The following is a 108,240-nucleotide window of genomic DNA, read 5'->3' as shown; positions in this document are numbered from 1 at the left end:
TGGTTTTAGCAGCTCCTGCTCACCAATTAGCATCAATTTCTTCTACACAGCAGAAAATTTTAATTTTTTTTTAAATCAACAAAATGGGAGTTTTAAATTTTTTAAACACAAATGTCTTCCTTTGGGGTTGTGAAATGTCTTTTTATTTTTCACTCTACCTCTACCATGACAACAGAGCAACCAAACCCATCCCTGTAAAACAAAGGTGTCACCTCCTGCTTGACCTGAACTGGAATTTGCCTTTAGGCCAGCGAGCTGAAAACCTCTCACTGCACTTCCTACCTCTGGGCTTCCCAAAAAAAAAACAACTGCTGCAGCCTGGAGTCCCTGGAAAAATATGGAATATTTCCTGGGATCTCAGCCTGTTCCAGAGGGAGCTCTCTGCCTGTGCCAGCTCCAGGGGCTCTGCTCCCTTTGCAATCCCAGTGTCACAATTCCCTGCCCCGGGCACGGAACGGGCTGAGAGTGGCTCTCAGGCACCCCGGGCTTGGGGACAGAGCTGCCACAGCCCCGAGCTCTGCAGGGCTGGCACCAAATCCCTGCACCAAATCCCTGCACCAAATCCCTGCACCAAATCCCCTCTGCCAACCCCAGCTGCGATCCCAAAGGACTCAAACCCAACCTGTCCCCCCCCGCCCTGCTCATCCCTGTCACAGCCGAGCCTCCAAAACCAAATTCCAGCTCAGGCTGGAATTCCAGAGGCTGTGGGTGGCTCCAGCCAGCAGCAGTGTTTGCTCAGCCGGGACAAAGGGCACAGGAGGGGACACACTGACCTGCTCCAGCTCCGCTTCCCTCCCGGACACCTCCCGGGTGAGATTCCAGCCCCTCCAAGCCCCGAGGGAGCCGGGATGGAGCTGCCAGGGCTGCGGACGTGTTCGCCAGCGTGCCCAGCGCTGCCGCTCCCTCACACCAGGGAAGGAATTCCTTCCAAGAGCTCCTTATCATCCTGGGAACCTCCTCTTCCCAGCAGAGGTCAAGGAGTCACCCAGGGCTGCGCTATAAACAGGAATTCCCAGGCGCCCTCCTTCGCCTGGAAACCATTCCAGGGAGGTTTTTCCGTGGGCACGATGTGCCCGTGCCAGCCCCAAACTCTCCCATTCCAGCCTCACCTGTGTCCTGCTCGCAGCTCCGGCGCTCCTTGGAGCTGGGGACCTTCAGTCCGCCAGCGAAATCCCGGGAGAGGCATTCCCTGCGGGAATTCCAGCTCCGAGCCGCCCTCCTTCCCTGCCAAAACGCGAATACAGGCGCGCACAACAAGAGATCTGTGGACCCAGCAGTATTTGTGCATCCCGGCTAAAGTCCGCGGCGCGGGGAATCACAGGGAGGTTTTTCCTCTGGGAAACAATGGAGCTGTTAACATCGAGCTTTCCCCGAGTTTCTGTTTCTTTCCGAGCTCGCCCATTCCTTGGCAGGTTCAGAAACGAAGCGTCGTGGCTTTTCAGCTTGTTATTTCCAAGCGAACCTGAAAGCAAAGGAAGTCAGCCCAGACCCGGCTTCGCTGGAGGAAAACGCAAACAAAAACAGATGAAAGGTTTCGTTTGAGGCCAGAGAAACTCTCGGTTCGTGGTTTGATCCTCTGGCATGGGTGAGGGCACGCACTTTGGTGAGAGATGGAGCAGAGCTTTCCTTCCCTCCCTCTGAAATCCCAGAGGGGGAGGGCTGGGACACCGGCACAGGGGACATTTCCTCGGGGACATTTCCTCATTCCAGCGCTCTGCCTTGGCTCTCACCCCGTGCAAACGGGCACAGAGCAGCGATAAGCACCTGCCCCCTCCAGCCCTGCAGGACCCCTGGAGAACCTGCCTCCTGTACCTCCATCCCAGCTGGGACAGCGTTTCCCAGGTTTTTTGGCAGCTGGGGAAGGGGGGTTCATGCATGGCTGAGGACACAGGGAAATTCAAGGTTTTCACAGCCAAACTGGCGTGGCCAGTCCCTGAGTGCAGCCAGCCTGGCCTGGCTTTGAGATCTTTTTTCTCATTGATTGCTTTTCTCATTGATTGCCCTCACTCGGGAATTTTCTTCCACCTCCAAGCCCTTTCTGACTTTTCTCAACACCAGGCAATGCAAAGCTGCTGCTGCTGCCCTGGGAATTCTGCTCCACCCCACAGCTAAAGGGTTAAGAGGGCTCCGGGGCTGAACCGAGCTGAACTCAGCGCTTCGTGTTCAGAAACGCTGAGTCCTGCTCCTCTTGCATTGTTGTCAGCCAGAGGAGGAAATGGTCCCTCTTGGAAAACTGGAAAACTGGAAAAGTGAGAAACTGGGAAACTGGAAGAGTGAGAAACTGGAAAATTGGGAAACTGTAAAACTGGAAAATTGGAAAAGTGAAAACCTGGAAAATTGGAAAATTGGAAAAGTGAAAACCTGGAAAAGTGGGAAACTGGGAAATTGGGAAACTGGGAAACTGGGAAATTGGAAAACTGTCTGTGTGTGTTGGATGGATCTGTGTGGGTGTGGAGGCTGGGAGCAGCCTTGGCCACAACACGAGCTGTGGTTTGAGGTCCTCCCTGGCACTGGGGTGTGAATCCCACTGCCCAGGCTCCCCAGGAATGGGCACAGCCCGAGGCTGCCAGAGCTGCAGGAGGGTTGGGATGGATGCAGCACACCCAGGGATGCACAGCTGGGATTTTGGGGCTGCGCAGGGTGAGGAGTTGCACTGATGATCCTATGGATCCTTCCAGCTCAGGATATTATCAGGATATTCCCTTCTGCATTTCAGAGTGTGAGGTGTGTTCACCCAGCCCCAGGAAGGGCAGCGCTGCTGGCACCACAGCAGCATCCCTAAGGAGCTTGTCCTAATCCTTGCACCGGGAATCTGTCCCTGTCCTTCCCCTGTGCCCAGTGCCACCTCAGGGACATCGAGCTGTGTTTTGGGCTCGGTGTGTCCTCCTGCTGCCGAGCCTTCCCTGCTGGATATTAACTGTCCGAGCCATTAGATGGCAGCAGGAACCGCTCCACAGCATCGGGAAAACATTGGGAAAGCGGGATTGCAGCTCCACAGCATCGGGGAAACATTGGGTAAAACGGGATTGCAGCTCCCACAGCATCGGGAAAATGGGATTGCAGCTCCCACAGCATCGGGAAAACACTGGGAAAACGGGATTGCAGCTCCACAGCATCGGGAAAACATTGGGAAAATGGGATTGCAGCTCCACAGCATCGGGAAAATATTGGGAAAACGGGATTGCAGCTCCACAGCATCGGGAAAACATTGGGAAAACGGGATTGCAGCTCCACAGCATCGGGAAAACACAGGGAAAACGGGATTGCAGCTCCACAGCATCGGGAAAACATTGGGAAAACGGGATTGCAGCTCCACAGCATCGGGAAAATATTGGGAAAACGGGATTGCAGCCCTGCTGTCCACAGCTCCAATAAAACCCCCAAGCCCTGTGGGGCTGCAGAATTGGGATCACCAGGAAAAATGAGGCAAAGCTCCAAAATAGGGGAGCAGCATCCTGAGCAGCAGCAGGGACACAAGAGCTGGGTCTGGAGGATATCTCCAGTGAAAATAACCCTCTGGAGCTCTTCTCCAAGGGATTTGGGGAGCTCACAGCTGGGCAGGACTCAGGAGTGAGTGGTCACACAATTCCAGCAGGGATTTTCTCATCCCTGAGTTTAAGACACCCCAGGTCAGGTAATGCTCTGGCACATCCTGATGGGAATGTCCAGCTGAGGTTCATCCAGGTGCTGCTGGGGATGGAGCTGGCTGAAAAATCAGGAGGAAAAACTGCTCCAAACATCAGAGTTGTTCTCCTCTGAGAGGTTTCCAAAGGAAATGTGTTTCACCTCTGGAAAATGAGACTTTCACAATATTTCATGTCCATGTTCAATTTCCCTTCCAGTCTCTGACTTTCTGTATTATTTTCTGTCTTATCCTCTGCTTTTACCCTGGTCCTATTTTGCCACTGGAACAGAAATAAACAGGACAAAGAGAAGGAAAGATGACAAAGTGAATTTGTATGAACCACCTCATATAATTCCCACAGCTCAAGCTCCAGCTTAACCATCCAGTGAGGGGGGAATCATATTTAAAAAAATCTTTGGATAAAACACAGAAAATCAATATTTTTAGACTTCCCTCTGGAAGAAAAAGAGAAAATCTAATTAAGAAATTAATTGCTTATGCTGAACTAGGTTTTTTGGTTTTTTTTGAAGTGCTTAATGATCCAAGCTTCTTGTAAAGGTGTTGGTCTCGATGCCATTTCCTTTTAGAAAGCAACAAAGCAGCTCAGCAAGGCTCAGCATCTTGTTTTGATATATCCAGGGTGGAACATTTTGATTTTTCAACTTCCAAAGCTTTGCTGCTTTAATTTTTTGTCCATAAAGCCGAGGCTGAAATCAGAATGAAAGCTTTCAGTTTAAGCTAATTAATCCAAACACTTTGAATCAAAGCCTGGGATGTTTGCACAGTGGTGTTCTCTGGGAATTTATTTTCAGGGTCTGCATTCCATTTTTAGACTGAGGAACAAAAAAAAAAAAAAAAAAAAAAAAAAGAGAAAAAGAGTGAGATTTCCTAGAAAAGAGATAACCTGCTGCTTACCTGGGGCGAGCCATTCTGCAGCTTAGAAGTGGAAAAAGAAATTAGCTCTGCTTAATTACAGCATTTGGCCTCCTCCCGAGGATCTGGAGACCTGGCCTGAGCTCCCTGGAGCTGCCCTAAATTCCCCCAGAATCACCCTGATTCCCAGTTTTCCCATGGAATAATTTGAGGAAGACGAGGAAAATGGAATTATTGTGGTAATAGCACTGCAGCAATAAGAAAGCAGCAGCATTCCCCAGGGTGAATCTTTCCTTCTGAGCAGGAGCTCTGGGATCAGGAGGAATTCCAGGCAAATTCCAGGAGTGCAGAGATCCCAGAGCTGGGCTTCCCACAGGGGGTTCATGCTGGGCAGGACTGTCCATGGATATCTCATATTCCTAATTCAAGGGGAGGAATTCCTTCTTCCAGCAGCCCTCGATGCTCCAGGGCAGCCACAAAGAGAAAACCAAAATGAGCCCTGACTTCCCCTGCCCTTCAGTGGGGTGAAACCAGTGGGGAAGCAGGGCAGGAATCAGCTGGAACTGAGCTCCCTGTGCCAGGCAGGAGCTGCCAGCTCAGCAGGGTGGCTGTCCCCAAAAAGGGTCCCTCTGTGTCACCTGCAGGGTGTGACACAGAAATGAGGCAGCCCTGACAGAGCCTGGGAGCCCCAGCCCTGTTGTGTGACACAGCAACTGCTCCAGAGGGCTCCAGGGTGAAAATTTGCAGGTTTTAGGAAAAAAAACCACTGACTTTTAATGCCCTTAAACTTTTGCCATCACTCCTCCATCAGTGCAGGCCATGCAGCTCCTCTCCTCTCCTCTCCTCTCCTCTCCTCTCCTCTCCTCTCCTCTCCTCTCCTCTCCTCTCCTCTCCTCTCCTCTCCTCTCCTCTCCTCTCCTCTCCTCTCCTCTCCTCTCCTCTCCTCTCCTCTCCTCTCCTCTCCTCTCCTCTCCTCTCCTCTCCTCGTCTTTCAGGAGGGAATGGGAACATCCCTGATGTGCAGAGCTTCTGTAGGACTTGTTCTGACCCATCTGCTGCTGGTTTGGGAATATTTGACCCAGAGACAGCCCTGGTGAGGATAAGAAGGAAGGAGGATGGAGCCAGAGGATGGAGCCATCCCGTGGTGGCTTTGCAGGATGGCTACAGGTACAGATGGGCTGTGGTGCATCAGCTTTCCCTGGAGCACATCCAGATCCCACCCATCCTCCACTGCCTGGGTGCTCTTTTCATTGCCTCTCTTTGCACAGCACTAAAATTAATGCCTGAAAACGAGAGTTTGCTTGAAAATAATCTATCATTTGATTATCACTTTAATGCAGGCAGCCCGGGGAACATCTGCCTCTGCCAGGCTGTGTCTCCTCCTGCTGATGTGGGGAAATGCTGGGAAGGGCTGCTGGGGGAACTGGAAGAAAGCCAAACCACTGGTAAATGGTGGCTGGGAGGAGGAGGAGGAGGAGGATGAGAGGGGGATGAGGCTCCAGGGCCCCACTGCCCAGCTCACTGCCTCTGGTCCCATTGCTCTGTGGGTACAACTTAAAATGTTCATCTCCATCACATGGAGAAGAATTCTGTGCTCACTGGGAGTCCTGACTGAGCACTCCTGCCCTCACCCTGCCTTATCCCACCTCCAGGGGAACCAGGGACAAGAGAAATAGGGATGGGAACCGCCCAGCGAGGCAGAATTTCCTCCATCCCGTGACACAGCCCGTGTGCCGTGGTTGAATGGGATCTCCAGCCCCCCTTAGGCTCTTCTGCTGCCTTTTGGGAACATCACAGCCCCGGACTTCGAGGCTTTTTTTGGAAAATGTCACCAGCTAGCGATGAGTCAGCCGTGCCTCTGTGCAGCCTGCCCAGCGCGGGGCTGTGCCCAGGGCATCTCCTGCTGCTCTTTGCACTCCCGTGTCCCTGCTGAGACAGGAGAGGCTTCGCTGGCAGCACAGGGCAGGAGCTGAGCCGGGGGCTGGGGCTGCCGGGGCCGTGTTTGGCCCGCTGAGCCCCGGGGACAGACGGACAGACGGACAGCCGCGGGCAGGGGATGCTGCTGCCATCCCGGGAGAGGCATTTCCAGCCCGCCGGGGATTGTCAGAGCCCGGCAGCCAAGGCTGAACCCGAATGACTCCAGAGGGAGCGGAGGGGGTGGAAAAGCGCAGGGAAGCTGGTCCTGCGAGCACGGATGCGTGTGCGGTGTCCGGGTGTGCTGGGACGGATCTCCTGCTCCCAAAAACCCAGAAATGCCAGAGCTGAGGCTGCTCATGGATCCACCCCCCGTGCCTCGAGGATAAGGGTGTTTATGGGATTTTTTACCTCTCCTGTCACACCCAGCTCTGGGACCTGCTGTCTGATATTCCCTCGCAGCCTCACCATTCCTCATCTCTCCCCAGTTCCCACAGGGGTGAGGAGGGATACCCAAAATCCCTTCCCAGGAAAGGACCAAAATCCCTTCCCAGGGGCAGCAGCTGAGCACAGCCTCACATGGAAACACACGGCAGAGACACACGGACAGGCACTGAGCCTGATCTCTCTGAATTCCTGCTGCAGGAGGGCACACGATGTGTTTGAGCCCAGCTCCTGGTTGATTCCAGCTCTCACCAGGCATCAGGGAAAGAAGGAAGAGTGACTGAGCAGGTGGGGTGAGTTTAGGTGATGCTCAGCATTTTACAAAGGCATGGAGGAGGGATAAAAATCCCAGCGTCCAGGAAATTAAAAATTAAATGAAATTAGCACCTTTTTGTCCTCTGTCCTCTCACCTCCACCACTCCCGTGTCCCTTCCCACTGAAGGATGCAGGGCTCCCCTTGCTCTGCACAGCCTGAGCTCCGTGGGACCTGCAGGAGCCTTGTGGGAAAAACACATCCAATAATTGCTGTGAAAATTCATGTTGCAGTGCACAGACACAAAGGGATGAAAGGAGGCTGCCTTCACATCCTGACATTTCCTCCTTTCTGGCTCCTTGTCTCAGGCATCCCCAACATCCTTTCACGGCAGCTTTCGCAGGCAGCTCCCTCAGACAAAGGAAAGGAAATGGGGTTCCCAAACCACGCTGATGGTGAGGGGCTCTGGATCAGCTGGGGAGGGTCAGAGCTCCTCGCTGTCACCTCCCCAGCCCCAAAACTCACAGATCCCAGTGCAGGGAGCAGCTGGCACCCTGCCCACCTGGCAGTGCCCACAGAGCACCCAGCTGGGGAGGGGCTGGCAGGACAGAGGTTCTGCACTGGTGCTCCACCAGAGCACCCCATCCTCCTGTGCAGCCCTCTGCAACCCCAGCCTGGCTGTGCTGGAAATTTCAAGTTGTTCTAAAGGCAGCAAGTTAACAAGATTTGGAAACCAGGTCAGTGGAAGAAGCTCAATTAGCTGCTGAACCGTGGGGACCAGCTCACGTCGTGGCTGCTTTGTTGACTCCTCAGATGGGTGTCATTGACACCACCCACGTCAGTCTGGCTGGGATGGGGACCTTCCCTGAGGAGGGGACACCTGGACACTCATCAGGCACAGGAAACTTTACAAAAAGCCAAACTCAGCACAGCCTGAGCCACCCCACCGTGCTGTGTCATAGAATCATCACAGAGTTATAGAATGGCCTGGGTTGGAAAGGATCTTAAAGACCATCCATGGCAGGGATACCTTTCATTATTAGCCCAGAGCTAATTGCTGAGAGCTCCATCCAGCCTTGGACATTTCCAGGGATGGGGCAGCCACAGCTGCTCTGGGCACCCTGTGCCAGGGCCTCCCCACCCTCCCAGGGAGGAATTTCTTCCCAATATCAAATCTAAACCTCCTCTAAAGCCACTCCCTCTCGTCCTGTCACTACACGCTCTTGTAAACAGCGTCTCTCAATCTTCCTTGTATCAGCAGCTCCATCCCCCCAGCCCTGCAGGAACCTCCAGGCTCCCACTCCCACTGCTCATCCTCAGGGGAGGGGACAGCCAGAGGGGACAGGCAGCAGGGCTGGCAGAGGGCTGGCAGCACCAGCAGGGCTCACACGACCTGCTACCTGTCTTGTCACGTCACCACCAACATCTGCTGCAAATAAAGCAGCGAGAGGAGGGCGCAGCCAAAGGGCCTCTCTGAGCAGCTCTCCAGCCCAGCCTGTCACGCTGCGTGAAAAACCTCCTTCATTAGCAGCAGGGCTGGAGCTCAGATCCTGGAGTCACTGCAAGAATCACAGCTTGGAACCCCAGCACAGCTCCCCGGGGGCTCTGCAGGCGGGTGGGCACAGCCCCGGTGCTGTGGGCACCTGGGGAGCAGCCTGGGCAGGGCTTTTATCTGATACTGAGGGTTTCACCCACAAAACGAGGAGCTCAGGGCTTTGGGCAGGGATGCTGAGGGGCTGGCACCAGGGAGGGCTCTGATCCCTCTCCATCCTGCAGCCGTGCCCCATCCTGGTGGCACAGACACCCAGGCTCCCAGGAGAGCTGGGGTGCCAGCCTGGGCAGCTGCAGGAGGGAACCCTGGCACTGCAGGAAATCCAGTTTACTGCATGAACGGCATCCCTGTGTCCTGGGACAGCATTTCTGGGATGCTGGAGAGTGAGCAGGGCAGGACAGGGGGGTGAAAATGGGAAGGGAAGGGAAGGGAAGGGAAGGGAAGGGAAGGGAAGGGAAGGGAAGGGAAGGGAAGGGAAGGGAAGGGAAGGGAAGGGAAGGGAAGGGAAGGGAAGGGAAGGGAAGGGAAGGGAAGGGAAGGGAAGGGAAGGGAAGGGAAGGGAAGGGAAGGGAAGGGGGCAGGACTGGACTGTGGGCAGGACTGAGGGCAGGGCTGGGCAGGACTGAAGGCAGGACAGAACAGGGCAGGGCAGAGCAGAACAGGGCAGGGCAGTGGGCAGGACTGCAGCGGTGGGGAAAAGCAGGGCTGGGCAGGGCAGGGCAGGGCAGTGCCAAGGCTGAGCATCCCTCAGCCGCCTCCGTGTCCGTGCGGCCGCCGCCCTGCCCGTCGCTGCCCATCCCCGGGCCGGTGGCGGTGCCGGGGCGGTGCCGGGGCGGTGCCGGTGCCGGGGCGGTCCCGGTTCTGCACGGCCCCGCCGCTATAAGCGGGCGGCTGCGGCCGCGCTCCGCAGTGCATGGCCGAGCCCGGCCGGTCCCTCCGCCCCTCCGGGACCCTCCCCCGGGCCGGTCCCGGCCACCCCCCGTGTCCCCTCCCCGCCGGCCGTGACCTTGGCATCCGCCGGCCCCGCGGCCAGCAGCGCTGGGATGCGCTAGGCGGCGGATCGCAGCGGGAATATTCCTCCTGGGAGGAGGAGAGCGGCAGCCTCCTCCCGCGGCAGGAAAAGCGGATTTAAGGAGCATCTTTGGCCCTTTGTTGGATAGAAGGACGGGGAAGGAGCGGCAGGATGAGCACTAGCAGTGAGTACGGCGTCCTCTCGTCTCGGCTGTGGGAATGGGGCTGATACCGCACCGAGCTGGCTGGGAGGAACTGGAAAGAAAATGTCATAGCAGCGCTGACAAGCCTGGTGGGATGGAATTTTGGGTTGTTTTCCTGCCTGCCTTTTGCTCGCCTGCTTTCCGAAGGGCTCTGGCTCGGCTGTGTCTGATGTGGGCTGAGCCGTGGGGCTTATCTCCGCCGAGTACTTTTCTTGGCTTGGATTTCTGGGGTTTTGGAGGGCAGAGCATCGACTGAAATGTCGATACGCAACATGGTGAGAGGCAGCCAGGAGCGCTCTGACAGGCACAGCCTCACTTGCTGCTGCCTCTGCCTGGGGAGAAATGGATGTGAGGGGAGGAGGAGAAGGGTGAGGAGAGACCCAGAAACCTGAGCAAAGCACAGGTGCAATCCTGGGGGAAAAAAAAAAACCACCAAAAACCAAACCTTCTGCAGCTGGGGGTGTGGGTGTTCCTATTGTGCGTGTGAGACAGGGACAGAGGCACTCATGCGCTGTGGATGAATTTCTAAAGAAGCAGAGCTCGGAAATGTGCTGCATAAGATGAGAACTGGCACCAGGCTGCTCACTTTGGATTCCGTGCCCTTGTTGGAAAGTCTGGGAGCATTGATCGGGGTTGAGCAAGTCGCAATCAATTTCTTTTCCTTGCCCGGCGTGCTGTGTGACTGTCGTGCCCACCTTGATCCCTTCCCTGGTGGAGGAGCTGATGCTGATGCCCACCTGAGGGGCTTCCTCCTGGGATAACCCCTCCAGAAAAGCCCCCCCTGCCCCTCCCGTGGCTGCTGGAGCCGTGTGACAGCAGAGCAGCAACTTCTCCATTGCCTTGGCGTGCTGAGGTTTCTCAATCCCAGGGCTTGGGGTGGTTCCCGAGCAAAACACCGTGAAAAATGCCTTGGCACGCTGCGAGCCAACAGAACAGGTGATTCCAGCTCTGTGGGGCTGTGTCAGAGGCGAGGAAACTTTGCAGGTGCCCTGTGCCCGAGCCACACCTGGGACAGGAGCAGTGTCCCCTCCCGGGGGCGCGGGGCTGGCGCTGCCTAGGTGGGAAACAATAGGGGCTGATTCTTTCCGAGCCTGCAGGATGCCTGATAACAAAGGGTCCTCCCTCCGCTGCTCCGGGCCAGCAGCTCGGCCCCATGCCGAGGGCTGGTGGGCTCAGTGGCCACCGTGGCCAGGTGGGACTGCTGAGCTTCCTCTAAGCCAATTTTGACCAATGCCTGTTGGCTCCTTGTGGGATTCTTTCCCGGCTCTTAATAGCTGGCTTGGCTGCTGCAGGAGATAAGGGCTGTTTATGGCACTGGGGTGTTCCAGCTATCTGATGGGGCTGCAGAAACTCCTTCAGCTGCAGCCTCCCACATGCAGAGAGGTGCCAGGGAGCCAAACTGAGGTGCCAGGGAGCCAAACTGTGCTGCCTGCCCCATGGGAGCTGCTCCTCCTCCTGTGGCCCTGGGCACATCACTCAGCAGTGCCAGGGCTCTTGCCAAGCCCTTTTTGGGGTGGCTTTGCAGCCTTTGCCTAAATTGCCATTACCCCGTTTTAAGTAGCCACGTGTGTGAGTCAAGGCTTGGCAACTCTGTGACGCCTCCTGGTCACTCACAGTGCTGGGGGTTGGTGATTTCTGGGTCACTCCAGGTCCCAGGGGTGTGCAAACCCTGCTGGCTCTGCCCTGTTGGGCTCCCAGATGTTTTCCCAACAGCTGGAGTGTGCAATTTGGGTGCCCCAGTGCTGTTCCCAGCAGTGGCTGTGTGAGCCAGGCTGGGGTCTGGGGCCATCTCTGCAGTTCTGGGGCTGCTGTGAGCACTGCCCAGCTCTGGCCATCCCTCCCAGCCTGTAAACCTCAAATCCCACTGCCCACAAGCCACAAAAAACCAAATCCTGGGAGCCTTGTGTCTCCTGTGACCTACCATGGCTTTTTTACCCCTCTGCTGGTGGCCAGTGGCTCAGTGGAGCTTGGTGCCACTTGCCAGAGGCTTCCCAACCCTCCCAGCATGGGCAGGTCTGCTGCTTTGATCTTTTTTTTTTAATTTTTTGGCTGTTTTTCCCCCCAGGCCAAGGGCTGTGCACAAGTTTATGGTGCCCAGCTGTGCCTGCAGGGCTAAAATTTTGGGGCTGGCAAACAGAGGAGATGCACAGCTGAGGATAAAATGGCACCATCTGATCTGTGAATTCCCACCGCTGCTTCCCATCTCACTGGGTGCATTTTGTCAAAGCTTCTCTCCTGCCTGGAGCTGATGTGAGGCAGGAAACCTGTGGCTGTGGGCCACAGCTGGCCCCAAGCCATGGTGAGCAAATCTGTGAGGCCTCCAGGAGCTCTGGGCAGGGTTTATCTCTGGAGATGCTCCATGCACAGCACACAGGAGCCTCCCCAGCCCTTGCTGAGGGGACAGGGGGTTGCTTTTCACCCTGGATTTTTTGAAGAGCCCACATCATCATCATCACCAAGGCAAAGCCAGATGAAAATTTTGTGTTTGAGGTGAAGAGGTAAAACCTCTTGATGTCAGGCATGAAGTGCTATCCTGAGGGTGGGAAGGTGGCTCCTGGGATTCCAGCTGTGCACTGAGGGTTTGGAGGGCACAGTGTTGGTGTTTACATTTGTTAGGCTATCACTGCCTCTCACTAATTGGTTACAAATGGATCCTTAGCAAGCAGGTCTGTGGTGCTGTTGGCAGCTGGAGCTTGTAGGACAAACCCTTGGCCAAGAGAACATCCCTCCAAATCAGCCCCTGGAATCTCCTCTGCCTGCAGCCAGCATCCCCCTCGGAATCTGGGCAGTGAGCAGCGCTGTGTTTGTGCTGAAGGGGTTAAAGCTGTCACTGCCCCGAGGATTTCAGCCTGAAATGAGTGGGAAGGATCCCTCCTGCTGCTCTGGAGGGAGCCAGCAGCTCTGGGTGCTGCAGGTCCGTGGAGTGCTGTCTGAGTCAGCCCGTGGGATTGGCACATCTCATCCCTTCTGGCCCAGCTCCTCTGGGGTGGGAGAGGGGCTGCTGGGTTTTTGTGAGACCCAGAACAACCAGGGGCACTGCTTTTGTCAGGAGCAAGGTGCCCCTGCCTGTTCTGGGTCTCACAGGGACATCCCAGCTCGTGGGGAGGTGAAACCCCTGGGTCTGGCAGGGTCAGTGTGGCACTGGCTGGTTGGGGCTGGTTCACAAACCTGGCACCTTCCACATTCCCTCCTGTCTCCAACCTGCACCAGGGTGGGCTGAGCATTCATCCCCACGCTGGGAGCAGCTGGGGGCCTGTGGAGCACGGAGAGCTCCCAAAGGAGGTTTGGAATGCCAAGGGGAAAATCTCATCCCTATCCCTGCCACCTCTCCAATTCCTGCCCAGAGGAATTTCCTACTCTGAGAGGAGCTGTGAGCAAAGGCTGGACAGCACTTGGGAAGGGAAGGCTTCCTGACACATCCTGATGAGTGCAGCATGTTTGCCTGGTTATTTTTGTCTTCCCTAAATCGTGCTTGCTCTGAGATCGTGATCCTCTAAGCGTAATTACCCCGTAATCTCCAGGCACATGTGGTACAAGGTGTTTACCAGCAAACCCCATTAAGGCCCTCTGTGTAATGAAAGAGGAATCCTGTGGTGCTGCACATCCCTGGGAGCTCCAGCTCTGCTCCTCAGGCAGGTGATTCAGCAGGTGTCCCCACCCTGTGGGCCAGCAGCTGGGAGGGTCCTGCAGGGAGTTTGGGTTTTTTTTCCTGTGCTCAGAAATGCAGGGAGCCCAGAGGGTTTGATGTCACGAGCAGGGTGTTTTCTAGAATTTGGAGCTCCCAGACTCCCTGCCCACATTTTAGTCCTCTCAATACCCTGGCTGTGACAAACAGCCAGATACAAATCATTGCCTGTTTTCCTGGCCAGCCTAGCAGAGGCACAATCACCCATTGCATTTGCTTTGCTGCCAGAGAATTCCAGTCCCAGGCAGCAGCTCTGTCCCTGGGCTGGTGGATGGGCTCTGTCCTCTCCCCAGCCTTCATCCAGGCTCTTTCAAACCCTCTCTGCTGGCAGCTGGCCCTTGGAAGAGCAGGAGCCACAGAAAGTGGCCCTGCAGGCCAGTGCAGTGCGTGCTGTAAGGTCAGTTGAAGAGATTGAATTCTTCTAATTGCTCTCAAATAAAGAGCACATTTTCCAATCACCCAGTGCTGATTGGTTCAGCAGGATAACAGCATTTGGGATGCCAGCAGGCTGGGCTGGTGACAGGAGTCCATGTGCTGCTGCCTCTGCTGGGAAGGAGGGAAGAAAATCCCACCCAGACCCCGCAGCCCTGTCGTGATGGGGTGGTTGGAACACATCATTTGGTATTTTTAGTTGTTAAATACATCAGTGCACGAGCTGTGGGAGCTGCAGCACCTCCAGAAAGCATCTGGGGGTGGAGTGGTCATGGCAAGAGCTGGGGTGAGCAATGATGGAGAGTTCTGCAGGATGAAAGGGAATGGGGAATGCCTCAGGCTCAGGGATTTGGGCTGTGGGCAGGGCTGGCAGGGGCACTGGGAGCCTGAGCAGGGAAATTGGGTGTGCCAAGCCCTCCTGTGCCCAGCACCTCTGGAGTCAGGGCTGTAGAACAGCTCTTCCCACAGTGCTGGGTGCTCTCCTGGCTTTCAGGGAGGGGCTGATAGAGGTTTAGAGGGCCCCAAGTGATCTCTCCCAGGAGCCAGCTCAGCTGCACAGTCTCATTTATTTGCTGGTGGCTCAGGTATTTGATAGGCCCCAGCTCCTCAGTGCATTTTTCAGCTCAGGTGGAGTTTTCTGAATGCTTTATCAGTATCAGCCATAAGCCCTGGCCTGGGAATTGATGAGCTTTCTCCACTGCCTGGGGCGGGGAGCAGAAAGAAAAAGGAGCTGCTGCTGTGGTTTCCTCAGCCAGCCTGTCTGACCTTCCTTTCTTCTTACCCTTGCTGGCCTGGCAAGGTCTGCAGAGCCCTGAGGATCATTTGTTTTTCTGCACATGGGCATTTTATTCCACTTCCATTTTGAATCAGCTTCTTTCTGACTCTTGGAAAAGGTTCAGAACTGGGGAAGGCTTGTCTGAGGAGCAGAGCAGTGGGAGAAGGGAGCAGGTGCTTGAGGTTTGAAGCATCCCCTTGGCTGCTGGTTTTTCCTGGCAACAAGTGGCACATTTGGAGAGCTGAGGGGGAGGAAAAGCTTTGCCAGCCTCAAAAAACCTTCCCCAAGCCAGCCTGAGTCTGAGTTGCAGGGTTTGACCTGTCCTCAGAGCAGGGAGAGCTGTGACATTCCCAGGATCAGACAAGGCAGGTGTGGAGCTGGGAGTGAGCTCCCAAATCCACAGCCCTGCCTGTCCTTCCCAACATCCCAACTGTGCTCCCAGCCCTGGCCACCGTGGAATTTTCGTGGAATTTTCGTGGAATTTTCGTGGAATTTTCGTGGAATTTTCGTGGAATTTTCGTGGAATTTTCGTGGAATTTTCGTGGAATTTCAGGATGGCCAGGGCTGGAAGGGACCTTGAAGTTCTTGTAGCACCCCTGCCATGGGCAGGGACACCTTCCCCAGACCAGGCTGCTCCAAGCCCAGCCCTGCCCAGCCTTGGACACTTCCAGGGATTGCTCTGGCTGGAGAATGGGAACTATTTTTAAATCCTCCTGGGGACTGGGTGGGTCTTTGCCTGGCTCAGAGGCACTGGCTGGGACATGTGGAGGGATCTCCCAGTCCCAGCTGCTCCCAGCCTGGGTTCCCAGGGCAGGCACAGAGAATCACCAAGGCATGATGAACACCTTGCTCCCATCTGTGTCTGTCTGTCTGTCCAGGCAGTTTTGCTGGGATTCCCCCACGAAGCAGAGCAGCTTCCAGGTGTGTGGGCACACAGGGGGAACCTCTCAGGCCACCCTTCCATGAAGGTGGATGATCCCAGCTTGGAGCCTTTGATCAGGGAGCAAAACCATCCCTTCACCCAGCCCCAGATGTGACTTGCACTGGTGTCCCACCACATCTGGCCCTGCTGGGACAGGAGTGGGCTGGATCTGAGCCTTCCCCTCTGGAAAAGGAGGTGCCTGGATGAGCTGGCTGAGTGTGGATGTTCTCCCCTCAAAAAAAAAAAAAAAAAAAAAAGGAAAGTCACTGCCTGTGTGGTGAGTTATGTGGTGATGACTCCTCCTGATGGGCTGCATATAAAATCCCTTTCCTCCCTGAGGATGCTCCCGTTGAAAGCTTTTATGGCATCTTAAAAATAGCCACGGAGGGGGAGAGAATGAGAAGATGGATAGGTAGGTGGATCCCTAATAAGGAGAGGAGAGGAAACAGCTCGAGGGGGAATGGAAAGACTTTGGTGAGCGGCATGTGAGTGGCTGTGGCCAGCCCAGGGGGAGCAGGAAACCCCATAAAAAGCTTTCCTGGGGGATCTGTGCCTTGCACGTGCTGGGGGGAGCAGAGCATTGCACTCGCTGCATTCTACAAGTAGCTGTTAAAAATAATCCTGCCTGGGCCAGCTGCAGCTGCTGCCTGATCCCCTCAGCCCTGCCCTGCCTCAGGGATGAGCTCATCCTGCTGGCCTCTCCCACCTGCAGGGAAGGTGCTGTCCCTGGCAGTTTGGGATGCCCAGGGTGGGATCTGGGGCTCAGGGGGGTCCTGGCAGGATCCTGCTCTGCCATGGGGCACTGCCAGCACAGCAGCTCCCAGAGCTGGGAGGTGGCTCCAGGCCCTCTGCTGTGCTCTCCCCATCACTCAGGGGAGATTTTCCAGTGTCTCCAAAAAATGCTGATTGCTTTGGCTTCTCTTGGTGCAGCACAGCCGCTGGGCACAAAGGGCTCTCAGTCAGTGAGAGATCTGCCAGATCCTTCCTCTGGATCCCTGGAGAGCTGCTGGGGTCTGCTGTGGTCACATCCCCAGGCTGGCCTGGACCTGTGGTCCCAATATCCAGTGGCACAAGCACTGTGACCTCTCTTTGGGGTGTGAAACCCCCCAGGCTCAGCCCCTGGCAGGCACAGCCTGGGGTCAGATGCTGCCCTTGTGCTGCAGGAAGGGTGGCTGGAGGGATGACAAGAGTTTCCCATCAGCACTGCCCCCTGAGGTGCTGCTGCCCTGCCCAGCTCTGCCCTGGCAGGAAAAGCCCCTTTAGGTGCCTTTGTTTGCTGCAGGCAGCTGGGGAACCCTCCCTGGCTTTGCCCCTGCTCCAGCTGCAGGCACAAAACGCTGCTGGCAAGGCTCCTGTGTCACACCCCCAGCTGTCACATCCAGCCCATCTCCCTCCTGCTTTCTTGTCTTTTTTATCTTTTTTTTTTCCTTCTCTCAGCTAGACAGGAAGCCAGCAAGCAGAGGCTGTGGAGGGTTGGCAGTGCCCAGCTCCAGGGAATGGTGAGGATGGAGGGATCCTGCCTGCTCCTTGTGGGTGGTTCTGGGCCAGCAGAACCATCCTGGCCTGGAGAGTGTCCATCCCATCCTGGCCTGGAGAGTGTCCATCCCATCCTGGCTGGAGAGTGTCCATCCCATCCCATCCCATCCCCTCCCATCCCATCCCATCCCATCCCAGAGGGCTGCACCCTGCTCTGGGCTCCCAGCACAGGAAGGGCTGGCAGCCTTGGGATTGTCCAGCCTGGAGAGGAGAAGCTTTGGGATCACCCAGTTGTGGCTTTCCAGTGCCTGAAGGGAACCTGCAAGAAATGTGGAGAAAATTTCCAGGGGATGGAGTGGCAGGATGCAGGGCATGGCTTCACACTGACAGAGGGTGAGGTTAGATGGGATATTAGGATGAAATTCCTGCCCTGTGAGGATGGCAGGGCTGGCACAGGTGCCCAGAGCAGCTGTGGCTGCCCCTGGCTGTGCTCAAGGCCAGGCTGGACAGGGCTGGGAGCACCTGGGACAGTGAAAGGTGTCCCTGCCATGGCTGGGGTGGGATGAGATGAACTTCAGTGTCCCATCTAACCCAAACCAGTCCATGATTCTACCTCTGGTCCCTGCTCCCACCTTGCCTGCCCTTGGCTGGGAGCATCCTGTGGGTCTCCAGAGGGAGGGATGACCAGGAGGGGACACTGCAGTGACCAGAGGGGACACCTGTACCTGGCCAGGAGGGGACACCTGTACCTGGCCAGGAGGGGACACTGCAGTGACCAGGAGGGGACACCTGTACCTGGCCAGGAGGGGACACTGCAGTGACCAGGAGGGACACCTGCAGCAGCCCCAGCCCTCTCTCCTGCTTGGCTGGCCCGGTGGCACCAAGGGTCCAGTTTGGGACACAATTCTGTTCCCTGGCAGGTTTTTGGCTCATTTAACCAAGAGCACAACAAAGGCCACGCTCATTTTCCCCCCGCTGAAAGGGGACTTGTTCCCTGGGAAGTGCCAGCTCTGCCGGGCCCATTGATCGCCTGTTAATTGTCGCTAATGAGGAGCTGGGCGAAGTGGCATCCAGAGGCTCCTGGGGACAGACTGTCGCATCGGCTGGGGGGGACATCGCAGCGGGGAAGGCAGCCGTGCCCTCGGCTGGGCGAGCCGAGCCGCATGAGTGGCTCTGCTAACGAGGGATGCTCCGATTGCCGTGCCCGCAGCGCCGGGGCAGCCCCTGCCCTCACTCGGGGTTAGAAGGGTCCCTGGCGCTTTCCTGGCTTTATTTACACATGGAGAGGTGGGATGGAGAGGGTTAAATGCACCCTGCCCAGGAGGGAGTGATGCCTGAAGTTTTAGTTTTTGTATTTCTCACATTCTGCACTGCGTTAGGATAAACTCTGAACTCTATATAAAGTGTCACAAGTTCTCCTCCCAGCTCAGTCACACACAACAATCCTTTCCCAGCCCCAAAAAGTGCAAAGAGAGAGAATTGAGGAGAGAATCTGGGAGGGTGGGACTGCAGAACCTGGAGCTGGGATTGGACAATGAACCCAATGTGGGAATGGACCAAAGCTGATAAAAGTGTGAAACTCCTGCCTTGGGTCCATCCTGGGTGTAACCTCAGCCAGGCTCTTGCACTGCCCAAGGTGAATCCTTTGAAGGGTTTTTAATCGATCTCTGCTTTATTCCTTTATCCAGTCTCTGTCCCAGAGCCTCTCTGGCCATCAGCAGGGCTCAGTCTCGTGGCCCATGAGCAGCAGGACCCGCTGCCAGGGCCTGGCCCCTCTCCTCCATCCTGCCAGCCCAAGGCTGTTTCCCCCAGCCCTGGTGAAAGGCACCAAGGGCTTTCAGCAGGATCCAGCCCTGTCTGCCTGCCCAGGGCTCCCCCTGCTCTGGAAGTCGGGATTCAGAAGGCAGAGCCAAGGAGAGCACGAGTGTGGGCAGGAGGGGAGGGCACCCCATCTGTGCCAGCCCAGGGCTGGGCATTGTCCCTGCTGTCCCCAGCCAGGTGTGGCCCTGCCCTGCCTGGCACCCCCACGTGCCCAGCTGGGATGCTCAGGATGTTCCTGGGGGTGTGGAGCCCCCTTGGTTGTGGTTTGTTTTTGGAGGCTCCTGTCCCACTGCAGCAGCTCCTTGGCACCTGAGCCCCTCACCTCAGTGGTTCCTTCCATGTACTCTTTGCTAAAATGGCTGAGCTGCTTCCCCAGCCCTTTTCCTGGGTGTTTTCTCAGTTTTTCTCCCATTCCTGCCAGGATTCCACGCAGCTGTGACCTCCTCCTGCCCCTCAGTGCCATTCTTGTGCTCCCAGCTGGGTGAGGCACAGCACAGGCTGTGTCTGTGTTTCCTGCTCTGCACAGGGGGATCTCCCCTCTGGGATTTGTTATTTCATTAGGATAAACAGCCAAGTGGGATTGGGATGGTTTTTCCACTCGTGCTGAGGGACAGTTGGAGTTGCAGCTTTCTGACCCAAGCCCTGGTGTCTGGTTTTCCTCTGGTTCCAGGCTCCTTTCACAGCCACTGCTGTGGGTTTGGGGCTGGTTATTGTTGTGTTCTGGTCCCTAAAACACCTTTTAGGGGGCTCAGGCAGTGCTGCTCCACTTGGGAAGGAGCAGGACAAAGAGCTGGCACAGCTGGGCTGGGAAATGTGCCTGGAGCCCAAAAGTGGCTGAGTGGGAGAGCCCTGAGCTGGTGTGATGTGGGTGACCCAAAATCAGAGCCAACCCTTCTGTGCTGGGAAAGGGGAAGGTGCTGAATAACCCATCCATCCATCCATCCATCCATCCATCATCCATCCTCTCTCCATCCTTTCTCCATCTCTCCATCCCTCCCTCCATCCTCTGAGGGTCTCTCAGGTCTGACCCTGCCCCAGGGCTCCTCTGGAGATGTCACCTCCTGCCCCACAGTGGGACACTGACCCTGGCAGGGGGACAGGCCATGTCCTGGAGGGATGCTGTGCTGGGATAGTGGAAGGAGGCAGGAAATGTCCCAGTGGGGCTCTCAGAGGGTGGCTGTGCTGCAGCTCATCCCCAGGACAGCAGCCTGGGGCAGGAAATGTCCCAGTGGGGCTCTCAGAGGGTGGCTGTGCTGCAGCTCATCCCCAGGGCAGCAGCCTGGGGCAGCTCCATCTTCCAGCACAGCTCTTTTCCCTCCCCATGGCTCCCTCCTGCCCCAGCCTTTGCTCCATGACTCTGCCTTTCCTGCTTTATTTTTTTTTTTTTCCATTCCTTCCTTTTCCCTTCTCCTGTTTCTCTCCTGGCAGCTTTGTTCTCCTGGCTGTGTACTGGGGTTGCCATGGTGACTGCCAGAGCATCTCTGCATCCCACAGCAGTGGTCCTGTGCCTGCCCTGGCCGTGCTGAGAGCAGGGCACCCTCCTGCCCCTCCCAGGGGGCATCTGCACCTCCTCCCAGGGCTGGGATCCCTGGGGACATCCCTGTGCCACACCTGGGGACAGGAGGGGACAGCGTGGGGTGGCCCTCAGCTCAGGATAGGAATGGCTGCATGGCCCAGCCTTACTGCTGCCAGAATCATGCCAATAAAACCTTCAATAAACATTTTTTTAATGAGCAAACACCAGCTGAGGAAAGCAGAGGAGCTGCTGCAGCACAGGGAGTCCCTGTGGGTGTGGAGGCAGAGCTGCTCGTGGCCTGGTGGTGATTTGCAGGTGACAAAATCTCCACAACATCTCCTTGCAGTGTGTGTCAGAATTGCTGGGCCCCTTTCAGGAGATAATTAGGTTGACATGTTATTAGCTGATTACTGGGGAAACATACATTTACTGGGGATTTATTCTGCAACCAGCATTAATCTCCTGTATAGCTGCTAAACCTCCATAAATAATCTGATTTTGATAATCAATTGCCATTGCAAGTTCCCCCTATAAATCTCAATTAAATGCACATTTAACTCGCCTCGAGTTGCCAAATTTGCTGGTGCATGTGTGTGCTGCTGCTTGCCTGGGGCAGATGTCTGGGGATGTGCAAGCTCCAGTCTGGTTTTTGGGGGTTTGTGGGGTTTGAGCAGCCCCAGGGACAGCCCAGCTCCCACCTGGAGAATCCAGCACACCCCAGCTCCCCTGCCCAGCCCTGTCCTGCAGTGAGGGCAGCAGGAGGTGCCCAAAATCCACCTGGGGGATTTCAGCAGCACTTGCCTGGGGTGGAAACTGAGATTGGCTTGGGCTTGGTGGAGTCCTTGGGCCACTGCAGTGACCTGTGCAGCCTCAGTGCAGGTGGGGACAGCCTGGAGGAGGAGGTGACCAGCAGGACAGGGTGTGACAGCAGGACAGGGTGTGACAGCAGGACAAGGTGCCACCAGCTTTCCTTGGAGCTGGAAGGAGGTTCCAGCCATTACCTGGGTTGCTGCTGGGGCCACCCTGATTTATTTTCTCTTTGCTTTTGCCCCCAGTGCCCCTCAGGAGGGGCAGAGAGAGCTGGGTGGCCGTGGCAGAGCTCTGGTGACCTGGTCCATGCTGGGGCACAGCAAACCTGCTGCTGCCTTTCAGGGTGTGGCTTTGACCCCAGCTGGGCTGCTGGACCCCGCAGCTGAGGCAGGTTTGGGGATTTTTGGGGTCTTGCCCCCATCCCTGCTGTCAGGAGTGTCACTTTGTGGTGGTCCCAGTGACGAGTCTGCACTGGGGCAGCCATACAGGACATGATGGGGCTGCTCAGATTTCTGGGAGGATTCTGAGCTCCTTCTGGGGCTGGCTGGAGCCCAGGCTGCTGGCTGTGTGCTGTGGGAAGCACACAGACACACAGAAGGCAGGGAGAGCAAAACCTGCTGCCTGTGCACAGCACAGCAGCTGGACACTGGTGGCTTTGGGGGGCACCAGGAGCTCTCAGAGGGGATTTCTGCTCTGTGCCATGGGGTTTTACCCCGTTGGGGATGGAGCCAGGCAGGGATGGGGTGGGAATGGGGGTTTTCCAGCGTTCCCCAAGGATGCTGTGGGTCAGAGAGCCTCAGGGCCTTGTGCTGTGAAACACCCCAGCAGGAGGAGTCCCCCGTCCCTGGAGGTGGCATCCAGTGCTGGGGACAAGGTGGGCATCAGGCACAGCTTGGGGATCTTGGAAAGGATTCTGGGTGCCCATGGGGCTGTCCCTGGGGTGTCCCTGTCCCCCCCCCCCACCTCTGCCACCCATATGCAAGGCCAGGTGTCCCAAATGAGCTCCCTGGGGGTGGGGACATTCTTTCCAGGGCTCCATTTGCTGCCTTGAAGAGAATTAAGAGGGGATCACAGCAGATTAAGAAGCAGTAAACACCCTGGGTGCAGGGCCCTGGAGGCTCAGCTCAGCTCCCCTCTGAGGCTTTGCTCTGGTTTTTGGGGGATTCTCTGTGTGTTAGGGGGCTGCAGGGGTGGATTTCATCTCTTCCAACCCCATAATTTGGTTCAGGAGGGCTCCAAGGGGATGTGGCAGTGCCCTCCCAGCTCCAGCTCTAAAAGAGCTCCCAGTTGTTTCAGAAACACCTTCCCAGGCCACGAGAGCACTTGCAGGAATGTGGAGCCAGCCAGGGAAGCTCCTGCTGGAGTTTTGCCCCCAGCCCTGAGCTGTAATTCATCCCTGGAATGGGGCTGGCTGGGGGCTGCTGCTCTGGTGCTGGTGGCACTGAGAGGGCTCTGTAACAAGAACCCCTGCCCTGCAGCCTATTTCTGGGGACATTGTCCCCTCAGTGACGCCAGGGATTGCTTTGCCAGCTGTCACCCCCAGCCCAAATTCCCATAATATCCATACAGTGCCTCTGCATGGGGATTTGATTTCAGCTGGCTCCCCGGAGCTGAAAGAGTTAAAAATAGCAGCTCCAACACCCCTCATTCCCTGGCTATGATGAAATCTCCCAGGTTGGAGTTACAATGCAGACAGGAATAGGTTTAAAATAAAAGCAGGGAGTGCTCTGCACTCTGCAGAGTGGGAGAAGGCAGAAGATGTGGAGGAGCCTCTGGTTTTATAAATCAGGCAAGAGTTTGTCTCCCTTGTTGGGAGATCAGTGATGCAGCACACACAAAGTGATTTGGGGGGATTCAGGAGGTTCTCAGCACCCCCCCCAAAAAAAAATCCACAGGGATTTTTGTGGAAAATCCAGGGAGGGATGAGCTGGGTGCACACGTGCAGAGCACCTCACCAAGGCTCAGCTGGGCAGGGATGTGCTGGATCCAGGCTCCTTGGAAGCTGCAGGCAGGGGCAGAGCAGGCAGATCCTCTCCCAAAAAGTGCTCCCAGACTCTGGAAGCAACAGTCTGCTGCGAGGTGGAGAGGTGCCAGCCTGGCTCTGCCTCATCCCACGGGGCTGGCACAGAAAATCCTAAATCCCCACATTTCTCCCTCTCAGACGCTGCCCTAGTTTAAAAAAAAAAAATATATAAAAATCAGCTCCTGGCTTTTCTTTTGTAATATTTTAAATATAGCAGCCTCTGTGTCCCTGATGGATGTGCCATATGTTGGGGAAGCAGCACCGAAATCCACCGGGCTGGTGGGTGGAGGTTAAAGGGAAAAAAAGCATTTCCACACGGGAAGCTGCACACACAAACCCCAGCAAACAGCAAATCCCTCCTGCAGCAATAAGCTCCTTTCTGTCCTGTCTCATGTGAGCAGGCAGCCTGAATGTTTCCATTGTGCCACCTCCTGTCCTGGCCACCCTGGCACTGGCTCCACAGTGCCCAGCAGGAGATGCCACTGCCTGACAGCTCCTTTGCCTTTTCCCTTCCTCAGAAAGCCCCTGTGCTGCTTTCTCTTGGGGGTTTTTTTAGAGGTTTTTTGGGGTTCTTAGAGTTTTTTTCAGCTGGGATGGGTCCCTTGTGCTCCAGACTGCTGCAGCCCTGTTTGGGTGGGCTTTGGGTGGGTTTTGGGTGGGCTTTGGCAGCCAGGGGACAATCCCCCTGGCTCCCTGCACTCCCACACAGCCAGGACTGTGTCCCAGCACTAAACACAGCCTCTGTTCAGCAGGAAATCTGGCTCAGCAGAATGATGAGCTCAGGCTTTCCAGCCCTTGGCCAGGACCTCAAGTTTAGATTCCTCTACTCTGCACATCCCTCAACGTCAGGACCCAAGTGCAGCCCCTTGCATGGACCCCCCAAAACCTGTCCAGCTCAGCTGGAGCTGAAAACAGAATCCTGTGAGTGGGGCTGGGTCCAAGCTCAGTCAAGGCCACCCCTCCTGCTCTGGCTGGGGCTCCCCCACTTGTCACAGCTCAGGGATCAAACCCAGGGCAGGAGATGGACCCTGGCCAGTGCCTGGCTGCCAGGGGGCTGTGAGACCACCCTGCCAGGCAGCAGGATGGAGCCTGGGGTGGCCCAGAGCTCCTGCAGGCAGTGACAGCTCAGGTTTGGCCCCACACTTGCTGGGGGGTGTCACAGAATCCCTGAATTTGGGGTTGGGTTGGAAGGGACATTAAAAATCAGCCAGTCCCACCCCCTGTGCACCCACAGCAGCTCAGGCCAGAGTTTTTAAGCTGCAGCAGATGTGAGGAGGAAATCCCATCTTCAGCCTCTCTGCAGGGCTCCATCCTCAGCTGCCTGCAGTGAACCTTCCTGCAGTGGGGTCCAGGGGAACTGCTGGGGTTCAGTGGGACTGCTGGGGTGCAGTGGAATTTCCTGGATCCATTGGAGTTTCTGGGATGCAGTGGAACTCTTGGGATGCAGTGGAACTCCTGGGATCCAGTGGAACCCTTGGGATCTAGTGGAATTCCTGGGATCCAGTGGGACTCCTGGGATGCAGTGGAACCCTTGGGATCCAGTGGAACCCTTGGGATGCAGTGGAATTCCTGGGATTCAGTGGAACCCTTGGGATCCAGTGGAACCCTTGGGATGCAGGCTGCTCCTGGCTCTGCCAGGCTGGGGAAGCCCAGGATCACTGCTGTGCCTCTGTGTTGTCTGCACTCAGGTCATCAAATCTCCCCTCAGCTCCGAGAACTGGAAAAGCAACTTTTTCCCCTTTGCCTTGGGGATCTGGGAAATCCCAGCAGCAGTCAGTGCTGATCCCAGATCCCTCATTCAGGACAGCCAAGGTGCTGCTGGAACGGGGCTGGGGGCTCTGCAGGGCAGGAGCTGAAAGCTGCTGAGCCCCAGTGGGGTTTTTTTGGGGTTTCCCTGGCACATTGCAGCCCTGCCTGTGTGGGAAGCAAACATCCTGCAGGCAGGCACGGGCAGCTGCCTGCAGCCAGGTCAGCATGGGAAGGCAATCACAGCTTCCTCCACTTCCAGCTGGAGAATTATTTCCACAAACACAGCCAGAAGCAAATTCTGCTGTGCAGGCAGGGCCATGGATTTTGTTTTTTGTTTTGTTTTCCTTCTCTCCTCTTGATTTTTCTCCTTGTCTCCTTCCCTCCTTTGTCTCCTCTGGGTGTTTTTGGCCTCCCTCCTCTCTGTTTCTGCAGCGTGTCCCCGTGTGACCCAGCTGCCACCCTGGCACAGTGTCCTCTGTGCCCTCAGGATGCTCTGGCACCTCTCTGGGCACCTGTGACATCCAGCCAGGCTCCCTGTGCTAAAGGGTGTTCCCTCCCTGGCCCAGCTCCCCAGCCCTGTGCCCTCTGCCATGGTGGCATGTGCCATCCTGTCCTGGTTTGGGGGACAGGTGTCTGCCCATAAAGGCAGGAGCTTCTCTTTGGAATGGAGAATGGAAACCCCCTCCCTACAAATTATTATCATTTTGAAATTAAGGGGCTCTCAGGTGAAGATATGGGAATTAGGAATAACAGTTCTCTAGGAAAATTAAAATAGCAATGCAGTATTACAGAGAACAATCCCAACCCTGCCAGAGTCAGAATCCAAGCTGACACCCGTCAGTCAGTCAGGGTGTTGGCACAGTCCCATTCAATGGTGGCTGCATCCTCCTGCAGGGGCAGATGTGGTTCAGCTGGAGCAGTGCTCCTGGAGAAGGTGCAGTTTCCTCTGAAGCTCCAGGGATGATGTGCAAAGGTCTGGTTTTCCTCTGGAATCCAGTGGAAAGAAGGTTCCTTGGTGTCCCAAATCTCAGTTTTTATCTGGGTAGGAAATGTTTGGCTCCTCCCCTGGCTGGAGCATCTCCCATGGGATGATGGAATTTTATCAGTCATGCCCTGGGACTCACTGGCCATGAACAGGAGATATCTCCTGGAGGGAGGATGGGCTGTGGGAAGATAAAGATGATTGCCCAGCTGGTTTAAAGATGGCCCATGAGCAGATAATGTGTGCCAGGAGATCAGGGGCACTGCCCCACCCAGATGGGACAGAATTCACATTTCTGTCACATCCTGTACTGCAGCCCAAGGCAGACACATCCTCAGGGCACCCAGGGCTTGTTGGTGTCCCGTGTCCCACTCAGGGAGTGGCAGCAGTGAGGGGCCAGTGTGAGCCAGGTGGGGGCAATAATTCTCCTGACCTAATTAGGGAAGCCTAGGGCTGGATTAGGAGCTGTGACAGGGGAGGGTTTTTAGCTGTAAGCCACAGATGGCTTTTCCTGGGAGCCAGGGGAGGCTGGCATGGACTGGGGGGGTTCATCTTCCCACCCTGAGCTGCCTGGCAGGTCTGGGAACAGCCCAGTGAGCTGGGTGGTCCCACTGCCCCCAGCCCTCTGTCCCACCCTGCCAGTGCCTGTCCCTGCCCTGTCCCCATGGATTCTGTGGGAGAAGCAGCTGGAGCTGCTGCAGGCTCAGAAATCCCACAGCACATCCCTGGAGCCTGTCCTCAGCCCATCAGGAGTGCTCAGCCCACCCCTGCTTAAAAATGTAAATATTAAACAAGGAACCACGTGGTGCTTCTGGATTTTACCGAGGGGAAGGATCAGGAGAGAAAATCTTTTGTCCAAAGGTAAATCTGGCATCTTGTCCTTGATGGAAATGGATTTTATCTGTGGGAGGTCCATGGCTGAGCACTGGGATGGCCGTGCAGGGCTCAGGTTCACCACAGAGCTGAGCATCCCAGTGTGGGTCCCTGCCTTATCTCAGGGCTGGTTTGGCTGATCTTCACCCGGGTCCCCCTGTGCTGCTGGCACCCCCAGTGTCACCTCCTCAGCAGGGACCTGGGGTGGCCTCACTGCTCTCAAAGGTCTCTTCTGACCTCATTAATTCTGTGTCTGGAGCAGTTCCCCCGTGCCAGGGCCAAGGCAGCCCCACAGGACACAGGCTGAGGCTCTCCCATGGAGCACCAGCATCATCTGGCTGCCAGCCCATCCTCCCCTTCCTGCCCAAGGTTTTTGTGGCTGCAGCCAGGACAGCAGCAAGGAGCCTTTGGCCCTGCTGCTGATGAGAAACCCATATCCCGTGGCCCTGCAGTTCCCACCCTTCCTCCCTGGCCACCCCTGGGACCCAGCACAGCTCCTGCCCGGGGGGGAAATCCTCCCAATCCCCCTGGAGCCAGCCTGGATGCCGGCAGGGTTTGGGGTGCAGGCTGCAGGAGGGCCCCCTCCTTGTGCCCATCTCCCAGCAGAGGTTTTTTATTCCCTCTGTGAGCCCCCAGCCCTGCTGGCAGTGTCCCATCCCCTGCTTCACCCCTCAGCCTCCAGTGCTTCCAGCAGAATTCCTTCCTGCCCAGTCACTGCCTCCCCTCGGCCTTGGCTCCTCCAGAGCTGCTGTGCTGGCCAGGGCTGGGCTTCCTCTTCCTGAGCCTCTCCTGAGCCGTGGGATTGACCCTTCCTGGGGTCTGCCAGCCCTGCCCACCGGGGGTGCCCACTGGGAATGCCCAGCTTTCCTCTCTCCCTGCTGGGGCTGCATCCCACCACCCACAGGGGGTTTGAGGAGAGGATTTCCAGCCCCAGGGGCCCTGCAGGGGATGGGGTGGGAGCTGCTCGATGCCAGGCAGCAGTGGGAAGCTGCTGGAAGGGAATTCAGCCCCACAGAGGTGTGAAGATTCCTGCCAGCACCATCTGTGCTGCTCCCCCAGCATCCAACATCCAGCATTCCTGGGGCTGGATCCATCCCAGTGACACCCACACCCCATGGGATCCATCCCAGTGACACCCACATCCCATGGGATCCATCCCAGTGACACCCACACCCCATGGGATCCATCCCAGTGACACCCACATCCCTAAACACCCCATGGGATCCATCCCAGTGACACCCACATCCCATGGGATCCATCCCAGTGACACCCACACCCATGGGATCCATCCCAGTGACACCCACATCTCCCTGCATCACCCCTGGCACCCACCAAACTCATTTTCCCATAATGGCACTGCCTCTCCTTATTAATCTTGGTGTGAATTCTTTGTTTTTGCACAGTCTCCTTCACCTGTGGCTCTCTCAGCATTGTGTAAATATTAATTACTGGCAGTTAATTAAGCCAGGCATGCCCATCTTCCTGTGGAGATGCTGTGTCACAAACATGCTGGCAGCTGGGCTGGGTGGGAATTCCCAGTTCCCTGTGGGTGATGATTCAAACCCCACCTGGAGCAGCTTCTCCCTGACAGACCTTCCTGGAGGGGGAAATGGATGGGGAAAGGGGAAATAGGTGGGGAAAGAGGAAATGGATGGGAAAAGGGAAATGGATGGGGAAAGGGGAAATAGGTGGGGAAAGGGGAAATGGATGGGAAAAGGGGAAATGGATGGGGAAAGGGGAAATGGATGGGGAAAAAGGAAATAGGTGGGAAAAGAGCATCACCTGCTCTGCTCCCAGGAGAGAAGGATGGATTGATCTTTAAAAATGCCTCTGGAAAGCTGCTCCTGGTTTGCTGTTGCTTGGGTATGTGGGGCTGTGGGGTATGGAGCTGCCTGGGGGGAACTCAAATGGGATTATTTGTGTTGGTGGTGAGCAGCAAACCCTCCAGGGTAGATGGGAATTATCCCCTGATATCCTTCCACTCCTGAAGTGCTCAAAGTGTTCCAGAGGTTCAGCATTTCCCCATCCTGCTGCTGCCTGTGCAGGAAGAGCACAGGAAAACAAACAAGGTCCTTGACCTCCCCAAACGAAGGAGGGGAATTGCCCAGGGATGCACGGGGGGAATTACAGATTGTGAGCCTGGAGCAGCCCTTGGGCAGGGTCCCTGTGCCCTCCTGGGGGACAGAGCTGCTGTGCACAGCCCTGGGGGTTTTGGGGTGCACAGCCCTGGGGGTTTTGGGGTGCGCAGCCCTGGGGGTTCTATGGGGTGCACAGCCCTGGGGGTTTTGGGGTGCTGTCCCTGGGGGATTTTTGGGGGCTATCCCTGAGGGGTTTTTGGGGGCTGTCCCTGGGGGTTTTGGGGTGCACAGCCCTGGGGGGTTTGGGGTGCACAGCCCTGGGGGTTTTGGGGTGCTGTCCCTGGGGGGTTTTTGGGGGCTGTCCCTGGGGGATTTTTGGGGGCTGTCCCTGGGGGTTTTGGGGTGCTGTCCCTGGGGGTTTTTGGGGGCTGTCCCTGGGGGGTTTTTGGGGGCTGTCCCCTCCCAGGTCACACCCTGGCTGTGCACAGCCACCGCTGCCTGACCCCGGGGCTGCAATCCCTGGCCGGAGGCGCCACTTTAATCCGGCTCAGAGGGGGATCTGCAGGGTGCCCACGCAGCCCCGGGGCAGTTCCTGCCTGGCTGTACCCACAGCCCACGGAGAACCAGCACAGCCCCACGGCAGCCTGGCCCTGGGTGCATTCTGAACGAACACTCCATGAACCGCTGGCCCAAAGCAGCTCTGAGCAAAGTGGGGTCAGATTATGGCATTCCTTGGGCAGCCCCCACCCCCTGCCCAGCCTGCTGCATCCCAGCCTGCCAGGCCACTAATGCTACTTACATTATTAGGGGATTATTGGGTGTAATGAGCTTGGCCCCGCTCAGCTGGCCCTGTGCTGGGGCTGTGGGATGTGTAATACTTCCTGCACGGGGCCACCAGGCGGGCAGCTGCTGAGTGCAGCCAGGCACACAATGCAGCAATGTTCCCGGACAGAATTCCAGAATTAAGCACTAATCGGGGAGCTGAGCAGAGTGGGAGGGTGGTGGTGCCCTGAGCTGGGTCCTGACCCATCCCCAGGGGCACAGCCAGCTCTGCTAAAAGCATCTCTGCCATCCTCAGCTCCTTTTCCTCAGACCAAGCCAGGGCTTGGTGATGTGTTGCTATGGACACCAGGAAGTTTTCCCTGGAGACCAGAAGCCCAGCACTAAGTGATGCCTGCATTCTGACACAGATTATTATTTTTGTCTTCCCCCTTTCTTTACTGGAGGATGAATTCCTGGCTTTCCCCCCTGCTCTGTCCTGCTGTGTGGGTTTCCAGGGCTGTGTCCCAGGGCTTGGCTTCCTTCTGGGCCAGGGTGTGAGCAGTGGGTGCGTGGGAGGAAGTTTCAGCTCTGTAACTCTTGCTCTGCTGGACACCCCTGCAGAGAAAATCCCTGATTCATTCCAGCTTTGTGAAATTCTGTTGGTCCCCTCAGGCAGCTGCAGAGCTCCTGGGCACCCATTTCCACCAGGAACCACCACAGGAGGTGCTGGATTCCTGTTCCCAGGGCTGGTGTCTCTTGGGTGGGGGCTCCCTGCTCCCTTTGTGGTTTTTTTGGGACCTCAGAGTGATTTAGGTCTGGATTAATTAGTCTCTGCTGGGCTGGCTCTGGGCCTGACTCCCATTTTGTCACTCTGCTGGCACTTGGTGTCCTTTAGTGCCTCAGGTACCTCTTGGCTTGCAGGGAAGGGAAGTCCCAGAAGTTTTTGGAAGTTGTTGGGATCCAAGGCTGGAGTCTGAGCCTTGGGCACTCAGAGCTTCCCTGGAGCCCATTCCCAGCAGCTCCAGGAGGTTCAGCCCCTGTGTCACTTGGCACAGGGAAGGGGATTTGGCTGTGACACAGTCTCAATGTCATTTTGACTTCTCTTGTTTGGCTTTTGAAGCTGATAATGGGCTGTTTCTGTTCCCTGACACTTGATCTGCCCCTCGGTGAGGCAGGAGCCTCTGATGAGTGATCTCCTCTGTCCTGTGCCCCTTCTTCCCTGCTCTGGAGGCACTTCACAGGCTGGCTTTCAATCAGCTGCTTCTCCTCTTCCTGGGAATGCAGTTCAGCACTGGGTCAGAAAAGCTCTGGCCCATTGAAATCCTCCTTTTTGCTGCCTGAGTTGCCCAGAGCATGACTCCCTCTCGGAAATCTTACAGCAAATAAATCCTGCAGTGCTTGGCGTGGTGTCAGCCTGGCTGAGCTCCTGCCCAGCCCAGGCACTCCCAGCTGGGGCAGGGAAGGCAGGAGCTGCTCAGTTTTCTCCGTGTGTTTGGGAATTGAGACAGCAGCAGGGTCTGGAAGGAGCAGGAGGGTTTCACCCTGGATCGTGGGGTGAGGCTGCTGGGCATCACCTGGGCGCTGTTCCCAGGCTGGGCAGGAGGGGAGGGGAGTCCCAGCGCTGTGTGCAGCAGCAGAAATTCAGCTCTTGGGCTGCCCTGCCCTCCCAGCTCCTTCCAGAACCCCCCTACCCCTCCAGACAGAGCACTGGGACTGAGCTGCTGCTGCTTGCTGGGGAGGTGACAGTGCCACCAGGGCCAACACTCCGCTGCTGTGATGTTTGGAAGCTCCTTGACAAACCACTTCTTCCTCCAGCTCCTAAGCAAAGTGGAAGCTCCAGAAAGGCAGCGGTTCCTTCCCGTGCTGCTGCCAGCCCAGGGCTCGCTGGGCTGTCCCAGAGAGGCTCAGCAGCCAGGGCTGGTCCTTGCAGGGTCCCCCTGCAGCTGCCCTGGGCACAGGAGAGCATTGGGGAGCTCTGGGGTGCTGCTGTCACCTGGCTGTCCATGCAGGGACAGGGTGCCCTGCACAGAGTTTAGGGCTGCAGACCTGTGACCTCTTTTGTGGGGCAGGGAAATCCCAAATCCAGAGAGGGCTGGGCTCCCATCTCAGAGTCACTGGGTGCTGTCCCTGCCCTTAGTGCCTGTCACCTGCCCTGATGCCACCAGACCGAGCTCAGTGACACCCAGCCACGTCCCAAATCCTAACAGAGCCTTTCCCCCTCTCCTTTTGCTGTCCCCCCTCTCTGCCAGCAGTTCCCTACCAGCAGAGCCCCTACAGCCCCGGGAGCAGCTCCTCTGCCATCCAGTGCTACCGCTGCGGGGACACCTGCAAGGGCGAGGTCGTGCGTGTGCAGAGCAACCACTTCCACATCCGCTGCTTCACCTGCCAAGGTAGGGGGGGATCCCCCAAGGCTGGGGGCCAGCTGGTCAGCAGAGGCTGGGGACAGACCCTCTGAGGTGTGGTGACACGCCTGGGGTGGCACAGGGCAGGCAGAGCCCCTGAGCCATGCCAGAGCCAGGGAAGGGGTGACCAATGTCCCCACCCTGGAGCAGCCTGCAGGTCCCAAAGGTGCCCAAATGTGTCTGAGGGGTCACTGTGTCCTTCAGCTGCTCCCAAAGCAGGAGGAGGAGAAGGGGAAGGAGGCAGTGCCAGCCTGGCTGGGAGGCAGAGAGGGGGAGATGCCCAGAGCAGCTCCTGGCACATCCCTGCCACCCGCCCATGGGATGCAGCTGGGACTTGGTGGCCCCAGGGCTGGCAGGAGTGGGGCAGAGAGGTTGTTTGGATCCTCCTGGAGCACCAAGGAGAGCTGTAAAGCTCATGGTGCAGAGCTGCTGCTGCTGCAAGGCTGCTCAGCTCCTTTATTGGAGCAGCTGCTCTCACCCAGCTTCTGCAGGCTGTAAAATTCCCCATCCCATAAAATTCCCCATTCCAGGGCTTTTTAAAGCTCTCTGGTCTTCCAAGCTCCCTGTGCTAAGCTAAACCCTCATTCCCCTGGGCAGACTTTGCTCCTGGGCAGGGAACAGGGTGAGGCTGGAGGTGACACTTCCCACCCTGCTGCAGCCCCCTGGGACAGGCAGCCCCGGATTTTTGGGAAGGGGGATCTGTCCCGGGATGCCCTCAGGGCTGACTTCAGCTGCAGGGCCCCGTGCTCAGCATGCTGCCCTTGCTCAGGGATCAGCAGGAGCTGAGCATCCAGACAGAGCTCAGACAGTTCAAGGGGCCCGGGAGGCAGCAGGGAGAGCCTGGCAGTGCTCACTGCCCCCTTTCCAAGTGAAAGGGAATAAATAATGAGAGGAAATCCTCCTGTCTCACCTTCCCTGGCAGCTCTCACCTCCTGCCACCTCTGGCTGGCTCCAGCCCCGCTGCCTGTCCCCAGTGTGTCCCCAGGCTGGCACAGGGCTGCAGCCACGGATGGGCTGTCCCCACAGCAAACTGGGCACAGAGCAGCCTCGTTTGCTCCTGCATTCGCTCCCTGATGCTGTCCCCGAGCTGCTGGGCTGTCCCTCAGGGTGTTTGGGAGAGCCAGAGTCCCCCTGCTGGGTACAGGACACGCAGGCAGGAGCTGCATCTCTGCCCCCTGGCCCTGCAGCAGCGGGTCCAGCTGTCCCTGTCCCCCAGGGCTGCCCCACAGGGGCAGGGACAGGTCAGAGGGGGCTGAAGGACAAAGCAGAGACCGAGCTGGGCTGTGCCAGCAGCTCAGTCACTCTGCTGTCCCCTGTCCACCCCTGCAGGACAGGGGATGGCATCGTGCCCAGGGGCACCCTGAGCCCCTCCCTGCCAGCTCTGCTGCTCTCCAGGTGCCTCTGGCTGCAGAGGCCGTAGCAGGAGATGATGCTGAGGCCAGGGCTGGCCACAAACAACCTTCTTGGATTGCAGAGATGTGCCCGGGGCAGGGAGGGAAGCGAGGCAGGGCTGCACACCCGTGGAAGAACAGGGAGAGCTCCGAGCCCGTGTCCCCGTCAGGGCACAGGGAGCGGGGCTGGCTCGTGACAGAGGTGACAAGGACACGACCTCGCTGTCCCCAGGGCACTCCCAGCTCTTGCCAGCCCTGTCCTCATCCTCCTGGCAGCACAGAGGGAGGGCTGAGCCGCAGGTGGGTGCAGCAGCCCCGCAGGGGATGCCCAGCACCGTGCATGGCGCAGCGCTGCAGATCCGGCAGTGGGATCCCCGTGGAAATCCCGTCCCACAGCCCGACACTGACATCTTGTGGTGCCGGGGAGACCCCAGAGCTCGGCCGGGAGGGGAAGCCCTGGGGAAGCTGCAGAGGGGGCTCGGGATGAGCCGCGTGTCCTCTCCCCGCAGTGTGCGGCTGCGACCTGGCCCAGTCGGGTTTTTTCTTCAAGAACCAGGAGTACATCTGCACCCACGACTACCAGCAGCTCTACGGGACCCGCTGTGACAGCTGCGGGGACTTCATCACCGGCGAGGTCATCTCTGCCCTGGGCAGGACCTACCACCCCAAGTGCTTCGTCTGCAGCACCTGCAGGTCAGTGCGGGTTGTGGAGGCTTGGTGAGTTCCCGGGGAAGCCCTGCTGGCCCTGGGCAGCCCTGCTGCAGGGGGATGAGGGGCTGAGCCCTCCCCGCCTGTCCCTGGCCGCAGGAAGCCGTTCCCCATCGGAGACAAGGTGACGTTCAGCGGGAAGGACTGTGTCTGCCAGAACTGCTCCCAGTCCCTGCTCAGCACCAAGCCCATCAAGATCCACGGGCCCAGCCGTAAGTTCAGTGCTGGATGCAAACAGAGGGACCCTGTGCCCCTGGGGAGGGTGGCAGGATGGGTTTTGTGCAGCCCTGTGGGTGTCACAGAGGTTTGGGATGGGGCAGTCCTGAGGGTGCAGCCAGGATTGGAGCTCAGAGCTGGTTTGGGAAGCTCCCCTGGGCTGTTTGTGGCCTGGCAGGAGCTGTCTGAGCTCCTGGGGAGGTTCTGGAGCTGGCTTTGCTCCCAGTCACTTGCCCTGTGTGCAAGTGGCTGCCCTGGGAATCCTCCTGAGATTGCACAGCACTGGTGTTCTGGCTCTGCCAGCACTGAAAGGTTTATTCTGCTCATCCCCTTGCCCTGGTGAACCCCTAAAACTCAGCTGGAGTGATGGACAAGCTCTTTGGGTGGGTTTGACCTTGCTTTTGACCCAGGTTGGGAGGACCTTCCCTTCCTGCTGATGCCTGATGCAGATTCCTGCAGAGGGCCAGAGCCAGGACTGGGTGTCACCCACGGTCCTTGTCACCCTGTCACCGTGGTGGCACTGCTAGTGACAGGATTGGTGCTCCTGGACCCCCTGTGAGCCCCCCAAGCTGCCTCCCTCCCCCTGGCCCTTCATGTGGCAGGGTTGGACTGAGCCAAGGACAGGAATTCCCATCTCCCTGCAAGGAGCTGCCCAGAGCCAGGCTCTGCCTCCCTCCCTCCTTCCTCTCCCTCCCCATCCCCTTCCCAGCGCTCCTCCAGCCCTGCAGAGGGGTCACCTGAGGACACCACGCCTCATTCAGGGCAGCTGCAGGCACCAGAGCCTGTCCCTCGCCACGCTGGAGCCCTGGCAGTGCCACCAGCAGGGTGCCAGGGGAGCTGTGCCGGCTGCTGGCACATTCCATAGGGAAGGCATCCCTCAAGGGAGGATGCCCAGCCTCTCCTGCAGCCCTCAATGAGGGAACAGATCCTGCTTTGTTTTTTTTGTTGTTTTTTTTTTCCCCCAGGGCTCAGAAATCTCCTCCCCCTTTGGTGGAGCAGGCAGGGGTTTGGCTCGGAGCAGCCTGGGATGCTCCTGCTTCCCCTATGGCAGGGAGGGGGTTAAAAAAGCCCCTCTCCAGGCAGCCCTGCTGGGCAGGGACAGGCAGGAGCCAAGGTCAGGGGTCTGAGGCCCATGTGCTTCCTGCTGCAGCCTGGCTGGAGCCAGGGGAAGCAGGGGAGGAAGGGAGGACAGGGAACGGCGAGCGCGGCCGGACGCGGCTGCCGGACAGCACAGCCCTTCCTCTGCCGGACACTTCCACCCTTGGGCACCTGCCAGGCCCTCCCACAGCCATCACAGCCTGAGCCAGGCTGGGAAAGACCCTTGAGATCATCAGCCTGTGACCTAACAGCTCCTCATCACCCAAACCTGGGTGCCACATCCAGGCTTTTTAAACACGTCCAGGGTGGTGGCTCCAGCTCCTCTCTGGGCAGATGATTCCAGTGCCCAAACACTCTTTCAGATAATGAGTTTTTTCCTCATGTCAACTGGCCTGGATCAGATGATTCCAGTGCCCAAACACTCTTTCAGATAAGAATTTTTTCCCTCATATCAACTGGCCTGGATCACATTTGTCACCCCGTGCTGTGGCTTGGTGCCAGCCGTGTCTCAGAGTTTCCCAGCTTTTCCTCCTGGTTGCTGTGCTGGGGACAAGCAGAGGTGACAGATTTCTGTAATGAAATGATGCCCATGAGGAGCAGGGTGTTTGTAGCAGCATCATCCCTGGAAAAGTGCTCCGGGGCAGGGCTTTGCTCAGGGTGTGGGAGGAGTGACACAGCCGGGGTGTCCCTGCAGCTGGGGGTGTCCCTGCTGTGTCCCCCATCCCCTCCTATCCCTGCTGTGTCCCCTCCTGTCCCTCCTGTGTCCCCTATCCCCTTCTGTCCCTGCCATGTCCCTGCCGTGTCCCCATCCCCTCCTGTCTCTGTCCTGTCCCCTCCTGTCCCTGCTGTGTCCCCTCCTGTCCCTCCTGTGTCCCCCATCCCCTTCTGTCCCTGCCATGTCCCTGCCGTGTCCCCATTCCCTCCTGTCCCTGCTGTGTCCCCTCCTGTCCCTCCTGTGTCCCATTCCCTCCTGTCCCTGCTGTGTCCCCTCCTGTCCCTCCTGTGTCCCCCATCCCCTCCTGTCCCTCCTGTGTCCCATCCCCTCCTGTCCCTGCCGTGTCCCCTCCTGTCCCTGCCGTGTCCCACGTCCCCTCCTGTCCCCCCAGACTGTGCTGGCTGCAAGGAGGAGATCAAGCAGGGCCAGTCCCTGCTGGCCCTGGAGAAGCAGTGGCACGTCAGCTGCTTCAAGTGCCAAACGTGCGGGATCATCCTGACCGGCGAGTACATCAGCAAGTGAGTGCCAGCGTGCTGCGACACCCCCGGGCTGCCCCGGGGCTGCGGCTGTGCCGAGGGGCTGGCCTGACGCTCGTCCCTTCTGTCCCCCTCCCCAGGGATGGCATCCCCTACTGTGAGTCCGACTACCACGCCCAGTTCGGCATCAAGTGCGAGACCTGTGACCGCTACATCAGCGGCCGTGTCCTGGAGGTGAGCCCGGCTGTCCCCGGGCTGGGGACAGGGACGTGGTCTGGGGAGTGTGGGAGGTGCCACCCTCCGTCTCTGGGGGTCACGGCTCCTGCAGCAGCTCTGTCACAGCCTGACCACCTTCTCCGGAGGGTGGGAGAGGGGGAAACAACAGCTTGGGTACTGGAGCTTGGGGAAACAACAGCTTGGGTGCTGGAGCTTGGGGAAACAACAGCTTGGGTGCTGGAGCTCAGGGAAACAACACCTTGGGTGCTGGAGCTCAGGGAAACAACACCTTGGGTATTGGAGTTCAGGGAAACAACAGCTTAGGGAAACAACACCTTGGGTATTGGAGTTCAGGGAAACAACAGCTTGGGTGCTGGAGCTCAGGGAAACAACACCTTGGGTATTGGAGCTCAGGGAAACAACACCTTGGGTATTGGAGCTCAGGGAAACAACACCTTGGGTATTGGAGCTCAGGGAAACAACACCTTGGGTGCTGGCTGTGCTCACCCTGCAGGCAGGAGGGAAGCACTACCACCCCACCTGTGCCAGATGTGTGCGCTGCCACCAGATGTTCACAGAGGGAGAGGAGATGTACCTGACAGGTAGGGCAGCCTGGCTGGGGGGTTTGGGGTTTGGGTCCTTGTGGCATTGGGTCTCTTTGTGCAGCAGTGCCAGAGATCCCCTCTCCACTGCTCTGCAGCTCCTGTGTGCAAAAAGCACTGCTGTCCATGAAACCTTCCCTGCACTGGGCTGGGAACTTGGTGTGTCCCTGCACACCTGGCACAGCCCAAGCTCTGCTCACTGCAGCCCAAAGGATGGAGGTGTTGTGACACCCCAAGCTCAGTGTCACCCCAGTTTAACCAGCAGGAACAGCTTGGGCCACCCCAAATCCACCTGAGTTTGCTGAGGTTTGGCCCCTGCCCTCAGTGCTCTGAGCTGTTCCATTGCTTATCACAGACACACAATCTCCACTGCCCTGCACATTGCCATGGCACTGCTGGAGGTGACAGGGGACCTGGGGGTGACCCTGTGTGGGGCTGACACTGTCCCTCTGCTGCCCTGCAGGCTCTGAAGTGTGGCACCCCATCTGCAAGCAGGCAGCCAGAGCAGAGAAGAAGCTGAAGGTAGGCAACAGGGTGGGGGGACATCTCCAGGGGTGCCACCTCCCAGGTGCCACTGTCCTCCAGTCCCTGCTGGAACGGAGCTGTTCTGGCACTGCCCAAACCTGCAGTGCCTTCTGAGGCTGCCCAGAGGATGGAGGGTGGCCGTGGGAGTGAAATTCAGCCTGCTCAGGGCTCCCTCCTTGCTGTGCTCTCACCTGCCCTCCCCCTTTGTGCCTCCACAGCACAGGAGGACGTCAGAAACCTCCATCTCCCCCCCTGGCTCCAGCATCGGCTCCCCAAACCGTGTCATCTGCGTAAGTGCAGCCCTGCCCCTTGCCCAGGGCCCCAGGGGTGGCAACAGCAGCTCCCAGTGCTGCTCTTCAGCAGGACAAGCCCAGAATTTGGGGACAGCACGGGCAAGTCCCCTTGTCCCCGTGCCACCAGTGCCAGGGCACAGCTCAGGAGCGCTCAGAGGGGCACAGTGCTGCCTTCCCAGCTCCTCTGCCCTCCCTCTGCTGCCCCTCACTCTGCTCTCACCTGTCCCTGCTGCTGGGGTGGCTGGGCTCTGTCTGCCCTGTGCTGTTCTCTCCAGCCTCCCTTCCCTTCTCTCCTCCTCCTCCTTTCTGTCTGTCTCTGTCTCTCCCTCTCCCTAGGCTAAAGTGGATAATGAGATCCTTAATTACAAAGACCTGGCAGCTCTTCCCAAGATTAAAGCCATCTATGAAGTGCAGCGTCCTGACCTCATTTCCTACGAGCCCTATCACAGATACATGTCGGATGAGACGCTGGAGAGATATAGCTATGGGGAGGTACTGAGACTCCAGAACCCTGCTGGGAGCAGCAGGGGCCCCAGGCTGGGGGAGAACCGTGGGGGGGTTGGCTCATGCCAGTGGGAACAGTGCAGGGAGGCAGGAGTGGGGCAGGAGCTCTCCCAGAGGTCTGGGGAGAGTTTGTGATGGAGGTAAAGTGATGCTGCTGCAGTCAGAAAGATACCAGTGACCTTAGGGACAGACAGTGCTGTGTGAGAGGAGTGATGGGCAGAGAATTCACCCCCCACAGCCCTGAGCATGGTCCCTGGCAGATAATCCTGCAGCCCAGCCAGCATAGAACCTCTGGAGCAGGGCTGGAGCAGGGCTGGAGCAGGGCTGGAGCAGGGCTGCCCTGCTGGCTGCAGCCAGGGAAGGGGCTGGGCAGAGCTGAGGGGATGCTCGGGCACAGGACTGTCCTGCCTGCCCAGCTGGAGCTGCTGGGTGAGTTCAGGGAGCCTGTGGGAGAAGAGGGTCTGAGCAGCTCACACAGGTGGGGCTCCTGAAGCGCTGCTGGAAGAGGATTTGGCAGCAGCATCCCTCACATCCCCAGGGTTTTGTCACAAGCCTGGTGTCCTGCAGCCCACCCAGGACGGTCATGGCCCTCTGTGCCTCCCCCTGTCCACAGAGGCCTCTGAGAGGTGACAGCTGCTGATTCTCCTGCCAGTTCCTCTCCTGCCCAGAGTGCTGCCCCAGTCCAGCTCTGGCTGCACACCAGTGCCCCTCACTGCCCAGTAACTGGGGGAAAATGAGCTGCTGTGGGACCCCAGTCTGTCACTGCTCCTCTTAACCATGTGCTGTCTCTCTCTCTCTTTGTCTCTTTTTTCCTCCTCACTTTTCCTCCTGCTGCCTTGCAGTCCCTGGGGACCCTCTCCCCATACTCACAGGTAATGCCCCTGTGGGCACTGGGGCTCTGTCACCTGCTGCTGCCACGGGATGTCCCAGAGGCTCTGCAGATTGTCCCTCTGGGTTGTTGGCTGCCCCAGGGTGTGGGGAGATGAGGGGAACAGGACTGTCCTGTCCTTCAGGCTCCAAAGAGAGCAGAATTGCCCCAGGGTGCAGCTTCTGCCCCGTGCAGGGAGACACCAATAACTGGGATAACAAGTTCAAGGGAAGGGGACAATATCCAGGCACAAAACCTGTGGCTGGACACTGTCACCTGGTCCCCAAGCCTGGGCTGTGCTGCTGTGCCTTGGCAGGGCAGGCTGGGGACACCTCCAGCCCCAGGGGACACTGCCCAGTGTCAGCCCCACCCGCGGGACACCTCCTGCAGCCCTAACCCGCTCTCTGCACACCTTTGCTGCCCCCAGGACATCTATGAGAGCTTTGACACGCGGCAGAGACGAGCCTCCAGCCCTGGCTACATCGACTCCCCCACCTACAGCCGCCAGGGCATGTCCCCCACCATCCCCAGGTCCCCCCACCACTTCTACCGCTCAGGTGAGGATTTCAGCCACACCCCCGGGCTGAGCTGAGCTCGCAGCCCCGAGCAGAGAGAGCATCACAAAAATACCTCTGGCATTTCTGTGGTTTCTGTGCCCATGGAGGGGGCAGTGCCCAGCCCTGCACATCCTCTGCTTCTCCAAACTCCTGCAGCAGCAGGGAGAGGCCAAGGGGAATGTGGGGCTTGTGGAGGATGGGGTGGTGACCTCCAGCTCTGGTGAAAAGCCCTCAGCTGCGTTGGTGGCTCTGGGAGGGCTGTGCTGAGCTCCTTGCACACGCACCACCCCTGGAGCATGGCAGGGGAGCAGAGCGAGCCTGGGCCGTGTCTCCTGTCCCGTGGAGCTGTGGAGGAAGGACTGGAGCACTCCGGGCTCGCTGAGAGCCTCGCTGCAGCACCCAGGGCTCACCTGCAGCACGCTGGGCACGCACCGGGTGTCCTCCTGCATCCCATCCTCTCGGGAGATGCAGGAAATCTCACATCTGCCCCCTCTCCCTGCCTGCCCCAGGCTCACAGCTGCTGTTCTAACACCGCTGCATTTAACACCCATTCTCTTGTGCCTCTTGTTCTCTCTCACGGGTCGCTCACGGCTGCTTCTGCTGGGCGCGCAGGCACCGAGAGCGGGCGCAGCTCGCCCTACTATAGCCAGTTAGATGTGAGGTCCTCCACTCCAACCTCTTACCAGGCTCCCAAGCATTTCCACATCCCAGGTAGGCTCCGAGCGCCCGCTGCCCCGGGGGCGCCGTGCCCGTGGCATGCTGCATGTGCCGTCCCTGCTGTGCTGCATGCCCAGCTCCACCGCCTGCCCAGAGCCAGCTGGCAGCAGGGTCACCCCGCCAGAGGCCATCCATAAACAGGACCTGCAGCTTGAACCTTCCTCTTTATCCCATCACCACCCCGAGGTCCCAGAGTCTGCTTGATTCTTGTAACATCCCTGTCCTTCCTCCTCCCTGCACTCCCCACACCAAGATGAGTGTCCTGTCCCCCTTCCCTGCCTTCCCCCATTGTCACCAAGTGAAGATGAGTGTCCTGTCCCCCTTCCCTTCCTTCCCCCAGGGTCACCAAGTGAAGATGAGTGTCCTGTCCCCCTTTCCCCAGAGTCACCAAGTGAAGATGAGTGTCCTGTCCCCCTTCCCCCAGTGTCACCAAGTGAAGATGAGTGTCCTGTCCCCTTCCCCTGCCTTCCTTCAGTGTCACCAAGTGAAGATGAGTGTCCTGTCCCATCTCCTGCCTTCCCCCAGAGTCACCAAGTGAAGATGAGTGTCCTGTCCCCTCCCCTGCCTTCCTTCAGTGTCACCAAGTGAAGATGAGTGTCCTGTCCCATCCCCTGCCTTCCTTCAGTGTCACCAAGTGAAGATGAGTGTCCTGTCCCATCCCCTGCCTTCATTCAGGGTCACCAAGTGAAGATGAGTGTCCTGTCCCCCTTCCTTCAGTGTCACCAAGTGAAGATGAGTGTCCTGTCCCCTCCCCTGCCTTCCCCCAGGGTCACCAAGTGAAGATGAGTGTCCTGTCCCCCTTCCCCCAGAGTCACCAAGTGAAGATGAGTGTCCTGTCCCATCCCCTGCCTTCCCCCAGAGTCACCAAGTGAAGATAAGTGTCCTGTCCCATCCCCTGCCTTCCTTCAGGGTCACCAAGTGAAGATGAGTGTCCTGTCCCCTCCCCTGCCTTCCCCCAGTGTCACCAAGTGAAGATGAGTGTCCTGTCCCCCTTCCTTCAGGGTCACCAAGTGAAGATGAGTGTCCTGTCCCCTCCCCTGCCTTCCCCCAGGGTCACCCAGCCACAGCGTGTCTGCCAGAGGCGTTTCCACAGCCACCCTACCGATGACTATTTTATACTCCCCCTAGGGCCCGCTGCTCCCTCCCCCCCGTGTCTCCTGGGCTTGCCAGATGCCTGCTCCCCTTCTGCAGGGATTGCAGGGGGCCACCAGGTAAGGGCCACGCAGAGCCCACGGGGCCGGGCACAGAGGGGTTGGGAAGCAGGCAGAGCTGCCCTCAGCGGGGTCAGAGCCCCCAAACCCCGCACCACCCACCCAGCTGCCCAAAGCGTGGACCCTGAGGACACCCAGAGCTGCCCCATCCCGCTGCCACCCCTGCCCTGTCGCTGGTTTATGGATGGCCCCTTCCCTGCTCCAGCTCCAGGCTCCACCCAGCTCGCTTTCCCTCCCGGTTTGCTCTTTTCTCTCTCTCTGTGCTGCGGAAAGAGGCTTTGGCTGGTGCTGGCTGGCCCCAGGTAGCCCTGGCTGGCGGGCTGTGCCCTGCTGTGCCCTGGTGCATGCTGTGGCTGGGTGCTCACTGCATGTCCTGGCACCCTCCAGAGCCCCCCGGGGGTCTGTGCGTGATGGAATCGTGTCCTGTGCGCTCTCAGCACACCCACACTCATCTCCTTTCCCCCTTCTCTCTTCCCTTTCTCTCTCAGCTGCTGGTGAGAGTAACATCTACAGGAAGCCCCCGATCTACAAGCGCCACGGTAAGGTCTGGCTCTGTGTCCCTGTCCCCGTGTCACCCCCGGGGAGGGCACTGCAGTGTCCAGGGGCTGGGTGGGAGATGGGAAGGGCATCGAGGTTTGGGTGCTGGGCAGCAGGGTGGGCTCAGTGGGGGACAGGTGAGACTTTGGGCACGTCCCTGTGGTGAGGGATGGAGCCAAGGCTGGCAGTGACACCAGGGATAGCTGTGGGAGGGACAGCAGGGCCGTGCTGGGGTGGCAGAGGGGATAAGGGAGTCAGAGCAGCCTCAGAGCAGGGATGAAAAAAGCAATTTGCAGTTTCACATGCAGCCCTGGGGAGAAATCACAGCCCATCCTGGGTGGCTGTTCCAGCATGGAGCAGACCTGGAGGTGTTGCAGGCTGAGGAGGTGTTTGGTGACCTCAGTGTTTTTGGTGGTCCCTGGGTGTTTGGTATCCCTGGTGTTTGGTGGTCCCTGGTGTTTGGTGTCCCTGATGTTTGGTGGCTCTCAGTGGGGCTGGCTTGCCCTGTCCAGCAGCTCCCCCTGAGCAGTGACTGTGTCTCCTCTCTCTCCCGGGCTCTCCCCTCCCTCCTGCCCCATCCCTGCTGGCTGCTCCTGCTGCTGTAAGTACCTGCTGGGTCCCTGTGCTGCTGGGATGGCTCTGCCACCTCCTGCCCCTGCTGCTCCTTGCCCTGTGACTCTCCTGGCCCCTGGGCTCCCCCGGGTGCTGCTGAGGCTCTGTCCCCACCCTGAGCACCCTGTGTGTCCCTGCCACGAGGTCCCAGCCCTGCCAGAGCCCCTCTGCTGCCACCTTTCCCTGGCAGAGCCCCCAGAGCCCCGTCCCTGCTGGGTCTGAGCCTTCCTCCACCCTCCCTCACCTCCTGGGACAGGACAGCACAGGGTAGCACTGGTGGCACTGGGATGGGCACTTGTGGGCTCCCAGCCACTCAGGTCCCTTCCCAGACACATCAGTGACATCCCCTGCTTGTCACTGTCACTGTCCCCACCTCAGCCTCAGCAGCTGGAAAACTGATTATTCCCAGCTCTGCTCCCTGCTGTCCCATACACAAATCCCTGGCAGTCACTGGGGAGGGAAGAGGATTTGCCCTCATTTGGGGTGGATCTCTGCAGATCCTCACCTTGGCTCTGCCCTCTCCTTTCGCAGACAACCCCTCTGCAGCCACCAAAAGCAAAACCAGCGAGGACATCGCTCAGTCATCCAAGTACAGCCCTGCCTACTCCCCAGACCCCTACTACCACTCTGAGTCCGAGTACTGGTCCTTCCAAGGCTCCCCCAAAGGTAACAAATTCCCCTTGGGCTGGGAGAAGGGGAAACTCATCCTGCTCCGCATTTTCTGGGAGGAAAAAACCGCATTTTGAGCTGGGTCTGGACACAAAAGGGGGGTTGGGCTGAGACACCTGCCAGGGTGATGCCAAAACCCAAGGAGTCTCTGGGAGCCCATGCAGTGGGGACTGTCCCCTCCCTGCCTGTCCCATCTGACCCCTCAGTGTCTCCTTGCAGCTCCCCGGGCCCGCAGGTTCTCGTCGGGGGGCGAGGAGGATGGCTACGACCGGGGCATGCACAAGGTGAGTGCCAGCACCAGGCTGGCCCCAGCTGGTCTGGGGAGAAGCTCAGCCCACTCTGCCACCCAAGAGGTGCCACCACCCTCCCTGCTGCCATCTGTCCCCTCCTGGCCACCCCCAGCGTGGGCGCTGGAGGAGGGGGAGAGCATTCCATCCTCAGGAGATGCCAAGCCCAAACCAGGTGTCCTGGTTTTAAGGACAGGTGTCTGCCAATAAAGGCAGGAGCTCCTCTTTGGAATGGAGAATGGAAACCCCCTCCCTCCTAATTATTATTATAATTTTGAAATTAAGGGGCTCTCAGGTAAAGATATGGGAATTAGGAATAACAATTCTTCACTAGGAAAATGAAAATAGAAATGCAGTATTACACAGAACAATCCCAACCCTGCCAGAGTCAGAATCCAAGCTGACACCCGTCAGTCAGTCAGGGTGTTGGCACAGTCCCATTCAATGGTGGCTGCATCCTCCTGCAGGGGCAGATGTGGTTCAGCTGGAGCAGTGCTCCTGGAGAAGGTGCAGTTTCCTCTGAAGCTCCAGGGATGATGTGCAAAGGTCTGGCTTTCCTCTGGAATCCAGTGGGAAGAAGGTTCCTTGGTGTCCCAAATCTCAGTTTTTATGTGGGTAGGAAAGGCTTGGCTGCTCCCCTGGCTGGAGCATCTCCCATGGGATGATGGAATTTTATCAGTCATGCCCTGGGATTCACTGGCCATTAACAGGAGATATCTCCTGGAGGGAGGATGGGCTGTGGGAAGATAAAGATGATTGCCCAGCTGGTTTAAAGATGGCCCATGAGCAGATAATGTGTGCCAGGAGATCAGGGGCACTGCCCCAGCTGGGTTAACAGATGGGGACAGAATTCACATTTCTGGCCACATCCACCAACACACCAGGGGATGCCAGGGTGGGCAGGGACAGGAAGAGTTGCAAGGTGGCTTTTCCCTGCTGGCAGATCCAGAGTGGCATCGGGAGGCTGATCCTGAGGGAGGAGATGAAGGCTCGCTCCAACTCCTACGCAGACCCCTGGACTCCCCCCCGCAGCTCGGCCAGCAGCAGAGAGGCCCTGCACACCCTGGGCTACGAGGGCTCCCTCAATGGCTGTAAGGCTGTCCCTGTCCCTCTGTCCCACCCAGCACAGCCCCAGCCCCTCGGGGGGTCTGCGGGGCAGAGAGGGAAGAATGGGTTGAGGAAACTCTCTTGGGAGGGTTTTTTCCTTTCTGGAGGACTCCATCCACTCCCTGTGCCCCAGCTGGGATTGGGGCATTGCCTGGAAGTGCCTCATGGAATGGCTGAAGGAATTCTGGCAGCACAGCCACGCCAGGGGTGCTGTGACCTGTTTTGGGCTGGCACCTCAGGCACCCCAGGGCTGCTCACAGAGCCCCCGGGGCACCCAGCCCTGCCCTGGGGCCACTGGCAGCACAGCCAGCCCTGACCATTCCATGCTCTCCTTCCCCATGGCACATCCACCCTCACAGAGCTGTTTGGGGGTGCTCAGGGAGCCCCAGGGAGGATCTGTGGGGCTGGGAAAGGGCAGTCCTGCATGGCACGGGGTGCTTGGCCCTCCCTGACAGCAGCTCTGCTCTCCTTGCAGCTCCCCGAACCCACTACCTGGCTGACAGCGGTGAGTCCTGACCTGAGCCCTCCCTGCTGCTCCAGGGCACAGAGCCCGAGCTGGAGCAGGTGCTGGGACCAGAAAAGGGAGGAGGGAACAAAGAAGGAGCCCTTGAAAGCCTGGGATGGGGTAGAGCTGAAGCAGGGCAGAGAGGATGAGTTGGGGAAACTGAGAATGTGCTGCTCTGAAGGGTGAGGTGGGAGAGCTGCCCCAGGAAAGGGATTTTGGGGAGAGGAAGATCAGCACGAGAGGGAGCCAGGCTGGAAATGAGCTGGAGCTGGAAGGAGACAGAGCTGGGAGCACAGAGCAGAGGGTCTGTCCTGGGGTGTGAGGCTCATTCCTGCTTTTTCCCTGACGCCCCTTGGTGCCTTCCTTGCAGATCCCCTCATTTCCAAGTCAGCCTCCCTTCCTGCCTACAGGAGGAACGGGCTGCACAGGGTAAGTGCATTCCCCATCCTCCCAGGCTCCTCCAAGCCCCCAGTGCTGCTTCCCATGACTGGGATGTCCTGTTCCCCCTTCTCTGCATCCCTGCTGTCACTGCTGCCCTGTGCCAATCCAAAATGACCCTTATTGGGATCCTGTCCAGGCAGTCTGCCCTGAAACTCCCACAGGGCAATTCCCACAGGGATGCTGGTGCTGCTCTCCAGCAGAAGAGCTTTGCTGTATATCCTGGGATCAGGGGTTGTGCTCCTGGCTCTGTGTGACCTGTCTGTCCCTCTGTCCCACCTGCACAGCCCCAGCCCCTCGGGAGGGGTGGAGAATGAGGGAAGGGCTGATGAGGGGTGCTGGGCATGGAGAGGACACAGTCTCAAGCTGGGTCAAAGGAAAATTAGGTTGGATATTAGGAAAAAGCTTTTCACAGAGTGATCAAGCACTGGAATAGTCTGTCCAGGGAGGTGTGGAGTCACCATCCCTGGGTGTGTTTAAAAAAGCCTGGATGTGGCACTGGGTGCCATGGGATGGGTGAGGTGTTAGGAATGGGGAATGGGAATGGGTTCAACTCAGACTTGAAGGTTGCTTCCAACCGAGTCATTCTGTGGGTTCTGTGGATTCTGTGGGTTCTGTGAATTTGTGAATTCTGTGGGTTCTGTGAATTCTGAGGGTTCTATGGACTCTGTGGGTTCTGTGAATTCTGTGGGTTCTGTGAATTCTGTGAATTTGTGAATTCTGTGACCTGGGCTTGTCACTTCACCTCCCATGCCTCAGTTTCCCTGCTGGTGGGTGGGGACCTTGCTGTAAGGCCCTGGTGAGGTGGGGGATGTCACTCTGGGTGTCTGGAGGAGCCCCCCTCTCACCCCCTCTCTCTGCCCACCCTCTGCAGCCTCCCAGCGCCGAGCTCTTCCACTACGACAGCACCAACGCCGTCAACTGGGGGATGCGAGGTACGGGGGGCACGGGGCTGGGGACACCTGGGGACGTGCTGGGGGGCTGCAGGGACAGTGGGGCTGTGCCTCCAGGGCAGGGTGGTGGCAGCAGAGGGGTCCCTGTGGCTCACATCTCCCTTTTTTGTCTCCCACAGAGTACAAGGTAAGACCCTTCTGCTGCGAGGAGCGTTCACCAGACAGAGGTGGGGGTCCCAGGGATGTGTCCGTGTGGCCCCAGGCTCTTCAGAGGGAAGTTTTGCCCTCTTTGTTCTCCTCCATCCTCCATCTGACTGAGCCCAGGATTGGGGGGCTCAGAGTCCCTCCCCTCCTGGCAGGTCCCAGGTGCTTGGCTGGGCAGGATTGTCCCCTGGGTGAGGAACAGAGCAGGGGGTTGTGCTGGTGCTTGGTGGGATGCTCTGGGCAGCAGGGTGGGCTCAGTGGGGGACAGGTGAGACTTTGGGCACGTCCCTGTGGTGAGGGATGGAGCCAAGGCTGGCAGTGACACCAGGGATAGCTGTGGGAGGGACAGCAGGGCCGTGCTGGGGTGGCAGAGGGGATAAGGGAGTCAGAGCAGCCTCAGAGCAGGGATGAAAAAAGCAATTTGCAGTTTCACATGCAGCTCTGGAGAAGAATCGTGCTCACTCTCGTGCCTGGCTCGTTCCTGGTTTTGCAGAGTGAGCAGGTTATTGCAGAGCCAGCACAGATCCAGGGTGGGTCAGAGTCAACCTGAGAGCAACTCCTTGTCCCACCCCAGCCCTGCAGGCAGCTGTGCCATCCAAACCCTGTTAAATCCTCACCCCCAAGTGTGCCCCCGGTGTCTCTGGCTGCCCCCCAGTGTCCCTGTCCCTGTCCCTGTGCAGATTTACCCCTACGAGCTGCTCCTGGTGAAGACGAGGGGGAGGAACCAGCTGCCCAAAGATGTGGACAGGACTCGGTTAGAGGTGAGAGGAGCCTTTGTCACTGGGGACAGCCAGGGCACAGAGCCCAGGGGTGGCCCTGGCACGCAGAGGGTGTGGCTGGTGGCCATGTGGGGGTTTCAGGGCACACTGAGGGGTGTCAGAGCACAGTGAGGGTGTCAGGGCACACTGAGGGGTGTCAGGGGCACACTGAGGGTGTTATGGCACACTGAGGGTGTCAGGCACACTGAGGGTGTCAGAGCACAGTGAGGGTGTCAGGGCACAGTGAGGGTGTCAGGCACACTGAGGGGTGTCAGGGGCACACTGAGGGGTGTCAGAGCACACTGAGGGGTGTCAGGCACACTGAGGGTGTCAGGGCACAGTGAGGGGTGTCAGGCACAGTGAGGGTGTCAGGGCACAGTGAGGGTGTCAGGGCACAGTGAGGGTGTTATGGCACACTAAGGGGTGTCAGGGCACAGTGAGGGGTGTTAGTGCACACTGAGGGTGTCAGGGGCACACTGAGGGTGTCAGGGCACACTGAGGGTGTCAGAGCACACTGAGGGGTGTCAGGGGCACACTGAGGGTGTCAGGGCACACTGAGGGGTGTCAGGGCACAGTGAGGGTGTCAGAGCACAGTGAGGGTGTCAGAGCACACTGAGGGGTGTTATGGCACAGTGAGGGGTGTCAGGGGCACACTGAGGGGTGTCAGACACACTGAGGGTGTCAGGGCACAGTGAGGGGTGTCAGGGCACACTGAGGGGTGTTATGGCACACTGAGGGTGTCAGGGCACACTGAGGGTGTCAGGCACACTGAGGGTGTCAGGGCACACTGAGGGTGTTATGGCACACTGAGGGGTGTTATGGCACACTGAGGGGTGTCAGAGCACACTGAGGGTGTCAGGGCACAGTGAGGGGTGTCAGGGCACACTGAGGGGTGTTATGGCACAGTGAGGGGTGTCAGGGGCACACTGAGGGTGTCAGGCACAGTGAGGGGTGTTATGGCACAGTGAGGGGTGTCAGGGCACAGTGAGGGTGTCAGGGCACAGTGAGGGGTGTTATGGCACAGTGAGGGGTGTTAGTGCACACTGAGGGGTGTCAGGGCACACTGAGGGGTGTTATGGCACACTGAAGGGGTGTCAGGGCTCTGCCCAGGGCTCCTGCTGCTCCCCTGTGCCCGGGGCAGGGGCAGCAGGGCAGCAGCTCCCTGCAGGTGCTGGGCTGTGTCACCCCAATGTCCCAGCGGGCAGGGGGTGCCCTCAGGACACCCTGGAAGGTGCCCAGCCTCCCATTTGTCCCCAGAGACACCTGTCCCAGGAGGAATTCTACCAGATCTTCGGGATGACCATGGCCGAGTTCGACCGCCTGGCGCTGTGGAAGAGGAACGAGCTGAAGAAGCAGGCCCGGCTCTTCTAAATGCAGTGCACTATAAATATATACATACCTATAAATATATACATAGAGAGATCTCTATATGGCAGCTCTGTATGATTCTCGGGGCTGTGTGGGGCACAGGGGCCCTCTCTGCCCCCCTGAGAGTGAATTGGAGTCTTGCAGATCGTTTGGTGCTCTGTGTTTGCTTCCCTTGGCCAGCCTGGTTCCTGTGCCCATGCCTGGCTTCTCCCCACGCTTGGTGTCTGTCACTGCTGCCCACAGGGACACGAGGGAGGGGAGGATTTTCCTGGCAGAGTTTGGGATAAGGGTTTGGGGTGTCCCATCCCCTTCTGCTCAGCTAGGATGGAGTAGAGGTGGAAAAAGCCCTGGGCACAATGGCACAAAGTGGGATCTCACTCCAGGCTCCTTAAATCCATCCCTGCCTTTACAGTGCCAGGATTGAGGGAAGTTCAGGATCTGAAATGCACAGTTTGGGGCAGAGGATAGAAGTGGTGGGACCCCACAGGGCCAAGGTGTGACCCTGAGTCCCAATCCCCCCTGGGCTGGTGGCTTTCCCTGCAGAGCCTGGGCTGCTCCAGGTCCAGTTCATCCTCCCAAGGTGCCAGAACAGCCACTTTCCATCCCCAAACCCTTCCTAAGTGGAACAGCCAAAGCCACCTCCTGCCTTGTGCAGCTTCTTGCTGCTCTTCAGGTTTGTCCAGGGCTGAATATTCCAGGATGTTCCAGCTGGGAGCTGGGCCAGAGGAGAGGAGTGGGAAATGCAGGTCCCACTGCCTGCTGCACCTCTCCTGGGCTGTCCTGAATTCCCCATCAGCTGCCTGAGTCCCTGATGAATCCCTCTGGGAATGAAGGCAATTCCCTCCATGCAAACTCCATGTGTTTGTATCCCAAACTCTACGGGATAACTTTTTTTTTTTTTTGCTTATTTTTTTCATAAAACAAATAAGGTTGTTTCCATACAAACCTCTTCCCTGGTGTCTGTGGTGCTCTGCTTTCCTGTTTGCTCATCCTGCAGGATTTTCAGGCTTACAGCAGGATTGAAATCCAAAAACAGGTCAGGGAACTTCGGGGTATCAACAGGAGCTGAAGGGACAGCACAGGTTTCACCTTCACTGTGCCATGGCCACATTCTGGTCCCCTCTGACCCCTCCTGTCCTGGTGGCCCCACTGAGTGGATTCCTTGCCCTCCCTGCCCAGTTTGTTGCCCAAAAATCCACCAGCAGGTTCCCCTTGCAGGGGTTTGTCAGGGCTCAAGGGGCTCAGGGCAGGAGTTTTCCCATCAGCAGCAGCTCCAGCTCTGGAGCTCTATGCCAAGGAAAGGGCTGGGATTGAGGAGAAGGTGGCAACGTTGCACTGGGAATTGATTGCTCATCTGCTTTAGTGCAGCAGTAAATGAGCCGAGTTTATTTATAATTATTTCACTCATATAAAATAGGGCTCTCTAAATCAAACTCAACTGTTTGTGGCTGGAGGAATCCTCCCTCTCCAGCAGCAGCTCCAGTGAGAAAGCCTGGGGGATGTTATTAATAACAGTAATAACACAGTAACAGCAGGATCTTTTCAGTTCCAAACATTTTATGCACGGTAACTCTCCTCCACAAGGCAAAGGTGAGGAACCTGAGGCAGGGCTGGGTTGGTTTTTTTTTTTCTCTCAGAGCCAGGGCAGCCTCTCCAGCTCCATTCTGGGGCAGCAGACACTCCAAGGGTCCCTGCTGCTGTCCCACTGCCCTGGGGACAGCAGGGACACCCCAGGTGTCACCACCTGCCCTGGAAGCTGCAATTCCCAAAGCAGCCTGGCAGCGTTGGCAGCCCCAGCCACAGCCCCAAAGGGGATCCCAGATTGTGGAAGGAAACTGGGGCTCAATCCAGGACAGAGAGACCATCAAACACCATCCGTGCAGCTGAGCATGGGGGGTGAGAGGGGCCGAGTCATCCTGGGCTGAAATTGCCCCAAAAGGGAAAATCTCCAGGTGTGAATTGGGCCAGTTGCTAATTCGCATCTGGTATTTCAATTCTTGCTTTCCCAAGTGATAATAATTGGGTACCTGTGAGACCCCATCACGTTTCTGTCCCAGCCTGCTGTCCCCACAGGGCTCAGCTGTCTGGATTGTCCCGGCAGTGCCAGGAGCTTCTGTCCTTGCTGCCACGCCTGGGACACGGCCACACGTGTGTCACAAGTGTGTCACACGTCCCACAAGCCTCCCAAGCCCAGGTCACCCTTGGGGTCTGTGCTGGGGAGGGACAATGACAGCGGCACGGCCACAGCAGGGACACCAGGAGGGAGCAGATACGGAGGGGATTTTGGGGAGGGGAAACAAGGAGGCAGAGCTCAGGGGGAGCTGTCAGGGGGATTTTTTCCCTTAAACCGAATTTGCCCAAGCCGGGCAGGTGAAGGTGGCGCACTCAAGACCCCCCACCCTTCCCGGGGGGTCTCTGTGTGCCGATGGAGGGTCACAGGGTGGCAAGGTGCCGGGTGACAGGGCAGCCCCGGGCTGTCCCCCGTGCCGTGCCGGGCCGGGCCGGTGCTCGGCGCTGCCGAGCGAGGCAGGGAGGGAGGCAGGGAGGGGCGGATGAAGGGATTGGCCACCCCGAGCGAGAGCCGGCCCCGCCGGGCGGCCGCTGCACGGGACATTCGCCCGCCCGCAGCTCCCGGGGCGGCCGCGGCTCCGGACCATGGACCGGCTGAGCGGTGAGACACGGGACGGGACGGGACGGGACGGGACGGGACGGGACGGGACGGGACGGGACAGAATAGAATGGGATGGGATGGATGGGACAGGATAGAACGCGATGGGATGGCACAGAAGGGGACGCGCATCCCTCCCCGAGCGCGCAGGGGATGCCCGTGCCAGGCACAGGAATCGCGGGTCGCGCACCCCATCCCATCCCATCCCATCCCAATCCCATCCCATCCCGATCCCATCCCGATCCCGATCCCGATCCCGATCCCAGCGTGTCTTTGCTCCCCACCAGTCTCCTCCAGGCTGGGGCAAGAACTGGAACCAGTTTTTCTTTGCTGGCGGGATGGGTAAAACACCAGGAGCCTGCAAGGGAGGCTGTGGGGTGTAAGCGCTTGTTAGGGGAAATTGTGGTGGTGGAAAGGGAGGTGACGTTCCGCGGTGGAGCTGATGGGGTTCAGAGGGTTTCCCTGCCTGGGGTGGACGCCGGGAGTCTGGTGAAGCCACGGAGGGGCAGATCCGGCCCTGCCGGGGAGCAGCTGCCTTCCCACACGTGTGCGATTCCCGGAGCTCCTGGGCTTTGATCTGGGATCTGTAGAAACCTGCCAGGGCTTTGGGCCAGCTCTGCTGGGGCTGCCAGGTCCCCGCAGGGAGCAGAGGGAGGTTTGCAGGGGGTTTGCTCCAGCAGGAGCAGGTGGTGACATGATGGAGCACGGGGGTCCTGGCCCTTGACCTGGCCTTGGAGGTGCTACAGAAACACGGGCCAGAAACGATCAGAGAGCGGCCAGGGGCCTCTCTGGCTGCACAGCGCCAGGGCGGCTCAGGAGTGCTGTGTCTGCAGCCCTGGGTCAGCACCACAGACACCCGGGGGTCAAGAGTTCCCCTTGCCGATGTAAAAGGATGGGGTGGCGTTTCCGCAGTGGAAACAGCTCTGAGGAGCTCGGGAGTGCTGGGAACACAGGCACGGTGTCAGGGCTTGGGGAGCAGTGCCAGTGCCTGCAGCCCGGGAGGGGACAGGGACGGGAACAGGGACAGGGACAGGGACAGCCAGCCCTGTGCTGTGCCCAGCCAGGGTGGCTTTGCCAGCTCGGAAGGAGGGAGCTGTGGCAGGAGGGGGAATGTTGTCAAGTGACACTTGGTGCCGTCCTTGAGGACATCACTGCTGGGGGACAGGGGGGAGCAGAGCATCCCCATTCTCCTGCTGTGTGAGCTGGTGGGAAATGCCCTGTTTGCACCTCAGCCCACCCCAAAAATCAAACCTAGGGCAGGGAAGGAGGGGATGCCCAGCTGAGGGGGCCGTGCTGGGCATGGTTTGGCCTCGGCACAGGTTGACCCTGCCAGGGCAGAGCTGTTCTGTCCCCTCGCTGGTGCCTGCCAGGCAGCGCCTGCCTGCTTTGTTTGAGTGCTTGTGATGAATCGCTGCTGGCACCTGGATGGCTCCTTGCTAATGTAAACCTCCCCCAGCCCCTCCTGCTCATCAGCTGGATCCCTCTGGGGGCTGGAGGGAAGGTTCCCATCCCCAGTGAAAGGGTGACTCTGGTGCTAGGCAGGAGCTCCGTGCCCATTCCCAGTCTCTGCTCTCTGGCAGTCCTTTCTTCACCTGGAGCTCTGCTGTATCCTGATTTTATCCTCTGCCAGATTTTTCTTATGGCCCAGCTCCACACCAGTGGCTAACTGGGGGAATGGTGCTCTAGGCTGTTGGCAGAGTTCTTTCAGGTTGTGCTGATGGAGAGCTCAGCTCCCAGTGTGTGATTTGGGAGGCAATCCTTTGCTCAAACACGCCTGTGCTCACACGTGGCTTCTCCTCCCTCATTAGTATCTCTTCCCTGACCTTTAGAGCCACCAGAATTTAACTCCTGCCCCAAACTTATCTGGGCTCTAAATCCAGCAGAGCCGGCGGAGATGTGTCGGGGATAAACTTGGCTCCAGCTCGCCCGCAGGAATGGGGAGGCTGCAGGACGGGTGGGAGGGAGCCGGGCTCATTCCTGCCCTGCCTCCTGCGAGCTGGCAGCAGGAATCCTGCCGGTGCAGGGAGGCTCGGGCCGCTGAGAGCACCCCCGGGCCAGCTGTTAGCACCGCATTGCGGCCATTCCTTCCGCTGGAAGCTCAGCCGCCGCCTGTTCCCAGCCCGGGGGTGCTGGGGAAGGGGCTGAGCGCCCCTGGGTGGGTGAGACAGGGTGGGAGGGCAGCCCTGGGGATGCTGGTGCTGATGCAGCGCTGGAGTTGTTTGCCCCTCTGGATTTTTGCTATATCTTGCTGCGTGCAGCGCTTAGCAGGGGGACCCTGGATCTGTGTGAAGCCTCCTGGCTGCTCTGGGGGGGCTGCTGGAGAGGGGGAGGACACTGTGGGATGGTGTCCCCCAGCCAGGAGCCCTGGGGACTGTCCTATCTGCCTGGAAAACCTGCCTCTTTCCCCCTCCTGACCTGGAAATGCTCTTTTCCTGTGCAAACGTGCTGAGCTGCGAGGCTGCCGTGCCCTTTGCTGTGGAGCAGCGCCTGAGCTCCCAGGGGCCTGCAGGAGGTTCCTATCCCTGCCCAGGAAAGCTTTGTTTAAGGTTTTGAAGACGTTGTCTCATCCCAAGCAGTGGGAAGCCTTTTCAGAGGGGCTCGACCCGAGCTCTGCCTGTTATTCAGTAGCCAAATCACTTGCTGGGGACAGGAGATAACAGTGGAGCAGAGTGGAGGCTTGAAGTGGTTTCTGGCGTCCCAGACTTGTGTCCTAACCCCTTAACCCTTCCCTATTATATATCTGGCACAGCTCAAACTCCCTCCTGAGGAGCACATCTCCTCCTGCATATAAGGAACCTTAAAAATTAATGACACCACACTCTGTCCTGTACAATATATATTGAAATGTCACTGTCCCAGGCCAGACAGTGGGGCTGGAAACCTTCCACTGCCAGACAAGGGGCTGGCACCCAGGAGGTGACAGAGCAGGGAGGGCACCCTGGCAGGCAGCAGCCTCCTGTCATCACCCCGAGGAGCTGCAAGCAGCGGCATTTGAGGAGCTCGGGTCCCTCCGTGGATTCTGGCTGACAATCTGCAGTGGGGAAGGAGAAAATAAAAGGATAAAATAACCTCTCTGAGGTTTTGCACGGCTGCTGCAGCCCCTTCTTTTCCTGCTCCTGATAAAGCCTCCCGTGGCATCAAAGCCGGCGCTTTGGCAGGCGAGGGAAAACACTGACATTTCGTAACAGTTTGGAACAAAAACAGCTTTGCTGCAAGGGGTTTCCATGCTCAAAATAATTTTTTTTTTTTTTTTTTTTTTTTTTTTTTGAAGTGGTTTTCATGTGCATTTGATCCTGGAAGTGATAAGGGGGAGCTCGGGGAGACGCTGGTATGCTCTGATTGCCGGCAATTAGCAGGAGATGTGTAAGGAGCGCTTTGAAGAATGGCTTTGGCTTTCTCTGGGGGTTTTTTTGAGCATTAAACCCACCCAAGTTTGTGATGGAGGAACAGACTCTCATTTTATGTGGTCCAAAATTTTGGGAAAACCGTAGTTGTGAAGGACAGAACAAGGAATAGAACTTAAGTAGCAACAGGTTTGGGAGCTGGTTTTGGTGACCCGGAGTTAAAAGCAGAACCAGTCCCAGAACTGGGAGTGACCAGAGCAGCCGGTCACACCTTGTCACCTTTCCCGCGGGGATTTCCCGGTTTTCCTGCCCCTCCAGCCCTGCCCTGCAGGGGTTAAACGGGTCGGAAATGCTGTCGGATGGTGGCCTTGCCGCTGCACCTGATGCTCCCGGCCGAGCCTGGCAAGGGAAGGAAAGGGAAGGGCTGAGAAAATAACTCTTATCCTGCTCTGTGCCGAGTGTCCTCCGGGGCAGCACGGCCCCAGCCCCCACACAGAGAGACCTTGGGGACATGGGGACAGCGCTGAGGTGGCCATTGAGACCCTGGGGACACTGCTGAGGTGGCCAGTGAGACCTTGGGGACATGGGGACAGTGCTGAGGTGGCCACTGAGAAGGTCTTGACCCCTCCACTGGGCAGGGGGACTTGTGTCCAGCACAGCTCTGGACTCTTGTTTGGGGTCAGGGCAGGGATGCCAAGGTTGGGGATGTGGGCACGTCTCCCTGCCCAGCTCCACAGGGATATCTCCCCCCTGGGATCTGTGATTTCCCCTCCCACCAGCTCTGTAAAGGATCCTGCTGCTGAAGGGAATGTGCAGTGGGATTTGGGAAAGCTGATCCAGCAGCTCCTTCCTGCCCATGCCCTGCTGGGTGAGGGTTTGGATGCTCCTCTCCTTCTCAGGACCCTGTCACAACCTCCCCGTGTGACTTTTCCTGCCCAGCTCTGGTGGCCACCCCCTGCCTCGCTCCTGCAGGCTGGGAATTGCATCCAAGGCATTTTGGAACGTGGCTCTGGGGACTGGGGGTGTACAGGACGTGGAGAAGTGTCTCTTGGGGTGCAGAGGAGATTTTGGGGACGTGGGGCTGGATCCAGCCCTCAGTGGTGCTGTGGACTGGTGGGAATTGGGGTTTCCCATTAGAATGGCTGCAGTGAGCTGGAATCCCTGCAGTGAGCTGGAATCCCTGCAGTGAGCTGGATCCCTGCAATGAGCTGGAATCCCTGCAGTGAGCTGGATCCCTGCAGTGAGCTGGATCCCTGCAGTGAGCTGGATCCCTGCAATGAGCTGGAATCCCTGCAGTGAGCTGGAATCGCTGCAGTGAGCTGGAATCCCTGCAGTGAGCTGGAATCCCTGCAATGAGCTGGAATCCCTGCAGTGAGCTGGAATCCCTGCAGTGAGCTGGAATCCCTGCAGTGAGCTGGAATCCCTGCAGTGAGCTGGAATCCCTGCAGTGAGCTGGAATCGCTGCAGTGAGCTGGAATCGCTGCAGTGAGCTGGAATCCCTGCAATGAGCTGGAATCCCTGCAATGAGCTGGATCCCTGCAGTGAGCTGGATCCCTGCAATGAGCTGGAATCCCTGCAGTGAGCTGGAATCCCTGCAGTGAGCTGGAATCCCTGCAATGAGCTGGAATCCCTGCAGTGAGCTGGAATCCCTGCAGTGAGCTGGAATCCCTGCAGTGAGCTGGAATCCCTGCAATGAGCTGGAATCCCTGCAGTGAGCTGGAATCCCTGCAGTGAGCTGGAATCCCTGCAGTGAGCTGGAATCCCTGCAGTGAGCTGGATCCCTGCAGTGAGCTGGAATCCCTGCAGTGAGCTGGAATCCCTGCAATGAGCTGGAATCGCTGCAGTGAGCTGGAATCGCTGCAGTGAGCTGGAATCCCTGCAATGAGCTGGAATCCCTGCAGTGAGCTGGATCCCTGCAGTGAGCTGGAATCCCTGCCGTGAGCTGGATCCCTGCAGTGAGCTGGAATCCCAACTCTGCTGGAGGCTGAGGCTTGGAGGTGGCAGCTCCAGGTCCCCACAGGCAGGAAGGCGTGACCCAGGGAGGTTTCCCACTGCTCTGCCCACCACAGAGGGTGGGCACAGGGCTTGGACACCATCCCAGGGCTGGAGAGGAGCCCAGGCCAACCTGTTGCTGGAGTTTGTTTGGAAAAGGCCGACACCAAAAATTTTGGTTGGAGGAAACACAGTTTATTCTGGGTTCTGAGTAATCCTAACATCTCTCCTCTGCTTGAAGCTTGTTTTTTATACATTACTCAACAGGTCTTGCCCCTGCCTGACTATTCCTTTAAAGGGCATCTCAAACCTTTCCTTTTCATTCATTATTTAAATGTATTTTCCAGCCAGCAGTGTCTGAGCCCTGCTCCCAGGCTGGAGCATCCTGCCATGAGCCTGGCACCGAGTCCTGAAATGTAGTCTGAGCCTGGCACCGAGTTCTAAAATGTGGTCTGGGAGTGCTAAACCTGCTTCATGTGATTTTTCCAGAGCTGACTGTGTTGAGCTGGGGCTGGAAACCCCTCCTAGCTGGGGTTAGGAGCAGAGTTTGGAGGCTCTGGGGACTCTGCAGGGTCACTCACAGATCTCTCACCTGGGTGATTTTATTTGCTCAACATCTCTCTGTGCTCAGTTGTGAGAGGGACAAGCCAGCAACCACCCCCTGCTCCTTTGGGTGGGGGTAGCTGCAGCCTCAGGTCAGGGGGATAAAGTTTGCTTTGGGTGAGCTAAAGCAAACAGCCACAAACTTCTGCAGGAGGCAGAGAAAGGGGGAGCAGCCCCTGGGGAAGGGATCCAGCCACAGCACAGGGCAGTGAGGGGCTGGTGGCTGTTGGGTCACACAGAGGTGCTTGGTGGTGATTTAATCAGCCTGTTAATTATTACCTGCAGCACTGTGAGGCAGCAGGGGCTGTCCCAGCAGCAGTGTCACTTCACCTCTGTCCCTCTGGTGCCCCATGGCTGTGCTGGGGAGGCACTGCCCAAAGATTGGGGTGCCCAGGGGAGTGTGTGGGGTGAGGAGTGGGACTGAGGGGGAGATTTCCCACCCACAGCTCTGCTCTGAGTGTGGCACCACCAGGAGGGTCCCTCTGGGCTGGGTGGGATCCCCTTGTTCCCATTCAGTCTAATTGCCCAGGGCAGAGGCTCCTCTGGCCCCGGAGTGAGTGATGGTTCCTGCAGCGTGTGAGCTGCCAGGGACACCCCTGCAGGTGATAATCTTTGCCCTCTGCACGCTCTATCGGGCTGTAATTACACTTCCCTCTATTCAGGACTCCTGTTTCCTCGTTTGAGGCAGGGAGGAGGGTGTGAGGAATTGTCTCCTCCAGGAAGGAGAGTGCTCACAGGGGGATGTTTGGAGTCCTGCTGGTGTCCAGTTCCCTTGTGCAGGGCAGAGCTGGGCTCCAGGTGTGTCCCACAGCTCCCTGGGTTCTTCCCCCGTTTTTGGGAGGTGGTGAGGACTCAGAATTGCAGGGGGCAGGGAAGGGGGAGCAGCTCTGGGCTGGGCTTGACTGGTGTGTGCTGGGGTGGGTGAGTGGCTGGAGCAAGGCCAGAGATAAGGCTTTGTGCAGGGCTGTTGGTCCTGGGAGAGGAGCCTCTGCTGGCAAAGGCACTGGGACAGGCCATGAGCTGGAATGGCTGAGCTGGTGCTGCTGGAGCTGTGCTGGGAAAGGGGTTCTGCAATCTAAAACTTGATTTTTAGAATATATTCTAAAATACTATACTATATTACTATATTCTGAAACTTTCAAATTTAAAACTCTTCACATTTCTGTGATTTTGACTTCATCACTCAAATTTGGAAGCTTCTCCAAGGCCTCAAGTCCAAAGCAGTGTTCTCCTGGGGGTCAGTGTCAGAAAGCACAGAAAGCTCCAAACTCTCAGGGTTCCAGCATCCAGAGCTGCTGGGGTGTCTGGAGCAGCTGGAGGAGGCTCAGCAGGCACAGGCAGGGCACTCTTTGTGCTTTTTAACCTTTCTGCTGCCTCTCCTGGGGTGGAGGAGCCCTCCAAGCCCTGCAGGCTCCTTGTGTAAGGGGAGAAGCTGCTGCTGCTCTGGGAGGCAGAACCAGGGGGCTTTGTGCCCCCTCAGGCAATCAGATTTCATGTTCATCTCCCAAAATTGATTTTCCAAGGCTATCAGCTAAGGATATTAATTACTGCAAGTCCATGATGATGAGAGCCCCAGGAGCTGTGCAAGGCTGCTCTGCTCCTGCTTGGTGGGGATGTGCCGAGACCTGAGGTTTGTGCTCCTCAACCCCAGGGATGCTGCAGCACCCAAGCTGGGAGGGGGATCACTGAGTTTTCCCAGTGAGGGGCAGCTGGGAGGGTGGCAGGGTCCCAGCAGGCAGGAGCCAGCCCCAGTGCTCAGCTCCTGCTGGAATTGTTGGATGCAGAGTCAGATCTGCCCCATCAAGGGGCCCTTGTTTGCAGGGAGGAGATGATTCATGTGCACCCAGCGGCCCCTCAGCAAATCTTCCACTCCTAGGGGATGCTGCCAGGGCTCAAGTGTGATCATTAATGGCTGGCTTTTCCCTCAAACCCCTCCGGCCTGGAGCAGCACAGACTGGCAGGAGGAGGGGATGCTTTCCAGGCTGCTGTTCCTGGCCCATCCCAGTTTGCCCCACAGCAGCAGGTGCTGGGTGATGGGAGCAGAGCCTGGCTGGCTCCTGCCATCTCCAGTGCTGCCCCTCTCCTGCCCACTTGGCAGGGTGCAGGCAGCTCTGTCCTGTCCCCTGCACAAAGGAACAATTCTGGGAGCGCCAAGCCGCCCCCACCAAGGCGCTTCCTCCTGCCCAGCACCTCCTTGGGAATGGGGGTGGGAACAGGAACTGCCCTGGGGGCTCAGCAAAGTGCCCAGGAGGCCTCAAAGAGCAGCAGTGTCGGGGCTGGAGTTGGTGCCAGCATCCCACCCCTCTGGTGATGCCCCAGCGAGGCAGGGGACGTGTCCCAGCACTGTGGGCTCTGGCAGGTGGCCTGTGGGCAGGTTTGTGTGCTGCAGAGAGCTCCTCTGGGTCTGTCTGTCCAGTTTGACCTTCCCTGCAGGGCTCCCCAGGGGCTGGGGTGTCACTGGGTGCTGTCCCCACCTATTTAGGGCATCCCAGGAGCTCCCAAGGTTTGTTTGCTGCTGGTGGCAGCTGGAGGAGCCCTGTGCTGGCAGGCAGAGCAGCCCTGCCCGTGCCAGCAGGAAGGATTTATTTGTGCCTGGGTTTTATTTTAGCTCCAAACAATGGCTGTTACTCCCAGCATCCGATTTCCCCCGGCCCCCCTCGGCCCCTCCATCACCTGGTGCTGGAGGAAGCGTGGCCGGAGGCAGGAGAGCTGTGGCCACAGGATGGGGGTCCCTGGCACCTCCCCCTGCATTTCAGAGCTGTGATTCAGCATCTCCCCCTCCCCAGGGCTCTCTCAGGCTACAGACTGGGCTTTTCTCAGAGTGAGAACTCCATGGGGCTGTCTTATCTCTCCCCTTGCAAAGCTACGTCTCTACACCAGGAAACTCCTGCTTTGGCTTGGCCAGAGACTCTTCCTCCTCTTCCTCCTCTTCCTCCTCTTCCTCCTCTTCCTCCTCTTCCTCCTCTTCCTCCTCCTCCTCCTCTCTGCAGGTTACTGGAGCAGGACCTGGTTTTGCTGCTGTGCTGGAGCAGAGCTGGGGAGGGGCAGGGAGGCTCTGCAGCTGCAGGCTGTGTCCAGACCTTATCTCTGTGCTGGGAAAAGGGTCCCTGAGGAGGGGAGCACTTGTGGGGTCTAAAAATAGAGCTGGGCTGCTGCAGGGTGGGGAGGGGGGCTGGAGGAGATGCAGCTCCTTTGCAGCTCTGTGCTTGCTGCTGCTGCCAGGGCAGGGTTTGGCAGCAGGGGAAGCACAGTCCTGGTGTCCTGCATGGCAGCAGTGTCCTGTGCTGTCCCCTGGGTCACCCCATCCCCAGCAGGGCTGCCCTGGCTCCCCCAGCCCATCCAGGCCTGTTAGTTAATGCTGAAGCCATCTGCTGCCACAGGTCCTGGCCTTCCCAGGCTCATGGACATCTCCCATCCTGCCTCAGACAGGCTGAGACGTGGAGGGGAGGGAGTTTGTGGTGTCACTGCCTGTCCTGGGGGGTTCAAAGCCTGCCTGCAGGGAGGTGGGGTGATCCCACAGACTGGGGGTGCAGGAGAAGCCCCAGCAGGAAGCAGCAGGTGGGAGCCACTGGCCAGCCCTGGAGGTGTCCCAGAGCAGGGGACACAGGGTCCATTTTCTGTGTCACTGTGGTCACTCTGACATCCCACCCCTCCTCCCCAGGAGCCCTTTGCTGTCCTGCTGCCTCAGACCCCAGTGACACCAGTGCCCACCCAGCACAGCAGATGTGTCCCCTGTCCCCTGTCCCAGCTCTGCAGCTCTGTGCTCACTCCCACAGCCCTTGCAGAAGTGCCTGTGCTGGTCCTTGCTTGCCAGGTGACCTTGGGTGTCACACCATCCCCTGCTGCCCCCCTGAGCAATCTCCCTCACTTCCTGCAGCCTCCCCATTAAGCTCCTTCATGCTGGAAGCCTAACGAGCAAAGGAAATTAATTCCTTGCCTCCCTGCTCTCCCCCAGGCTCTGCTCAGCGTGCCCTCCTGGGATCACAGGCCTCTTTGACTGCCCCCTCCCTCCCCCCCTTGTATTTTGGAGGATGTTTAACAAGGGAGATGGAGGGGACAGCTCAGCTGGGGGGAAACAAAGGCGCCTTCAGAGCTCTGTGTCCGTGCTGAGTGTGCCCAGCTCAGGGCACTGCTGAGCTCAGCCCTGCCAGCAGCCCTGCCTTATCAGGCACCCTCAGCAGGGTCCCCTGGCCCCCCTCCCTGCCTGCTCTGGCACTATTAATAGAAACCAGGCTGCCCTTGGCTGGCCCAGAGCCCTGACACGGAGCTGGTGGCTGTGATGGGACTTGTCCTACACATGGCAGGGCATGGGGGTGTGGGTGACACCACAGCCTGGGGTTTGGGGTGTTCTAGGAGTGGGGATGCTGGTGACACCATGGCCTGGGGTTTGGGGTGTTCTAGGAGTGTGGGGATTCTGGTGACACCATGGTCTGGGGTTTGGGGTGTTCTAAAAGTGATGGGATGCTGGTGACACCACAGCCTGGGGTTTGGGGTGTTCTAGGAGTGGGGATGCTGGTGACACCATGGTCTGGGGTTTGGGGTGTTCTAAAAGTGGGGGGATGCTGGTGACACCATGGTCTGGGGTTTGGGGTGTTTAGGAGTGGGGGGATGCTGGTGACACCATGGTCTGGGGTTTGGGGTGTTTTAGAGTGGGGATGCTGGTGACACCATTCCTGGGGATTGGGGTGTTATGGGAGAAGGGGGATCCTGCAGTGGGAGGAACTGCAGCTCTTCCTTTCTGCCCTGTGCAGAGTTCCAGGTTTGCTGGAGCTCCAGCCCATCTTGCCTTGTCCTAACCCCAGCATCCCAGCATCCCTCTCCTGATGGGGTTTTTCCTGCTCCCCTCAGTGCTGGACCAGCTCCTGCCAGAGCTCAGCGTTCTGCTCAAGCTGCTGGACCACGAGTACCTGAGTGCCACCACGCAGGAGAAGAAGCTGGCTGTCTCCACCATCCTGCAGAAGCTGCAGCCCCCTGCAGGTCTGTGCCTCTCCTGTGGTGCCACTGGCTGTTCCCAGAGGCTGTGGGTGTCCCCAGCAGCGCAGGGAAAAGCTTCTGCAGGGCAGGGACGAGCCCAGCACCTGCTCAGCCCTTCAGGGCACTTTGCTCCCTGCTTTCCCTGCCCCGGGAGCAGGGCTGGATCCAGCAGGGCTGGATCCCCTCCCTGAGGAAACACTGCTTCCCAGAGCTTTTCCTGCCCTGGGTTTGTGCTGAGCGCAGGGGTTTCCGTGGGAAGGCCAGCACTGTGCACCTGGGGCTGCACAGCCTTCCCCAGCCTGCTCTCCTGGGGCTTCCTCCATCCCCAGCGCCTGCTCTGTGTCCCTGGGCTGCTCTTTGTGGGGACAGGGGGTGCCAGTGCCTGCCCCAGGCTCAGAGCATCCCCCCCAATTCCAGGGAAGGATGTGGACTACATGTACGTCAACACAGCGTCCCTGGGCAATGGCACCAGCTTCGTGGAGTCTCTCTTTGAGGAGTTTGGTACGTGTGGCTGAGCTGGAGGTGCCCTGGGGTCATGCTGGGGTCATGCTGGTCCTTTTGGAAGAAGGGTGGCAGCTACATCCTTGTGTCCAGAGTGGGCATCACGGCTCTGGTGCTTGCTCCTGCTCCCTAGGAGCTGTTTGGGGGTGGCCATGAGGGAATCCACAGCTCCAGCTGTGGTTCCCATCTCCCAGCCCCTTCCCAGGGAAGGGCCATGGGGGGAGATCCCTGGAGGGCACAGCTGGGATGTCCAGCTCTGCCTTCCTGCTCCCTTCACCCTGTGTTTGCCCCGTGCAGACTGTGACCTGCGGGACCTGCAGGACATGCAGGAGGAGGAGGAGGGGGACACCAGTGACAGCATTGCCTTGGAGCTGGCGAGGAACCAGCCAGCCAAACCTGTAAGTGCCTGGCTGTCCCTGAGCCAGGTGTGTTCCACCTGCAGTGCCCAGGGTGGGACCTTTCCTGCGCCCTGCTGGGGCTCTGCTCCTGCTGCTGCCTGGCTCATGCTGGTCATTTCTGCTCCAGGTTCCAGTGGATCCTGCTCCTCCACTGCCCACCACTCCCCCTCCTGAGGATTACTACGAGGAGGCGCTGCCCCTGGGCCCGGGCAAGGCCCCTGAGTACATCACCTCCCGCAGTGAGTCCTGCTCCAGCCAGGCCAGGAGGGTGGGGAGAGCCCCCTGAGCTGCCCACTGCATCCCTGTCCTGGTTTGGAGGACAGGTGTCTGCCAATAAAGGCAGAAACTTCTCTTTGGAATGGAGAATGGAAACCCCCTCCCTCCTAATTATTATTATAATTTTGAAATTAAGGGGCTCTCAGGTAAAGATATGGGAATTAGGAATAACAATTCTTCACTAGGAAAATTAAAATAGAAATGCAGTATTACACAGAACAATCCCAACCCTGCCAGAGTCAGAATCCAAGCTGACACCCGTCAGTCAGTCAGGGTGTTGGCACAGTCCCATTCAATGGTGGCTGCATCCTCCTGCAGGGGCAGATGTGGTTCAGCTGGAGCAGTGCTCCTGGAGAAGGTGCAGTTTCCTCTGAAGCTCCAGGGATGATGTGCAAAGGTCTGGTTTTCCTCTGGAATCCAGTGGAAAGAAGGTTCCTTGGTGTCCCAAATCTCAGTTTTTATCTGGGTAGGAAAGGCTTGGCTGCTCCCCTGGCTGGAGCATCTCCCAGTGGGATGATGGAATTTTATCAGTCATGCCCTGGGACTCACTGGCCATGAACAGGAGATATCTCCTGGAGGGAGGATGGGCTGTGGGAAGATAAAGATGATTGCCCAGCTGGGTTAAAGATGGCCCATGAGCAGATAATGTGTGCCAGGAGATCAGGGGCACTGCCCCAGCTGGCTGCAGCAGATGGGGACAGAATTCACATTTCTGGCCACATCCACCCAACTCAATCCCCCACCTGCCTGAAGAAGCAGGCAGCTCTCAGTGGGTGGGCTGGACTGCTCATCCTGGGGAAGGAATTGTTACTGCTCCCACCAGCATTGCTCCTGTCCCACTCCCTTCCATCCCACTTTTTATTGCAAGGAGTTGTTTGCTCCAGCCAGGCCAGGAATGAGGCAGAGATCATGGAAGGAACAATGCTGGAATGCCCTGGGAGGGTGTGCTTGGCTGAGCATCCATGAGGGAAAACCAGGTGCAGCAGCCCCAGCTGCCTGTGCTTCCCCTGCAGACAGCTCCAGCCCCCCCAACTCCATCGAGGACGGCTATTACGAGGATGCAGACAGCAACTACCCTGTCACCAGGATAAATGGGGAGCAGAAAAATTCCTGTAGGTATCTGAGTATCCTGGACTCTGCAAAAGTCCAGCCCCAGGTGGGGCTTGAGCAATGGGCTGGGGGTGCCGGGGTTGAGGCTGGAGAACCAGGATTTCAAAGTGTGAGCCTTGCAAAGAGATAAACAGAGCCCAAAGCTCTGGATAGATGCACCTGGGGCTGGCACTCGGCCCGTGAGCATCCTGCTGGGATTCCAAGGGAAGTGGAGAGGGCTGGTGCCAAACACTGCCCTTTCCAGAGGGTGACACAGAATCCACCTCTCCTGGCACCCAGCCCAGCTCTGTCTGGAGCCATGAGGAGCCCTGGCAGGGTGTGTGGCACCTTTTAGGGTGACTCCCCTGCTTCCTTGCAGACAATGACTCGGATGCCATGAGCAGCTCTTACGAGTCCTATGACGAGGAGGAGGAGGAGGCCAAGGGCCAGCAGCTGACACACCAGTGGCCCTCGGAGGAGGCCTCCATGAACCTGGTGAAGGATTGCCGGATCTGCGCCTTCCTCCTGCGCAAGAAGCGCTTTGGGCAGTGGGCCAAGCAGCTCACCATCATCAGGGATGGCAAACTGCTGGTGAGCCTGGCCTGGGGGGCACAGAAAGCCCCTGTGGGGTTGGGAGGGTGGCTGAGCCCAAGCTGAAGGAAAAAAAATGCACCATCCAAAGCCCCTGCCCCAAGGCTGCCACCCAAGCAGCAGCTGAACTTGCTTATCTTGCCAAGGAAAAGAGGGCTCCCCTATTTCTGGGCACCCTCAGGCTGTTGCATGGCCTGAGCCACCTCCAGCTGTGCCACCAGCGAGGGACCGAGACCCTGTGCCACCTGTGGGACCCCCCAGCACAGCAGCCAGCCAGCTAGGCTTGGCTGAGCCTTGAGCAGCTCTCTCTGCTTCCCTTAGTGCTACAAAAGCTCCAAGGACCGGCAGCCGCACGTGGAGGTGTCCCTGGCCACCTGCAACGTGATTTATGTGCCCAAGGACGGGCGGCGCAAGAAGCACGAGCTGCGCTTCTCGCTGCCGGGGGCCGAGGCGCTGGTGCTGGCAGTGCAGAGCAAGGAGCAGGCTGAGGAGTGGCTCAAGGTACCACTGCTGCTCCCTGGGGCATCCCCAGAGTCCCCTTGGCATCCTGAGCTGGGGAGGGGGCTGCCCTGGGAATGGTGTTACCCGCTGGAAGGGGAAGGGGGATTTGCTCCTGGCTCTTATCGGCCGCTTCCCAGGGCCTGGGCGGCTCCGGCGCTGATAGCCCCGGCTGGGGGGATGTTTGCTCTCCCCTTCCTCTGCCCCAGGGCCCTTTCCTGCCTTTGTTCAGGGTCGGGAAGCGGGGACTGCAGGGATGGGGAAAGGTGGGTGGGAAAGGAGCCTATGAGCACACCACCAGCACAGCTGTCACCCCAAATGTGGGAGAACCGGGTTGTTTTACACACCCAGGACACCCACACCTTAAAATGGGGGTCACAGAGTGTCCTGTGCTAGCAGGATGGTGCTGGCTTTGGCACCTAAGTGTCTCCCTTCTGAGATGTCCAAAAATCGCTGAAGCTGAAGTTTTGAAGGGGCCAAGGTGTGAGCAGGGCCAGTCTGGGTTTGCTGCCCTGAGCTGTGGGGACCAGGACCTGTCCCCTGGTTCAGCCTGGCTCTGGTAGTGAAGGAGCTGAGCCAGGGAGGGCAGCCCTGGCCCTGGGGTCGTTCTGAAGTGACAGCTGGGGCTGTCTCTGCAGGTGATAAAGGAAGCCAGCAGCCCAGCAGCAGGCGGGATGGAAGCCCCCACCTCCCCAGTGATGCCGTGCAAGATGGAGCTGGACAAGGTGATGGTTTCTAAGGGTCCTGTGTGGACAAACCCAGGGAACACAGGGCTGGAGAACCCCAAATTCCTGTGTGGGGCTGCATGAGGAGCCCTTGCCATTCTCCCAGCAGCTCTGCAGGGCTGGGAAGGGGAGCAGGAGCTGGGTATCCCAGCCCTGTGCAGGGGGATGAAGGGCTGGGGGATGCTGCTGATGGGATTCTGCTCTCCCACAGAGGCTGTCCCAGGAGAAGCACACCTCAGACTCGGACAGCGTGGCCATGGGTGACACCGGGTCCCCAGCCACCCGCAGAGAGCACAGCGAGCACGGTACAGTCCCTGTCCCCACTGCCCTCCCAGCTCCAGCTGCGTCCCCACAGCTGGGCAGCAGCTTCTGCAGCCAGCTGGGATGCCAGGACATGCAGCAGGGTCACACAGCAGCTGCCCTGTCCTTCCAGGGAAGGGCAAAAAGAGCGGCCTGGCTGACCTGAAGGGCTCGATGAGCCGGGCAGCAGGGAAGAAAATCACCAGGATCATCAGCTTCTCCAAGAAGAAGCCATCCCCTGAGGACACCCAGACCTCCTCCACCGAGGAGGACATCCCCTGCTGCGGTTTGTGTGGGCTGGGTTCAAAGATTGGGGTGGGATCAGTGGGGAGTGACATCCTTTTCCTGTGTCACTGCGGGGCTGTGACACTGCCACGGGCTGGGAAATGCTGCCCAGGCCTGGCTCTGCAAATTCCAGTGATGAGTGGGCAAGGGGCCAGCCATGTCTCCAAAAACAGCCTTGGGGACTGTGGTACTGAGCTGGCAGCTCCCCTGGGCCCAGCTGGTTACCTGGGGAGGAAACGGATGCACAGGAGGGCTGGATGAGTAGGAAGCCATGCTGTAAGCTCTGTCTTGCCAAAGCCTGCCCGAGGCCCAGCCGAGCAGGCAGTGACGCCCTTCCCTCCCCCTGCCCCCCCAGGCTACCTGAGCGTGCTGGTGAACCAGTGCTGGAAGGAGCGCTGGTGTCGCCTCAAGGGCAACACGCTGTACTTGCACAAGGACCGCGCGGACCTGCGCACGCACGTCAGCGCCATCGTGCTGCGGGGCTGCGAGGTGCTGCCCGGCCTGGGCCCCAAGCACCCCTTCGCCTTCCGCATCCTGCGCCACGGCCACGAGGTGACGGCGCTCGAGGTGAGCCTTCTGAGGAGGGGAGCAGTCTGTGGGGTGATGGATGTTCCATGGAAGCGTTGCCTTGTTTAGTCCTCCCCTGGAAAGCTCAGGGCAGCTTCTGGGTGAGCTGGGGTAGCCACATGGGGAGTTTGTGCACAGCAAGGCTTTGTGTCGGGAGGCAGCGAGGATGAGGGGCTGGGAGCCGGGTGTGCACTCTTCCAACTCTTCCTCTGCCCTCCAGGCAAGCTGCTCTGAAGATCTGGGCCGCTGGCTGGGTCTCCTCTTGGTGGAAACAGGATCCCAGACAGCGCCAGAGGCCTTGCACTATGACTATGTGGATGTGGAGACCATTGCCAACATCGTGACTGCCGTGAGACACTCCTACCTGTAAGGATGTGCTCCTGCCGTGCCAGGGGCTCTGTGCTGGGCTGGGCATGGTGATCCTTGGCCCTTGGGATTCCCTAGAATGGGAGCAGGCTGGGCTGTGATCTCAGTCAGTGCCCCAGGGGCTGTTCGCTTGGGCAGGATGGGAAGCTGAAAGGGTTTCATCAGTGCTGATGAAGGGTGTAGTAGGGAAGGGTCATGAGATGCTGGAAGGGCTCCCTGAGGGGCTGGCTAAGATGCTCTGGAAAGGAAGACCCTACTCCTCCTTCTGCAGGTGGGCCAGCTCCTCCCAGGATCAGCGAGCAGACTCCTCTCGGGTGGTGTACGATGATGTCCCCTATGAGAAGGTTCAGGTGAGCACAACTTCATGGTTCATCTTCTCCCACCGCAGCGGCCCAGGGAGCCGTGGCCGGGCTGGGATGGCCCTGCAGGTGTCTCAGCTCTCTCTCTCTCTCTCTCTCTCTCCTCCCAGCAGGCAGAGGAGGAGCCAGGGCGGCCAGGGGGGGCTCAGGTGAAGCGCCACGCCTCGTCCTGCAGCGAGAAGTCACGGCGGGTGGACCCGCAAGTCAAAGTGAAGAGACACGCGTCCAGTGAGTCCCCGGGCCACCAACCTCCCCAGGGCTCTGCCAGTGCGAAATGGAGCTGCTCCCCAGAGGGGTGTGCAGCCACGGCTGCTGGCTGTGCTCTGCTGCACCGTGGGTGCCATCAATGCAGCCCTTCATGGGCTCTGCCCCTGCCTGCAGGTGCCAACCAGTACAGGTACGGCAAGAACCGGGCTGAGGAGGACGCCAGGCGCTTCCTGACCGAGAAGGAGAAGCTGGAGAAGGAGAAGGCAGCGATCCGCAGCGAGCTGATGCTGCTGCGCAAGGAGAAGCGGGAGCTGCGGGAAGCCATGAAGGGCAGCACGGGTAGGTGGGGCCACTGGAGGTGTTCAGGTACAGAGCTGGGCTGGTGCAGGGACACCGGGGTGGCACAGGGACACCGGGCTGGGCACGGGGACACCAGGCTGGCACAGGGACACCGGGGTGGCACAGAGACACAGGGCTGGCACAGGGACACCAGACTGGGCACAAGGACACCGGGCTGGGCACAGGGACACCGGGGTGGCACAGGGACAGCGCGTTGCCACACGGCCAGTGTGGGCGGCAGCTGGGCTGGCTGCAGCACTGCCGGGCTGGCAGCCCCATCTAGTGTCGCTGTGCAGGAGGATGGGTGGGTTGGGTTGTCCCAGCGCTGAGCTGAGCTGTGCCCGCAGGGCCGAGGCTGCAGGAGCTGGAGCAGCGGGTGGCGCTGCTGGAGGAGCGCTGCCGGCAGAAGGAGGAGTCTCGGGTGGATCTGGAGCTCAAGCTGACCGAGGTGAAGGAGCAGCTGAAGCAGTCGCTGGCAGGAGGGCCGGCCCTGGGGCTGGCCGTGACCAGCAAGGCTGAGAATGGGGTAGGCATCCCTGTTTCCTCATCCTCAGAGCTCCAACTTCTGCAAGAAACTGTGGTTGGGGTATTGTGGGGAGAAGGGACATCCCTGTGGCTTTGTCCCATTGTGGACAATTTGGTCACCTCAACTTTTATCTCATTACAGTTGATGTTTTGTTGTTTGTTTGGGTTTTTTTAATCTGGTTGTCAATGCTTTCTGGGTTTCCTGAGCTTTTCTTGCTCCTCCTTTTCCACAGGAAACTACAAACAAGGCAAACGGGAACCCCCCTGAGCACCTGGTCCCTGTGAACTGTGCGGCAGAGCTGAGGAAGAGAAGCCCCTCCATCATCCCAGCCAACACTGGGAGTGTGCTGCGGAAAGCCAAGGTCCTGCTGAGCTCTCTCTCTCCTCCCTGCCCCACTGAAAATCTGTCTTTGCCCCTTGTTCAACCGTGAAATCGTGGAATTGCACTGCTGGGTGGGAGAGGGAAAGCATCATCCCTACAATTCAGTGAAAATGCTTGGAAAATGCTGGGTCTCCACTAGGGAGGGATGCCTTGAAGTCTTGTTTTTCTTGTGATGTATCCTCATCCTTTTTTTCTTTTTTTCTTCCTTTCTCTGCAGGAATGGGAAAAGAAGCAGACTTAATTCAGGCTGCCAAGCCCTGAACACACACTGGGATCACGGAGGAGCTACCAGCCCCCTTTCTCCAAGACACTGGGAGGGTGCTGGGAAGGCGTGGTGGGAAGAGCCGTTCTCCCAGTCCCACCACAGCAGCACCACCACTATAAACCAGGGGAAGGGGGCGGGAGGGGATCGGGAGGAGGGTGGGGAAAGGGAGTTCCTTGTGGATCAGGGCCACAAACTGCTGGGAAACCCAGCTCTGGGGGGAGCCTGCCCCAGAGCCAGGAGTCCAGGACAAACTGTGGGTCAGAAGGAAAGAGGGGACAGCCTGGGCTGGCAGTTGGCACTGCCCAGTTTTTGGGATCAGCGTGTGTCCAGGCCAACATTTGCAAAAGCAGCCATGGACTTGTTGGGGGTTTTGGCCCCCTCAGGATTGGGATTCAGGAGCTGCTCAGGACCAGCCACTTTGGAGATGCTGATTGTTCACCTGCTCACTGCTCCCAGCTCTGCAGGGTCTCATCTCAGGGTGCCTCATGGCTCGAGCTTGCTGTGCCTTTGTCCAGTATTTCCTTCTTGTTCTCCAGGCAGCAAGGGTGAGGGCATGCTGCCTTCCCCTGGAATGAAGGAAGCTCAAGTGTCAGCTTTGGAAAGCAAATTAACAATGGACACCTTTTATCTTTGCTAATTAGAAGTGCTGCAGAGGGCTGGGGATGGAGGCAGCCCAGCTTTCTGCCCTGGTCCCGTGCTGGTTTTGGGGGGAGCAGGAAAGGGGACAGGGCTGAACATTCACACTCTGGCTGCTGCACTCAGACACAGGTTGGTAACGCATGTGATCAAAATGGAGTGAAGGGAAGTCTAAAAATTCAGAAAAAAACCAAAGCAGGGCTGTTGGAGCAGAAAGTGAAATAGAGTAAGGTCATTCAGCACAGACAGAAACAAGGGACAGGAATGAAAAGGAAAGGCCCCAGCTTTTGTGCTGGGAACAGAGGAGTCACCATCACCCTCTCATGCTATGGACTGCCACAATTAACCTCTGCAGCTCGCTCTTCACAGCCCTGTGTTAGTACCTAGGTAAGCAGCTTCTAATAAAAACGCTGGCACTGGCCTGCCCAGTTCTCTGGCTGAGGGAACAGGGTGGGAACGCTGCTGCTGCTCCCATGGAAGGGGCTGGGGTGGGCTCTGGGACAAGCAGCCCCCTGGGAGCACCTCAGAGAATCCCAGACTGGTTTGGGCTGGAAAGGACCTCAAAGCTTATCTCATTCCAAGGGGCAGGAACATCTTCCACTATCCCAGGTTCCTCTAGGCTCTAAACCTTGGACACTTCCAGGGATCCAGGGACAGCCACAGCTTCTCTGGGCACCCTGTTCCGGAGCCTCAGCATCATCACAGGGAAGAATTCCTTCCCAATCTCCTATCTAACCCTGCCCTCTGGCAGTTTGAAGCCGTTCCCCCTCATCCTTCACACGGGGTAGCCCACAATTGTCGGCAGCTTTGGCCAAGGTTTTGGTTGATGTTTGTTCACCACGGGTAAGGAACACTCGCAGTCTCAGTCCTTTCCTGAACTAGAGGTGAAACCTCTTCTGTTATCACCCCTTAACCCGCCCTGCCAGCATCAGGAGCTGTGTCTTGGGGTGACCTGAGCTGTGTCCGGCTCTGAGCCCTGTGGGGACAGAGCTGTGTGCCCATGTCCGAGCCAGGGGGACTGGAGTTGTGTTCAGGTGTCCAGGTCCAGACTGTTGGGGACAGGACCAGGTCCGAGTCCCAGGGGCATGGAGCTGTGTCCAGGGCTGAGCTCCAGGGAACAGTGCTGGGTGTCCAGGTCTGATCCTTGGCACACCGGAGCTCAGTCCAGGGACACACCCGGGGGATGTGGGACACACCTGGGGACACTCACAGGGAATCCTGGTGTCACTGCGCTGGGTGGTGACAGCGTCACGCTGCTCCACACCTGGCTAAGGACACCTTGGAGGACACACAAGTCCCACACCTGCCCCTGTCTAACCGTCCCCTCAGAATGACCACGGTGGCCATGGGCCACCTGTCCGGCTCCCAGTCCCGGGAGACGGTGCCGCGTGTCCAGGTCCGAGTTTTGGAGCACATGAACTGTGTCCGGAATCAAACCCCAGAATCCCGGTCCCTTCTGCCCGGAGCCGAGTCCCGGCACCCCGGAGCGGCGTGTGCGGCGGCGGCGGGCGGAGCATCCCCCTCACGCCCTCCTTCCCTTCCCGCCTTCAGCCCGCTCGCAGGGCCCTGTGGGAGTTGTAGTTCCGACTTCCCCTCATCCCTCAGCCCGCTCGCATGGTCTTGTGGGAGTTGTAGTTCTGACTTCTCATCATCCCTCATCCCCCATCCCGCTCGCAGGGCAGTGTGGAGCTGTAGTTCCGCGCTGACACAGGCTCATCGCCGCCTTCCCCTCATCCCTCATCCCGCTCGCAGGGCAGTGTGGAGCTGTAGTTCCGCACTGACACGGGCCCATCCCCGCCTTCCCCTCATCCCTCATCCCGCTCGCAGGGCCGTGTGGGAGTTGTAGTTCCGCCCTGACGCGGGCTCATCGCGGCTGCCGCCTCCTCGCCGCTCCCGGCCGGTCCGCGCGGGGCCATGGCCGCCCGCTCCCTGCGGCGCCTCAGGGCGCTGCTGCCCGAGGCCGGTAAAGCGGGCACAGGCAGGTACGTGGGGCGGGTGGGACCGGGCAGCGGGGACAGAGGTGGCCCGGAGCCGCGGGGGTGTCGGGGACAGACGTGGCAGCGCCGCGGGGCCGGGCCCGGGCGGGCGCCGCGCCGGGAGCGGATCCAGAGCCAGAGCCGGACCCCAGCCACAACCTTGGCTCGGATCTGGACCCCGATCCGAGTCCACAGCCAGACCTGGACCCCAAACCGAACCCACAGCCAGACCCCGATCCTATTCCATAGCCAGACTCCGATCCCGAACCTTCAGCCAGACCCAGACCCCAGACCGAACCCACAGCCAGATCCCAACCCTATTCCATAGCCAGACCCCGATCCCGAGCCCACAGCCAGACCCGGACCCCAAACCGAATCCACAGCAGATCCCAACCCATCTCTATCCTCTCCCCCGCTCTTCCCATCTCACCCCCAAAACCCCACATTGCCGTTCTCTGCTCCTCACGATAACCCCCGGTAACAAAGCTCTTTTGCCTGGAAAAGTGATTTTTTTGGGGCCGTAAATTAATGTTAATTTTTAAGGCAAAGCTTTTCCGCGTTCGGTAAGTCACTTTGGGAGGTGGTTTCCTGCCGCTGTGGGTGGGTTCTGGGTCTCGCCCGGCTGAGCCATCATTAATTACGGGTTTAATGTGCTGCTCGGGTTTTGGTTTTGGTGGTAAGGCAGAACATGTGCTATCAGTGTGATTTGGGTGGTCGCAGGAAGAGAATCCATTTTATTCTGTCAATATTAAGACAGAGGAACAGTGTCCACTCATGCTTTTCTACATCATGGAATACGGCTTAAAAAAGAGAAACCCATAAAGGTGCTTTGGTTATTTGAGTGAACTGTGGCCAGGTGAAAAGAAAAAAAGCCAAAATGCTGTTAATTTTTTTTTTTCTTGTGTCTAGAAGAGAAACATCACCAAAAGACTATTTAAATGTAATTTAATAAACCTGCAGCACATCACAGAGGCAGCTGTGTTTGGGACTAAATGTAGATGCATGTCAGGAAATTCTCCCCCTTATGTGGGTGTGCTTTGCCCCCCTAAAACAGGTGCAGTGAGTCTTTCACCATCTTTGGATACTGTCAGAGAGCTTTAGGTCTTTGTTACATCCTGGCACTCGAGGTGAGGCCACCCCAGTGCAGAGCAGAGCGGGACAGTCCCCTCCTTGCCCTGGATTATCTCCGGAGTCACTCCCTGATGAAACAGCACAGAGGAATTGGCAGTAATTAGATTTCCTCCAAAGCAGTGCAGATGTTTCTGTGTGTCTCAGCACTCCAGTGCTTTGTCATGAGTGATTTGGGAGTGTTCCAGAGGGGTGGGGAAGGACCCTTGCAGTTCAGAGAGAGCTGATTGTCGCTTTTTAGGATGCTCCAGAAAGAGGTGACACCGCTGTACCTCTGACCAGAAACCCCCTCTCATCACTGAAATATTCATCTTGAAGGACAATTGGCTTAAGCCATATGGCTGCAATCAGCTTCTCTGCTCTTCCTTATCTCTTTGGCTCTTTGTGACATGGCTTTGTAAATCCTTCTGTGACACCAGTTTGTGTGACCCCTTCACACGCACCCCGCGGCTTCCACGTGTCTGTCCCTTCAGGATGTGTCAGCTTCCTCCCGTGGGATCCATGCCTATTTTTAGGGCAGCTGTGATCAAACCAGCCTTTAGAAGATGCAGCCCAGTCAGTGGACAGCCTGGAAATATCTCCTGCCACTTGCTGGGGAGGATTCCTTTCATCCTGCAGGAAGGAGTAAATTGAGCTGCATTTTCAACCCTGCATAACAAACCCCAAGAATTCCCTTTGGAGTCAGGCTGGGATTTCTTGGCCATAACTTTTCCAGGCAGCAGGTGACAGCCAGGGCACGGGGGGAGCTCTGGGATTTGGGATTTGGGTTGAGAGGCTGCAGAGAGGAGTCCATGCAGGCAGCTCCCTGCTCCACGTAGGCAGCTGGGACTGGCTCCTCCATGCCCCTCTCCCACGCAGAACACACCCATCCCTGCACTGCAACCACTGGCAGAGGGAAATACCTCACCAGCTTTGCCTTCTTGGCTGCAGAGGAGTTCACTGAGCTGCACTGCCTATTTTTAAAACACAGAAGTTTCACCTCTGAGGGGCCCAGTGAAATTTCTCAGCTGTGTTTCAGGTTCTTTGGTCCATCTGTGGCATGGCTGATTTCCATCCCTGCAGTTCTTTGAAATGAAATGTGAGATGATAAAGGATAAAGCTTGTAGCTGGTGCTTCCCATGGACATTTTTATGTGCAAAGAAAGCCTCAGATTGAGTTTTTTGAAGGCTTGGTGAAGGGGTCCTGCTCTCTCCACCCCTATAGTTTAATCTACTTTTAAAGTGCTGTTAATCAGTCAATAAAATAAATGTGACAGGAAACTTAAACATCATTCAGGATGGGGTCTTGTGCCCCAAACAGCAGCCAGGGATGAAATGTGGGTTTTTTTTTTCCTGTTTTGGCATTCCTGGAACCCAGATGGTTCTTTAAAGATTGGTCTGAGTAACATCCTACTCCAGAGCAAGTTTAAGTAGAGAAAGCACTTCCAGGTTTGTATTTTGCACATGATTTGTTGAAAAGGAGTGATTTGACATACAGATGATGTTTTAAGTACCCACTTAATAAAAACTGCACATGCAAATGTCCTCAGGTGGGGAAAGGAAGTTTGTTATTAGTGCTGTGGGACATTTAACAACCTGGTATTAAGGATTTAAATTTAAATGAGGGAACATCTGGGCTGCTAAACACGGGGTGGGAGGAGATGCTGGTGGTCTTTGGGCAGATACAAATCTCTGGCAGGAATGAGCCCTGTCTAGGTTGGTTTGTAAAAGGAAGGAGGAGGGAGAGTGAAACATAATCAGGGAATCACAGGATTATTTATGATGGAAGAGACCAGGGAGCTGGTGGAAGTGTCCAGGGAATGACTGGATGTGGCACTGAGGGCCTTGGGCCTGTGACAAGGTGGGGATTGGGCACAGGTTGGACTTGGTGGTCTTGAAGGTATTTTCCAACCTCATTTATTCAGTGTTTCTGCAAAAATCTGACTCTTTTCAAGGTATGCCAAAGAAGTGGTGTAAAGCTTCCGTGTGCCATGTTAGTCTAAAATAAAATAATTTAAAAACACCTCTTTGTGTTTCTTTGCTGATTGTGTGTTTTCTGAAAAGAACTAAAATTGTGTCTAGAATCCTGTGTACCTCTTTTAAGAGAGCCTGCTTTTAATAATGACACTAATCTTGAATTCTCATTGACCCTGAAGTTAACTCAGCTTTGTTTCTTTGTCCCTAGTTTGTATTTCAGAGGGTCCCCCTGTGCTTTCAGCACTGCAGCTCAGCAGAGAAGTACAGGAGACGAGTGTGGCCCAGAGGAGCCCAGTGAGGAGCCCAAGCACCCCCTCTCTGACTGTGCCTTGGAGCACAAAGCCATCAAATTGGAGGAGCAGGTCCGAGATCTAACTGTGAGTCTGCTGGATGCCTTTGCTTCAGTCCTCTTGGTTTGGTCTGGTTTTCAGCCCTGGATTTTTCCCTAAATGCTGTGATACACACAGAGCAGCTGTGCCCTGAGTGTGAGGGTAAAATTCTACCTTGCCTTCCCCAAAACACCAACTGAGAGCAGCAGGGCACTGACTCTGTGATCCTGGCAGGAAAAGCTGTGTGCTGGAGCTGGTCACTTCTTGCACAGCCTTGTGGCAGTAGCTTTGTGCTGATTAGTGTCACATGTTGGCATAGAATCATGGAATATCCTGAATTTCCACAGCATCATCCAGTCCAGCTCCTGGCCCTGCACAGCCCCAAAATCCCATCCTGGGCATTCCTGGACCAGTGTCCAAACACTCCTGGAGCTCCGGCATTTCCTGGGGAGCCTGGGCAGGGTCCAGCACCTCTGGGGAAAGAAACCTTTCCCAAAATCCACCCTGAACCTCCCTGGCCCAGCTCCAGCCCTTCCCTGGTGCTGTCCCTGTCACTGTCACAGAGTTTGGAGCTGCAGACCCCAAGGAGTCTCCCCTGGGTCTCCTCCATCTGAACCATCCCAGTGCCCTCAGCTGCTCCTCCAGGCCTTTCACCATCCTCCTGCCCCTCCTTTGGACACTCCTTAATGACTTTATGTCACACTGGATCCAGATTATCCAAGAAGGGAAGTGCCCATGGAAATGAGGTTCTATATTGAAGAACACATGTGACTGAGGTGGGGATTAAATACCACAGCACTGGGGCTGTTCTGGAGATAATCACCCTGAGCACCCTGCACTGAGTGAGAAATGAGCTGTCAGAGCTGCCTGCTGGAGAAAGGAGCTCTCAGCAACAGCCTGACAGTGCCTGGCCAGGAATTCAGTCATTCAGTGCCCAGAGTATTTTTGGGTCTTCTGAGGGAGTTCATTTTTTGGTTAATCAATAGAACTTGGCTTTGTATGAAAATTCAGGAACCCAGCACAACCTTTTCTTTTTTTTCTGAGGGGTTTGCAGTGTGAGGAAGGGGTTTTCCTCCTGCTCTGATGTGTCCCTCTGTGCTTGCAGGAGAGGTACCGAAAAGCTTTGGCAGATTCCGAGAACGTCCGGAGGAGAACACAGAAGTTTGTGGAAGATGCCAAACTCTTTGGTGAGCAGAAGAGCTGTGCTTACTGCACTGGCCTGCCTGCCTGAGCAGAAAACATTGATCAGCAGCTTTTCTGTCCCCCTGTCCTGCCCTGCCTGATTTATTTTAAAGCCTTCTGTGATATTTAGCCTGAACTCTTGATATCTGGGCTTAATCACTATTTTTTCTTTGTGTCCAGCAGTGTCCTGTCCTATCAGGTTTACAGAATCACAGAATTGTGACTATTTTAAATAGTCCCAGTGCAGCTGAGTTTAATTCTGCTGACTTGGTTGAAAATGCAGGCTCTGCTGTGTGCTGAGGATTGGCTCTGGCAGGGTGTATTTTACACTCAGCTGTGTCATCAGGTTGTGATCTCCTTTACTATATTAACAGCCTCCTCTGCTTCAGTTCATTGGAGGTGGATGCATCCTGGGGCAGTAGTTGTCAATCTCTAGATTAGATGTTTAAAACCCCTAAAAGAAATATTTTAGCATCAGTAAAACGAGCTGGATTTGTAGCTTTGGCAGCAGAAGCAGGTGAAGGGGGAAGAAAGTGCTGTTCAGGCATTGCACTGTGCCAGAACCATCTCTGAGAATGAAAAACTGTTTTTGTCCTTAATGCATGAATTTCAAGAGATTAATTGTTAGCTAATTCTAACAGCCTTGAAATTAGAGCTGCTGTATTTTCTTACCTTCCACCCATGGTGCTAGAAAATGGCTGCTGAGACTGGGGATAATCAACAACAGCATGATTGATTTTGAGAGGGTTTTTTGAGCTCTTGGGATTTGATATGTGTTGCAGGAAGAAAAAATAAGTTCTTTGTTAGAAATTGCTCACAGAGTGAGACTTGAAGATCTGTAGATAAGAGGAACATCTGAAAGGAGATCATAGCAAGGTGGGGTTAGTCTCCTTTCCCAATTGATGAGAGGTAAGACAAGAGGAAACAGCCTCAGGCTTAGATTGGATTTTAGGAGAAATTTCTTGACTGAGAGTGTTGCCAAGCACTGGCACAGGGAAGAGGTGGGGACACCATCCCTGGAGGTGCTGAAGAGACTCAGTGACACAGTTTAGTGGTGGCCTTGGCAGTGCTGACTTGATGATCTTAAAGGTCTTGAGCAGCCTGAATGACTCTGATTCCGTGAAATGAGTGGCAATTTCTGGGCTTCAGTCTGCTCCTTTCTGCATCTCCTTCCTCTCCCTTTGTTCTGTGCCTGTTCACATGTACAGCTGCAGACAGCACCTGACTGTTGCCTCATTTTCTCTGTTTTCCTAATGTGTCATTCCACTCAGGGAGTTATGACATATATGGAACTGAGGGAGGCTGCTTTTCCTGGAATTTCTGCACTGTGCAAGAAACCACTGCTGGAAATGCAGCCAGTCTAACCCCATTTTTCTAATGACAAAACCTGCCTGGCTTTTCATGACCGACCCAGGGACCATTTTGGTCCAGTCCTTCCACAATGGTTTTAAGCTATGAATAAATTGGGGATTTTGTGCTTTTGAATAGCCATGCATTGTTTTTGCTTCCCCCCATTGTGTTTGTTCCCTGTGGAATGGGCATTTGTGTGACAAAATTATGTCAGTGGGACTGGGAACAGAGTCCTAAATGACAAATCTGAGCTGCAAAACACTGCTTGGAGTGAGACATTAATGCTCTGCTTTGTCAGGAGTAACAATTATATAAATGTTCATGGTATGGATGTGCATTTCCTGCATATACCTTGGTCTGAGGAGTCTTTAGATTACTCTTAATGCTGAAGCTTTGGTTCCAGGAATCAGAAGGCACCGCCTGCTCTCGCTCGATTAACTTCAAATCAATGAGCAGCTTTAAAGCTGCCTTCAAACCACTGTGACTTTGTCCTTGCTACTGGAGCTCTGGATGCTCTGTAAGCTTAATTTCCTTCCTGCAGGGATCCAGAGTTTCTGCAGGGACCTGGTAGAGGTAGCAGACATCCTGGAGAAGACAGCCGAGAGCGCTGCGGGCCAGGCGGAGCCCAGCGATCCCAACCCCACCCTGAAGAAAATCTACGAGGGCCTCTCCCTGATCGAGGCCAAGCTGCAGAGTGTCTTTGCCAAGCATGGCCTGCAGAAGATGAACCCTGTGGGGGGCAGGTACGACCCCTATGACCACGAGATCATCTGCCACGTGCCAGCCGAGGGCATGCAGCCCGGCACGGTGGCGCTGGTGACGCAGGACGGCTACAAACTGCACGGCCGCACCATCAGGCACGCGCTGGTCGGCGTGGCCGTGGAGGCACACCAGTGATGTGCCTTCAGCTGCTCCAGCTGGGACCTGGCTGAGCTGGGGACAGTCACAGCTGCATGTGTTTACTTATTTATTGAGCTGGGTTTGTGTCGTGGCACGGTTTCGGGGTCGCCGTTGGTTCTGAGGTACTTGTGTATTTAATAATGCTAAATGGAGGCTGTGGAGTAGCAGTAGGAGTGCTGCTGTCAGAAATGTGCAGCCCCTTTCTCTGCTCAGTTCTCCATGAAGGTTTGTATGGAGAAGAGAGAAGAGAAAGGGAAATCTCTTCTTGTCTCTCTGTTCCATCTCTGAGGGAGACTCCTGCAGTGGCGTCCAGGAACTTCTCTGCTTCACTTCCCACAGCTGTATTAAAGGACTGTAATAATACTGACCTACCTCACAAGGATGTGGTGAGGCTTTTCATGTGCAAAGCACTGGGAAAAGTCCAGAGGGATGGATGAGTATTATTATCACCTGGATTTGATGTCTTCCCTTGTCCCCAGACCCTTGGATGGGGTGAAGATGATCACTTGAAATGACATTTAGGGGCAGCTTTTTCTTACATTGCTTCAGGAAAACAATCTGGAATTCATGGAATCTCTGTTGTACTAGAGTTGAAGGGAGATGAGGGTTTAAAAAGAATTCAGTTGTTCAGTCACACTAATGTTAATAACCCTTCTCCAGGTAAAATTCCAGCTTGACTCCTGGTTCCCAAAGGTAAAACAGGGAATGGTGATTTGTGCTGGAGCCACAAAACTGTCCTCACATCTCTTAATCTCCAACCTAAATGTATGTTTTAGAGGAGAGCAATTTCTCTTCCCTGATGGGTATTTGTGCAGCTTTCAAGCATGATAAACTATGTGCTCTTTATTGCAGCTGCTGGCAAAATGGAGCTGTGCCCTTAAGCAGGAAATCTGGACTGTTCTATTTTCTCAGCTCTCCAGTAGAGATCCTCAGATTACACCAACTTCCAATCCACTTCTGATCCTACTTTCAATGATCCTGGTAAATATTAAACCTTTTGGGCTTAAGGAGAAAAAAAATCTCTGCTCCAAAGTCTCAAGTGCCCTTGAAACAATTTTAGCAGCAGTGGCAAGAAAACAAGAGAAGCAGAAGGCTGAGGAAGTGAAAGCTGACCTCGAGCTGTCCTCCTGGTTGGAGGCATGTTGTTGTCACAGCACATATGTATTTCCCACTGGCCTTATTGCCTGGGAGTTCATTTATCTCAGCTGAAAGGATGCAGTCACTGAGGAGGATCAGAAGTTAACCCTTTGCAGAGCAGCAAGCAGTCAAATGACAGAAGAACAGATACAGCCACAAAACCAGGAATGGTTGGTTTTCAGGTTGTTTCTTACTGATTTGTTCATTCCTTCCTTTTTACTTTCTGGAATTGGTTCCATAACCTGACAAATGCACTTCCAAAAATGCTTTACTTAGAGTGGATGTCATCCCTGGTTTGGAAGAAAATTTCTTCTTCTCCCATTCATTTGCAGGCTTCAGCTGAAAAACCCTTTTGTGGTGGACTGCAAGATTGTCACAGCCTTTAATATTGACAGTCTTTCACCTGGGGAGACTGTGGGCAGTTAGTGGCTTGGCATCCCAGAAATTTAAGGAACCTGCACATTTCTAACCTGCTCCATGTAGTGGCAGCTGTGGTGTGGGTCTGTAGTGATCCTTTTTGGAATCTGGGTTTGTGCCTCTGTGCAGTAGGTTCTGTGGAGATTTCAGCCCTGAAACAGCACTTCTGGCAGCTTTAGATGATGGGAAAACCTCTTGTTCAGTTTCTTTTATTATTGTGTGTTTGGAAGTTTCAGAGATAAACAGGACTTTTATTCATTTGTGCTGAGCAGGTCACCAGGGTATGCTGTTTCTCCAGAGAAGAATGAGTAAGATATGAAATGTGGCTGTTCCTCCTCCATGGTGAGGAACCCATGTGCTCAGCTGGATGGAGCAGTGGGGTCTCTGCTGCCTCTGCAGCCCCTGCTGTATCAGCTGAGTCTTGCAGTGTCAGGGGAGAGCTGGGAACCAACTTTGAAAGTGAAACTTCAGTTGTAAGGAACCCAACAGAAGCACAGGTATTTTACACAAGGGACAGTTTTGTGTCACAGAGAGGCTGCAGCTGGGTGTGAGCAGGAGTGATGGGATCCAAATCCTTAAACTCACCCATGGAGCCACTGAACTGTGAAAAAAACGTTACAGCCACTCAGTCCAACTTGGGTTTGCCAGCTCTGCCTGTCTCCTCAGCCAGTGCTCACCCACTTCTGCCTTAAGGAAATACCCTAAAATGCACTCCAGACCTTCTGTCTGTACTGAGGGATGATTTATTCAGCTTCATGTCTGGCTCTGCTCTCTCTGAGGCTCTGCAGTGTGGCTACAGCAGGGGTCTGAGGGATGCAGCCCTTCCCACCCTCACAGAGGCCCTGCTTAATTTGGGCCAAGTTCTTCTCCCAGTCAAACCTACGAAATTTCTACAGGATTCTGTCAGGTTTAATGATTCCTGTGAAATTGAGCCAATGCTGAGAGACTCACAGATGTTACCAAAGAGATAAATCCTGTAGCTGTTGTTAGTCCCAGTTTCTGCTTCCTTTGAAAGGTGAAGTGAAAATGAAATAACCAAACCTGGATTCCATCACAGAATCCAGATTTCCCCGGTAAATTTTGATTCTTTTGCCTTTCAAGCACACTTAATGATTTTTTTTTTTTTTTTTTTGTCCTGGATGAGATTGTGGAAGGGTGAGTTGAATTTCTCCTTAGTTCTTGCTGCCTTTTCTGCCCTGTTTCTATAACTCCTGCAGGGAGGGGACTGACCCATGAGCTGCTTCTCTGCAGTCTCTTTATCCAGTGACTGTTGAATAAAACACAGAAATACATGAACAGGGCAGGAATAGCAGAGTAGAGGAAATGTCATGTACCTTTTAGCCATTTCCACATCTGGACAAGTCTCCAGTGACACTGTCATGAGCATGGCAAGATCTGAACTCTCACCAGGAGCAGTGCAGAATGAAATGTTGGAAGAGCTGTGATCACTAACAGCTCTTAGCAGTCCCTTAATTAAAAAAAAAAAAAAAAAAAAAAAAGTATTTAAGTTTTATATTGTGAATACTGTAGTATTTTTTTATTTTAAAACTTGAGGTGTTTTGATATTACTTGCAAAGTCAAACAAACAAAGTGTTGCTAATCTCCAAAAATCTAAGGCCATTGAGGTGGGAGAAAAACATGTATATATTGTATTTTTTGTGTGTTTCTGTGTTCTTTGTGTACCCAAAGGTTCTGGCTGTATGAAAGAGACATGTGGGAACAGTGCAAGGAATTGACAAGGACATTGGAGTTGATGTTGGAAATGGCTGATTTCCTTTACATGTCCAGATACTGTCCATTTGCTAATAAAACAGAAGAATTGCAGTGACTTCTCTTGCCTTTTTCCCTGCCCCAAACTGCTGCTCATTCCAACTCCAGCCAGCTGGGACTTCACATTGGCAGGTTTCTTGCTGTTCCTGATCCCATTGTCTGTGAAAAGGCCACAGCAGCATTTGGCTGAACATTTTATTAACGATGCTTTAGGAGGACTCCCAGAAATGCTCACACACAGGGTTGATGTCAGTGATTTCTGCACTGATAACCTGCCCAAGTATGTCAGTTCATGCTATTTCCACACTTTCTCCTGTGTCTGTTCCTGGATGACTGTGGAGAGAAATGTTTTCTGCCAGCCTCTGGTGGTGGTTGGTTCAGCAGAGTTCTGCCAACAGCTGAAATTTGGATATCTGGGTTTATCTTTGCTTGGTTCTGCTGCCTGTTTGTGCTGTGCAGCAGTGCAGTTAAGAGTGGGTTAATTTACAGGGTGCACTCACACTGTGGTACCCACAGGCAGGCTGTGATTTTGGGGATTTGTGGGAGAAAAGACGAGGCTTTCTCTCTAAGGGTGTGTTTGTAACAGATTTCACTCTTCAAAAACAGCTGGGCCTCCATTCCTGCTTTTGCCGTGCGTGGGTTGGGCCTTGTTCTCCCGGAGCTCTGGATGCCCCCGGGCACTTCTCCCTGCAATAAAAAGCATTTGCAAAAGACCATTTACAAATAGCCTTTATGAGGGTGAGATCAATATTTCCGTGCTAAAGATCTGCCAGCAAAGCCAGCCCCGATGCAGGGGTGATGGCCCATTACAGGGGCTTTTCCTCATCCTGCTGAAATGCACAGGCATTGTTTGGTGTAACCACCCCAGCCCAGGAAATCCTGCCGCTGCATTAGGCAATTTCTGGCTCTGCTGGTTTTTCTCTGCAGCAACAGTGAGAGTTGGGAGTTCTCAAAGCACCGTCTGCAGAAAAGCCTCGGAGCTTGGGGCAAAGCATTTTGCTTATAGCATGATATTCCAGAACTTGTGGAAGCTGGGTGGGGACTGGGAGCAGTGCTGACCTGCCTGGGAGCCCTGCTGTGTGCACAGCACATTTCTGGTCGCCCACAGCCCTGGGGAAGTCAGGCTGGTTAAGTAAGAGCTTGTTAAAAGCTGCAAAGATATTTGTGTGCTGTGTTTTGAGCTGCTCAAGATCAAAATCCCAAATCCCCCTCTCAGTGGGATTCTGCCCATTGTGAGGGGGAGCTGAGCAAGGGTAATTTTTGTCTGTGCTCCCTGTGCAGGAAGTCTGGAGTGGCTCCTGGCTGGGGAAAGGAAGGGGCCTGTGCTTGTGTTGTGTTTCCCGGAGACAAAGTTCAAGTGGTAGATTCTCAAACAAAATTCTGTCCCTTGGTAAGGAGCCAGCCCTGGGCTGGAGCAGGCTCTGGCTCTGTAATTACACGTCCAACCTGTTGGAGAATTTTTTGCTCAGCCTTTGTAATCCGAGTAGCAGCGGGCTCCCGTGGGGATGCCCTTGGCACAAACCTCTCGCTGTCAGGCACCTTATTTTGCCCAGGGCAGAAAGTCCGAGACGGAAAGCCTGAAACGCCCTTTCTGCTGCATGAGGCAGGCAGGACCCAGCAACTCGCATCTCTGTGACCATCACAGGGGGCACAGGCAATCGGCGGTGCTACCGGGGCAGCTCGGGGCTGCTTCCCGCCGTGAGATGCGTGTGAGGAGCAGCGGGATGCTCGCACCGCGCGTGGGTTCCAGCACCGCCATCCCCTCGGTGCCGCCTCTCCGGGCCGTGCGGGGCTCGGGGCGGGGCGGGGGGCGCGGGGGCCGAGCCTGCGGGAGGGGCGGGCCGGGGCGGGCGCTGCCGGCCCCGCTCTGCTCGGCTCGGCTCCGCTCGCCATGGCCCCGCCGCCCGCCGCGCTGCCGCTGCCGCTGCCGCTGCCGCTGCCGCTGCCGCTGCCGCTGCCGCTGCCGCTGCCGCTGCCGCTGCCGCTGCTGCCGGCCCTGGCCGCGCTGCTGGCCGCGCTCCCGGCCGCGCCCGCCGCCCGCGCCGCCCCGCGCTCCATCGGTACGCGGGGGGTGGCGGGGGTGGGCAACCAGGAGCTCACGGAGAGGGCCGGCAGCAGCGGGCCGGCAGCACCGGGCCGCCTCTCTGCCCCGCTGGGGCCGGCACAGAGCGTTCCGCACCCCTGCGCGGCGGAGGGGATGTGCACCCTATCCCCGCATCCCCATCCCCGCATCCCCATCCCCGCATCCCCATCCCCACATCCCCATCCCGCATCCCCATCCCGCATCCCCATTCTGGCATCTCCATCCCCGCGCATCCCCATCCCGCATCCCCATCCTGGCATCTCCATTCCTGTATCCCCATCCCCGCGCATCCCCGTTCCCCACCACGGCCCCGGGGCGCTGCTGACCCGGCCTCTCGCTGCTCTCGCCCGCAGCCGTGGTGGGCGCCGGGCTGGGGGGCTCGGCCGCCTCGTATTTCCTGCAGCAGCACTTCGGGCCGCAGGTGCAGCTGGACGTGTACGAGGCGGCGAGCGTGGGCGGGCGCCTGGCCACCGTCACCGTCAACAAGCAGCAGTATGAGAGCCGGGGAGCCTCCATCCACGCCCTCAGCCTCCACATGCAGGACTTCGTCAAGATCCTGGGTGAGACTGGGCGTCCCGGGGGACTGGGCACCCCCGGGGTCTGTGCTTAGGGTAGTGGGGAGGGTTTCTGCCAGCCCAGCTTGGCACTCCAGGCATGTGGTGATCCCCTTGCTGCCCGTGCACTCCTGCCCTGTTGTGCCTTGGAGAGAGAGAAATGGATGGGCTGGTCACCATCAGGGGGCCCTGGTGGAATTGGTGTTGGGGGTTGGTCACAAACTCCTCCCAGCAGCAGCTCCATGAGACACCATGATGTGGCTGGGAACCCATGCCTTGGGGTCTCTCATTCCTGATGCTCCTCCATGAGCATCTTTACCCATTTTCCTGCTGGGACATGTCCAGTGCTGGCCCTTCCCGGGAGGGACAGCCACACGTGGTCCCTGTGCTCCCACAGGCCTCAAGCACCGGCGGGAGGTGGCCGGGAAAAGCGCCATCTTCAGCGGGGAGCACTTCGTCCTGGAGGAGACCGACTGGTACCTGCTCAACCTCTTCCGCCTCTGGTGGCACTATGGCATCAGCTTCCTGCGCCTGCAGATGTGGGTGGAGGAGGTGATGGAGAAGTTCATGAGGTAGGAGAGCCCGTGGGGCTGGGGAGGGTTTCCCTGGCGCTGGGGTGTCACCTGCTGCCAGCTGCTGCCGTCCCCTCCAGGATCTACAAGTACCAGGCGCACGGCTACGCCTTCTCCAGCCTGGAGGAGCTGCTGCGCTCGCTGGGGGGCGAGGCCTTCGTCAACATGACCCAGCGCTCGGTGGCCGAGTCCCTGCTGGAGGTCGGTGTCACCCAGCGCTTCGTGGACGATGTCATCGCTGCCGTGCTGCGCTCCAGCTACGGCCAGTCCGTGCTGGTGCCCGCCTTCGCAGGTGAAGCCACCTCCTCCTGCTGTGTGACACCGCTCGGTGTCCCCAGGCTGTGGAGCCACCCTCCTCTTCCTCTCTGCAGGGGCCATGTCGCTGGCGGGAGCCCAGGGCAGCACCTGGGCGGTGGAAGGAGGGAATAAGCTGGTGTGTTCAGGTCTGCTGAAGCTGACCAAAGCCAATGTCATCTCAGCCAGGGTGACGGGCATCTCCCTGCACAGCTCAGGTGAGCCTGGGGACAGGGGTGGGAGGTTGGTGGTGGCAGCGTGGGAATGCTGTGGCTGGAGGGCATCCTGGTCCTGGTGAGGCATTTGGGAGAGGGCTTGAGGGTCTGCCCTTCTCCCTGTGTCTGATCCAGTGGGGACCCTGCAGCACCAACCTCAGCCCTGAGGTTGCCCTCCCTCCCTCCTGAGGTCCATCAGGTTCTCCTGTGACACCAGCCTGGTTGAAGGCTCGCTCCCCCTTCCACCACAGCAGAAGAATATCTGGGGTCCTGGGATGTGGGTTGTGTTTCCCCAGTCCTCTTTGTCCCCACTAGGCTAAGCTTCTCTGGAAACATTTTCTCAGAGTCTTAATGAAGCCTTTTTGCCACCTTAAGGCATCAGCAACTCATCCATAGCTATCAGGTGCTGTGGTCCAGCACTGGTGTGTGCTGGGGATGGAGGGGATGGAGGTCAGGTTGGAAGAAGGAGGGTCAGAGCAGCACTAACTGGTCTCAAGGCCTCTCCTGACTGTCCCCTGTCTCTTTTCAGAGGGGAGAGCCCTGTACCAGCTCCACTACGAGAGCAGCGAAGGCCAGGGCTCAGCTTTCTACGACATGGTGGTGGTGACAACTCCTCTGCACCCCAGCAGGAGCAACTTCACCTTCGAGAACTTCGACCCTCCCATCGCCGACTTCCCCGGCGCCTTCCAGCCCTCCGTCACCTCCGTGGTGCACGGCTACCTCAACTCCTCCTACTTCGGCTTCCCCGACCCCAAGCTGTTCCCTTTCACCAGCATCCTCACCACCGACACCCCCGACCTGTTCTTCCACGCCATGGACAACGTCTGCCCCGTCAACGTGTCGGCGGCGTTCCGGCGCAAGCAGCCGCAGGAGGCGGCCGTGTGGCGCGTGCTGTCCCGGCAGCCGCTGGACAAGCAGCAGCTCAAGACCCTCTTCAGGTCCTACTACTCGGTGCAGGTGGCCGAGTGGCAGAGCTACCCCCGCTACGACGCCGCCAGGGCGCTGCCGCCCGTCGTGCTGCACGACAGCCTCTTCTACCTCAGCGCTGTGGAGTGGCTGGCCAGCTCCATGGAGATGGTGGCCGTGGCTGCCAAGAACGTGGCCCTGCTGGCCTACAACCGCTGGCACCAGGAGCTGGAGAAGATCGACCAGAAGGACTTGATGCACAAGGTGAAGACGGAGCTGTGATGCCCGGCAGGGGTGGTGGGACAGGAGCTTGGGTGTGGGGTAGCCTAGGGGAGTATTTATTGCCTTGGGGAGGCCAGGGGGGCTGGGGGACAAGGGACAGTGTCCCAGTGACTTGAAGGCCTTCAGGAATACAGTTCCTGCCCAGTGTTGCTGTGTCTGTGCCGTGTGCCTCAGTTTGCCTGTTCCCAGGCTCAACTGGAAAGGAGCCTGTGCCTTCTCTTGAAAAAGGGTCACTGTGTTTGGGAGGGGTCTTGGGGGGCTTTCAGGACCCTGAGCTTCCCAGCTCCCAGCAGTCTCTCCTGCCTTCCTGGCTTTGCCCTTGGGAAACTCACAGGTAGGGCAGGAGATCCCACAGCCCCTCCTGTGCCTGGAGCCCAACCCTGCTCCTGTGCCCCAGGGATGCAGGAGGGCTGTCCCAGGTCCTGCCAGGTGCTCTGTGTTTCTAGGGGTGTCCAGGCCTGTGCTTGGGGAGCAGAAGAGCCTCAGTGGGAGAAGCTGGGCAGGGCAGAGGGGCAGCTCAGACCAGGGCCAGCAATGCACTTTATTGAGACCTCAGAAGATGCCCAAACCACCAGCAGCTCTCCCCACTCCTTGGACTGCCCAGCCTGGCACAGAGGAACTTGGGGGAGGGCAGGGGAGGGCTGGGGAGGACTGGAAAGGACTGGGAAGGACTGGGAAGGATGGGAGGGGGGAAGGACAACAGGGCAGGGTATTGCTGGAGCTGTTGCAGCAATGGAGCAAACAAAGGGAAGTGGGGACTTTGGGGAGGGAAGGGGCCTGGTCCTGGTCCTGATCCTCATCCTGCTCAGCCAGAGGGACCATGGCTCCCTGTCTCCCCCAGCCCATAGCCAAGCTCCTCCTGGGGGCTGGGGGCAGTCAGTGTCTGGGACTGGGTGACCCCAAGGCAGCTGCTGGAGCTGAGGCTGACAGTCTGCAGGGGAATTTTGAGGATCTCTTGCACAGGGACCTCCCCTCACCCCGATGCCCAGCCAGGTGGCCTCTCCCAAGGGCTGGGCAAGCCGGGGAAGCAAGAGCAAGCTGGTTAGACAGCCACAGGGAGCTGCAGGGGGAAGCTTGGCAGCCTCAGAAGATGCAGGTGCAGCCCACAGCGATGGTCTCCATCACCATCTGGTACTTCTTGTGGCACTTGTTGCCCGAGGGGCCGTGGGCCCGCGGGGCGGGGCGGGGGCAGAGGCGGCGGCGCACGGGCAGCCGGCTGTAGATGGGGATGCTGGCCATGCTGCGGTCCTCCTGCAGGGTGAAGGGGTTGATGCAGCCAGTGCACAGGCACCGGGCCTCGGGGATGTCTGCTGGGATCCGTGTGGAGTCGTGGTTTATCCTGGAGGGGAAGGAAAGCACAGCAAGGCTGGAGGGATGGTGATGGGGGCAGTGGGTGGAATGGGGTCTGCAGCACAGCCTCCAGCAGCCAGCACAGCCTGGGGACACTCGGGAAATGTGCACATGGAACCTGGGAAATGCCCTCATGGAACCAGCCCTGCAGCCCCAAGCTCTCCACCAGCACCCCACAGGGGTCCCATCCCTGGGGACACTCAGAGGGTTCCATCCCTGGGGACACTCAGGGGATCCCAGCCCTGGAGACACTCAGGGGGTCCCAGCCCTGGAGATACTCAGGGTGTCCCATCCCTGGGGACACTCAGGGACCTCAGCCTGCACTCCCAGCAGAGCCCCAAGGCTGTGCAATGTCGTGCTGGCCCCAAGCTCACCTGTAGGCCCAGGGGGACAGGCTCCTCCTGTTGGACCTCCAGAGCCTCAGGTTCAGCTGGCACTTGGTGTCCCCTGGCTCGGAGCCGTTCCTCAGCTGGCGCACCATGTCCTGGATGCTGTGCTCGTACTCTGCCATGCTGCTGTAGGGCTCATCGGGGGCCCAGGCCAGGCCAGGGGGGGCTGTGGGTGCCCGGGCCAGGCCCCTTCTCCTGCCCTTGGCTGCCCTGCTCTGGTCCTTGGCCTCGGGAACCAGCACCATGGCGAAGGTGAAGATGCAGAGGAGAAGCTGAGGAGGAAGGAGGATGGTGAGTGGCTGTTTGGGCTGCAGGACTGGCATGGCTCTGCTTCCTCCCAGGGGTCACCAGGTGATGGCAGGACCACATTGACCTGGGGGTGGCACATACAATGCCCAAAGGCAGTGCTGGCCTGCAGGTGAGAAACACCTGAGTGCAGTTTGCAGTTGTGGTGGGCACACGGTCATGATGAGCTGATGTGTCTCTGCCCCTCACCCTGCTTGCAGCTGGCATTTCCTGCTGCCCAAACTGTCCCTGCCCGAGCTGTGCCCGGTCCCCTCACTGCCCAGCTGTGTCATCTCACAGGGAGGGACCCAGCTGGGGCTGTACCTGGGCAGCCTCTGCTTTAAAAGGAGCCTTACAGAGATGAGACAGTCAAGAATGGGATCTTTATCCAAACCCTCCTCTCCCTCCCTCTGTGCTTTGAGGACAGAGAGAGAAAAGATGTTTTCTTCCTTCCCTTCTCCCTCCAGCCTCTCCGGGCTGAGCAGCCCTGTGCTGCCACCCGGCATGCTGCCCAGCAGGGAACAAAGTTGCTTTCTGTAGTCCTGCTCCCTGCTTTTCTCATCCCTGCAGTGGCCCAGGCAGCCCCAGACCCTGCTCTGGGGCAGGCAGGGCTCGGCCAGGGCTGTTCTCCCCGGCTGGAGCCGGACTGTCCGGCTGGCCTGGCGTGGCTTTGCTCTCCCAGGCTGCTGCATCCTCACCCTGGCAGAGCACAGCAAATAACCCCAGGTAAACAAGCATGCAAATAATTCTCTTAGAGAAGGAAAACGAGGAGCAAGCCCTGAGCTACCTACCAGGTTTGGAGCCCTCTCCATGGCCGCTGTCCTGCCGTGTGGCCGGTCCCTGCGAGCCAGGCAGCTAAAAAGGGAAAGCCCCAGCCCCTGGCTGTGCCCAGCCAGAGGTGTGTCCGGTCCCCAAGGTGCCAGGGAGCCTCGCAGCAGACAGGGCAGGGGGCCAGCGTGGTCTGGGACTCGGCCACCCGTCGCCGCCCCAGGCGCTGGCTCCCTGGTGGTGGCGACTGTGGTCAGCGGCGGGTCCCCTCCGGAGCAGGCAGCCCTGAGGGGCTCTCTTGGCAATAACAGCTCTGGGAGGAGGTTTGGGCTCTGTTGGTGTCACCAGCACGGTCACAGCCCTGGCAGAGCTGCAAGGGCACGGCTGATGGGCTGGCAGAGCAGGGGCTCTCAGGAGGAGCAGGGGTGGCTGTGTCCTGCACGGTGAGCAGGTGACCTGGGGCTGAGAGCCCACTGTCACCTGTGTGCCACCACCAGCTGTCCCCAGGAGCCCCCAGACCGTTCTGATGGTATCCCTGTACCCCGTGTCAGTCTGTCCCCAAACCCTTCCCCTTCTGTCCTCCAGCTGCTGCCACGGGGACACAGCAGCTGTGCCCGCAGCTGGCCGTGGCTCTGCGGGGTGCTGGGTGTCGGTGGGTGCTGCTCTGTCCCCCCAGAGCCAAGCACCGCGGGGTGCAGGGTGCTGCGGTGGGGGGAAATGAGGCACGGGGGTGCTGGCTGTAATTCCCCGTCCTGGGGACAGGGAATGGCACTGCACCCCTGCTCTGCGCTGTCGCTGTCCCTGCGGTCAAGCGCCACGCGATGGTGCTGTCCGCCACCCGAGCGCTCCCAGCCCTCCGTCCTTCCCGTCCGCATCCCTCCTCCTCTCCATCCATCCCTCCCTGCATCCCTCTCTCCGCCCCTCCATCCCGCCCTCCATCCCTCCCTGCATCCCTCCGCCCCTCCATCCCTCCCTGCATCCCTCCCTGCATCCCTCCGCCCCTCCATCCCTCCCTGCATCCCTCCGCCCCTCCATCCCTCCCTGCATCCCTCCGCCCCTCCATCCCGCCTTCCATCCCTCCGCCCCCCATCCCTCCCTCCATCCCTCCGCCCCTCCATCCCGCCTTCCATCCCTCCGCCCCTCCATCCCGCCCTCCATCCCTCCCTGCATCCCTCCCCCCTCCATCCCTCCCTGCATCCCTCCTCCCCTCCATCCTGCCTTCCATCCCTCCGCCCCTCCATCCCTCCCTGCATCCCTCTCTCCTCCCCTCCAGCCCAGCCTCAGGCTGATGCCCGGCGCTGTTCCCCACGCTCCCGGGCTCTGTCCTGCTCCTTTGCTGGCAGCGCTGGATGTTTCTCTTCTCCTCCCGCCCCACTGTGCATCCCCAGGGATTTGAGCTTTGTAGGGCAGAGGGAAATTTCCACCTCCTTTTCCCAGTGCATGAGCTGTGCCTTTAGAAAACCCCATAAGCAGGGTAAAGATCTCTGCAGCCCCAGCTCAGGCTGTCCCCCTCCTCCTGCCAGCCCTGCTCCCAGCCCACGTTACCGTCCCCAAGGACAGCCCCAGCACAGCGTTTCAGAGGTTTGCTGTCCCCTGGGCTGAGATCTGAGCACCGAGTGTCCCGTTTGTCACCTCGGGACCTGCCAGAGGAGCCCTGCAACCACCTGCCTGTGCTTCAGGCGTACAGCAGCACCCAGCCTTTGGCCACCAGCTTTTTTTGGGGTGCTGAGCCAGTTCCTGCCTGCACCCAGCGACTTCACCCCCAGTTGTGGCAGCCCAGGAGGGCTGGTGGCAGCCGGGGCGCCCGCGTGTGCCGCGGCCCCTGCGTTGTGTCAGCGCTCGGCAATGCTGTTTACACATGAGACAGGCGCAGAGGCATCTGTGCCGGCAGCCAATTACCCAGTTTTGATCTTTTTTGGTGAAAAGGAAACCAGGCCTTTGCAGACATGGCCAAATTTGATAAGCTGGGGGAGGAGGGAATGGGTGAGGGAGGCTTTTCCCCACTGGTCTCGCCCAGGGGAACGGGCTGGGATGGGGAGGCTGGGTGATGGCCAGGAGAGCTCCCTGTTCCCATCCTGGCTGCTGTGCCATCCCTGAGGGAGCAGGGTGTGCTGGGCTTGGAGTGCTGGAAGCCCCCCCAGGGCTCTCCTGGGTGGGGATTACCCAGAGGAGAGAGGAGAGGCGCTCTCAGGTTTTGTACGTGCTGATCTCTGCTGCTGTCACCGCTTTGCCACACTGCCATGGGAAATTTGGGTGGAGAGCAGGGCCTGGAGGTGGGGATAGGAGATCCAAATGGGGCAGGAGAGGCTGTGAAGAACAGCTCCACCTGCCCTGAGTAAACCCAGGTGCTCATTTACCAGATAACCCCCACTGAGCCCACCCCAGCCCAGCAGATGCAGGGCATTGGTGTCATGCCATGCTCGTGCTTGGCAGCAGGGATGTGCTGGCCACACCACGGGGACTGCAGGTAAGGGAACAGGGGGAAGCCAGGCCACAGCTCCACGCTGGCAGAAAACAGCTTTGTGCAGTTTCCCACAAGAGGAATGTCCCTGTAGCTGCTGGTGTGGGGTCTGCACTCCCCTCCATCTGCACTGGGCAATGGGCAGCACCACTGTTGGTGCTCACTCTGCAGGGCATGGCCACTTCCCTGGGCAGCAGGCTGCTCCAGAACCCAGCTCCTGATGGGGTTTGTGAGGCCCCAGCACACCTGAGCACACGCCCAGCCCGGGGCCAGACAGGCGGCTCTGGCAGGAGGCTCCAGCACGGCCTCATCCCTATCTCTGCCTGAGCAACATTTTCCACTCATCAAAGCAAAGCTCCAGCGAGCTGTCCTGGCCAGAGCCAGCTCTGTGTGCAGCGGGAGGAGGGTCAGGCCTGGGGGCCTCCCATGTCCCCCCAAAACCCCCCTGGCAGGTAGTGCTGGCCCAGCCAGAGCACGGAGCTCACATCCTTATTTGCACAACGGCTCCAGAGACGCCCGAGCCAAAAAGGCTTATTTTAAGCTTGCTGGAAAAAGAACATTGTTTGGTGGGAATTTAAACTCCCCTTTCTCAAAAAAGGGAAAAACAAAAAGTGCTTAATTCTGCCGGCTCCTGCCATTGCATAAACACAGAGACACGGCACGGCTGGACAGGGCGGCCAGGAATTTGTTGCTGGCATCGAGCAGGATGGGTGCTGTGGGACAAGGACTCATCCTCTTCTGTGCCCCCATTGTCCCAAAAACCCTCATCCAGGCAGGATGGGTTTTCCTGAGGAGAGAAGGGGCATTGCCCCATTGTGGTGCCAGGAGGGGTGACCACGCTGGCAGCTCGAGCTCTCTCTGCCCAGGGCTCTGCATCACTGCACAAAATTATTTATACAGCCCTAATCCAGCTCTCCATGCACAAAATTATTTATCCAGCCTTAATCCAGCTCTCCCAGCGGCGCTTCTGCCTCCCCAGGCTGGGTGATGCTCAGGGCTGTAAATCACGCCCTTTGGATTGCAGATAACAGGTTTGGAACAGATTTGGAACAGATTTGGAACAGATTTGGGTCAGATTTGGGTGTGGGGAGGCAGAGCTGAGCCTGGCTCTCCTCTGAGGCTGGGGGACAGCAGCAGGAGGTTCAGAGGGGAGCAGGGGAGGTGCATGTCTGGCACATCCTGCGCGCACATCCATCACAGCTCTGCGTTTACAGCACGGCACTGCTGCTTACACGATCCAGACACGCAGGTTCCTCCTGTCCTGCTCCTCTCCTGCCTTTTGTTTTCTTTTGCCTCCTGCTGCTGGAGACAGAGCACCTGATGGAAAAAGTCTGTTCTGCTGGAAGCAGCCGCTTCCTTCCGTCCCTGCCCAGGGCTGGTGGCTCCCTGCGCTGGTGGCCCCTGTCTGGTCCCTGCTGGTGGCACTGGGGGAGGGCTGGAGGGGCAGACCCAGGTCCCAGTGAGCCCCTCTGGGAGCTCTGTGCTCAGTCAGGTCACCACAGCACAGAGGGGGCCAGAACCAGGCTGGGAGGCTGCAGGGATCACTGAGGTATGACCTGGCCTTGGGACCCCTCATCGATCCTGGCCACATGCCCTGCTCCCTCTGTGACCCCTGTGCTTGCCCTCTGACCTTTCCCAGCCTTTTGGGCTCTTGGCCTCAGCCTGTCCTGGCTGTGCCCCTGCCCACCAGCACACAGCACGGGTGGCAATGCTGGCTTCCCAAATAATTCAGTTTTCCTTCCCCCTGCAGCCTGAGGCAGTCAGACACCAACCCCTGAGTGCTTTGGAGGGGCGATTTCATCTTGTGCTGGACTGAAAAGGTGAGGCAGTCCTGCCAGGGTCTCTTTTGCATCCCAGCTCCTGGCTGTGGGAAGAGCTGGTCCTTCAGCCCCATGTGGGACACGTGGAGCAGCCTGGAGCCATCCCCACCACCTTCCCTGCAAGGCCAGGGCGCTGGAGGATGCTCCCAGGGATGTGCTGCCAGGGCAGCAGTGCCCTCTGGGTCTGTGAGGAGAAAGCCTCTTATCTGAAGGGCTTTGGTGGCTTTTTCTTGTGGGCAGGAATCCAAGTTCCCAGTTCTCAGGGCAAGGCAAAGGGGGGAGGTAAATGGAAAGCTCAGCAGTGGCACTGATGCCTGTCCTGGAGGGTTGTGATCAAGCCAAGCTTCTCTCCGTGTCCCTGGGCAAGGGGTCCCATGGAATCCCCACCAGGTGGGAACTGGAGGTTTGAAGTCAGAGCAGACAATCTCCTGCCCTGTTCTCCATTCCCTGCTCCTGTGTGCTGCAGTCCAGGGAGGGAAGGGATTTACAGGGCAGCACTGGCCAGTGCTGAAGGTCACCTTCAGAGCTGCTCCAGCCCAGCTCTCCCATTAATCACTGTCCTGCCCCTGCAAGGGGCTGAGGGAGGCAGGGGCTGTAACAATATACAAGCTGAGAAATGCCCTCCTGCCCTCCAGCAGCCCCCTCTGATGTCGGGCAGCAGATGAAAAGGTTCTAAATTTGGTGTGTTTGGATGTTCACAGGGCTTGTAGGAGAAGGGTTTCTCTTACCACCTCCCAGGCTCTCTTGGGAAGGTGGGAGCAGCCCCAGGGGCTCCCTTTCCATCCCTGCCCTGTGGCATCACCCCACGTGCAGCCTGCTCCCCTCCCCACCTGCCTGGGACAGAGCTGTCACTGCCCACTTGACCCCTGCCCTTACACCCAGCCAGAGAGGCTGGAGGTCAGCGGGAGGTGGGAAAAAATGTCACTTTTGTGGAGATACTGAAACTGAATCTGTGGTGAGGAAGGATGGCTGGGCAGCATCTTAGTGAAGGAGTAACAAAAACAAACCCGCGCCAAGGAATCCTGCTTTGCCCCAAATGTTTTTCTTATGGAGTTGTAATAAGACAAGAGCTGTAAAGATAGTAACCTCCTAAACATTACCTTATTAAGGCTTCTCAGAAAGCACAGGGCACGACCCCTCTGGGTCATGGAACAAGAGCGCAGCATCCAGCGAACAAACAGAGGCTAACGTTACATTTTTCACTTCATTTAGGGAACCTGGTTTCTAATTATAGTGTTTGTTTAATGGCAGCCCTTGGTTGTGCCTCACTCAAAGCCAGCCCCCCAGAGCAGAGGGAGAGGGGAGTGAGAGGGCTGGGAGATCTCCCTGCTGGCTCCCAGGGGACGGGGATGGAACTGGGGACAGCGATGGCTCTGGGGACTGAAGCAGTGAGGGAGGGTCTGTGCCCAGGGAGAGCCCAGCGTGTCCTGGGGACATCCCAGCTCAGCGCAGTGCTCCAAGGCTGTCTGCAGCAGGAGAAGGGGCTGTCCTGCTGTGGGCTGTGCTCTGTGCAATTCCCATCACAGTTCTGTGAGCCTGGGCTCACCTGCTGGGAGCTTGGCAAAACCAAGGCTTGTGCTGCCAGGGGCCACTGCATCTCCCTGTGTGCAGCAATTTTAAAAAAAAGGATTTTTGGTTTTGTTTTGTTTTGTTTTTTATCCAAGTAGCCCCTTGGAAGTGCTTCATAATCCTGGCCACATACTGGCTGCCTCTCCCTGCCAGGTCTGGGTGTGCTGCTGGCAGGTCCAGGCACTGCTGCTCCATCCCTGCTCTCCTGGCAGCTTCCTGGTGCCTCCTTCAGGCTGGTTCCCTGCTTCTCCTTTCCTGCAGCTGGCAGGGCAGCTCCATGGGGATGAGGGATATCCCTGGGACACACACAGAATGCTGAGGGGATGTTCAGCTCCTGCAGCAGTGGCTCAGGTGGTGCCTCAGTCTGGGGGGAGCCTCAGGGGTGCCAAGCACTCCACACCATCCCTGTACAGAGCCTGGCATGATGGCACAGAGGCCTTGGCCCTGGTTTGGGGCTGTCCCAGCAGGCTCAGGGGATGGTAGGAGCCCTCTCTGGGCTGTGTTTCTGGTGGAAGTCCTGCCCTGCCTGACTCTTACTCCACATTGGTCCCCACCGAGGTTACAGCAACCACTGTGCCTGTGCATGGCTCAGGATCAGCCTCCTTCCCACGAGCCAGGACCCTCTGATGGAGCAGAGCCCAGCACCCAGCTCTGTGCTCCCCTCAGGGAACATCACCACCTTGGAAAGCCAGAGTTGAAGCTGTCTGCCCGTGCTCCCCCTCAGTTAGTTCATGCAGCAGCTGCAGAGCTGAGCCCTGTGCTGGATTCACATCCCTGTGTCACCCAGGCAGAGCAGCAGGGACAACCTCCTTCCTCCGCAGCTGGGGGCTGATGGAGCAGAGGATGAAGGTGCTCAGTGCTGGGTGTTCCCTGCCCCAGGGGCCCCAGGGCTGGCTGGAGGCCATACATGGACTCACGGGGCCAGGAGGGGCTGGCTCAGTGACACAGCTCCCACACAGGCTCCCTGTGCCCCTGGAACATGGGAAATGGCCACGTGGAACCAGCCCTGCAGCCCCAACCAGCACCCCATGGGGTCCCAGCCTGGGGACACTCATAGAGGTCCCATCTCTGGGACACCCGGGGGTCCCATCCCTGGGACACTCAGGGGGCTCCATCCCTGGGGACACTCAGGGGGTTCCATCCCTGGGTCACTCAGGGAGTTCCATCTCTGGGGACACTCAGGGGGTCCCATCTCTGGGACACTCAGGGGGTTCCATCTCTGGGGACACTCCAAGGGTCCCATCCCTGGGGACACTCAGGGAGTCCCATCCCTGGGGACACTCAAGGGGTCCCATCCCTGGGGACACTCAGGGAGTCCCATCCCTGGGGACACTCAGGGGGTCCCAGCCCCGGGGACACTCAGTGTTCCTCACTCCCAGCAGGGCAAGGCTGTGCAATGTCATTTTTCCCAGGCCAGATGGAGCTTTTCAAAGCCATGGCAGTGACGGGACCCCTCCAGCCCGGCCGGGGAGCGTCTCCACATCCTCTGCTGGACCCCCTCCCCACGGGCAGTGGGGTGTGTGTCCCCCCTGCACCATGCTGGAAGGAAGTGAGTTATTCCAAACAACTTTCTCCGGCCGGGATGGCCCCGGGTTCCCAGCTCTCCTCCCCCTCGCTTCCCCCAGCCCTCCTTCCCCCTCTCCGCCTTAATGACTTCCACATGGGCCTCTGGCAGCCCGAGCCAAGCCTCCCAGCATTGTCTGAAATCTCCAAATTTAGAAGAAATATGAAAATTGTCAAGCGGCCCTTCCTTAGGGGGTAAAAGCAACGCGGGGCCTGGCGGCGGCGCGGGCCCCACGTGATGGCGGCCGAGCCAATGGATCCCCACGGCGCCCCCGACAGCGCTGCCCGCCGGGCCTGGCCTCCCCCGGCAGCTCATATAAGGTAAAAACAAAAAGGCTTTTCCAGCTTCTCAGCAGCCCTGCGAGGAGTTTTGCACCCAGGGCTCCCACCGTGCCCGGCCGCTTCAAAAAGGCCGGGCCGGCGCGGCCGCGGGGCCAGTGGCGGCTCGTGTGTGGCAGCAGGAGGTGGCGGCACGTGGCCGTGTCCCCACGGTGCCAGCGGGCCGGGGGCTCACAGGTAGGTGGCTGAGGGCAGGGTGGGTGTGTGGGGCAGTGGGGCAGTGAGATGGGGAGGTTGGTGCTGTGGATCTCTGGTGGGGTGGGAGCTCCGGTTCCGTATTTTCTGTATTTCTGTATTATTTTCTGTATTTTCTGTATTATTTTCTGTATTTTCCCGCTTGGAAAATACAATTCCTCCGACATCCCCCTGTGCCAGCCCAGCCTGGGATGCTCACCCCAGGAGGTGAGTGCAGCACAGCCAGGAGCAGGGAAATCTGGTGGCAAGGAGTGGCCAAAGCCTCCTCAGGGTTAGGGGATGCTGGGCAAAGGGGCTCCCCAAAAATCTGTCCCTGTAGCTCCGTCCTCCTGCTGGGTTGGTGGGGCTCACCCAGCTTTTCTGATGTGGGGGCAGAGGAGGAATTGCTGTCTGCTCTGTGGATGTCTGGGATGGAAAAAGGGGGAAGGTGGAGGTGAGCCCAGGTGGGTGGGCTCCTCACACAGCAGGGACATGGAACCCCTGCTTGGCTCCTCTGCCCGCCTGTGCTGCTGCCACTTCTGGGAAAACGAGCTGGGGAGGGAATGTGGCTGGGGCTCAGAGCTGGGAGCTGAGAGCATCCTGCTGCCTGCAGCTTTAGGGACCCTGGATCCACCCAGCCTGTGCCCTGCCTCTCCCTACCCTCCAGGAATGGCCCCAGCTGGACATTAACTCAGGGACACTTTTCCTGGGGAATGGTGGCTGCATCCCAAAGCCCCGAGCTGCAGTGGGGGCTGCAGAGCGTGTGACCTGCGGGGGTCAGCAGCTGAGCGCTGTCCTGGCTGCACGGAGGGCACAGGGAGGGGATGTGTCACAGCAGCTGCTGGCCAGCAGGGCTGGTGGCCTTGCAAAGGCTCCCCGGATGGAGCCTGGTCCCTCAGGGCTGCCTTTGTGGGGTTAATTGCTGGCTCTGTGCTCTTGCTCTGCTCCCAAAGCACCGGCAGTGGCTGTCCCCTCCCTGTGGGTCACCTGGGGACACTGTGCCCAGTGGCAGCAAGGTGCCATGTCCTCCCACCTCCTTCCTCTGCAGGGACAGCTGCCAGGTGTTGCTCAGGACATTGTGCCATCCCTGGGGGTACAGGTTCTGTGTGGGCTCTGTGTCCCTCTGCAGTGGCACAGTGACAGTGACCAGGGCACTGCAGCCTCTCAGGGCAGCCGTGGCCACCACTGTCCCCACTCTGCTGCTCCTCAAGAGCTCCCTGCTGTTGCTGGCTGCTCCTGGGGAAGCTGCAGCACCCTGGCACTGGGATTGGAGAGCCACTGGTGGGACATGAGCTGTGTCCCCATGGCAGTGGCAATGTCCCTGGGCTGTCTGAGCCCAGCCTGGCTGCCCAGACCCCTTTGGAGGGAGCCCTCCAAAGGACAGCAGAATTGCCTCCCCACCACCAGCTGGTGGGAGAGAAGTCAGCTTCAACAAACACAGGCAGACACCTCTGCCAAAGATTTCCCAAGCAGTTATCAGCAGGAATTTGGGAAAGGCTGTGTCTAGACAGGCTGCAGCTCTGGGTGGCTGCTGGATAGAGTGGCATTTCCCTCCACACTTGTCAAGAGAGAGCCTGCAGACAATTAAGAGTCTTTTTTTCTTCTTGGTCTCCTTTTCTGTCCAAGAACTACGCTGTCCCTGATCAGGCTTTTCCAAGGGTCACTGCTCTGCAGTGCCAGGGTGACCTGCCTTTGCTCATCCTGGCATCCTGCTCCTCTCCTGGGGCTCGGTGGGAACAGCCAGTGCTTGGTGGATCATCCTGCTCCTGGAGAGCAGGGCTGGGGTGAGCTGTTCCCTCTGCCCATGGCACTGCTGCTCCTGGTCAGTGACAGCTCTGCCCATGGCACTGCTGCCTCCTGGTCAGTCAGGAGGAAAAGCCGTGGCTCTCACACACCCAAATTAAAAAAATAAGGCACTTAATTCAGGAAATGCCAGCTCAGAGAGCTTTGATTGTTTCTTTCTTTCTTCCCTCCCTCTTTTTTTTTTCAGACAGAAATTTCATCAAGGTTTACCCTGTCCCTGAGAGAGATTTAGGGGACAATATCAGTAATATTTTATATTAAATGTTTAATTAAATATCAGGATATTTTGGACAATATCAGTAATATTTGACCAGAATTCATTGGAGAATTCCCCATTGCCCAGAGCTTGCCTGTGAAGCAGCTGAACCCCAACCTCTGCAGGGATGTTCCAGTGTGGTTCCAGTCACCAAAGCAGGGCTGGGCTTCAGCTCCCAGCCAGGTGATTCCCTTGGAATTTTCCAGGTGCATTCCCAGCTCCAATCACTGGGATTATCAGGAGTGCTGACCCAGCACCTGCCAGGGAAACTGGCAGTGAGAGCTGTGACAGCTCTGGCCATGGCACTGCTGCCTCCTGGTCAGTGAGAGCTCAGCCCATGGCAGGTGCTGTGCCATGCCATGGCAGGCTGCTGGCAGTGCCAGGAGCAGGGCCAGTGCCAGGCTGGGGACCCAGCTGTCCCAGGGCAGCCCCAGCACCTGAGCCTGTGCAGGAAAGAGGCAGAGACAGCTCAGCAATGAGGCAAGAGGCTGAAATCTGAGCTCTGGGGCTGTTTCACCATGGCCTGACCTTGGCTGGGAGCAGAGAGGAGGGGATGGGAGCAGATCCTGCACAGGGGAGGGCTCCAGCCGGGGTGAGTGAAGCCAAACTCCTCTCCTGAAGGCTGGTGGGTGCTGAGGGTGCTCCTGAATCCCAAAACCCCGTGCTGTGTGCTCACAGGGCTCATCTCAGCCCTGTCTCAGCCTGGCTGGTGGGAATGTGCTGCCTGCCTGCTCTGGGGATGCTGGGGGAGCTGGGGCAGTGTGTGCCCACCAGCAGCACCCAGCCTGCCACTGGGAGGCCACAGGGGAATAAGGTCTCCTCCTCCTGTAGTAGCCACCAAAGTGGTCACTGGTGCTCCCCCAGCCCTTGGGGTGCCCCATCTCTCTGACTCAGGGCAGGGACAGCAGGGACAGACACTGGAATGGTCGTGGGGCTGGGGAGCAGCCAGGGACGGGGAGATGGTGACCCAAGGGCTGGCAGAGCAGGGGAAGAGCTGAGGCCGTGGGAATGGCAGTGCCCAGGCTCCTGTGCCATGGCTCTTCCAGCCACCAGCCCCTGTTCTGCTGCCCCTCCCCTGCTGCAGACTCCTCACTCCCAGGATGTGCAGCTGCAGGGTCTCAGCCCCTCACCTCAGCTGAGCTCTGCCAGGATGAGCTCCCCTTGCACAAGGGATGGCAGCAGCCAGGGCCTGGGGGTGGATGGGGCTGTGGGGTCTGAAGTGGGGCAGATGCTCCATGGTGGCCAGCAGGTCACTCTGCTCTCACTGTGGGACCAGCTTGGTGGCCACTGGTATTTAGGACAGTGTCTCTCTCCCAGCTTGGCCTTTTTAACTGAGATTCTCTACTGCAGAATTGTCTTTCATTTTTTCCCTCTCCCTTTTCAACCTTATTTTTTGAATTTCATTTTGATTCTTCCCCACCTCCAGCCCCACAATTCCTACCAGAGGAAGGAACGATGCCTGTTACACCATTCCTGGTGCAAATTTTGTGCTCCCTGTTTTTCCATATCTCATCTCCTGAGTGCTGGGAACTTCAGCTATTTAGGGCATTTTATTTTATTGTCTTTTATTGTTTAGATGGCTGGGCAGCAAGCAGGGCTGGGAAAGCTGGGAGCCTGTGGAGGGGGATGTGAATTACAACCTGCAGAGATAAGGTGATAGAGAAGCAGCCAAAGCTGTGACAGCTTAAGGAGCACACCACGGCTGTGCCTCTGCTCCAGCTCCAAGCTTGGGAAGCTCCTGCATGCCCACCATGCCAGCTGTGCCCCCAGCAGCCCCATCAGGAGCCCTGCAGGAGTGGGGTGAGGAGCAGAGCCCGGGGGTGAGGAGGATGCTGGAGCACTGCTTGGGAACAGCATCCATGGGGAGCTCTGGGTTCCCACCAGCCCTTCCCAGAGAGGGCTGGAGGCCGGTGACGTGCTGGCCTGTCCCCTCTGGGACTTCACCCCTGCACCACTTCCTGCAGAACGGGAATGTGACGTGTAAACAAAGTGGGGAGGCTGGTGCCGGGCTGGGCTCCCACGCTCCGTGTGCCCCAGGGCCAGCCCTGGCCCCAGGGGCAGCCCAGGGCCCCAAAACCCCTTCCAGGGCTGGGCTGGGGAGGGGGAGATGGGGATCCAAGGGCTGGCAGAGCAGGGAAGAGCTGAGGCTGTGGGAATGGCAATGACCAGGCTCCTGTGCCGTGGTTCTTCCGTGGCTCTTCCAGCCACCAGCTCGTTCTGCTGCTCCTCCCCTTCTGGAGATTCCCCTCTCCCAGGATCTGGAGGGTCCCAGCCCCTCACCACAGCACTGGCACCAGTGGGGTGTGCATGGCAGAACTGGGCACAGTGGGGTCAGTGCCCTTCCACCAGGGGAGGTTTGTCCCTGGGCTCCCATCCCTGCCCTGCCATGGCACCCCCAGATCCCAGCTCTGCACAGACACCCAGTGAGGCCATTTCTCCCTCGCTCCGGCCCCACAAACCAGATGCTCTCTCCCCTCTGCACCCATCCCCTGCTCGCAGCCCCCCAAACCTGCTCCTTTGTTCTTGGCATTATAATTCATCCCAGCAAAGCCCAGCGAGCAAGAGCAGCATCCCCCTGGGCCCCCTTGGCTCGTCCCCAGCCGGGGAGATGGGGGGAGATGGGGGCTGCTCGGGCTCCAAATTCTCCTTTTTGACCATAAAAGGCCAGGCACGCAGCCCCGGCAGGAGGATGGGAAAGAGAAGGCAGAGCTATTTATAGCTGAGCATCAGGACCTCAGCCTGAACTCGGGGTTAATCAGCCTGTGACCAGATTAGGATCTCCCCTGGCCCCTCCATTTTCTCATAAACCTTTGATTTAATACCAGTGCTGGCGAGGGAGGGAGGGAGGGAGGAAGGGAGAGAGGAGGCTCCTCTCCTCTGTGGTGTGTGTGGGATGGGATGGAGATGCTGGGAGAGCTGGAAGGCCCCAGTGGGATGGAGCACTGGAGCTGTCCTGCCACCAGCTCGTGCTGCAGAGTGCCAGGAGCAGCATCCCTGTGTGACACTGCCTGCACAGACCCAGCAGGCAGCAGGACCTGCCCTGGGCTCAGCCTCTGACATTTCTGGGGTTGAGTGAGTCCTTCCAGCAAGGACATGGTCTCCTACATGATCCCACTCCTCAGAACCCAGGAGGGGCATCTGAGAGGGTTCTTGGGCAAGATTTACCTTGCCTGGTGCAGCCTGGTGCTGTTTGGGAAGCTGGTGGGTTAAACCTTGTCTGGGGCAGGGATTGGGTTCTGATGGCTGGTGGAGATCAGGATTTTGGGGGCCAGGAGGAGGGGAAAGGGCGTTTGCATGGGATGGAGCATCACCCAGTGCCTTCCAGCCTTCAGAGAGCTGCTCAGAGCAGAACCCTCCTGGCCGGGGGGCTCAGCGTCCCTGAGGAGCCCCAGGCTGGCCTCGCAGGGCTGGGGAATTTCAAGGAGGAACAAATCCCAAGTGCTATTAAAAAAGGACATTTCCTGCAGCGGAGGCCTGCCTGGAGAGGGGAAAGGGCACAGTGTTGTAACCACGGGGAGGGCCGAGCTCTGACTCAGCCCAGCGCTGCCGGAGCTCGGGGTGGCCACGGAGCGCTCGAGCACTCGCCCACTCCTCCTGTGCCAGCAGCAGGGGACACGCAGGGACACGGCTGGGACAGGCCAGGCTGCAGGTGAGCGTGGCTCGGGGATGGGCAATGCCAGCAGAGCTGCTGTGGCCGTGGAAGGTGCCAGGGGATTCGTGCTGCCATGCCCTGAGCACCCCTGGCCACCCTGAGCGTGGGGATGTGGCGGTGGCTGTGGGTGCCCAGTGCTGGCAGCACCACGATCCGGCCACTCGTCATTCTGACCATTCCCAATCCATGCGGCACACTGAGCGAGCTGAGCACTGGGGCTGTGGCTCTCCTGGCTCAGGGGACACTGGTGTCCTCCATAAGGAGGTGGCCCAGCAGCAGTGGGAGTGTGGCCACCAGTGGTGTGCTGGTGACCATCATCTTTCCTTGGGAATTCGGGAGAAAACCGCGAGTGGAGTCAAGGGGGACAGGGCAGGGCCCGCAGTGCTGGGTGTTTTGTGTCCCCATTTTGAGGACACTTTGGGGACACTGAGGGAAGGTTTGGGGTGTCTGCCCTGACACCCCCTGTGGGGCAGGACAGGGTGAGCTGTGCAGATGTTCTGCCCCATTCCCGCGGGATGTGCATTCCTCCAGACTTTCTCGGCGTTTCTTCCCCGCCAGCTCCTCCCCGGGGACGGCAGCTGAGCTCTCCCAGCCCTGCACCACGGGGCAGGCAGGGCTTGGGGAATTTCAAGGAGGAACAAATCCCAAGTGCTATTAAAAAAGGACAATTCCTTTGTCTTTTCCCACCAGGGGATGGTGGCAGGGCAGGACAGGGCTCCCCACACACCTGGGGCACCTGGGAGTCACTGACAGGAGAGGAGATGTGCCCCACACCTGTGGGCTTTGGGCTCACAGGCTTTGAGCAACAAAGGGAGGATTTTGAGTGACTTTTGTAGGGTTTGTTGTGTGCACAGAGCTGTTGGCATTGCTATCCTCAGGCCCAGGGGGTGCTGAGCACCCACAGCAGCTGCCCAGGACAGGACCCAAGTGTGTGGCTCCACACTCAGCTCTTCACCTCTCTGCTGACTCCCATCCTCTGTGTTTTACAGGCTCAGCTCTGGCTGTCCCTGGGCTTTCGGAGCTGCTGAACACACGAGAGGATGGTACAGCCCTCGGGACGGCCACCAAGAGAGATGGGCAGAGCTGATGTGCCACCAGGCTGCCACACAGGCACCACCACGGGCCCTTTGCTGGGCACAGGCAGGGACAGCTGCGGCTTTATTTTCTGATCCTGCCCAGCCATGCAAAGGGGGCTGGATTCCAGAGGCTGGATCCCAGGGGCTGGATCCCAGAGGATGAATCCCAGTACAGGGATCCCAGGGAGTGGCTCCCAGGGGCTGGATCCCAGAGGATGGATCCTAGGGGTTGGATCCCAGTACAGGTATCCCAAGGCACACTGCAGTGCAGCTCCTCATTCCTGCAGAATGCACAGCAGCCCCTTCCTGGGGATGTGCAGGGGGCCAGACAGGCTCTGCAAAGGCAGGAGGGTCCCTGCAGCACCTCCCCTGCTTCTGTGGCTGTTGTCACACTTGGCCAGGGCTCAGGGCTGGCCTGCCCATGGCTGGTACAGAGTGCTGTTCCCAATCCTCATTCCTGAGCAGTGGATGCTGCAATCCTGGGGCTCCACAGGGCTCTTTCCCCCCCAGAACAAGGGGCAGCAGGGGGGCCCAGCCCAGTGCTGGGGTGGCTCCTGCCCCAGGTCCCAGCTGGGTGCTCGTGGCCAGGGGGGCCGGGCCGGATGCAGGGGCTCAGAGCAGAGATGCAGCATCTGCTTCTCATCAGGCTGCTGGGGCTGCTGGGGCTGCTGGGCTGTGATAGATGGTCTGTTTATCAGCTTCAGCCCTGCTCAGGATGTTAGTGTTCCCTGAGAAGGATATTTTTGGGCTTGGCCACTCCCTCCATCCTCCCTCGCCTCCTGCTCCCCCCGGATCTTGGCTCTCCAGCCCAGGTGGGCTGCAGCCTGTCCAGACCAAGGGAGGAGATCCAGGGAGCTCCTGTCCCACAGCCCACGGGAGGGCTGGGCTGGGCTCTGCCAGCCTGGGGATGGATCAGGCCGAGCTTTGAGCTTGGTGCTGCCCAGCTGTGGGCTGTCCTGGGGATGGGGACAAGGACAAGGACAAGGGTGGGGAGGGACAGCAGGAGCTTTCACCACTCCTCATGCCCAGGGTGGGCAAGAGGCAGGGAGGGATGTGCTGTGTGCCACCCCCATCACCCTCACCCTCCTGCCCAGCTCTGCACCAGAGAGCATCTGGGGAGATGTATTTGGGATTTAGAGGCAGCCCCACCATGTACCCATCCCCTGTCCCTATCCCTGTCTGTCCCTGCTGAGCTGGGGCCAGGCTGAGCTACCCAGCCCAGGCCTGTCCTGCCAGCACGCTGGGGACGTGGGGACACAGCTCTGGGGGCTGGGGACACAGACACAGCTCTGGGGGCACACACACAGCTCTGGGGGCACAGACACAGCTCTGGGACATGGGCACACAGAGCTCTGGGGACACACACACACTCTGGGGGCACACACACAGCTCTGGGACACACACACAGCTCTGGGGACACAGACACAGCTCTGGGGGCACAGACACAGCTCTGGGGGCACACACACAGCTCTGGGGGCACAGACACAGCTCTGGGGGCTGGGGACACAGCTCTGGGGACACACACACAGCTCTGGGACACAGACACGGCTCTGGGGACACACACACAGCTCTGGGGGCACAGACACAGCTCTGGGGACATGGGGACACAGCTCTGGGGGCACACACACAGCTCTGGGGACACACACACAGCTCTGGGACACAGACACGGCTCTGGGGACACACACACAGCTCTGGGGGCACAGACACAGCTCTGGGGACATGGGGACACAGCTCTGGGGGCACACACACAGCTCTGGGGGCTGGGGACACCTCCCTGCCTGCACCCAGACACAGCCTGGCCGTGTTCCCACCCGTGGCCACGCAGCAAGGAGGGACCACGGACGCATCCATGTCTCCCAGCCCAAGGTGCAGTGCTGCATCTCTGGTCAATTGGGAGTCTGAGATGAAGCACTGTAGCTCGGGAAGGGAGGAGCTGCTCGCCCTGGGGACCCCCCAGCCGCTGGGACAAGTGACACGAGCAGAGCTCATCCCTGCTGCAGGAACAGGGCTGGTCCCAAAGCTCCCAGCAGAGATCCACGAGGGATGGGAGGGTGGGGAGGTTTTGCCTTGCAGCAGAGGGACCCCTGTGTCTGCTCAGGACCCCCAGCCCGGCGCTGGGCACCAGTGGGAAGGGTCCCA

General features: G+C 57.9%; 5 protein-coding genes across 13 annotated transcripts; 4 read left to right on the top strand and 1 right to left on the bottom strand.

Moving 5' to 3' along the window:
- Window positions 1–9,414: 9,414 nt before the first annotated feature.
- Window positions 9,415–49,716, top strand: ABLIM3 (actin binding LIM protein family member 3). Of its 7 annotated transcripts, XM_056502642.1 has the most exons (23): window positions 9,417–9,857; window positions 32,032–32,169; window positions 34,082–34,265; window positions 34,380–34,492; window positions 36,701–36,827; window positions 36,926–37,019; window positions 37,516–37,603; window positions 38,067–38,125; window positions 38,347–38,418; window positions 38,758–38,913; window positions 39,768–39,797; window positions 40,221–40,350; window positions 40,963–41,061; window positions 42,767–42,817; window positions 43,959–44,093; window positions 44,316–44,380; window positions 45,327–45,474; window positions 45,966–45,995; window positions 46,366–46,424; window positions 47,308–47,368; window positions 47,506–47,513; window positions 48,211–48,291; window positions 49,546–49,716. In XM_056502642.1, the coding sequence occupies exons 1-23, from the start codon at window positions 9,845–9,847 to the stop codon at window positions 49,657–49,659; spliced, it is 2,055 nt and encodes a 684-aa protein (XP_056358617.1). In that variant the 5' UTR covers window positions 9,417–9,844; the 3' UTR covers window positions 49,660–49,716. The 7 variants fall into 7 exon arrangements, with proteins under 7 accessions (XP_056358614.1, XP_056358612.1, XP_056358611.1 ...); XM_056502636.1 differs by lacking the exons at window positions 38,758–38,913; window positions 39,768–39,797; window positions 48,211–48,291; window positions 49,546–49,716 and having other exon boundaries at window positions 9,416–9,857; window positions 43,974–44,093; window positions 47,506–47,945; XM_056502635.1 differs by lacking the exons at window positions 38,758–38,913; window positions 39,768–39,797; window positions 48,211–48,291; window positions 49,546–49,716 and having other exon boundaries at window positions 9,416–9,857; window positions 47,506–47,945.
- A 2,513-nt stretch (window positions 49,717–52,229) lies between these two features.
- On the top strand, window positions 52,230–71,965 carry AFAP1L1 (actin filament associated protein 1 like 1). Of its 2 annotated transcripts, none has more exons than XM_056502634.1 (19): window positions 52,230–52,327; window positions 63,112–63,240; window positions 63,655–63,738; window positions 64,036–64,136; window positions 64,264–64,375; window positions 65,426–65,524; window positions 65,881–66,092; window positions 66,414–66,593; window positions 67,229–67,315; window positions 67,527–67,620; window positions 67,749–67,901; window positions 68,256–68,467; window positions 68,688–68,833; window positions 69,105–69,183; window positions 69,306–69,420; window positions 69,574–69,738; window positions 70,086–70,264; window positions 70,497–70,625; window positions 70,863–71,965. In XM_056502634.1, exons 1-19 carry the CDS (start codon window positions 52,312–52,314, stop codon window positions 70,884–70,886), a joined length of 2,316 nt encoding a protein of 771 aa, XP_056358609.1. In that variant the 5' UTR covers window positions 52,230–52,311; the 3' UTR covers window positions 70,887–71,965. The 2 variants fall into 2 exon arrangements, with proteins under 2 accessions (XP_056358609.1, XP_056358608.1); XM_056502633.1 differs by having other exon boundaries at window positions 69,303–69,420.
- Window positions 71,966–72,835: 870 nt separating this feature from the next.
- On the top strand, window positions 72,836–83,748 carry GRPEL2 (GrpE like 2, mitochondrial). Of its 2 annotated transcripts, XM_056502653.1 has the most exons (5): window positions 72,840–73,528; window positions 76,814–76,982; window positions 78,040–78,121; window positions 80,008–80,209; window positions 81,219–83,748. In XM_056502653.1, the coding sequence occupies exons 1-5, from the start codon at window positions 73,461–73,463 to the stop codon at window positions 81,325–81,327; spliced, it is 630 nt and encodes a 209-aa protein (XP_056358628.1). In that variant the 5' UTR covers window positions 72,840–73,460; the 3' UTR covers window positions 81,328–83,748. The 2 variants fall into 2 exon arrangements, with proteins under 2 accessions (XP_056358625.1, XP_056358628.1); XM_056502650.1 differs by having other exon boundaries at window positions 72,836–73,528; window positions 80,008–83,748.
- A 1,911-nt stretch (window positions 83,749–85,659) lies between these two features.
- PCYOX1L (prenylcysteine oxidase 1 like) lies at window positions 85,660–88,738 on the top strand (the record flags this gene model as incomplete). The annotated part of the gene is made up of 6 exons (XM_056502681.1): window positions 85,660–85,750; window positions 86,127–86,333; window positions 86,725–86,899; window positions 86,980–87,191; window positions 87,271–87,411; window positions 87,938–88,738. Coding segments are annotated over 6 exons (1,485 nt in total), but the record flags the coding sequence as incomplete, so codon positions are not given.
- A 380-nt stretch (window positions 88,739–89,118) lies between these two features.
- On the bottom strand, window positions 89,119–92,233 carry IL17B (interleukin 17B). Its single transcript, XM_056502654.1, has 3 exons — window positions 91,412–92,233; window positions 90,321–90,607; window positions 89,119–89,935 (listed from the first exon to the last, which is right to left on the bottom strand). Exons 1-3 carry the CDS (start codon window positions 91,430–91,432, stop codon window positions 89,680–89,682), a joined length of 564 nt encoding a protein of 187 aa, XP_056358629.1. The 5' UTR covers window positions 91,433–92,233; the 3' UTR covers window positions 89,119–89,679.
- Between the last annotated feature and the right edge of the window lie 16,007 nt (window positions 92,234–108,240).

The sequence above is a fragment of the Oenanthe melanoleuca genome, chromosome 13 (genome assembly GCF_029582105.1).
Source record: "Oenanthe melanoleuca isolate GR-GAL-2019-014 chromosome 13, OMel1.0, whole genome shotgun sequence".
Taxonomy (NCBI): Eukaryota; Metazoa; Chordata; class Aves; order Passeriformes; family Muscicapidae; genus Oenanthe; species Oenanthe melanoleuca.
The sequence above is the reverse complement of the archived record's forward strand: the minus strand, read 5'-3'. Positions and strand labels throughout refer to the sequence as shown.

What these genes read in the sequence shown, in the direction of transcription:
- ABLIM3 (XM_056502642.1), top strand. An exon ending in TTCGTCTGCAGCACCTGCAG is followed by an intron (nt 34,266 to 34,379) that starts GTCAGTGCGGGT and finishes CCCTGGCCGCAG; the next exon opens with GAAGCCGTTCCCCATCGGAG. An exon ending in CAAGCATTTCCACATCCCAG is followed by an intron (nt 41,062 to 42,766) that starts GTAGGCTCCGAG and finishes TTTCTCTCTCAG; the next exon opens with CTGCTGGTGAGAGTAACATC.
- GRPEL2 (XM_056502650.1), top strand. Translation starts at nt 73,461, where the DNA reads ATGGCCGCCCGCTCCCTGCGGCGCCTCAGGGCGCTGCTGCCCGAGGCC. An exon ending in GGTAAAGCGGGCACAGGCAG is followed by an intron (nt 73,529 to 76,813) that starts GTACGTGGGGCG and finishes CTTTGTCCCTAG; the next exon opens with TTTGTATTTCAGAGGGTCCC. An exon ending in AGCAGGTCCGAGATCTAACT is followed by an intron (nt 76,983 to 78,039) that starts GTGAGTCTGCTG and finishes CTGTGCTTGCAG; the next exon opens with GAGAGGTACCGAAAAGCTTT.
- AFAP1L1 (XM_056502633.1), top strand. An exon ending in GAAGCTGCAGCCCCCTGCAG is followed by an intron (nt 63,241 to 63,654) that starts GTCTGTGCCTCT and finishes CCCCAATTCCAG; the next exon opens with GGAAGGATGTGGACTACATG. An exon ending in GTGTGCTGCGGAAAGCCAAG is followed by an intron (nt 70,626 to 70,862) that starts GTCCTGCTGAGC and finishes CTTTCTCTGCAG; the next exon opens with GAATGGGAAAAGAAGCAGAC.
- IL17B (XM_056502654.1), bottom strand. Translation starts at nt 91,432, where the DNA reads ATGGAGAGGGCTCCAAACCTG. An exon ending in TGGAGAGGGCTCCAAACCTG is followed by an intron (nt 90,608 to 91,411) that starts GTAGGTAGCTCA and finishes CTTCCTCCTCAG; the next exon opens with CTTCTCCTCTGCATCTTCAC. An exon ending in CTGTCCCCCTGGGCCTACAG is followed by an intron (nt 89,936 to 90,320) that starts GTGAGCTTGGGG and finishes CTTCCCCTCCAG; the next exon opens with GATAAACCACGACTCCACAC.